Source organism: Camelus bactrianus, chromosome 23 (assembly GCF_048773025.1).
Source record: "Camelus bactrianus isolate YW-2024 breed Bactrian camel chromosome 23, ASM4877302v1, whole genome shotgun sequence".
NCBI classification, from domain to species: Eukaryota; Metazoa; Chordata; class Mammalia; order Artiodactyla; family Camelidae; genus Camelus; species Camelus bactrianus.
Genome location: NC_133561.1, coordinates 42703404 through 42845195, shown reverse-complemented (window position 1 = coordinate 42845195; position 141792 = coordinate 42703404).

Here is a 141792-nt window from a genome sequence, read left to right as displayed (position 1 = left end):
ACCTAGGAGATCCCGGGTGCTGCAGACAGAAGACGGAACCTCCCCACACTCAGAATTCCGAACACGGGTGACTGTGTGGGTGAGGTTTAGGGCCGCCCTCCACGGAGCTTCCTGGTGTCACAGGTGTTCCCTGCCAGGGGGAAGTCCGCTAATGACCTCCCCTGTCCATGGGGAGGCACTAGATGCTACCTGCGTTTCCAGCACAACCCCCACCTTTCCCCGGCAGCCCGCACTGGGAGGGACTCGGGGAAGACACTCGAAGGGCTCCTAGGAGATCCCGGGTGCTGCAGACAGAAGACGGAACCTCCCCACACTCAGAATCCCGGAACACGGCTGACTGTGTGGGGGAGGTTCGGGGCCGCACTCCACGCAGCTGCCTGGTGTCGCAGGTGTTCCCTGGCAGGGGGAAGTCCGCTAATTACCTCCCCTGTCCATGGGGAGGCACTAGATGCTACCTGCGTTTCCAGCCCAACCCCCGCCTTTCCCCGGCAGCCCGCACTGTGAGGGACTCGGGGAAGCCACTCGAAGGGCTCCTAGGAGATCCCGGGTGCTGCAGACAGAAGACGGAACCTCCCCACACTCAGAATCCCGGAACACGGCTGACTGTGTGGGGGAGGTTCGGGGCCGCACTCCACGCAGCTGCCTGGTGTCGCAGGTGTTCCCTGGCAGGGGGAAGTCCGCTAATTACCTCCCCTGTCCATGGGGAGGCACTAGATGCTACCTGCGTTTCCAGCCCAACCCCCGCCTTTCCCCGGGAGCCCGCACTGGGAGGGACTCGGGGAAGCCACTCGAAGGGCACCTAGGAGATCCCGGGTCCTGCAGACAGAAGACGGAACCTCCCCACACTCAGAATTCCGAACACGGGTGACAGTGTGGGTGAGGTTCTGGGCCGCCCTCCACGCAGCTGCCTGGTGTCACAGGTGTTCCCTGGCAGGGGGAAGTCCGCTAATTACCTCCCCTGTCCATGGGGAGTCACTAGATGCTACCTGCGTTTCCAACCCAACCCCCACCTTTCCCCGGGAGCCCGCACTGGGAGGGACTCGGGGAAGACACTCGAAGGGCTCCTAGGAGATGCCGGGTGCTGCAGAGAGAAGACGGAACCTCCCCACACTCAGAATTCCGGAACACGGCTGACTGTGTGGGGGAGGTTCGGGTCCGCCCTCCCCGAAGCTGCCTGGTGTCACAGGTGTTCCCTGGCAGGGGGAAGTCCGCTAATTACCTCCCCTGTCCATGGGGAGGCACTGGATGCTACCTGCGTTTCCAGCCCAACCCCCGCCTTTCCCCGGGAGCCCGCACTGGGAGGGACTCGGGGAAGCCACTCGAAGGGCACCTAGGAGATCCCGGGTGCTGCAGACAGAAGACGGAACCTCCCCACACTCAGAATTCCGGAACACGGGTGACTGTGTGGGTGAGGTTTAGGGCCGACCTCCACGAAGCTTCCTGGTGTCACAGGTGTTCCCTCTCAAGGGGAAGTCCGCTACTTACCTCCCCTGTCCATGGGGAGGCACTAGATGCTACCTGCGTTTCCAGCCCAACCCCCGCCTTTCCCTGACAGCCCGCACTGGGAGGGACTCGGGGAAGACACTCGAAGGGCTCCTAGGAGATCCCGGGTGCTGCAGACAGAAGACGGAACCTCCCCACACTCAGAATTCCGGAACACGGCTGACTGTTTGGGGGAGGTTCTGGGCCGCCCTTCACGCAGCTGCCTGGTGTCACAGGTGTTCCCTGGCAGGGGGAAGTCCGCTAATGACCTCCCCTGTCCATGGGGAGGCACTAGATTCTACCTGCGTTTCCAGCCCAACCCCCGCCTTTCCCCAGCAGCCCGCACTGTGAGGGACTCGGGGAAGACACTCGAAGGGCTCCTAGGAGATCCCGGGTGCTGCAGACAGAAGACGGAACCTCCCCACACTCAGAATCCCGGAACACGGCTGACTGTGTGGGGGAGGTTCGGGGCCGCACTCCACGCAGCTGCCTGGTGTCGCAGGTGTTCCCTGGCAGGGGGAAGTCCGCTAATTACCTCCCCTGTCCATGGGGAGTCACTAGATGCTACCTGCGTTTCCAGCCCAACCCCCGCCTTTCCCCGGCAGCCCGCACTGGGAGGGACTCGGGGAAGACACTCGAAGGGCTCCTAGGAGATGCCGGGTGCTGCAGACAGAAGACGGAACCTCCCCACACTCAGAATTCCGGAACACGGCTGACTGTGTGGGGGAGGTTCGGGTCGGCCCTCCCCGAAGCTGCCTGGTGTCACAGGTGTTCCCTGGCAGGGGGAAGTTCGCTAATTACCTCCCCTGTCCATGGGGAGGCACTAGATGCTACCTGCGTTTCCAGCCCAACCCCCGCCTTTCCCCGGGAGCCCGCACTGGGAGGGACTCGGGGAAGCCACTCGAAGGGCACCTAGGAGATCCCGGGTGCTGCAGACAGAAGACGGAACCTCCCCACACTCAGAATTCCGAACACGGGTGACTGTGTGGGTGAGGTTTAGGGCCGCCCTCCACGGAGCTTCCTGGTGTCACAGGTGTTCCCTGCCAGGGGGAAGTCCGCTAATTACCTCCCCTGTCCATGGGGAGGCACTAGATGCTACCTGCGTTTCCAGGCCAAACCCCGCCTTTCCCCGGCAGCCCGCACTGGGAGGGACTCGGGGAAGACACTCGAAGGGCTCCTAGGAGATCCCGGGTGCTGCAGACAGAAGACGGAACCTCCCCACACTCAGAATCCCGGAACACGGCTGACTGTGTGGGGGAGGTTCGGGGCCGCACTCCACGCAGCTGCCTGGTGTCGCAGGTGTTCCCTGGCAGGGGGAAGTCCGCTAATTACCTCCCCTGTCCATGGGGAGTCACTAGATGCTACCTGCGTTTCCAACCCAACCCCCACCTTTCCCCGGGAGCCCGCACTGGGAGGGACTCGGGGAAGACACTCGAAGGGCTCCTAGGAGATGCCGGTTGCTGCAGAGAGAAGACGGAACCTCCCCACACTCAGAATACCGGAACACGGCTGACTGTGTGGGGGAGGTTCGGGTCCGCCCTCCCCGAAGCTGCCTGGTGTCACAGGTGTTCCCTGGCAGGGGGAAGTCCGCTAATTACCTCCCCTGTCCATGGGGAGGCACTAGATGCTACCTGCGTTTCCAGCCCAACCCCCGCCTTTCCCCGGGAGCCCGCACTGGGAGGGACTCGGGGAAGCCACTCGAAGGGCACCTAGGAGATCCCGGGTGCTGCAGACAGAAGACGGAACCTCCCCACACTCAGAATTCCGAACACGGGTGACTGTGTGGGTGAGGTTTAGGGCCGCCCTCCACGGAGCTTCCTGGTGTCACAGGTGTTCCCTGCCAGGGGGAAGTACGCTAATTACCTCCCCCGTCCATGGGGAGGCACTAGAGGCTACCTGCGTTTCCAGGCCAAACCCCGCCTTTCCCCGGCAGCCCGCACTGGGAGGGACTCGGGGAAGACACACGAAGGGCTCCTAGGAGATCCCGGGTGCTGCAGACAGAAAACGGAACCTCCCCACACTCAGAATTCCGGAACACGGCTGACTGTGTGGGGGAGGTTCGGGGCCGCACTCCACGCAGCTGCCTGGTGTCACAGGTGTTCCCTGCCAGGGGGAAGTCCGCTAATTACCTCCCCTGTCCATGCGGAGGCAGTAGATGCTACCTGCGTTTCCAGGCCAAACCCCGCCTTTCCCCGGGAGCCCGCACTGGGAGGGACTCGGGGAAGACACTCGAAGGGCTCCTAGGAGATCCCGGGTGCTGCAGACAGAAGACGGAACCTCCCCACACTCAGAATTCCGGAACACGGCTGACTGTTTGGGGGAGGTTCTGGGCCGCCCTCCACGCAGCTGCCTGGTGTCACAGGTGTTCCCTGGCAGGGGGAAATCCGCTAATTACCTCCCCTGTCCATGGGGAGTCACTAGATGCTACCTGCGTTTCCAACCCAACCCCCACCTTTCCCCGGGAGCCCGCACTGGGAGGGACTCGGGGAAGACACTCGAAGGGCTCCTAGGAGATGCCGGGTGCTGCAGAGAGAAGACGGAACCTCCCCACACTCAGAATTCCGGAACACGGCTGACTGTGTGGGGGAGGTTCGGGTCCGCCCTCCCCGAAGCTGCCTGGTGTCACAGGTGTTCCCTGGCAGGGGGAAGTCCGCTAATTACCTCCCCTGTCCATGGGGAGGCACTAGATGCTACCTGCGTTTCCAGCCCAACCCCCGCCTTTCCCCGGGAGCCCGCACTGGGAGGGACTCGGGGAAGCCACTCGAAGGGCACCTAGGAGATCCCGGGTGCTGCAGACAGAAGACGGAACCTCCCCACACTCAGAATTCCGGAACACGGGTGACTGTGTGGGTGAGGTTTAGGGCCGCCCTCCACGAAGCTTCCTGGTGTCACAGGTGTTCCCTCTCAAGGGGAAGTCCGCTACTTACCTCCCCTGTCCATGGGGAGGCACTAGATGCTACCTGCGTTTCCAGGCCAAACCCCGCCTTTCCCCGGCAGCCCGCACTGGGAGGGACTCGGGGAAGACACTCGAAGGGCTCCTAGGAGATCCCGGGTGCTGCAGACAGAAGACGGAACCTCCCCACACTCAGAATCCCGGAACACGGCTGACTGTGTGGGGGAGGTTCGGGGCCGCACTCCACGCAGCTGCCTGGTGTCACAGGTGTTCCCTGGCAGGGGGAAGTCCGCTAATGACCTCCCCTGTCCATGGGGAGGCACTAGATGCTACCTGCGTTTCCAGCACAACCCCCACCTTTCCCCGGCAGCCCGCACTGGGAGGGACTCGGGGAAGCCACTCGAAGGGCACCTAGGAGATCCCGGGTGCTGCAGACAGAAGACGGAACCTCCCCACACTCAGAATTCCGAACACGGGTGACTGTGTGGGTGAGGTTTAGGGCCGCCCTCCACGGAGATTCCTGGTGTCACAGGTGTTCCCTGCCAGGGGGAAGTCCGCTAATTACCTCCCCTGTCCATGGGGAGGCACTAGAGGCTACCTGCGTTTCCAGGCCAAACCCCGCCTTTCCCCGGCAGCCCGCACTGGGAGGGACTCGGGGAAGACACTCGAAGGGCTCCTAGGAGATCCCGGGTGCTGCAGAGAGAAGACGGAACCTCCCCACACTCAGAATTCCGGAACACGGCTGACTGTGTGGGGGAGGTTCGGGGCCGCACTCCACGAAGCTGCCTGGTGTCACAGGTGTTCCCTGGCAGGGGGAAGTCCGCTAATGACCTCCCCTGTCCATGGGGAGGCACTAGATGCTACCTGCGTTTCCAGCACAACCCCCACCTTTCCCCGGCAGCCCGCACTGGGAGGTACTCGGGGAAGACACTCGAAGGGCTCCTAGGAGATGCCGGGTGCTGCAGAGAGAAGACGGAACCTCCCCACACTCAGAATTCCGGAACACGGCTGACTGTGTGGGGGAGGTTCGGGTCCGCCCTCCCCGAAGCTGCCTGGTGTCACAGGTGTTCCCTGGCAGGGGGAAGTCCGCTAATTACCTCCCCTGTCCATGGGGAGGCACTAGATGCTACCTGCGTTTCCAGCCCAACCCCCGCCTTTCCCCGGGAGCCCGCACTGGGAGGGACTCGGGGAAGCCACTCGAAGGGCACCTAGGAGATCCCGGGTGCTGCAGACAGAAGACGGAACCTCCCCACACTCAGAATTCCGAACATGGGTGACTGTGTGGGTGAGGTTTAGGGCCGCCCTCCACGGAGCTTCCTGGTGTCACAGGTGTTCCCTGCCAGGGGGAAGTCCGCTAATTACCTCCCCTGTCCATGGGGAGGCACTAGATGCTACCTGCGTTTCCAGGCCAAACCCCGCCTTTCCCCGGGAGCCCGCACTGGGAGGGACTCGGGGAAGACACTCGAAGGGCTCCTAGGAGATCCCGGGTGCTGCAGACAGAAGACGGAACCTCCCCACACTCAGAATCCCGGAACACGGCTGACTGTTTGGGGGAGGTTCTGGGCCGCCCTCCACGCAGCTGCCGGGTGTCACAGGTGTTCCCTGGCAGGGGGAAGTCCGCTAATTACCTCCCCTGTCCATGGGGAGTCACTAGATGCTACCTGCGTTTACAACCCAACCCCCACCTTTCCCCGGGAGCCCGCACTGGGAGGGACTCGGGGAAGACACTCGAAGGGCTCCTAGGAGATGCCGGGTGCTGCAGAGAGAAGACGGAACCTCCCCACACTCAGAATTCCGGAACACGGCTGACTGTGTGGGGGAGGTTCGGGTCGGCCCTCCCCGAAGCTGCCTGGTGTCACAGGTGTTCCCTGGCAGGGGGAAGTTCGCTAATTACCTCCCCTGTCCATGGGGAGGCACTAGATGCTACCTGCGTTTCCAGCCCAACCCCCGCCTTTCCCCGGGAGCCCGCACTGGGAGGGACTCGGGGAAGCCACTCGAAGGGCACCTAGGAGATCCCGGGTGCTGCAGACAGAAGACGGAACCTCCCCACACTCAGAATTCCGAACACGGGTGACTGTGTGGGTGAGGTTTAGGGCCGCCCTCCACGGAGCTTCCTGGTGTCACAGGTGTTCCCTGCCAGGGGGAAGTCCGCTAATGACCTCCCCTGTCCATGGGGAGGCACTAGATGCTACCTGCGTTTCCAGGCCAAACCCCGCCTTTCCCCGGCAGCCCGCACTGGGAGGGACTCGGGGAAGACACTCGAAGGGCTCCTAGGAGATCCCGGGTGCTGCAGACAGAAGACGGAACCTCCCCACACTCAGAATCCCGGAACACGGCTGACTGTGTGGGGGAGGTTCGGGGCCGCACTCCACGCAGCTGCCTGGTGTCACAGGTGTTCCCTGGCAGGGGGAAGTCCGCTAATGACCTCCCCTGTCCATGGGGAGGCACTAGATGCTACCTGCGTTTCCAGCACAACCCCCACCTTTCCCCGGCAGCCCGCACTGGGAGGGACTCGGGGAAGCCACTCGAAGGGCACCTAGGAGATCCCGGGTGCTGCAGACAGAAGATGGAACCTCCCCACACTCAGAATTCCGAACACGGGTGACTGTGTGGGTGAGGTTTAGGGCCGCCCTCCACGGAGCTTCCCGGTGTCACAGGTGTTCCCTGCCAGGGGGAAGTCCGCTAATTACCTCCCCTGTCCATGGGGAGGCACTAGATGCTACCTGCGTTTCCAGGCCAAACCCCGCCTTTCCCCGGCAGCCCGCACTGGGAGGGACTCGGGGAAGACACTCGAAGGGCTCCTAGGAGATGCCGGGTGCTGCAGACAGAAGACGGAACCTCCACACACTCAGAATCCCGGAACACGGCTGACTGTGTGGGGGAGGTTCGGGGCCGCACTCCACGCAGCTGCCTGGTGTCGCAGGTGTTCCCTGGCAGGGGGAAGTCCGCTAATTACCTCCCCTGTCCATGGGGAGTCACTAGATGCTACCTGCGTTTCCAACCCAACCCCCACATTTCCCCGGGAGCCCGCACTGGGAGGGACTCGGGGAAGACACTCGAAGGGCTCCTAGGAGATGCCGGTTGCTGCAGAGAGAAGACGGAACCTCCCCACACTCAGAATACCGGAACACGGCTGACTGTGTGGGGGAGGTTCGGGTCCGCCCTCCCCGAAGCTGCCTGGTGTCACAGGTGTTCCCTGGCAGGGGGAAGTCCGCTAATTACCTCCCCTGTCCATGGGGAGGCACTAGATGCTACCTGCGTTTCCAGCCCAACCCCCGCCTTTCCCCGGGAGCCCGCACTGGGAGGGACTCGGGGAAGCCACTCGAAGGGCACCTAGGAGATCCCGGGTGCTGCAGACAGAAGACGGAACCTCCCCACACTCAGAATTCCGAACACGGGTGACTGTGTGGGTGAGGTTTAGGGCCGCCCTCCACGGAGCTTCCTGGTGTCACAGGTGTTCCCTGCCAGGGGGAAGTCCGCTAATTACCTCCCCTGTCCATGGGGAGGCACTAGAGGCTACCTGCGTTTCCAGGCCAAACCCCGCCTTTCCCCGGCAGCCCGCACTGGGAGGGACTCGGGGAAGACACTCGAAGGGCTCCTAGGAGATCCCGGGTGCTGCAGACAGAAGACGGAACCTCCCCACACTCAGAATTCCGGAACACGGCTGACTGTGTGGGGGAGGTTCGGGTCCGCCCTCCCCGAAGCTGCCTGGTGTCACAGGTGTTCCCTGGCAGGGGGAAGTCCGCTAATGACCTCCCCTGTCCATGGGGAGGCACTAGATGCTACCTGCGTTTCCAGCACAACCCCCACCTTTCCCCGGCAGCCCGCACTGGGAGGTACTCGGGGAAGACACTCGAAGGGCTCCTAGGAGATGCCGGGTGCTGCAGAGAGAAGACGGAACCTCCCCACACTCAGAATTCCGGAACACGGCTGACTGTGTGGGGGAGGTTCGGGTCCGCCCTCCCCGAAGCTGCCTGGTGTCACAGGTGTTCCCTGGCAGGGGGAAGTCCGCTAATTACCTCCCCTGTCCATGGGGAGGCACTAGATGCTACCTGCGTTTCCAGCCCAACCCCCGCCTTTCCCCGGGAGCCCGCACTGGGAGGGACTCGGGGAAGCCACTCGAAGGGCACCTAGGAGATCCCGGGTGCTGCAGACAGAAGACGGAACCTCCCCACACTCAGAATTCCGAACACGGGTGACTGTGTGGGTGAGGTTTAGGGCCGCCCTCCACGGAGCTTCCTGGTGTCACAGGTGTTCCCTGCCAGGGGGAAGTCCGCTAATTACCTCCCCTGTCCATGCGGAGGCACTAGATGCTACCTGCGTTTCCAGTACAAACCCCGCCTTTCCCCGGGAGCCCGCACTGGGAGGGACTCGGGGAAGACACTCGAAGGGCTCCTAGGAGATCCCGGGTGCTGCAGACAGAAGACGGAACCTCCCCACACTCAGAATTCCGGAACACGGCTGACTGTTTGGGGGAGGTTCTGGGCCGCCCTCCACGCAGCTGCCTGGTGTCACAGGTTTTCCCTGGCAGGGGGAAGTCCGCTAATTACCTCCCCTGTCCATGGGGAGTCACTAGATGCTACCTGCGTTTCCAACCCAACCCCCACCTTTCCCCGGGAGCCCGCACTGGGAGGGACTCGGGGAAGACACTCGAAGGGCTCCTAGGAGATGCCGGGTGCTGCAGAGAGAAGACGGAACCTCCCCACACTCAGAATTCCGGAACACGGCTGACTGTGTGGGGGAGGTTCGGGTCCGCCCTCCCCGAAGCTGCCTGGTGTCACAGGTGTTCCCTGGCAGGGGGAAGTCCGCTAATTACCTCCCCTGTCCATGGGGAGGCACTAGATGCTACCTGCGTTTCCAGCCCAACCCCCGCCTTTCCCCGGGAGCCCGCACTGGGAGGGACTCGGGGAAGCCACTCGAAGGGCACCTAGGAGATCCCGGGTGCTGCAGACAGAAGACGGAACCTCCCCACACTCAGAATTCCGGAACACGGGTGACTGTGTGGGTGAGGTTTAGGGCCGCCCTCCACGAAGCTTCCTGGTGTCACAGGTGTTCCCTCTCAAGGGGAAGTCCGCTACTTACCTCCCCTGTCCATGGGGAGGCACTAGATGCTACCTGCGTTTCCAGGCCAAACCCCGCCTTTCCCCGGCAGCCCGCACTGGGAGGGACTCGGGGAAGACACTCGAAGGGCTCCTAGGAGATCCCGGGTGCTGCAGACAGAAGACGGAACCTCCCCACACTCAGAATCCCGGAACACGGCTGACTGTGTGGGGGAGGTTCGGGGCCGCACTCCACGCAGCTGCCTGGTGTCACAGGTGTTCCCTGGCAGGGGGAAGTCCGCTAATGACCTCCCCTGTCCATGGGGAGGCACTAGATGCTACCTGCGTTTCCAGCACAACCCCCACCTTTCCCCGGCAGCCCGCACTGGGAGGGACTCGGGGAAGCCACTCGAAGGGCACCTAGGAGATCCCGGGTGCTGCAGACAGAAGACGGAACCTCCCCACACTCAGAATTCCGAACACGGGTGACTGTGTGGGTGAGGTTTAGGGCCGCCCTCCACGGAGCTTCCTGGTGTCACAGGTTTTCCCTGCCAGGGGGAAGTCCGCTAATTACCTCCCCTGTCCATGGGGAGGCACTAGAGGCTACCTGCGTTTCCAGGCCAAACCCCGCCTTTCCCCGGCAGCCCGCACTGGGAGGGACTCGGGGAAGACACTCGAATGGCTCCTAGGAGATCCCGGGTGCTGCAGAGAGAAGACGGAACCTCCCCACACTCAGAATTCCGGAACACGGCTGACTGTGTGGGGGAGGTTCGGGGCGGCACTCCACGCAGCTGCCTGGTGTCACAGGTGTTCCCTGGCAGGGGGAAGTCCGCTAATGACCTCCCCTGTCCATGGGGAGGCACTAGATGCTACCTGCGTTTCCAGCACAACCCCCACCTTTCCCCGGCAGCCCGCACTGGGAGGTACTCGGGGAAGACACTCGAAGGGCTCCTAGGAGATGCCGGGTGCTGCAGAGAGAAGACGGAACCTCCCCACACTCAGAATTCCGGAACACGGCTGACTGTGTGGGGGAGGTTCGGGTCCGCCCTCCCCGAAGCTGCCTGGTGTCACAGGTGTTCCCTGGCAGGGGGAAGTCCGCTAATTACCTCCCCTGTCCATGGGGAGGCACTAGATGCTACCTGCGTTTCCAGCCCAACCCCCGCCTTTCCCCGGGAGCCCGCACTGGGAGGGACTCGGGGAAGCCACTCGAAGGGCACCTAGGAGATCCCGGGTGCTGCAGACAGAAGACGGAACCTCCCCACACTCAGAATTCCGAACACGGGTGACTGTGTGGGTGAGGTTTAGGGCCGCCCTCCACGGAACTTCCTGGTGTCACAGGTGTTCCCTGCCAGGGGGAAGTCCGCTAATTACCTCCCCTGTCCATGGGGAGGCACTAGATGCTACCTGCGTTTCCAGGCCAAACCCCGCCTTTCCCCGGGAGCCCGCACTGGGAGGGACTCGGGGAAGACACTCGAAGGGCTCCTAGGAGATCCCGGGTGCTGCAGACAGAAGACGGAACCTCCCCACACTCAGAATCCCGGAACACGGCTGACTGTTTGGGGGAGGTTCTGGGCCGCCCTCCACGCAGCTGCCTGGTGTCACAGGTGTTCCCTGGCAGGGGGAAGTCCGCTAATTACCTCCCCTGTCCATGGGGAGTCACTAGATGCTACCTGCGTTTCCAACCCAACCCCCGCCTTTCCCCGGGAGCCCGCACTGGGAGGGACTCGGGGAAGACACTCGAAGGGCTCCTAGGAGATGCCGGGTGCTGCAGAGAGAAGACGGAACCTCCCCACACTCAGAATTCCGGAACACGGCTGACTGTGTGGGGGAGGTTCGGGTCGGCCCTCCCCGAAGCTGCCTGGTGTCACAGGTGTTCCCTGGCAGGGGGAAGTTCGCTAATTACCTCCCCTGTCCATGGGGAGGCACTAGATGCTACCTGCGTTTCCAGCCCAACCCCCGCCTTTCCCCGGGAGCCCGCACTGGGAGGGACTCGGGGAAGCCACTCGAAGGGCACCTAGGAGATCCCGGGTGCTGCAGACAGAAGACGGAACCTCCCCACACTCAGAATTCCGAACACGGGTGACTGTGTGGGTGAGGTTTAGGGCCGCCCTCCACGGAGCTTCCTGGTGTCACAGGTGTTCCCTGCCAGGGGGAAGTCCGCTAATGACCTCCCCTGTCCATGGGGAGGCACTAGATGCTACCTGCGTTTCCAGCACAACCCCCACCATTCCCCGGCAGCCCGCACTGGGAGGGACTCGGGGAAGACACTCGAAGGGCTCCTAGGAGATCCCGGGTGCTGCAGACAGAAGACGGAACCTCCCCACACTCAGAATCCCGGAACACGGCTGACTGTGTGGGGGAGGTTCGGGGCCGCACTCCACGCAGCTGCCTGGTGTCGCAGGTGTTCCCTGGCAGGGGGAAGTCCGCTAATTACCTCCCCTGTCCATGGGGAGTCACTAGATGCTACCTGCGTTTCCAACCCAACCCCCACCTTTCCCCGGGAGCCCGCACTGGGAGGGACTCGGGGAAGACACTCGAATGGCTCCTAGGAGATGCCGGGTGCTGCAGAGAGAAGACGGAACCTCCCCACACTCAGAATTCCGGAACACGGCTGACTGTGTGGGGGAGGTTCGGGTCGGCCCTCCCCGAAGCTGCCTGGTGTCACAGGTGTTCCCTGGCAGGGGGAAGTTCGCTAATTACCTCCCCTGTCCATGGGGAGGCACTAGATGCTACCTGCGTTTCCAGCCCAACCCCCGCCTTTCCCCGGGAGCCCGCACTGGGAGGGACTCGGGGAAGACACTCGAAGGGCACCTAGGAGATCCCGGGTGCTGCAGACAGAAGACGAAACCTCCCCACACTCAGAATTCCGAACACGGGTGACTGTGTGGGTGAGGTTTAAGGCCGCCCTCCACGGAGCTTCCTGGTGTCACAGGTGTTCCCTGCCAGGGGGAAGTCCGCTAATTACCTCCCCTGTCCATGGGGAGGCACTAGAGGCTACCTGCGTTTCCAGGCCAAACCCCTCCTTTCCCCGGCAGCCCGCACTGGGAGGGACTCGGGGAAGACACTCGAAGGGCTCCTAGGAGATCCCGGGTGCTGCAGAGAGAAGACGGAACCTCCCCACACTCAGAATTCCGGAACACGGCTGACTGTGTGGGGGAGGTTCGGGGCCGCACTCCACGCAGCTGCCTGGTGTCACAGGTGTTCCCTGGCAGGGGGAAGTCCGCTAATGACCTCCCCTGTCCATGGGGAGGCACTAGATGCTACCTGCGTTTCCAGCACAACCCCCTCCTTTCCCCGGCAGCCCGCACTGGGAGGTACTCGGGGAAGACACTCGAAGGGCTCCTAGGAGATGCCGGGTGCTGCAGAGAGAAGACGGAACCTCCCCACACTCAGAATTCCGGAACACGGCTGACTGTGTGGGGGAGGTTCGGGTCCGCCCTCCCCGAATCTGCCTGGTGTCACAGGTGTTCCCTGGCAGGGGGAAGTCCGCTAATTACCTCCCCTGTCCATGGGGAGGCACTAGATGCTACCTGCGTTTCCAGCCCAACCCCCGCCTTTCCCCGGGAGCCCGCACTGGGAGGGACTCGGGGAAGACACTCGAAGGGCACCTAGGAGATCCCGGGTGCTGCAGACAGAAGACGGAACCTCCCCACACTCAGAATTCCGAACACGGGTGACTGTGTGGGTGAGGTTTAGGGCCGCCCTCCACGGAGCTTCCTGGTGTCACAGGTGTTCCCTGCCAGGGGGAAGTCCGCTAATTACCTCCCCTGTCCATGGGGAGGCACTAGATGCTACCTGCGTTTCCAGGCCAAACCCCGCCTTTCCCCGGCAGCCCGCACTGGGAGGGACTCGGGGAAGACACTCGAAGGGCTCCTAGGAGATCCCGGGTGCTGCAGACAGAAGACGGAACCTCCCCACACTCAGAATCCCGGAACACGGCTGACTGTGTGGGGGAGGTTCGGGGCCGCACTCCACGCAGCTGCCTGGTGTCACAGGTGTTCCCTGGCAGGGAGAAGTCCGCTAATGACCTCCCCTGTCCATGGGGAGGCACTAGATTCTACCTGCGTTTCCAGCACAACCCCCACCTTTCCCCGGCAGCCCGCACTGGGAGGGACTCGGGGAAGCCACTCGAAGGGCACCTAGGAGATCCCGGGTGCTGCAGACAGAAGACGGAACCTCCCCACACTCAGAATTCCGAACACGGGTGACTGTGTGGGTGAGGTTTAGGGCCGCCCTCCACGGAGCTTCCTGGTGTCACAGGTGTTCCCTGCCAGGGGGAAGTCCGCTAATTACCTCCCCTGTCCATGGGGAGGCACTAGAGGCTACCTGCGTTTCCAGGCCAAACCCCGCCTTTCCCCGGGAGCCCGCACTGGGAGGGAATCGGGGAAGACACTCGAAGGGCTCCTAGGAGATCCCGGGTGCTGCAGAGAGAAGACGGAACCTCCCCACACTCAGAATTCCGGAACACGGCTGACTGTGTGGGGGAGGTTCGGGGCCGCACTCCACGCAGCTGCCTGGTGTCACAGGTGTTCCCTGGCAGGGGGAAGTCCGCTAATGACCTCCCCTATCCATGGGGAGGCACTAGATGCTACCTGCGTTTCCAGCACAACCCCCACCTTTCCCCGGCAGCCCGCACTGGGAGGTACTCGGGGAAGACACTCGAAGGGCTCCTAGGAGATGCCGGGTGCTGCAGAGAGAAGACGGAACCTCCCCACACTCAGAATTCCGGAACACGGCTGACTGTGAGGGGGAGGTTCGGGTCCGCCCTCCCCGAAGCTGCCTGGTGTCACAGGTGTTCCCTGGCAGGGGGAAGTCCGCTAATTACCTCCCCTGTCCATGGGGAGGCACTAGATGCTACCTGCGTTTCCAGCCCAACCCCCGCCTTTCCCCGGGAGCCCGCACTGGGAGGGACTCGGGGAAGCCACTCGAAGGGCACCTAGGAGATCCCGGGTGCTGCAGACAGAAGACGGAACCTCCCCACACTCAGAATTCCGAACACGGGTGACTGTGTGGGTGAGGTTTAGGGCCGCCCTCCACGGAGCTTCCTGGTGTCACAGGTGTTCCCTGCCAGGGGGAAGTCCGCTAATTACCTCCCCTGTCCATGGGGAGGCACTAGATGCTACCTGCGTTTCCAGGCCAAACCCCGCCTTTCCCCGGGAGCCCGCACTGGGAGGGACTCGGGGAAGACACTCGAAGGGCTCCTAGGAGATCCCGGGTGCTGCAGACAGAAGACGGAACCTCCCCACACTCAGAATTCCGGAACACGGCTGACTGTTTGGGGGAGGTTCTGGGCCGCCCTCCACGCAGCTGCCTGGTGTAACAGGTGTTCCCTGGCAGGGGGAAGTCCGCTAATGACCTCCCCTGTCCATGGGGAGGCACTAGATTCTACCTGCGTTTCCAGCCCAACCCCCGCCTTTCCCCGGCAGCCCGCACTGTGAGGGACTCGGGGAAGACACTCGAAGGGCTCCTAGGAGATCCCGGGTGCTGCAGACAGAAGACGGAACCTCCCCACACTCAGAATCCCGGAACACGGCTGACTGTGTGGGGGAGGTTCGGGGCCGCACTCCACGCAGCTGCCTGGTGTCGCAGGTGTTCCCTGGCAGGGGGAAGTCCGCTAATTACCTCCCCTGTCCATGGGGAGTCACTAGATGCTACCTGCGTTTCCAACCCAACCCCCACCTTTCCCCGGGAGCCCGCACTGGGAGGGACTCGGGGAAGACACTCGAAGGGCTCCTAGGAGATGCCGGGTGCTGCAGAGAGAAGACGGAACCTCCCCACACTCAGAATTCCGGAACACGGCTGACTGTGTGGGGGAGGTTCGGGTCGGCCCTCCCCGAAGCTGCCTGGTGTCACAGGTGTTCCCTGGCAGGGGGAAGTTCGCTAATTACCTCCCCTGTCCATGGGGAGGCACTAGATGCTACCTGCGTTTCCAGCCCAACCCCCGCCTTTCCCCGGGAGCCCGCACTGGGAGGGACTCGGGGAAGCCACTCGAAGGGCACCTAGGAGATCCCGGGTGCTGCAGACAGAAGACGGAACCTCCCCACACTCAGAATTCCGAACACGGGTGACTGTGTGGGTGAGGTTTAGGGCCGCCCTCCACGGAGCTTCCTGGTGTCACAGGTGTTCCCTGCCAGGGGGAAGTCCGCTAATTACCTCCCCTGTCCATGGGGAGGCACTAGATGCTACCTGCGTTTCCAGGCCAAACCCCGCCTTTCCCCGGCAGCCCGCACTGGGAGGGACTCGGGGAAGACACTTGAAGGGCTCCTAGGAGATCCCGGGTGCTGCAGACAGAAGACGGAACCTCCCCACACTCAGAATCCCGGAACACGGCTGACTGTGTGGGGGAGGTTCGGGGCCGCACTCCACGCAGCTGCCTGGTGTCACAGGTGTTCCCTGGCAGGGGGAAGTTCGCTAATGACCTCCCCTGTCCATGGGGAGGCACTAGATGCTACCTGCGTTTCCAGCACAACCCCCACCTTTCCCCGGCAGCCCGCACTGGGAGGGACTCGGGGAAGCCACTCGAAGGGCACCTAGGAGATCCCGGGTGCTGCAGACAGAAGACGGAACCTCCCCACACTCAGAATTCCGAACACGGGTGACTGTGTGGGTGAGGTTTAGGGCCGCCCTCCAAGGAGCTTCCTGGTGTCACAGGTGTTCCCTGCCAGGGGGAAGTCCGCTAATTACCTCCCCTGTCCATGGGGAGGCACTAGAGGCTACCTGCGTTTCCAGGCCAAACCCCGCCTTTCCCCGGCAGCCCGCACTGGGAGGGACTCGGGGAAGACACTCGAAGGGCTCCTAGGAGATCCCGGGTGCTGCAGAGAGAAGACGGAACCTCCCCACACTCAGAATTCCGGAACACGGCTGACTGTGTGGGGGAGGTTCGGGGCCGCACTCCACGCAGCTGCCTGGTGTCACAGGTGTTCCCTGGCAGGGGGAAGTCCGCTAATGACCTCCCCTGTCCATGGGGAGGCACTAGATGCTACCTGCGTTTCCAGCACAACCCCCACCTTTCCCCGGCAGCCCGCACTGGGAGGTACTCGGGGAAGACACTCGAAGGGCTCCTAGGAGATGCCGGGTGCTGCAGAGAGAAGACGGAACCTCCCCACACTCAGAATTCCGGAACACGGCTGACTGTGTGGGGGAGGTTCGGGTCCGCCCTCCCCGAAGCTGCCTGGTGTCACAGGTGTTCCCTGGCAGGGGGAAGTCCGCTAATTACCTCCCCTGTCCATGGGGAGGCACTAGATGCTACCTGCGTTTCCAGCCCAACCCCCGCCTTTCCCCGGGAGCCCGCACTGGGAGGGACTCGGGGAAGCCACTCGAAGGGCACCTAGGAGATCCCGGGTGCTGCAGACAGAAGACGGAACCTCCCCACACTCAGAATTCCGAACACGGGTGACTGTGTGGGTGAGGTTTAGGGCCGCCCTCCACGGAGCTTCCTGGTGTCACAGGTGTTCCCTGCCAGGGGGAAGTCCGCTAATTACCTCCCCTGTCCATGGGGAGGCACTAGAGGCTACCTGCGTTTCCAGGCCAAACCCCGCCTTTCCCCGGCAGCCCGCACTGGGAGGGACTCGGGGAAGACACTCGAAGGGCTCCTAGGAGATCCCGGGTGCTGCAGAGAGAAGACGGAACCTCCCCACACTCAGAATTCCGGAACACGGCTGACTGTGTGGGGGAGGTTCGGGGCCGCACTCCACGCAGCTGCCTGGTGTCACAGGTGTTCCCTGGCAGGGGGAAGTCCGCTAATGACCTCCCCTGTCCATGGAGAGGCACTAGATGCTACCTGCGTTTCCAGCACAACCCCCTCCTTTCCCCGGCAGCCCGCACTGGGAGGTACTCGGGGAAGACACTCGAAGGGCTCCTAGGAGATGCCGGGTGCTGCAGAGAGAAGACGGAACCTCCCCACACTCAGAATTCCGGAACACGGCTGACTGTGTGGGGGAGGTTCGGGTCCGCCCTCCCCGAATCTGCCTGGTGTCACAGGTGTTCCCTGGCAGGGGGAAGTCCGCTAATTACCTCCCCTGTCCATGGGGAGGCACTAGATGCTACCTGCGTTTCCAGCCCAACCCCCGCCTTTCCCCGGGAGCCCGCACTGGGAGGGACTCGGGGAAGCCACTCGAAGGGCACCTAGGAGATCCCGGGTGCTGCAGACAGAAGACGGAACCTCCCCACACTCAGAATTCCGAACACGGGTGACTGTGTGGGTGAGGTTTAGGGCCGCCCTCCACGGAGCTTCCTGGTGTCACAGGTGTTCCCTGCCAGGGGGAAGTCCGCTAATTACCTCCCCTGTCCATGGGGAGGCACTAGATGCTACCTGCGTTTCCAGGCCAAACCCCGCCTTTCCCCGGCAGCCCGCACTGGGAGGGACTCGGGGAAGACACTCGAAGGGCTCCTAGGAGATCCCGGGTGCTGCAGACAGAAGACGGAACCTCCCCACACTCAGAATCCCGGAACACGGCTGACTGTGTGGGGGAGGTTCGGGGCCGCACTCCACGAAGCTGCCTGGTGTCACAGGTGTTCCCTGGCAGGGGGAAGTCCGCTAATGACCTCCCCTGTCCACGGGGAGGCACTAGATGCTACCTGCGTTTCCAGCACAACCCCCACCTTTCCCCGGCAGCCCGCACTGGGAGGGACTCGGGGAAGCCACTCGAAGGGCACCTAGGAGATCCCGGGTGCTGCAGACAGAAGACGGAACCTCCCCACACTCAGAATTCCGAACACGGGTGACTGTGTGGGTGAGGTTTAGGGCCGCCCTCCACGGAGCTTCCTGGTGTCACAGGTGTTCCCTGCCAGGGGGAAGTCCGCTAATGACCTCCCCTGTCCATGGGGAGGCACTAGATGCTACCTGCGTTTCCAGCACAACCCCCACCTTTCCCCGGCAGCCCGCACTGGGAGGTACTCGGGGAAGACACTCGAAGGGCTCCTAGGAGATGCCGGGTGCTGCAGAGAGAAGACGGAACCTCCCCACACTCAGAATTCCGGAACACGGCTGACTGTGAGGGGGAGGTTCGGGTCCGCCCTCCCCGAAGCTGCCTGGTGTCTCAGGTGTTCCCTGGCAGGGGGAAGTCCGCTAATTACCTCCCCTGTCCATGGGGAGGCACTAGATGCTACCTGCTTTTCCAGCCCAACCCCCGCCTTTCCCCGGGAGCCCGCACTGGGAGGGACTCGGGGAAGCCACTCGAAGGGCACCTAGGAGATCCCGGGTGCTGCAGACAGAAGACGGAACCTCCCCACACTCAGAATTCCGAACACGGGTGACTGTGTGGGTGAGGTTTAGGGCCGCCCTCCACGGAGCTTCCTGGTGTCACAGGTGTTCCCTGCCAGGGGGAAGTCCGCTAATTACCTCCCCTGTCCATGGGGAGGCACTAGATGCTACCTGCTTTTCCAGGCCAAACCCCGCCTTTCCCCGGGAGCCCGCACTGGGAGGGACTCGGGGAAGACACTCGAAGGGCTCCTAGGAGATCCCGGGTGCTGCAGACAGAAGACGGAACCTCCCCACACTCAGAATTCCGGAACACGGCTGACTGTTTGGGGGAGGTTCTGGGCCGCCCTCCACGCAGCTGCCTGGTGTCACAGGTGTTCCCTGGCAGGGGGAAGTCCGCTAATGACCTCCCCTGTCCATGGGGAGGCACTAGATTCTACCTGCGTTTCCAGCCCAACCCCCGCCTTTCCCCGGCAGCCCGCACTGTGAGGGACTCGGGGAAGACACTCGAAGGGCTCCTAGGAGATCCCGGGTGCTGCAGACAGAAGACGGAACCTCCCCACACTCAGAATCCCGGAACACGGCTGACTGTGTGGGGGAGGTTCGGGGCCGCACTCCACGCAGCTGCCTGGTGTCGCAGGTGTTCCCTGGCAGGGGGAAGTCCGCTAATTACCTCCCCTGTCCATGGGGAGTCACTAGATGCTACCTGCGTTTCCAACCCAACCCCCACCTTTCCCCGGGAGCCCGCACTGGGAGGGACTCGGGGAAGACACTCGAAGGGCTCCTAGGAGATGCCGGGTGCTGCAGAGAGAAGACGGAACCTCCCCACACTCAGAATTCCGGAACACGGCTGACTGTGTGGGGGAGGTTCGGGTCGGCCCTCCCCGAAGCTGCCTGGTGTCACAGGTGTTCCCTGGCAGGGGGAAGTTCGCTAATTACCTCCCCTGTCCATGGGGAGGCACTAGATGCTACCTGCGTTTCCAGGCCAAACCCCGCCTTTCCCCGGCAGCCCGCACTGGGAGGGACTCGGGGAAGACACTCGAAGGGCACCTAGGAGATCCCGGGTGCTGCAGACAGAAGACGGAACCTCCCCACACTCAGAATTCCGAACACGGGTGACTGTGTGGGTGAGGTTTAGGGCCGCCCTCCACGGAGCTTCCTGGTGTCACAGGTGTTCCCTGCCAGGGGGAAGTCCGCTAATTACCTCCCCTGTCCATGGGGAGGCACTAGATGCTACCTGCGTTTCCAGGCCAAACCCCGCCTTTCCCCGGCAGCCCGCACTGGGAGGGACTCGGGGAAGACACTTGAAGGGCTCCTAGGAGATCCCGGGTGCTGCAGACAGAAGACGGAACCTCCCCACACTCAGAATCCCGGAACACGGCTGACTGTGTGGGGGAGGTTCGGGGCCGCACTCCACGCAGCTGCCTGGTGTCACAGGTGTTCCCTGGCAGGGGGAAGTTCGCTAATGACCTCCCCTGTCCATGGGGAGGCACTAGATGCTACCTGCGTTTCCAGCACAACCCCCACCTTTCCCCGGCAGCCCGCACTGGGAGGGACTCGGGGAAGCCACTCGAAGGGCACCTAGGAGATCCCGGGTGCTGCAGACAGAAGACGGAACCTCCCCACACTCAGAATTCCGAACACGGGTGACTGTGTGGGTGAGGTTTAGGGCCGCCCTCCACGGAGCTTCCTGGTGTCACAGGTGTTCCCTGCCAGGGGGAAGTCCGCTAATTACCTCCCCTGTCCATGGGGAGGCACTAGAGGCTACCTGCGTTTCCAGGCCAAACCCCGCCTTTCCCCGGCAGCCCGCACTGGGAGGGACTCGGGGAAGACACTCGAAGGGCTCCTAGGAGATCCCGGGTGCTGCAGAGAGAAGACGGAACCTCCCCACACTCAGAATTCCGGAACACGGCTGACTGTGTGGGGGAGGTTCGGGGCCGCACTCCACGCAGCTGCCTGGTGTCACAGGTGTTCCCTGGCAGGGGGAAGTCCGCTAATGACCTCCCCTGTCCATGGGGAGGCACTAGATGCTACCTGCGTTTCCAGCACAACCCCCACCTTTCCCCGGCAGCCCGCACTGGGAGGTACTCGGGGAAGACACTCGAAGGGCTCCTAGGAGATGCCGGGTGCTGCAGAGAGAAGACGGAACCTCCCCACACTCAGAATTCCGGAACACGGCTGACTGTGTGGGGGAGGTTCGGGTCCGCCCTCCCCGAAGCTGCCTGGTGTCACAGGTGTTCCCTGGCAGGGGGAAGTCCGCTAATTACCTCCCCTGTCCATGGGGAGGCACTAGATGCTACCTGCGTTTCCAGCCCAACCCCCGCCTTTCCCCGGGAGCCCGCACTGGGAGGGACTCGGGGAAGCCACTCGAAGGGCACCTAGGAGATCCCGGGTGCTGCAGACAGAAGACGGAACCTCCCCACACTCAGAATTCCGAACACGGGTGACTGTGTGGGTGAGGTTTAGGGCCGCCCTCCACGGAGCTTCCTGGTGTCACAGGTGTTCCCTGCCAGGGGGAAGTCCGCTAATTACCTCCCCTGTCCATGGGGAGGCACTAGATGCTACCTGCGTTTCCAGGCCAAACCCCGCCATTCCCCGGGAGCCCGCACTGGGAGGGACTCGGGGAAGACACTCGAAGGGCTCCTAGGAGATCCCGGGTGCTGCAGACAGAAGACGGAACCTCCCCACACTCAGAATCCCGGAACACGGCTGACTGTTTGGGGGAGGTTCTGGGCCGCCCTCCACGCAGCTGCCTGGTGTCACAGGTGTTCCCTGGCAGGGGGAAGTCCGCTAATTACCTCCCCTGTCCATGGGGAGTCACTAGATGCTACCTGCGTTTCCAACCCAACCCCCAACTTTCCCCGGGAGCCCGCACTGGGAGGGACTCGGGGAAGACACTCGAAGGGCTCCTAGGAGATGCCGGGTGCTGCAGAGAGAAGACGGAACCTCCCCACACTCAGAATTCCGGAACACGGCTGACTGTGTGGGGGAGGTTCGGGTCGGCCCTCCCCGAAGCTGCCTGGTGTCACAGGTGTTCCCTGGCAGGGGGAAGTTCGCTAATGACCTCCCCTGTCCATGGGGAGGCACTAGATGCTACCTGCGTTTCCAGCCCAACCCCCGCCTTTCCCCGGGAGCCCGCACTGGGAGGGACTCGGGGAAGCCACTCGAAGGGCACCTAGGAGATCCCGGGTGCTGCAGACAGAAGACGGAACCTCCCCACACTCAGAATTCCGAACACGGGTGACTGTGTGGGTGAGGTTTAGGGCCGCCCTCCACGGAGCTTCCTGGTGTCACAGGTGTTCCCTGCCAGGGGGAAGTCCGCTAATTACCTCCCCTGTCCATGGGGAGGCACTAGAGGCTACCTGCGTTTCCAGGCCAAACCCCGCCTTTCCCCGGCAGCCCGCACTGGGAGGGACTCGGGGAAGACACTCGAAGGGCTCCTAGGAGATCCCGGGTGCTGCAGAGAGAAGACGGAACCTCCCCACACTCAGAATTCCGGAACACGGCTGACTGTGTTGGGGAGGTTCGGGGCCGCACTCCACGCAGCTGCCTGGTGTCACAGGTGTTCCCTGGCAGGGGGAAGTCCGCTAATGACCTCCCCTGTCCATGGGGAGGCACTAGATGCTACCTGCGTTTCCAGCACAACCCCCACCTTTCCCCGGCAGCCCGCACTGGGAGGTACTCGGGGAAGACACTCGAAGGGCTCCTAGGAGATGCCGGGTGCTGCAGAGAGAAGACGGAACCTCCCCACACTCAGAATTCCGGAACACGGCTGACTGTGTGGGGGAGGTTCGGGTCCGCCCTCCCCGAATCTGCCTGGTTTCACAGGTGTTCCCTGGCAGGGGGAAGTCCGCTAATTACCTCCCCTGTCCATGGGGAGGCACTAGATGCTACCTGCGTTTCCAGCCCAACCCCCGCCTTTCCCCGGGAGCCCGCACTGGGAGGGACTCGGGGAAGCCACTCGAAGGGCACCTAGGAGATCCCGGGTGCTGCAGACAGAAGACGGAACCTCCCCACACTCAGAATTCCGAACACGGGTGACTGTGTGGGTGAGGTTTAGGGCCGCCCTCCACGGAGCTTCCTGGTGTCACAGGTGTTCCCTGCCAGGGGGAAGTCCGCTAATTACCTCCCCTGTCCATGGGGAGGCACTAGATGCTACCTGCGTTTCCAGGCCAAACCCCGCCTTTCCCCGGCAGCCCGCACTGGGAGGGACTCGGGGAAGACACTCGAAGGGCTCCTAGGAGATCCCGGGTGCTGCAGACAGAAGACGGAACCTCCCCACACTCAGAATCCCGGAACACGGCTGACTGTTTGGGGGAGGTTCTGGGCCGCCCTCCACGCAGCTGCCTGGTGTCACAGGTGTTCCCTGGCAGGGGGAAGTCCGCTAATTACCTCCCCTGTCCATGGGGAGTCACTAGATGCTACCTGCGTTTCCAACCCAACCCCCAACTTTCCCCGGGAGCCCGCACTGGGAGGGACTCGGGGAAGACACTCGAAGGGCTCCTAGGAGATGCCGGGTGCTGCAGAGAGAAGACGGAACCTCCCCACACTCAGAATTCCGGAACACGGCTGACTGTGTGGGGGAGGTTCGGGTCGGCCCTCCCCGAAGCTGCCTGGTGTCACAGGTGTTCCCTGGCAGGGGGAAGTTCGCTAATTACCTCCCCTGTCCATGGGGAGGCACTAGATGCTACATGCGTTTCCAGCCCAACCCCCGCCTTTCCCCGGGAGCCCGCACTGGGAGGGACTCGGGGAAGCCACTCGAAGGGCACCTAGGAGATCCCGGGTGCTGCAGACAGAAGACGGAACCTCCCCACACTCAGAATTCCGAACACGGGTGACTGTGTGGGTGAGGTTTAGGGCCGCCCTCCACGGAGCTTCCTGGTGTCACAGGTGTTCCCTGCCAGGGGGAAGTCCGCTAATGACCTCCCCTGTCCATGGGGAGGCACTAGATTCTACCTGCGTTTCCAGCACAACCCCCACCTTTCCCCGGCAGCCCGCACTGGGAGGGACTCGGGGAAGACACTCGAAGGGCTCCTAGGAGATCCCGGGTGCTGCAGACAGAAGACGGAACCTCCCCACACTCAGAATCCCGGAACACGGCTGACTGTGTGGGGGAGGTTCGGGGCCGCACTCCACGCAGCTGCCTGGTGTCGCAGGTGTTCCCTGGCAGGGGGAAGTCCGCTAATTACCTCCCCTGTCCATGGGGAGGCACTAGATGCTACCTGCGTTTCCAGCCCAACCCCCGCCTTTCCCCGGCAGCCCGCACTGTGAGGGACTCGGGGAAGCCACTCGAAGGGCTCCTAGGAGATCCCGGGTGCTGCAGACAGAAGACGGAACCTCCCCACACTCAGAATCCCGGAACACGGCTGACTGTGTGGGGGAGGTTCGGGGCCGCACTCCACGCAGCTGCCTGGTGTCGCAGGTGTTCCCTGGCAGGGGGAAGTCCGCTAATGACCTCCCCTGTCCATGGGGAGGCACTAGATGCTACCTGCGTTTCCAGCACAACCCCCACCTTTCCCCGGCAGCCCGCACTGGGAGGTACTCGGGGAAGACACTCGAAGGGCTCCTAGGAGATGCCGGGTGCTGCAGAGAGAAGACGGAACCTCCCCACACTCAGAATTCCGGAACACGGCTGACTGTGTGGGGGAGGTTCGGGTCCGCCCTCCCCGAAGCTGCCTGGTGTCACAGGTGTTCCCTGGCAGGGGGAAGTCCGCTAATTACCTCCCCTGTCCATGGGGAGGCACTAGATGCTACCTGCGTTTCCAGACCAACCCCCGCCTTTCCCCGGGAGCCCGCACTGCGAGGGACTCGGGGAAGACACTCGAAGGGCACCTAGGAGATCCCGGGTGCTGCAGACAGAAGACGGAACCTCCCCACACTCAGAATTCCGAACACGGGTGACTGTGTGGGTGAGGTTTAGGGCCGCCCTCCACGGAGCTTCCTGGTGTCACAGGTGTTCCCTGCCAGGGGGAAGTCCGCTAATTACCTCCCCTGTTCATGGGGAGGCACTAGATGCTACCTGCGTTTCCAGGCCAAACCCCGCCTTTCCCCGGCAGCCCGCACTGGGAGGGACTCGGGGAAGACACTCGAAGGGCTCCTAGGAGATCCCGGGTGCTGCAGACAGAAGACGGAACCTCCCCACACTCAGAATCCCGGAACAGGCTGACTGTGTGGGGGAGGTTCGGGGCCGCACTCCACGCAGCTGCCTGTTGTCACAGGTGTTCCCTGGCAGGGGGAAGTCCGCTAATGACCTCCCCTGTCCATGGGGAGGCACTAGATGCTACCTGCGTTTCCAGCACAACCCCCACCTTTCCCCGGCAGCCCGCACTGGGAGGGACTCGGGGAAGCCACTCGAAGGGCACCTAGGAGATCCCGGGTGCTGCAGACAGAAGACGGAACCTCCCCACACTCAGAATTCCGAACACGGGTGACTGTGTGGGTGAGGTTTAGGGCCGCCCTCCACGGAGCTTCCTGGTGTCACAGGTGTTCCCTGCCAGGGGGAAGTCCGCTAATTACCTCCCCTGTCCATGGGGAGGCACTAGAGGCTACCTGCGTTTCCAGGCCAAACCCCGCCTTTCCCCGGCAGCCCGCACTGGGAGGGACTCGGGGAAGACACTCGAAGGGCTCCTAGGAGATCCCGGGTGCTGCAGAGAGAAGACGGAACCTCCCCACACTCAGAATTCCGGAACACGGCTGACTGTGTGGGGGAGGTTCGGGGCCGCACTCCACGCAGCTGCCTGGTGTCACAGGTGTTCCCTGGCAGGGGGAAGTCCGCTAATGACCTCCCCTGTCCATGGGGAGGCACTAGATGCTACCTGCGTTTCCAGCACAACCCCCACCTTTCCCCGGCAGCCCGCACTGGGAGGTACTCGGGGAAGACACTCGAAGGGCTCCTAGGAGATGCCGGGTGCTGCAGAGAGAAGACGGAACCTCCCCACACTCAGAATTCCGGAACACGGCTGACTGTGTGGGGGAGGTTCGGGTCCGCCCTCCCCGAAGCTGCCTGGTGTCACAGGTGTTCCCTGGCAGGGGGAAGTCCGCTAATTACCTCCCCTGTCCATGGGGAGGCACTAGATGCTACCTGCGTTTCCAGCCCAACCCCCGCCTTTCCCCGGGAGCCCGCACTGGGAGGGACTCGGGGAAGCCACTCGAAGGGCACCTAGGAGATCCCGGGTGCTGCAGACAGAAGACGGAACCTCCCCACACTCAGAATTCCGAACACGGGTGACTGTGTGGGTGAGGTTTAGGGCCGCCCTCCACGGAGCTTCCTGGTGTCACAGGTGTTCCCTGCCAGGGGGAAGTCCGCTAATTACCTCCCCTGTCCATGGGGAGGCACTAGATGCTACCTGCGTTTCCAGGCCAAACCCCGCCTTTCCCCGGGAGCCCGCACTGGGAGGGACTCGGGGAAGACACTCGAAGGGCTCCTAGGAGATCCCGGGTGCTGCAGACAGAAGACGGAACCTCCCCACACTCAGAATTCCGGAACACGGCTGACTGTTTGGGGGAGGTTCTGGGCCGCCCTCCACGCAGCTGCCTGGTGTCACAGGTGTTCCCTGGCAGGGGGAAGTCCGCTAATGACCTCCCCTGTCCATGGGGAGGCACTAGATTCTACCTGCGTTTCCAGCCCAACCCCCGCCTTTCCCCGGCAGCCCGCACTGTGAGGGACTCGGGGAAGACAATAGAAGGGCTCCTAGGAGATCCCGGGTGCTGCAGACAGAAGACGGAACCTCCCCACACTCAGAATCCCGGAACACGGCTGACTGTGTGGGGGAGGTTCGGGGCCGCACTCCACGCAGCTGCCTGGTGTCGCAGGTGTTCCCTGGCAGGGGGAAGTCCGCTAATGACCTCCCCTGTCCATGGGGAGTCACTAGATGCTACCTGCGTTTCCAACCCAACCCCCACCTTTCCCCGGGAGCCCGCACTGGGAGGGACTCGGGGAAGACACTCGAAGGGCTCCTAGGAGATGCCGGGTGCTGCAGAGAGAAGACGGAACCTCCCCACACTCAGAATTCCGGAACATGGCTGACTGTGTGGGGGAGGTTCGGGTCGGCCCTCCCCGAAGCTGCCTGGTGTCACAGGTGTTCCCTGGCAGGGGGAAGTTCGCTAATTACCTCCCCTGTCCATGGGGAGGCACTAGATGCTACCTGCGTTTCCAGCCCAACCCCCGCCTTTTCCCGGGAGCCCGCACTGGGAGGGACTCGGGGAAGCCACTCGAAGGGCACCTAGGAGATCCCGGGTGCTGCAGACAGAAGACGGAACCTCCCCACACTCAGAATTCCGAACACGGGTGACTGTGTGGGTGAGGTTTAGGGCCGCCCTCCACGGAGCTTCCTGGTGTCACAGGTGTTCCCTGCCAGGGGGAAGTCCGCTAATTACCTCCCCTGTCCATGGGGAGGCACTAGATGCTACCTGCGTTTCCAGGCCAAACCCCGCCTTTCCCCGGCAGCCCGCACTGGGAGGGACTCGGGGAAGACACTCGAAGGGCTCCTAGGAGATCCCGGGTGCTGCAGACAGAAGACGGAACCTCCCCACACTCAGAATTCCGGAACACGGCTGACTGTTTGGGGGAGGTTCTGGGCCGCCCTCCACGCAGCTGCCTGGTGTCACAGGTGTTCCCTGGCAGGGGGAAGTCCGCTAATTACCTCCCCTGTCCATGGGGAGTCACTAGATGCTACCTGCGTTTCCAACCCAACCCCCACCTTTCCCCGGGAGCCCGCACTGGGAGGGACTCGGGGAAGACACTCGAAGGGCTCCTAGGAAATGCCGGGTGCTGCAGAGAGAAGACGGAACCTCCCCACACTCAGAATTCCGGAACACGGCTGACTGTGTGGGGGAGGTTCGGGTCCGCCCTCCCCGAAGCTACCTGGTGTCACAGGTGTTCCCTGGCAGGGGGAAGTCCGCTAATTACCTCCCCTGTCCATGGGGAGGCACTAGATGCTACCTGCGTTTCCAGCCCAACCCCCGCCTTTCCCCAGGAGCCCGCACTGGGAGGGACTCGGGGAAGCCACTCGAAGGGCACCTAGGAGATCCCGGGTGCTGCAGACAGAAGACGGAACCTCCCCACACTCAGAATTCCGGAACACGGGTGACTGTGTGGGTGAGGTTTAGGGCCGCCCTCCACGAAGCTTCCTGGTGTCACAGGTGTTCCCTCTCAAGGGGAAGTCCGCTACTTACCTCCCCTGTCCATGGGGAGGCACTAGATGCTACCTGCGTTTCCAGCCCAACCCCCGCCTTTCCCTGACAGCCCGCACTGGGAGGGACTCGGGGAAGACACTCGAAGGGCTCCTAGGAGATCCCGGGTGCTGCAGACAGAAGACGGAACCTCCCCACACTCAGAATTCCGGAACACGGCTGACTGTTTGGGGGAGGTTCTGGGCCGCCCTCCACGCAGCTGCCTGGTGTCACAGGTGTTCCCTGGCAGGGGGAAGTCCGCTAATGACCTCCCCTGTCCATGGGGAGGCACTAGATTCTACCTGCGTTTCCAGCCCAACCCCCGCCTTTCCCCGGCAGCCCGCACTGTGAGGGACTCGGGGAAGACACTCGAAGGGCTCCTAGGAGATCCCGGGTGCTGCAGACAGAAGACGGAACCTCCCCACACTCAGAATCCCGGAACACGGCTGACTGTGTGGGGGAGGTTCGGGGCCGCACTCCACGCAGCTGCCTGGTGTCGCAGGTGTTCCCTGGCAGGGGGAAGTCCGCTAATTACCTCCCCTGTCCATGGGGAGTCACTAGATGCTACCTGCGTTTCCAACCCAACCCCCACCTTTCCCCGGGAGCCCGCACTGGGAGGGACTCGGGGAAGACACTCGAAGGGCTCCTAGGAGATGCCGGGTGCTGCAGAGAGAAGACGGAACCTCCCCACACTCAGAATTCCGGAACACGGCTGACTGTGTGGGGGAGGTTCGGGTCGGCCCTCCCCGAAGCTGCCTGGTGTCACAGGTGTTCCCTGGCAGGGGGAAGTTCGCTAATTACCTCCCCTGTCCATGGGGAGGCACTAGATGCTACCTGCGTTTCCAGCCCAACCCCCACCTTTCCCCGGGAGCCCGCACTGGGAGGGACTCGGGGAAGCCACTCGAAGGGCACCTAGGAGATCCCGGGTGCTGCAGACAGAAGACGGAACCTCCCCACACTCAGAATTCCGAACACGGGTGACTGTGTGGGTGAGGTTTAGGGCCGCCCTCCAAGGAGCTTCCTGCTGTCACAGGTGTTCCCTGCCAGGGGGAAGTCCGCTAATTACCTCCCCTGTCCATGGGGAGGCACTAGATGCTACCTGCGTTTCCAGGCCAAACCCCGCCTTTCCCCGGCAGCCCGCACTGGGAGGGACTCGGGGAAGACACTCGAAGGGCTCCTAGGAGATCCCGGGTGCTGCAGACAGAAGACGGAACCTCCCCACACTCAGAATCCCGGAACACGGCTGACTGTGTGGGGGAGGTTCGGGGCCGCACTCCACGCAGCTGCCTGGTGTCACAGGTGTTCCCTGGCAGGGGGAAGTCCGCTAATGACCTCCCCTGTCCATGGGGAGGCACTAGATGCTACCTGCGTTTCCAGCACAACCCCCACCTTTCCCCGGCAGCCCGCACTGGGAGGGACTCGGGGAAGACACTCGAAGGGCACCTAGGAGATCCCGGGTTCTGCAGACAGAAGACGGAACCTCCCCACACTCAGAATTCCGAACACGGGTGACTGTGTGGGTGAGGTTTAGGGCCGACCTCCACGGAGCTTCCTGGTGTCACAGGTGTTCCCTGCCAGGGGGAAGTCCGCTAATTACCTCCCCTGTCCATGGGGAGGCACTAGAGGCTACCTGCGTTTCCAGGCCAAACCCCGCCTTTCCCCGGCAGCCCGCACTGGGAGGGACTCGGGGAAGACACTCGAAGGGCTCCTAGGAGATCCCGGGTGATGCAGAGAGAAGACGGAACCTCCCCACACTCAGAATTCCGGAACACGGCTGACTGTGTGTGGGAGGTTCGGGGCCGCACTCCACGCAGCTGCCTGGTGTCACAGGTGTTCCCTGGCAGGGGGAAGTCCGCTAATGACCTCCCCTGTCCATGGGGAGGCACTAGATGCTACCTGCGTTTCCAGCACAACCCCCACCTTTCCCCGGCAGCCCGCACTGGGAGGGACTCGGGGAAGACACTCGAAGGGCTCCTAGGAGATCCCGGGTGCTGCAGACAGAAGACGGAACCTCCCCACACTCAGAATACCGGAACACGGCTGACTGTGTGGGGGAGGTTCGGGGCCGCACTCCACGCAGCTGCCTGGTGTCACAGGTGTTCCCTGGCAGGGGGAAGTCCGCTAATGACCTCCCCTGTCCATGGGGAGGCACTAGATGCTACCTGCGTTTCCAGCACAACCCCCAACTTTCCCCGGCAGCCCGCACTGGGAGGGACTCGGGGAAGCCACTCGAATGGCACCTAGGAGATCCCGGATGCTGCAGACAGAAGACGGAACCTCCACACACTCAGAATTCCGAACACGGGTGACTGTGTGGGTGAGTTTTAGGGCCGCCCTCCACGGAGCTTCCTGGTGTCACAGGTGTTCCCTGCCAGGGGGAAGTCCGCTAATTACCTCCCCTGTCCATGGGGAGGCACTAGAGGCTACCTGCGTTTCCAGGCCAAACCCCGCCTTTCCCCGGCAGCCCGCACTGGGAGGGACTCGGGGAAGACACTCGAAGGGCTCCTAGGAGATCCCGGGTGCTGCAGAGAGAAGACGGAACCTCCCCACACTCAGAATTCCGGAACACGGCTGACTGTGTGGGGGAGGTTCGGGGCCGCACTCCACGCAGCTGCCTGGTGTCACAGGTGTTCCCTGGCAGGGGGAAGTCCGCTAATGACCTCCCCTGTCCATGGGGAGGCACTAGATGCTACCTGCGTTTCCAGCACAACCCCCACCTTTCCCCGGCAGCCCGCACTGGGAGGTACTCGGGGAAGACACTCGAAGGGCTCCTAGGAGATGCCGGGTGCTGCAGAGAGAAGACGGAACCTCCCCACACTCAGAATTCCGGAACACGGCTGACTGTGTGGGGGAGGTTCGGGTCCGCCCTCCCCGAAGCTGCCTGGTGTCACAGGTGTTCCCTGGCAGGGGGAAGTCCGCTAATTACCTCCCCTGTCCATGGGGAGGCACTAGATGCTACCTGCGTTTCCAGCCCAACCCCCGCCTTTCCCCGGGAGCCCGCACTGGGAGGGACTCGGGGAAGCCACTCGAAGGGCACCTAGGAGATCCCGGGTGCTGCAGACAGAAGACGGAACCTCCCCACACTCAGAATTCCGAACACGGGTGACTGTGTGGGTGAGGTTTAGGGCCGCCCTCCAAGGAGCTTCCTGGTGTCACAGATGTTCCCTGCCAGGGGGAAGTCCGCTAATTACCTCCCCTGTCCATGGGGAGGCACTAGATGCTACCTGCGTTTCCAGGCCAAACCCCGCCTTTCCCCGGCAGCCCGCACTGGGAGGGACTCGGGGAAGACACTCGAAGGGCTCCTAGGAGATCCCGGGTGCTGCAGACAGAAGACGGAACCTCCCCACACTCAGAATCCCGGAACACGGCTGACTGTGTGGGGGAGGTTCGGGGCCGCACTCCACGCAGCTGCCTGGTGTCACAGGTGTTCCCTGGCAGGGGGAAGTCCGCTAATGACCTCCCCTGTCCATGGGGAGGCACTAGATGCTACCTGCGTTTCCAGCACAACCCCCACCTTTCCCCGGCAGCCCGCACTGGGAGGGACTCGGGGAAGCCACTCGAAGGGCACCTAGGAGATCCCGGGTGCTGCAGACAGAAGACGGAACCTCCCCACACTCAGAATTCCGAACACGGGTGACTGTGTGGGTGAGGTTTAGGGCCGCCCTCCACGGAGCTTCCTGGTGTCACAGGTGTTCCCTGGCAGGGGGAAGTCCGCTAATTACCTCCCCTGTCCATGGGGAGGCACTAGAGGCTACCTGCGTTTCCAGGCCAAACCCCGCCTTTCCCCGGCAGCCCGCTCTGGGAGGGACTCGGGGAAGACACTCGAAGGGCTCCTAGGAGATCCCGGGTGCTGCAGAGAGAAGACGGAACCTCCCCACACTCAGAATTCCGGAACACGGCTGACTGTGTGGGGGAGGTTCGGGGCCGCACTCCACGCAGCTGCCTGGTGTCACAGGTGTTCCCTGGCAGGGGGAAGTCCGCTAATGACCTCCCCTGTCCATGGGGAGGCACTAGATGCTACCTGCGTTTCCAGCACAACCCCCACCTTTCCCCGGCAGCCCGCACTGGGAGGTACTCGGGGAAGACACTCGAAGGGCTCCTAGGAGATGCCGGGTGCTGCAGAGAGAAGACGGAACCTCCCCACACTCAGAATTCCGGAACACGGCTGACTGTGTGGGGGAGGTTCGGGTCCGCCCTCCCCGAAGCTGCCTGGTGTCACAGGTGTTCCCTGGCAGGGGGAAGTCCGCTAATTACCTCCCCTGTCCATGGGGAGGCACTAGATGCTACCTGCGTTTCCAGCCCAACCCCCGCCTTTCCCCGGGAGCCCGCACTGGGAGGGACTCGGGGAAGCCACTCGAAGGGCACCTAGGAGATCCCGGGTGCTGCAGACAGAAGACGGAACCTCCCCACACTCAGAATTCCGAACACGGGTGACTGTGTGGGTGAGGTTTAGGGCCGCCCTCCACGGAGCTTCCTGGTGTCACAGGTGTTCCCTGCCAGGGGGAAGTCCGCTAATTACCTCCCCTGTCCATGCGGAGGCACTAGATGCTACCTGCGTTTCCAGGCCAAACCCCGCCTTTCTCCGGGAGCCCGCACTGGGAGGGACTCGGGGAAGACACTCGAAGGGCTCCTAGGAGATCCCGGGTGCTGCAGACAGAAGACGGAACCTCCCCACACTCAGAATTCCGGAACACGGCTGACTGTTTGGGGGAGTTTCTGGGCCGCCCTCCACGCAGCTGCCTGGTGTCACAGGTGTTCCCTGGCAGGGGGAAGTCCGCTAATTACCTCCCCTGTCCATGGGGAGTCACTAGATGCTACCTGCGTTTCCAACCCAACCCCCACCTTTCCCCGGGAGCCCGCACTGGGAGGGACTCGGGGAAGACACTCGAAGGGCTCCTAGGAGATGCCGGGTGCTGCAGAGAGAAGACGGAACCTCCCCACACTCAGAATTCCGGAACACGGCTGACTGTGTGGGGGAGGTTCGGGTCCGCCCTCCCCGAAGCTGCCTGGTGTCACAGGTGTTCCCTGGCAGGGGGAAGTCCGCTAATTACCTCCCCTGTCCATGGGGAGGCACTAGATGCTACCTGCGTTTCCAGCACAACCCCCGCCTTTCCCCGGGAGCCCGCACTGGGAGGGACTCGGGGAAGCCACTCGAAGGGCACCTAGGAGATCCCGGGTGCTGCAGACAGAAGACGGAACCTCCCCACACTCAGAATTCCGGAACACGGGTGACTGTGTGGGTGAGGTTTAGGGCCGCCCTCCACGAAGCTTCCTGGTGTCACAGGTGTTCCCTCTCAAGGGGAAGTCCGCTACTTACCTCCCCTGTCCATGGGGAGGCACTAGATGCTACCTGCGTTTCCAGCCCAACCCCCGCCTTTCCCTGACAGCCCGCACTGGGAGGGACTCGGGGAAGACACTCGAAGGGCTCCTAGGAGATCCCGGGTGCTGCAGACAGAAGACGGAACCTCCCCACACTCAGAATTCCGGAACACGGCTGACTGTTTGGGGGAGGTTCTGGGCCGCCCTCCACGCAGCTGCCTGGTGTCACAGGTGTTCCCTGGCAGGGGGAAGTCCGCTAATGACCTCCCCTGTCCATGGGGAGGCACTAGATTCTACCTGCGTTTCCAGCCCAACCCCCGCCTTTCCCCGGCAGCCCGCACTGTGAGGGACTCGGGGAAGACACTCGAAGGGCTCCTAGGAGATCCCGGGTGCTGCAGACAGAAGACGGAACCTCCCCACACTCAGAATCCCGGAACACGGCTGACTGTGTGGGGGAGGTTCGGGGCCGCACTCCACGCAGCTGCCTGGTGTCGCAGGTGTTCCCTGGCAGGGGGAAGTCCGCTAATTACCTCCCCTGTCCATGGGGAGTCACTAGATGCTACCTGCGTTTCCAACCCAACCCCCACCTTTCCCCGGGAGCCCGCACTGGGAGGGACTCGGGGAAGACACTCGAAGGGCTCCTAGGAGATGCCGGGTGCTGCAGAGAGAAGACGGAACCTCCCCACACTCAGAATTCCGGAACACGGCTGACTGTGTGGGGGAGGTTCGGGTCGGCCCTCCCCGAAGCTGCCTGGTGTCACAGGTGTTCCCTGGCAGGGGGAAGTTCGCTAATTACCTCCCCTGTCCATGGGGAGGCACTAGATGCTACCTGCGTTTCCAGCCCAACCCCCACCTTTCCCCGGGAGCCCGCACTGGGAGGGACTCGGGGAAGCCACTCGAAGGACACCTAGGAGATCCCGGGTGCTGCAGACAGAAGACGGAACCTCCCCACACTCAGAATTCCGAACACGGGTGACTGTGTGGGTGAGGTTTAGGGCCGCCCTCCAAGGAGCTTCCTGGTGTCACAGGTGTTCCCTGCCAGGGGGAAGTCCGCTAATTACCTCCCCTGTCCATGGGGAGGCACTAGATGCTACCTGCGTTTCCAGGCCAAACCCCGCCTTTCCCCGGCAGCCCGCACTGGGAGGGACTCGGGGAAGACACTCGAAGGGCTCCTAGGAGATCCCGGGTGCTGCAGACAGAAGACGGAACCTCCCCACACTCAGAATCCCGGAACACGGCTGACTGTGTGGGGGAGGTTCGGGGCCGCACTCCACGCAGCTGCCTGGTGTCACAGGTGTTCCCTGGCAGGGGGAAGTCCGCTAATGACCTCCCCTGTCCATGGGGAGGCACTAGATGCTACCTGCGTTTCCAGCACAACCCCCACCTTTCCCCGGCAGCCCGCACTGGGAGGGACTCGGGGAAGCCACTCGAAGGGCACCTAGGAGATCCCGGGTGCTGCAGACAGAAGACGGAACCTCCCCACACTCAGAATTCCGAACACGGGTGACTGTGTGGGTGAGGTTTAGGGCCGCCCTCCACGGAGCTTCCTGGTGTCACAGGTGTTCCCTGCCAGGGGGAAGTCCGCTAATTACCTCCCCTGTCCATGGGGAGGCACTAGAGGCTACCTGCGTTTCCAGGCCAAACCCCGCCTTTCCCCGGCAGCCCGCACTGGGAGGGACTCGGGGAAGACACTCGAAGGGCTCCTAGGAGATCCCGGGTGATGCAGAGAGAAGACGGAACCTCCCCACACTCAGAATTCCGGAACACGGCTGACTGTGTGTGGGAGGTTCGGGGCCGCACTCCACGCAGCTGCCTGGTGTCACAGGTGTTCCCTGGCAGGGGGAAGTCCGCTAATGACCTCCCCTGTCCATGGGGAGGCACTAGATGCTACCTGCGTTTCCAGCACAACCCCCAACTTTCCCCGGCAGCCCGCACTGGGAGGGACTCGGGGAAGACACTCGAAGGGCTCCTAGGAGATCCCGGGTGCTGCAGACAGAAGACGGAACCTCCCCACACTCAGAATCCCGGAACACGGCTGACTGTGTGGGGGAGGTTCGGGGCCGCACTCCACGCAGCTGCCTGGTGTCACAGGTGTTCCCTGGCAGGGGGAAGTCCGCTAATGACCTCCCCTGTCCATGGGGAGGCACTAGATGCTACCTGCGTTTCCAGCACAACCCCCAACTTTCCCCGGCAGCCCGCACTGGGAGGGACTCGGGGAAGCCACTCGAATGGCACCTAGGAGATCCCGGATGCTGCAGACAGAAGACGGAACCTCCCCACACTCAGAATTCCGAACACGGGTGACTGTGTGGGTGAGGTTTAGGGCCGCCCTCCACGGAGCTTCCTGGTGTCACAGGTTTTCCCTGGCAGGGGGAAGTCCGCTAATTACCTCCCCTGTCCATGGGGAGGCACTAGATGCTACCTGCGTTTCCAGCCCAACCCCCGCCTTTCCCCGGGAGCCCGCACTGGGAGGGACTCGGGGAAGCCACTCGAAGGGCACCTAGGAGATCCCGGGTGCTGCAGACAGAAGACGGAACCTCCCCACACTCAGAATTCCGAACACGGGTGACTGTGTGGGTGAGGTTTAGGGCCGCCCTCCAAGGAGCTTCCTGGTGTCACAGGTGTTCCCTGCCAGGGGGAAGTCCGCTAATTACCTCCCCTGTCCATGGGGAGGCACTAGATGCTACCTGCGTTTCCAGGCCAAACCCCGCCTTTCCCCGGCAGCCCGCACTGGGAGGGACTCGGGGAAGACACTCAAAGGGCTCCTAGGAGATCCCGGGTGCTGCAGACAGAAGACGGAACCTCCCCACACTCAGAATCCCGGAACACGGCTGACTGTGTGGGGGAGGTTCGGGGCCGCACTCCACGCAGCTGCCTGGTGTCACAGGTGTTCCCTGGCAGGGGGAAGTCCGCTAATGACCTCCCCTGTCCATGGGGAGGCACTAGATGCTACCTGCGTTTCCAGCACAACCCCCACCTTTCCCCGGCAGCCCGCACTGGGAGGGACTCGGGGAAGCCACTCGAAGGGCACCTAGGAGATCCCGGGTGCTGCAGACAGAAGACGGAACCTCCCCACACTCAGAATTCCGAACACGGGTGACTGTGTGGGTGAGGTTTAGGGCCGCCCTCCACGGAGCTTCCTGGTGTCACAGGTGTTCCCTGCCAGGGGGAAGTCCGCTAATTACCTCCCCTGTCCATGGGGAGGCACTAGAGGCTACCTGCGTTTCCAGGCCAAACCCCGCCTTTCCCCGGCAGCCCGCACTGGGAGGGACTCGGGGAAGACACTCGAAGGGCTCCTAGGAGATCCCGGGTGATGCAGAGAGAAGACGGAACCTCCCCACACTCAGAATTCCGGAACACGGCTGACTGTGTGTGGGAGGTTCGGGGCCGCACTCCACGCAGCTGCCTGGTGTCACAGGTGTTCCCTGGCAGGGGGAAGTCCGCTAATGACCTCCCCTGTCCATGGGGAGGCACTAGATGCTACCTGCGTTTCCAGCACAACCCCCACCTTTCCCCGGCAGCCCGCACTGGGAGGGACTCGGGGAAGACACTCGAAGGGCTCCTAGGAGATCCCGGGTGCTGCAGACAGAAGACGGAACCTCCCCACACTCAGAATCCCGGAACACGGCTGACTGTGTGGGGGAGGTTCGGGGCCGCACTCCACGCAGCTGCCTGGTGTCACAGGTGTTCCCTGGCAGGGGGAAGTCCGCTAATGACCTCCCCTGTCCATGGGGAGGCACTAGATGCTACCTGCGTTTCCAGCACAACCCCCACCTTTCCCCGGCAGCCCGCACTGGGAGGGACTCGGGGAAGCCACTCGAATGGCACCTAGGAGATCCCAGATGCTGCAGACAGAAGACGGAACCTCCCCACACTCAGAATTCCGAACACGGGTGACTGTGTGGGTGAGGTTTAGGGCCGCCCTCCACGGAGCTTCCTGGTGTCACAGGTGTTCCCTGGCAGGGGGAAGTCCGCTAATTACCTCCCCTGTCCATGGGGAGGCACTAGAGGCTACCTGCGTTTCCAGGCCAAACCCCGCCTTTCCCCGGCAGCCCGCACTGTGAGGGACTCGGGGAAGACACTCGAAGGGCTCCTAGGAGATCCCGGGTGCTGCAGAGAGAAGACGGAACCTCCCCACACTCAGAATTCCGGAACACGGCTGACTGTGTGGGGGAGGTTCGGGGCCGCACTCCACGCAGCTGCCTGGTGTCACAGGTGTTCCCTGGCAGGGGGAAGTCCGCTAATGACCTCCCCTGTCCATGGGGAGGCACTAGATGCTACCTGCGTTTCCAGCACAACCCCCACCTTTCCCCGGCAGCCCGCACTGGGAGGTACTCGGGGAAGACACTCGAAGGGCTCCTAGGAGATGCCGGGTGCTGCAGAGAGAAGACGGAACCTCCCCACACTCAGAATTCCGGAACACGGCTGACTGTGTGGGGGAGGTTCGGGTCCGCCCTCCCCGAAGCTGCCTGGTGTCACAGGTGTTCCCTGGCAGGGGGAAGTCCGCTAATTACCTCCCCTGTCCATGGGGAGGCACTAGATGCTACCTGCGTTTCCAGCCCAACCCCCGCCTTTCCCCGGGAGCCCGCACTGGGAGGGACTCGGGGAAGCCACTCGAAGGGCACCTAGGAGATCCCGGGTGCTGCAGACAGAAGACGGAACCTCCCCACACTCAGAATTCCGAACACGGGTGACTGTGTGGGTGAGGTTTAGGGCCGCCCTCCACGGAGCTTCCTGGTGTCACAGGTGTTCCCTGCCAGGGGGAAGTCCGCTAATTACCTCCCCTGTCCATGGGGAGGCACTAGATGCTACCTGCGTTTCCAGGCCAAACCCCGCCTTTCCCCGGGAGCCCGCACTGGGAGGGACTCGGGGAAGACACTCGAAGGGCTCCTAGGAGATCCCGGGTGCTGCAGACAGAAGACGGAACCTCCCCACACTCAGAATTCCGGAACACGGCTGACTGTTTGGGGGAGGTTCTGGGCCGCCCTCCACGCAGCTGCCTGGTGTCACAGGTGTTCCCTGGCAGGGGGAAGTCCGCTAATGACCTCCCCTGTCCATGGGGAGGCACTAGATTCTACCTGCGTTTCCAGCCCAACCCCCGCCTTTCCCCGGCAGCCCGCACTGTGAGGGACTCGGGGAAGACACTCGAAGGGCTCCTAGGAGATCCCGGGTGCTGCAGACAGAAGACGGAACCTCCCCACACTCAGAATCCCGGAACACGGCTGACTGTGTGGGGGAGGTTCGGGGCCGCACTCCACGCAGCTGCCTGGTGTCGCAGGTGTTCCCTGGCAGGGGGAAGTCCGCTAATTACCTCCCCTGTCCATGGGGAGTCACTAGATGCTACCTGCGTTTCCAACCCAACCCCCACCTTTCCCCGGGAGCCCGCACTGGGAGGGACTCGGGGAAGACACTCGAAGGGCTCCTAGGAGATGCCGGGTGCTGCAGACAGAAGACGGAACCTCCCCACACTCAGAATTCCGAACACGGGTGACTGTGTGGGTGAGGTTTAGGGCCGCCCTCCAAGGAGCTTCCTGGTGTCACAGGTGTTCCCTGCCAGGGGGAAGTCCGCTAATTACCTCCCCTGTCCATGGGGAGGCACTAGATGCTACCTGCGTTTCCAGGCCAAACCCCGCCTTTCCCCGGCAGCCCGCACTGGGAGGGACTCGGGGAAGACACTCGAAGGGCTCCTAGGAGATCCCGGGTGCTGCAGACAGAAGACGGAACCTCCCCACACTCAGAATCCCGGAACACGGCTGACTGTGTGGGGGAGGTTCGGGGCCGCACTCCACGCAGCTGCCTGGTGTCACAGGTGTTCCCTGGCAGGGGGAAGTCCGCTAATGACCTCCCCTGTCCATGGGGAGGCACTAGATGCTACCTGCGTTTCCAGCACAACCCCCACCTTTCCCCGGCAGCCCGCACTGGGAGGGACTCGGGGAAGCCACTCGAATGGCACCTAGGAGATCCCGGATGCTGCAGACAGAAGACGGAACCTCCCCACACTCAGAATTCCGAACACGGGTGACTGTGTGGGTGAGGTTTAGGGCCGCCCTCCACGGAGCTTCCTGGTGTCACAGGTGTTCCCTGGCAGGGGGAAGTCCGCTAATTACCTCCCCTGTCCATGGGGAGGCACTAGAGGCTACCTGCGTTTCCAGGCCAAACCCCGCCTTTCCCCGGCAGCCCGCACTGGGAGGGACTCGGGGAAGACACTCGAAGGGCTCCTAGGAGATCCCGGGTGCTGCAGAGAGAAGACGGAACCTCCCCACACTCAGAATTCCGGAACACGGCTGACTGTGTGGGGGAGGTTCGGGGCCGCACTCCACGCAGCTGCCTGGTGTCACAGGTGTTCCCTGGCAGGGGGAAGTCCGCTAATGACCTCCCCTGTCCATGGGGAGGCACTAGATGCTACCTGCGTTTCCAGCACAACCCCCACCTTTCCCCGGCAGCCCGCACTGGGAGGTACTCGGGGAAGACACTCGAAGGGCTCCTAGGAGATGCCGGGTGCTGCAGAGAGAAGACGGAACCTCCCCACACTCAGAATTCCGGAACACGGCTGACTGTGTGGGGGAGGTTCGGGTCCGCCCTCCCCGAAGCTGCCTGGTGTCACAGGTGTTCCCTGGCAGGGGGAAGTCCGCTAATTACCTCCCCTGTCCATGGGGAGGCACTAGATGCTACCTGCGTTTCCAGCCCAACCCCCGCCTTTCCCCGGGAGCCCGCACTGGGAGGGACTCGGGGAAGCCACTCGAAGGGCACCTAGGAGATCCCGGGTGCTGCAGACAGAAGACGGAACCTCCCCACACTCAGAATTCCGAACACGGGTGACTGTGTGGGTGAGGTTTAGGGCCGCCCTCCACGGAGCTTCCTGGTGTCACAGGTGTTCCCTGGCAGGGGGAAGTCCGCTAATGACCTCCCCTGTCCATGGGGAGGCACTAGATGCTACCTGCGTTTCCAGCACAACCCCCACCTTTCCCCGGCAGCCCGCACTGGGAGGTACTCGGGGAAGACACTCGAAGGGCTCCTAGGAGATGCCGGGTGCTGCAGAGAGAAGACGGAACCTCCCCACACTCAGAATTCCGGAACACGGCTGACTGTGTGGGGGAGGTTCGGGTCCGCCCTCCCCGAAGCTGCCTGGTGTCACAGGTGTTCCCTGGCAGGGGGAAGTCCGCTAATTACCTCCCCTGTCCATGGGGAGGCACTAGATGCTACCTGCGTTTCCAGCCCAACCCCCGCCTTTCCCCGGGAGCCCGCACTGGGAGGGACTCGGGGAAGCAACTCGAAGGGCACCTAGGAGATCCCGGGTGCTGCAGACAGAAGACGGAACCTCCCCACACTCAGAATTCCGAACACGGGTGACTGTGTGGGTGAGGTTTAGGGCCGCCCTCCACGGAGCTTCCTGGTGTCACAGGTGTTCCCTGCCAGGGGGAAGTCCGCTAATTACCTCCCCTGTCCATGGGGAGGCACTAGATGCTACCTGCGTTTCCAGGCCAAACCCCGCCTTTCCCCGGGAGCCCGCACTGGGAGGGACTCGGGGAAGACACTCGAAGGGCTCCTAGGAGATCCCGGGTGCTGCAGACAGAAGACGGAACCTCCCCACACTCAGAATCCCGGAACACGGCTGACTGTGTGGGGGAGGTTCGGGGCCGCACTCCACGCAGCTGCCTGGTGTCACAGGTGTTCCCTGGCAGGGGGAAGTCCGCTAATGACCTCCCCTGTCCATGGGGAGGCACTAGATGCTACCTGCGTTTCCAGCACAACCCCCACCTTTCCCCGGCAGCCCGCACTGGGAGGTACTCGGGGAAGACACTCGAAGGGCTCCTAGGAGATGCCGGGTGCTGCAGAGAGAAGACGGAACCTCCCCACACTCAGAATTCCGGAACACGGCTGACTGTGTGGGGGAGGTTCGGGTCCGCCCTCCCCGAAGCTGCCTGGTGTCACAGGTGTTCCCTGGCAGGGGGAAGTCCGCTAATTACCTCCCCTGTCCATGGGGAGGCACTAGATGCTACCTGCGTTTCCAGCCCAACCCCCGCCTTTCCCCGGGAGCCCGCACTGGGAGGGACTCGGGGAAGCCACTCGAAGGGCACCTAGGAGATCCCGGGTGCTGCAGACAGAAGACGGAACCTCCCCACACTCAGAATTCCGAACACGGGTGACTGTGTGGGTGAGGTTTAGGGCCGCCCTCCACGGAGCTTCCTGGTGTCACAGGTGTTCCCTGCCAGGGGGAAGTCCGCTAATTACCTCCCCTGTCCATGCGGAGGCACTAGATGCTACCTGCGTTTCCAGGCCAAACCCCGCATTTCCCCGGGAGCCCGCACTGGGAGGGACTCGGGGAAGACACTCGAAGGGCTCCTAGGAGATCCCGGGTGCTGCAGACAGAAGACGGAACCTCCCCACACTCAGAATTCCGGAACACGGCTGACTGTTTGGGGGTGGTTCTGGGCCGCCCTCCACGCACCTGCCTGGTGTCACAGGTGTTCCCTGGCAGGGGGAAGTCCGCTAATTACCTCCCCTGTCCATGGGGAGTCACTAGATGCTACCTGCGTTTCCAACCCAACCCCCACCTTTCCCCGGGAGCCCGCACTGGGAGGGACTCGGGGAAGACACTCGAAGGGCTCCTAGGAGATGCCGGGTGCTGCAGAGAGAAGACGGAACCTCCCCACACTCAGAATTCCGGAACACGGCTGACTGTGTGGGGGAGGTTCGGGTCCGCCCTCCCCGAAGCTGCCTGGTGTCACAGGTGTTCCCTGGCAGGGGGAAGTCCGCTAATTACCTCCCCTGTCCATGGGGAGGCACTAGATGCTACCTGCGTTTCCAGCACAACCCCCGCCTTTCCCCGGGAGCCCGCACTGGGAGGGACTCGGGGAAGCCACTCGAAGGGCACCTAGGAGATCCCGGGTGCTGCAGACAGAAGACGGAACCTCCCCACACTCAGAATTCCGGAACACGGGTGACTGTGTGGGTGAGGTTTAGGGCCGCCCTCCACGAAGCTTCCTGGTGTCACAGGTGTTCCCTCTCAAGGGGAAGTCCGCTACTTACCTCCCCTGTCCATGGGGAGGCACTAGATGCTACCTGCGTTTCCAGCCCAACCCCCGCCTTTCCATGACAGCCCGCACTGGGAGGGACTCGGGGAAGACACTCGAAGGGCTCCTAGGAGATCCCGGGTGCTGCAGACAGAAGACGGAACCTCCCCACACTCAGAATTCCGGAACACGGCTGACTGTTTGGGGGAGGTTCTGGGCCGCCCTCCACGCAGCTGCCTGGTGTCACAGGTGTTCCCTGGCAGGGGGAAGTCCGCTAATGACCTCCCCTGTCCATGGGGAGGCACTAGATTCTACCTGCGTTTCCAGCCCAACCCCCGCCTTTGCCCGGCAGCCCGCACTGTGAGGGACTCGGGGAAGACACTCGAAGGGCTCCTAGGAGATCCCGGGTGCTGCAGACAGAAGACGGAACCTCCCCACACTCAGAATCCCGGAACACGGCTGACTGTGTGGGGGAGGTTCGGGGCCGCACTCCAAGCAGCTGCCTGGTGTCGCAGGTGTTCCCTGGCAGGGGGAAGTCCGCTAATTACCTCCCCTGTCCATGGGGAGTCACTAGATGCTACCTGCGTTTCCAACCCAACCCCCACCTTTCCCCGGGAGCCCGCACTGGGAGGGACTCGGGGAAGACACTCGAAGGGCTCCTAGGAGATGCCGGGTGCTGCAGAGAGAAGACGGAACCTCCCCACACTCAGAATTCCGGAACACGGCTGACTGTGTGGGGGAGGTTCGGGTCGGCCCTCCCCGAAGCTGCCTGGTGTCACAGGTGTTCCCTGGCAGGGGGAAGTTCGCTAATTACCTCCCCTGTCCATGGGGAGGCACTAGATGCTACCTGCGTTTCCAGCCCAACCCCCGCCTTTCCCCGGGAGCCCGCACTGGGAGGGACTCGGGGAAGCCACTCGAAGGGCACCTAGGAGATCCCGGATGCTGCAGACAGAAGACGGAACCTCCCCACACTCAGAATTCCGAACACGGTTGACTGTGTGGGTGAGGTTTAGGGCCGCCCTCCAAGGAGCTTCCTGGTGTCACAGGTGTTCCCTGCCAGGGGGAAGTCCGCTAATTACCTCCCCTGTCCATGGGGAGGCACTAGATGCTACCTGCGTTTCCAGGCCAAACCCCGCCTTTCCCCGGCAGCCCGCACTGGGAGTGACTCGGGGAAGACACTCGAAGGGCTCCTAGGAGATCCCGGGTGCTGCAGACAGAAGACGGAACCTCCCCACACTCAGAATCCCGGAACACGGCTGACTGTGTGGGGGAGGTTCGGGGCCGCACTCCACGCAGCTGCCTGGTGTCACAGGTGTTCCCTGGCAGGGGGAAGTCCGCTAATGACCTCCCCTGTCCATGGGGAGGCACTAGATGCTACCTGCGTTTCCAGCACAACCCCCACCTTTCCCCGGCAGCCCGCACTGGGAGGGACTCGGGGAAGCCACTCGAAGGGCTCCTAGGAGATCCCGGGTGCTGCAGACAGAAGACGGAACCTCCCCACACTCAGAATTCCGAACACGGGTGACTGTGTGGGTGAGGTTTAGGGCCGCCCTCCACGGAGCTTCCTGGTGTCACAGGTGTTCCCTGCCAGGGGGAAGTCCGCTAATTACCTCCCCTGTCCATGGGGAGGCACTAGAGGCTACCTGCGTTTCCAGGCCAAACCCCGCCTTTCCCCGGCAGCCCGCACTGGGAGGGACTCGGGGAAGACACTCGAAGGGCTCCTAGGAGATCCCGGGTGATGCAGAGAGAAGACGGAACCTCCCCACACTCAGAATTCCGGAACACGGCTGACTGTGTGTGGGAGGTTCGGGGCCGCACTCCACGCAGCTGCCTGGTGTCACAGGTGTTCCCTGGCAGGGGGAAGTCCGGTAATGACCTCCCCTGTCCATGGGGAGGCACTAGATGCTACCTGCGTTTCCAGCACAACCCCCACCTTTCCCCGGCAGCCCGCACTGGGAGGGACTCGGGGAAGACACTCGAAGGGCTCCTAGGAGATCCCGGGTGCTGCAGACAGAAGACGGAACCTCCCCACACTCAGAATCCCGGAACACGGCTGACTGTGTGGGGGAGGTTCGGGGCCGCACTCCACGCAGCTGCCTGGTGTCACAGGTGTTCCCTGGCAGGGGGAAGTCCGCTAATGACCTCCCCTGTCCATGGGGAGGCACTAGATGCTACCTGCGTTTCCAGCACAACCCCCACCTTTCCCCGGCAGCCCGCACTGGGAGGGACTCGGGGAAGCCACTCGAATGGCACCTAGGAGATCCCGGGTGCTGCAGACAGAAGACGGAACCTCCCCACACTCAGAATTCCGAACACGGGTGACTGTGTGGGTGAGGTTTAGGGCCGCCCTCCACGGAGCTTCCTGGTGTCACAGGTGTTCCCTGGCAGGGGGAAGTCCGCTAATTACCTCCCCTGTCCATGGGGAGGCACTAGAGGCTACCTGCGTTTCCAGGCCAAACCCCGCCTTTCCCCGGCAGCCCGCACTGGGAGGGACTCGGGGAAGACACTCGAAGGGCTCCTAGGAGATCCCGGGTGCTGCAGAGAGAAGACGGAACCTCCCCACACTCAGAATTCCGGAACACGGCTGACTGTGTGGGGGAGGTTCGGGGCCGCACTCCACGCAGCTGCCTGGTGTCACAGGTGTTCCCTGGCAGGGGGAAGTCCGCTAATGACCTCCCCTGTCCATGGGGAGGCACTAGATGCTACCTGCGTTTCCAGCACAACCCCCACTTTCCCCGGCAGCCCGCACTGGGAGGTACTCGGGGAAGACACTCGAAGGGCTCCTAGGAGATGCCGGGTGCTGCAGAGAGAAGACGGAACCTCCCCACACTCAGAATTCCGGAACACGGCTGACTGTGTGGGGGAGGTTCGGGTCCGCCCTCCCCGAAGCTGCCTGGTGTCACAGGTGTTCCCTGGCAGGGGGAAGTCCGCTAATTACCTCCCCTGTCCATGGGGAGGCACTAGATGCTACCTGCGTTTCCAGCCCAACCCCCGCCTTTCCCCGGGAGCCCGCACTGGGAGGGACTCGGGGAAGCCACTCGAAGGGCACCTAGGAGATCCCGGGTGCTGCAGACAGAAGACGGAACCTCCCCACACTCAGAATTCCGAACACGGGTGACTGTGTGGGTGAGGTTTAGGGCCGCCCTCCAAGGAGCTTCCTGGTGTCACAGGTGTTCCCTGCCAGGGGGAAGTCCGCTAATTACCTCCCCTGTCCATGGGGAGGCACTAGATGCTACCTGCGTTTCCAGGCCAAACCCCGCCTTTCCCCGGCAGCCCGCACTGGGAGGGACTCGGGGAAGACACTCGAAGGGCTCCTAGGAGATCCCGGGTGCTGCAGACAGAAGACGGAACCTCCCCACACTCAGAATCCCGGAACACGGCTGACTGTGTGGGGGAGGTTCGGGGCCGCACTCCACGCAGCTGCCTGGTGTCACAGGTGTTCCCTGGCAGGGGGAAGTCCGCTAATGACCTCCCCTGTCCATGGGGAGGCACTAGATGCTACCTGCGTTTCCAGCACAACCCCCACCTTTCCCCGGCAGCCCGCACTGGGAGGGACTCGGGGAAGCCACTCGAAGGGCACCTAGGAGATCCCGGGTGCTGCAGACAGAAGACGGAACCTCCCCACACTCAGAATTCCGAACACGGGTGACTGTGTGGGTGAGGTTTAGGGCCGCCCTCCACGGAGCTTCCTGGTGTCACAGGTGTTCCCTGCCAGGGGGAAGTCCGCTAATTACCTCCCCTGTCCATGGGGAGGCACAGAGGCTACCTGCGTTTCCAGGCCAAACCCCGCCTTTCCCCGGCAGCCCGCACTGGGAGGGACTCGGGGAAGACACTCGAAGGGCTCCTAGGAGATCCCGGGTGATGCAGAGAGAAGACGGAACCTCCCCACACTCAGAATTCCGGAACACGGCTGACTGTGTGTGGGAGGTTCGGGGCCGCACTCCACGCAGCTGCCTGGTGTCACAGGTGTTCCCTGGCAGGGGGAAGTCCGCTAATGACCTCCCCTGTCCATGGGGAGGCACTAGATGCTACCTGCGTTTCCAGCACAACCCCCACCTTTCCCCGGCAGCCCGCACTGGGAGGGACTCGGGGAAGACACTCGAAGGGCTCCTAGGAGATCCCGGGTGCTGCAGACAGAAGACGGAACCTCCCCACACTCAGAATCCCGGAACACGGCTGACTGTGTGGGGGAGGTTCGGGGCCGCACTCCACGCAGCTGCCTGGTGTCACAGGTGTTCCCTGGCAGGGGGAAGTCCGCTAATGACCTCCCCTGTCCATGGGGAGGCACTAGATGCTACCTGCGTTTCCAGCACAACCCCCACCTTTCCCCGGCAGCCCGCACTGGGAGGGACTCGGGGAAGCCACTCGAATGGCACCTAGGAGATCCCGGATGCTGCAGACAGAAGACGGAACCTCCCCACACTCAGAATTCCGAACACGGGTGACTGTGTGGGTGAGGTTTAGGGCCGCCCTCCACGGAGCTTCCTGGTGTCACAGGTGTTCCCTGGCAGGGGGAAGTCCGCTAATTACCTCCCCTGTCCATGGGGAGGCACTAGAGGCTACCTGCGTTTCCAGGCCAAACCCCGCCTTTCCCCGGCAGCCCGCACTGGGAGGGACTCGGGGAAGACACTCGAAGGGCTCCTAGGAGATCCCGGGTGCTGCAGAGAGAAGACGGAACCTCCCCACACTCAGAATTCCGGAACACGGCTGACTGTGTGGGGGAGGTTCGGGGCCGCACTCCACGCAGCTGCCTGGTGTCACAGGTGTTCCCTGGCAGGGGGAAGTCCGCTAATGACCTCCCCTGTCCATGGGGAGGCACTAGATGCTACCTGCGTTTCCAGCACAACCCCCACCTTTCCCCGGCAGCCCGCACTGGGAGGTACTCGGGGAAGACACTCGAAGGGCTCCTAGGAGATGCCGGGTGCTGCAGAGAGAAGACGGAACCTCCCCACACTCAGAATTCCGGAACACGGCTGACTGTGTGGGGGAGGTTCGGGTCCGCCCTCCCCGAAGCTGCCTGGTGTCACAGGTGTTCCCTGGCAGGGGGAAGTCCGCTAATTACCTCCCCTGTCCATGGGGAGGCACTAGATGCTACCTGCGTTTCCAGCCCAACCCCCGCCTTTCCCCGGGAGCCCGCACTGGGAGGGACTCGGGGAAGCCACTCGAAGGGCACCTAGGAGATCCCGGGTGCTGCAGACAGAAGACGGAACCTCCCCACACTCAGAATTCCGAACACGGGTGACTGTGTGGGTGAGGTTTAGGGCCGCCCTCCACGGAGCTTCCTGGTTTCACAGGTGTTCCCTGCCAGGGGGAAGTCCGCTAATTACCTCCCCTGTCCATGCGGAGGCACTAGATGCTACCTGCGTTTCCAGGCCAAACCCCGCCTTTCCCCGGGAGCCCGCACTGGGAGGGACTCGGGGAAGACACTCGAAGGGCTCCTAGGAGATCCCGGGTGCTGCAGACAGAAGACGGAACCTCCCCACACTCAGAATTCCGGAACACGGCTGACTGTTTGGGGGAGGTTCTGGGCCGCCCTCCACGCAGCTGCCTGGTGTCACAGGTGTTCCCTGGCAGGGGGAAGTCCGCTAATGACCTCCCCTGTCCATGGGGATGCACTAGATTCTACCTGCGTTTCCAGCCCAACCCCCGCCTTTCCCCGGCAGCCCGCACTGTGAGGGACTCGGGGAAGACACTCGAAGGGCTCCTAGGAGATCCCGGGTGCTGCAGACAGAAGACGGAACCTCCCCACACTCAGAATCCCGGAACACGGCTGACTGTGTGGGGGAGGTTCGGGGCCGCACTCCACGCAGCTGCCTGGTGTCGCAGGTTTTCCCTGGCAGGGGGAAGTCCGCTAATTACCTCCCCTGTCCATGGGGAGTCACTAGATGCTACTTGCGTTTCCAACCCAACCCCCACCTTTCCCCGGGAGCCCGCACTGGGAGGGACTCGGGGAAGACACTCGAAGGGCTCCTAGGAGATGCCGGGTGCTGCAGACAGAAGACGGAACCTCCCCACACTCAGAATTCCGAACACGGGTGACTGTGTGGGTGAGGTTTAGGGCCGCCCTCCAAGGAGCTTCCTGGTGTCACAGGTGTTCCCTGCCAGGGGGAAGTCCGCTAATTACCTCCCCTGTCCATGGGGAGGCACTAGATGCTACCTGCGTTTCCAGGCCAAACCCCGACTTTCCCCGGCAGCCCGCACTGGGAGGGACTCGGGGAAGACACTCGAAGGGCTCCTAGGAGATCCCGGGTGCTGCAGACAGAAGACGGAACCTCCCCACACTCAGAATCCCGGAACACGGCTGACTGTGTGGGGGAGGTTCGGGGCCGCACTCCACGCAGCTGCCTGGTGTCACAGGTTTTCCCTGGCAGGGGGAAGTCCGCTAATGACCTCCCCTGTCCATGGGGAGGCACTAGATGCTACCTGCGTTTCCAGCACAACCCCCACCTTTCCCCGGCAGCCCGCACTGTGAGGGACTCGGGGAAGCCACTCGAAGGGCACCTAGGAGATCCCGGGTGCTGCAGACAGAAGACGGAACCTCCCCACACTCAGAATTCCGAACACGGGTGACTGTGTGGGTGAGGTTTAGGGCCGCCCTCCACGGAGCTTCCTGGTGTCACAGGTGTTCCCTGCCAGGGGGAAGTCCGCTAATTACCTCCCCTGTCCATGGGGAGGCACTAGAGGCTACCTGCGTTTCCAGGCCAAACCCCGCCTTTCCCCGGCAGCCCGCACTGGGAGGGACTCGGGGAAGACACTCGAAGGGCTCCTAGGAGATCCCGGGTGATGCAGAGAGAAGACGGAACCTCCCCACACTCAGAATTCCGGAACACGGCTGACTGTGTGTGGGAGGTTCGGGGCCGCACTCCACGCAGCTGCCTGGTGTCACAGGTGTTCCCTGGCAGGGGGAAGTCCGCTAATGACCTCCCCTGTCCATGGGGAGGCACTAGATGCTACCTGCGTTTCCAGCACAACCCCCACCTTTCCCCGGCAGCCCGCACTGGGAGGGACTCGGGGAAGACACTCGAAGGGCTCCTAGGAGATCCCGGGTGCTGCAGACAGAAGACGGAACCTCCCCACACTCAGAATCCCGGAACACGGCTGACTGTGTGGGGGAGGTTCGGGGCCGCACTCCACGCAGCTGCCTGGTGTCACAGGTGTTCCCTGGCAGGGGGAAGTCCGCTAATGACCTCCCCTGTCCATGGGGAGGCACTAGATGCTACCTGCGTTTCCAGCACAACCCCCACCTTTCCCCGGCAGCCCGCACTGGGAGGGACTCGGGGAAGCCACTCGAATGGCACCTAGGAGATCCCGGATGCTGCAGACAGAAGACGGAACCTCCCCACACTCAGAATTCCGAACACGGGTGACTGTGTGGGTGAGGTTTAGGGCCGCCCTCCACGGAGCTTCCTGGTGTCACAGGTGTTCCCTGGCAGGGGGAAGTCCGCTAATTACCTCCCCTGTCCATGGGGAGGCACTAGAGGCTACCTGCGTTTCCAGGCCAAACCCCGCCTTTCCCCGGCAGCCCGCACTGGGAGGGACTCGGGGAAGACACTCGAAGGGCTCCTAGGAGATCCCGGGTGCTGCAGAGAGAAGACGGAACCTCCCCACACTCAGAATTCCGGAACACGGCTGACTGTGTGGGGGAGGTTCGGGGCCGCACTCCACGCAGCTGCCTGGTGTCACAGGTGTTCCCTGGCAGGGGGAAGTCCGCTAATGACCTCCCCTGTCCATGGGGAGGCACTAGATGCTACCTGCGTTTCCAGCACAACCCCCACCTTTCCCCGGCAGCCCGCACTGGGAGGTACTCGGGGAAGACACTCGAAGGGCTCCTAGGAGATGCCGGGTGCTGCAGACAGAAGACAGAACCTCCCCACACTCAGAATTCCGAACACGGGTGACTGTGTGGGTGAGGTTTAGGGCCGCCCTCCACGGAGCTTCCTGGTGTCACAGGTGTTCCCTGCCAGGGGGAAGTCCGCTAATTACCTCCCCTGTCCATGGGGAGGCACTAGATGCTACCTGCGTTTCCAGGCCAAACCCCGCCTTTCCCCGGGAGCCCGCACTGGGAGGGACTCGGGGAAGACACTCGAAGGGCTCCTAGGAGATCCCGGGTGCTGCAGACAGAAGACGGAACCTCCCCACACTCAGAATTCCGGAACACGGCTGACTGTTTGGGGGAGGTTCTGGGCCGCCCTCCACGCAGCTGCCTGGTGTCACAGGTGTTCCCTGGCAGGGGGAAGTCCGCTAATGACCTCCCCTGTCCATGGGGAGGCACTAGATTCTACCTGCGTTTCCAGCCCAACCCCCGCCTTTCCCCGGCAGCCCGCACTAGAGGGACTCGGGGAAGACACTCGAAGGGCTCCTAGGAGATCCCGGGTGCTGCAGACAGAAGACGGAACCTCCCCACACTCAGAATCCCGGAACACGGCTGACTGTGTGGGGGAGGTTCGGGGCCGCACTCCACGCAGCTGCCTGGTGTCGCAGGTGTTCCCTGGCAGGGGGAAGTCCGCTAATTACCTCCCCTGTCCATGGGGAGTCACTAGATGCTACCTGCGTTTCCAACCCAACCCCCACCTTTCCCCGGGAGCCCGCACTGGGAGGGACTCGGGGAAGCCACTCGAAGGGCACCTAGGAGATCCCGGGTGCTGCAGACAGAAGACGGAACCTCCCCACACTCAGAATTCCGAACACGGGTGACTGTGTGGGTGAGGTTTAGGGCCGCCCTCCACGGAGCTTCCTGGTGTCACAGGTGTTCCCTGCCAGGGGGAAGTCCGCTAATTACCTCCCCTGTCCATGGGGAGGCACTAGATGCTACCTGCGTTTCCAGGCCAAACCCCGCCTTTCCCCGGCAGCCCGCACTGGGAGGGACTCGGGGAAGACACTCGAAGGGCTCCTAGGAGATCCCGGGTGCTGCAGACAGAAGACGGAACCTCCCCACACTCAGAATCCCGGAACACGGCTGACTGTGTGGGGGAGGTTCGGGGCCGCACTCCACGCAGCTGCCTGGTGTCACAGGTGTTCCCTGGCAGGGGGAAGTCCGCTAATGACCTCCCCTGTCCATGGGGAGGCACTAGATGCTACCTGCGTTTCCAGCACAACCCCCACCTTTCCCCGGCAGCCCGCACTGGGAGGGACTCGGGGAAGCCACTCGAAGGGCACCTAGGAGATCCCGGGTGCTGCAGACAGAAGACGGAACCTCCCCACACTCAGAATTCCAAACACGGGTGACTGTGTGGGTGAGGTTTAGGGCCGCCCTCCACGGAGCTTCCTGGTGTCACAGGTGTTCCCTGCCAGGGGGAAGTCCGCTAATTACCTCCCCTGTCCATGGGGAGGCACTAGAGGCTACCTGCGTTTCCAGGCCAAACCCCGCCTTTCCCCGGCAGCCCGCACTGGGAGGGACTCGGGGAAGACACTCGAAGGGCTCCTAGGAGATCCCGGGTGCTGCAGAGAGAAGACGGAACCTCCCCACACTCAGAATTCCGGAACACGGCTGACTGTGTGGGGGAGGTTCGGGGCCGCACTCCACGCAGCTGCCTGGTGTCGCAGGTGTTCCCTGGCAGGGGGAAGTCCGCTAATGACCTCCCCTGTCCATGGGGAGGCACTAGATGCTACCTGCGTTTCCAGCACAACCCCCACCTTTCCCCGGCAGCCCGCACTGGGAGGTACTCGGGGAAGACACTCGAAGGGCTCCTAGGAGATGCCGGGTGCTGCAGAGAGAAGACGGAACCTCCCCACACTCAGAATTCCGGAACACGGCTGACTGTGTGGGGGAGGTTCGGGTCCGCCCTCCCCGAAACTGCCTGGTGTCACAGGTGTTCCCTGGCAGGGGGAAGTCCGCTAATTACCTCCCCTGTCCATGGGGAGGCACTAGATGCTACCTGCGTTTCCAGCCCAACCCCCGCCTTTCCCCGGGAGCCCGCACTGGGAGGGACTCGGGGAAGCCACTCGAAGGGCACCTAGGAGATCCCGGGTGCTGCAGACAGAAGACGGAACCTCCCCACACTCAGAATTCCGAACACGGGTGACTGTGTGGGTGAGGTTTAGGGCCGCCCTCCACGGAGCTTCCTGGTGTCACAGGTGTTCCCTGCCAGGGGGAAGTCCGCTAATTACCTCCCCTGTCCATGGGGAGGCACTAGATGCTACCTGCGTTTCCAGGCCAAACCCCGCCTTTCCCCGGGAGCCCGCACTGGGAGGGACTCGGGGAAGACACTCGAAGGGCTCCTAGGAGATCCCGGGTGCTGCAGACAGAAGACGGAACCTCCCCACACTCAGAATCCCGGAACACGGCTGACTGTTTGGGGGAGGTTCTGGGCCGCCCTCCACGCAGCTGCCTGGTGTCACAGGTGTTCCCTGGCAGGGGGAAGTCCGCTAATTACCTCCCCTGTCCATGGGGAGTCACTAGATGCTACCTGCGTTTCCAACCCAACCCCCGCCTTTCCCCGGGAGCCCGCACTGGGAGGGACTCGGGGAAGACACTCGAAGGGCTCCTAGGAGATGCCGGGTGCTGCAGAGAGAAGACGGAACCTCCCCACACTCAGAATTCCGGAACACGGCTGACTGTGTGGGGGAGGTTCGGGTCGGCCCTCCCCGAAGCTGCCTGGTGTCACAGGTGTTCCCTGGCAGGGGGAAGTTCGCTAATTACCTCCCCTGTCCATGGGGAGGCACTAGATGCTACCTGCGTTTCCAGCCCAACCCCCGCCTTTCCCCGGGAGCCCGCACTGGGAGGGACTCGGGGAAGCCACTCGAAGGGCACCTAGGAGATCCCGGGTGCTGCAGACAGAAGACGGAACCTCCCCACACTCAGAATTCCGAACACGGGTGACTGTGTGGGTGAGGTTTAGGGCCGCCCTCCAAGGAGCTTCCTGGTGTCACAGGTGTTCCCTGCCAGGGGGAAGTCCGCTAATTACCTCCCCTGTCCATGGGGAGGCACTAGATGCTACCTGCGTTTCCAGGCCAAACCCCGCCTTTCCCCGGCAGCCCGCATTCTGAGGGACTCGGGGAAGACACTCGAAGGGCTCCTAGGAGATCCCGGGTGCTGCAGACAGAAGACGGAACCTCCCCACACTCAGAATCCCGGAACACGGCTGACTGTGTGGGGGAGGTTCGGGGCCGCACTCCACGCAGCTGCCTGGTGTCACAGGTGTTCCCTGGCAGGGGGAAGTCCGCTAATTACCTCCCCTGTCCATGGGGAGGCACTAGATGCTACCTGCGTTTCCAGCACAACCCCCACATTTCCCCGGCAGCCCGCACTGTGAGGTACTCGGGGAAGACACTCGAAGGGCTCCTAGGAGATGCCGGGTGCTGCAGAGAGAAGACGGAACCTCCCCACACTCAGAATTCCGGAACACGGCTGACTGTGTGGGGGAGGTTCGGGTCCGCCCTCCCCGAAGCTGCCTGGTGTCACAGGTGTTCCCTGGCAGGGGGAAGTCCGCTAATTACCTCCCCTGTCCATGGGGAGGCACTAGATGCTACCTGCGTTTCCAGCCCAACCCCCGCCTTTCCCCGGGAGCCCGCACTGGGAGGGACTCGGGGAAGCCACTCGAAGGGCACCTAGGAGATCCCGGGTGCTGCAGACAGAAGACGGAACCTCCCCACACTCAGAATTCCGAACACGGGTGACTGTGTGGGTGAGGTTTAGGGCCGCCCTCCACGGAGCTTCCTGGTGTCACAGGTGTTCCCTGCCAGGGGGAAGTCCGCTAATTACCTCCCCTGTCCATGGGGAGGCACTAGATGCTACCTGCGTTTCCAGGCCAAACCCCGCCTTTCCCCGGGAGCCCGCACTGGGAGGGACTCGGGGAAGACACTCGAAGGGCTCCTAGGAGATCCCGGGTGCTGCAGACAGAAGACGGAACCTCCCCACACTCAGAATTCCGGAACACGGCTGACTGTTTGGGGGAGGTTCTGGGCCGCCCTCCACGCAGCTGCCTGGTGTCACAGGTGTTCCCTGGCAGGGGGAAGTCCGCTAATGACCTCCCCTGTCCATGGGGAGGCACTAGATTCTACCTGCGTTTCCAGCCCAACCCCCGCCTTTCCCCGGCAGCCCGCACTGTGAGGGACTCGGGGAAGACACTCGAAGGGCTCCTAGGAGATCCCGGGTGCTGCAGACAGAAGACGGAACCTCCCCACACTCAGAATCCCGGAACACGGCTGACTGTGTGGGGGAGGTTCGGGGCCGCACTCCACGCAGCTGCCTGGTGTCACAGGTGTTCCCTGGCAGGGGGAAGTCCGCTAATGACCTCCCCTGTCCATGGGGAGGCACTAGATGCTACCTGCGTTTCCAGCACAACCCCCACCTTTCCCCGGCAGCCCGCACTGGGAGGGACTCGGGGAAGCCACTCGAAGGGCACCTAGGAGATCCCGGGTGCTGCAGACAGAAGACGGAACCTCCCCACACTCAGAATTCCGAACACGGGTGACTGTGTGGGGGAGGTTTAGGGCCGCCCTCCACGGAGCTTCCTGGTGTCACAGGTGTTCCCTGCCAGGGGGAAGTCCGCTAATTACCTCCCCTGTCCATGGGGAGGCACTAGAGGCTACCTGCGTTTCCAGGCCAAACCCCGCCTTTCCCCGGCAGCCCGCACTGGGAGGGACTCGGGGAAGACACTCGAAGGGCTCCTAGGAGATCCCGGGTGATGCAGAGAGAAGACGGAACCTCCCCACACTCAGAATTCCGGAACACGGCTGACTGTGTGTGGGAGGTTCGGGGCCGCACTCCACGCAGCTGCCTGGTGTCACAGGTGTTCCCTGGCAGGGGGAAGTCCGCTAATGACCTCCCCTGTCCATGGGGAGGCACTAGATGCTACCTGCGTTTCCAGCACAACCCCCACCTTTCCCCGGCAGCCCGCACTGGGAGGGACTCGGGGAAGACACTCGAAGGGCTCCTAGGAGATCCCGGGTGCTGCAGACAGAAGACGGAACCTCCCCACACTCAGAATCCCGGAACACGGCTGACTGTGTGGGGGAGGTTCGGGGCCGCACTCCACGCAGCTGCCTGGTGTCACAGGTGTTCCCTGGCAGGGGGAAGTCCGCTAATGACCTCCCCTGTCCATGGGGAGGCACTAGATGCTACCTGCGTTTCCAGCACAACCCCCACCTTTCCCCGGCAGCCCGCACTGGGAGGGACTCGGGGAAGCCACTCGAATGGCACCTAGGAGATCCCGGATGCTGCAGACAGAAGACGGAACCTCCCCACACTCAGAATTCCGAACACGGGTGACTGTGTGGGTGAGGTTTAGGGCCGCCCTCCACGGAGCTTCCTGGTGTCACAGGTGTTCCCTGGCAGGGGGAAGTCCGCTAATTACCTCCCCTGTCCATGGGGAGGCACTAGAGGCTACCTGCGTTTCCAGGCCAAACCCCGCCTTTCCCCGGCAGCCCGCACTGGGAGGGACTCGGGGAAGACACTCGAAGGGCTCCTAGGAGATCCCGGGTGCTGCAGAGAGAAGACGGAACCTCCCCACACTCAGAATTCCGGAACACGGCTGACTGTGTGGGGGAGGTTCGGGGCCGCACTCCACGCAGCTGCCTGGTGTCACAGGTGTTCCCTGGCAGGGGGAAGTCCGCTAATGACCTCCCCTGTCCATGGGGAGGCACTAGATGCTACCTGCGTTTCCAGCACAACCCCCACCTTTCCCCGGCAGCCCGCACTGGGAGGTACTCGGGGAAGACACTCGAAGGGCTCCTAGGAGATGCCGGGTGCTGCAGAGAGAAGACGGAACCTCCCCACACTCAGAATTCCGGAACACGGCTGACTGTGTGGGGGAGGTTCGGGTCCGCCCTCCCCGAAGCTGCCTGGTGTCACAGGTGTTCCCTGGCAGGGGGAAGTCCGCTAATTACCTCCCCTGTCCATGGGGAGGCACTAGATGCTACCTGCGTTTCCAGCCCAACCCCCGCCTTTCCCCGGGAGCCCGCACTGGGAGGGACTCGGGGAAGCCACTCGAAGGGCACCTAGGAGATCCCGGGTGCTGCAGACAGAAGACGGAACCTCCCCACACTCAGAATTCCGAACACGGGTGACTGTGTGGGTGAGGTTTAGGGCCGCCCTCCACGGAGCTTCCTGGTGTCACAGGTGTTCCCTGGCAGGGGGAAGTCCGCTAATGACCTCCCCTGTCCATGGGGAGGCACTAGATGCTACCTGCGTTTCCAGCACAACCCCCACCTTTCCCCGGCAGCCCGCACTGGGAGGTACTCGGGGAAGACACTCGAAGGGCTCCTAGGAGATGCCGGGTGCTGCAGAGAGAAGACGGAACCTCCCCACACTCAGAATTCCGGAACACGGCTGACTGTGTGGGGGAGGTTCGGGTCCGCCCTCCCCGAAGCTGCCTGGTGTCACAGGTGTTCCCTGGCAGGGGGAAGTCCGCTAATTACCTCCCCTGTCCATGGGGAGGCACTAGATGCTACCTGCGTTTCCAGCCCAACCCCCGCCTTTCCCCGGGAGCCCGCACTGGGAGGGACTCGGGGAAGCCACTCGAAGGGCACCTAGGAGATCCCGGGTGCTGCAGACAGAAGACGGAACCTCCCCACACTCAGAATTCCGAACACGGGTGACTGTGTGGGTGAGGTTTAGGGCCGCCCTCCACGGAGCTTCCTGGTGTCACAGGTGTTCCCTGCCAGGGGGAAGTCCGCTAATTACCTCCCCTGTCCATGGGGAGGCACTAGATGCTACCTGCTTTTCCAGGCCAAACCCCGCCTTTCCCCGGGAGCCCGCACTGGGAGGGACTCGGGGAAGACACTCGAAGGGCTCCTAGGAGATCCCGGGTGCTGCAGACAGAAGACGGAACCTCCCCACACTCAGAATCCCGGAACACGGCTGACTGTGTGGGGGAGGTTCGGGGCCGCACTCCACGCAGCTGCCTGGTGTCACAGGTGTTCCCTGGCAGGGGGAAGTCCGCTAATGACCTCCCCTGTCCATGGGGAGGCACTAGATGCTACCTGCGTTTCCAGCACAACCCCCACCTTTCCCCGGCAGCCCGCACTGGGAGGTACTCGGGGAAGACACTCGAAGGGCTCCTAGGAGATGCCGGGTGCTGCAGAGAGATGACGGAACCTCCCCACACTCAGAATTCCGGAACACGGCTGACTGTGTGGGGGAGGTTCGGGTCCGCCCTCCCCGAAGCTGCCTGGTGTCACAGGTGTTCCCTGGCAGGGGGAAGTCCGCTAATTACCTCCCCTGTCCATGGGGAGGCACTAGATGCTACCTGCGTTTCCAGCCCAACCCCCGCCTTTCCCCGGGAGCCCGCACTGGGAGGGACTCGGGGAAGCCACTCGAAGGGCACCTAGGAGATCCCGGGTGCTGCAGACAGAAGACGGAACCTCCCCACACTCAGAATTCCGAACACGGGTGACTGTGTGGGTGAGGTTTAGGGCCGCCCTCCACGGAGCTTCCTGGTGTCACAGGTGTTCCCTGCCAGGGGGAAGTCCGCTAATTACCTCCCCTGTCCATGCGGAGGCACTAGATGCTACCTGCGTTTCCAGGCCAAACCCCGCCTTTCCCCGGGAGCCCGCACTGGGAGGGACTCGGGGAAGACACTCGAAGGGCTCCTAGGAGATCCCGGGTGCTGCAGACAGAAGACGGAACCTCCCCACACTCAGAATTCCGGAACACGGCTGACTGTTTGGGGGAGGTTCTGGGCCGCCCTCCACGCAGCTGCCTGGTGTCACAGGTGTTCCCTGGCAGGGGGAAGTCCGCTAATTACCTCCCCTGTCCATGGGGAGTCACTAGATGCTACCTGCGTTTCCAACCCAACCCCCACCTTTCCCCGGGAGCCCGCACTGGGAGGGACTCGGGGAAGACACTCGAAGGGCTCCTAGGAGATGCCGGGTGCTGCAGAGAGAAGACGGAACCTCCCCACACTCAGAATTCCGGAACACGGCTGACTGTGTGGGGGAGGTTCGGGTCCGCACTCCCCGAAGCTGCCTGGTGTCACAGGTGTTCCCTGGCAGGGGGAAGTCCGCTAATTACCTCCCCTGTCCATGGGGAGGCACTAGATGCTACCTGCGTTTCCAGCCCAACCCCCGCCTTTCCCCGGGAGCCCGCACTGGGAGGGACTCGGGGAAGCCACTCGAAGGGCACCTAGGAGATCCCGGGTGCTGCAGACAGAAGACGGAACCTCCCCACACTCAGAATTCCGGAACACGGGTGACTGTGTGGGTGAGGTTTAGGGCCGCCCTCCACGAAGCTTCCTGGTGTCACAGGTGTTCCCTCTCAAGGGGAAGTCCGCTACTTACCTCCCCTGTCCATGGGGAGGCACTAGATGCTACCTGCGTTTCCAGCCCAACCCCCGCCTTTCCCTGACAGCCCGCACTGGGAGGGACTCGGGGAAGACACTCGAAGGGCTCCTAGGAGATCCCGGGTGCTGCAGACAGAAGACGGAACCTCCCCACACTCAGAATTCCGGAACACGGCTGACTGTTTGGGGGAGGTTCTGGGCCGCCTCCACGCAGCTGCCTGGTGTCACAGGTGTTCCCTGGCAGGGGGAAGTCCGCTAATGACCTCCCCTGTCCATGGGGAGGCACTAGATTCTACCTGCGTTTCCAGCCCAACCCCCGCCTTTCCCCGGCAGCCCGCACTCTGAGGGACTCGGGGAAGACACTCGAAGGGCTCCTAGGAGATCCCGGGTGCTACAGACAGAAGACGGAACCTCCCCACACTCAGAATCCCGGAACACGGCTGACTGTGTGGGGGAGGTTCGGGGCCGCACTCCACGCAGCTGCCTGGTGTCGCAGGTGTTCCCTGGCAGGGGGAAGTCCGCTAATTACCTCCCCTGTCCATGGGGAGTCACTAGATGCTACCTGCGTTTCCAACCCAACCCCCACCTTTCCCCGGGAGCCCGCACTGGGAGGGACTCGGGGAAGACACTCGAAGGGCTCCTAGGAGATGCCGGGTGCTGCAGAGAGAAGACGGAACCTCCCCACACTCAGAATTCCGGAACACGGCTGACTGTGTGGGGGAGGTTCGGGTCGGCCCTCCCCGAAGCTGCCTGGTGTCACAGGTGTTCCCTGGCAGGGGGAAGTTCGCTAATTACCTCCCCTGTCCATGGGGAGGCACTAGATGCTGCCTGCGTTTCCAGCCCAACCCCCGCCTTTCCCCGGGAGCCCGCACTGGGAGGGACTCGGGGAAGCCACTCGAAGGGCACCTAGGAGATCCCGGGTGCTGCAGACAGAAGACGGAACCTCCCCACACTCAGAATTCCGAACACGGGTGACTGTGTGGGTGAGGTTTAGGGCCGCCCTCCACGGAGCTTCCTGGTGTCACAGGTGTTCCCTGCCAGGGGGAAGTCCGCTAATTACCTCCCCTGTCCATGGGGAGGCACTAGATGCTACCTGCGTTTCCAGGCCAAACCCCGCCTTTCCCCGGCAGCCCGCACTGGGAGTGACTCGGGGAAGACACTCGAAGGGCTCCTAGGAGATCCCGGGTGCTGCAGACAGAAGACGGAACCTCCCCACACTCAGAATCCCGGAACACGGCTGACTGTGTGGGGGAGGTTCGGGGCCGCACTCCACGCAGCTGCCTGGTGTCACAGGTGTTCCCTGGCAGGGGGAAGTCCGCTAATGACCTCCCCTGTCCATGGGGAGGCACTAGATGCTACCTGCGTTTCCAGCACAACCCCCACCTTTCCCCGGCAGCCCGCACTGGGAGGGACTCGGGGAAGCCACTCGAAGGGCACCTAGGAGATCCCGGGTGCTGCAGACAGAAGACGGAACCTCCCCACACTCAGAATTCCGAACACGGGTGACTGTGTGGGTGAGGTTTAGGGCCGCCCTCCACGGAGCTTCCTGGTGTCACAGGTGTTCCCTGCCAGGGGGAAGTCCGCTAATTACCTCCCCTGTCCATGGGGAGGCACTAGAGGCTACCTGCGTTTCCAGGCCAAACCCCGCCTTTCCCCGGCAGCCCGCACTGGGAGGGACTCGGGGAAGACACTCGAAGGGCTCCTAGGAGATCCCGGGTGATGCAGAGAGAAGACGGAACCTCCCCACACTCAGAATTCCGGAACACGGCTGACTGTGTGTGGGAGGTTCGGGGCCGCACTCCACGCAGCTGCCTGGTGTCACAGGTGTTCCCTGGCAGGGGGAAGTCCGCTAATGACCTCCCCTGTCCATGGGGAGGCACTAGATGCTACCTGCGTTTCCAGCACAACCCCCACCTTTCCCCGGCAGCCCGCACTGGGAGGGACTCGGGGAAGACACTCGAAGGGCTCCTAGGAGATCCCGGGTGCTGCAGACAGAAGACGGAACCTCCCCACACTCAGAATCCCGGAACAGGGCTGACTGTGTGGGGGAGGTTCGGGGCCGCACTCCACGCAGCTGCCTGGTGTCACAGGTGTTCCCTGGCAGGGGGAAGTCCGCTAATGACCTCCCCTGTCCATGGGGAGGCACTAGATGCTACCTGCGTTTCCAGCACAACCCCCACCTTTCCCCGGCAGCCCGCACTGGGAGGGACTCGGGGAAGCCACTCGAATGGCACCTAGGAGATCCCGGATGCTGCAGACAGAAGACGGAACCTCCCCACACTCAGAATTCCGAACACGGGTGACTGTGTGGGTGAGGTTTAGGGCCGCCCTCCACGGAGCTTCCTGGTGTCACAGGTGTTCCCTGGCAGGGGGAAGTCCGCTAATTACCTCCCCTGTCCTTGGGGAGGCACTAGAGGCTACCTGCGTTTCCAGGCCAAACCCCGCCTTTCCCCGGCAGCCCGCACTGGGAGGGACTCGGGGAAGACACTCGAAGGGCTCCTAGGAGATCCCGGGTGCTGCAGAGAGAAGACGGAACCTCCCCACACTCAGAATTCCGGAACACGGCTGACTGTGTGGGGGAGGTTCGGGGCCGCACTCCACGCAGCTGCCTGGTGTCACAGGTGTTCCCTGGCAGGGGGAAGTCCGCTAATGACCTCCCCTGTCCATGGGGAGGCACTAGATGCTACCTGCGTTTCCAGCACAACCCCCACCTTTCCCCGGCAGCCCGCACTGGGAGGTACTCGGGGAAGACACTCGAAGGGCTCCTAGGAGATGCCGGGTGCTGCAGAGAGAAGACGGAACCTCCCCACACTCAGAATTCCGGAACACGGCTGACTGTGTGGGGGAGGTTCGGGTCCGCCCTCCCCGAAGCTGCCTGGTGTCACAGGTGTTCCCTGGCAGGGGGAAGTCCGCTAATTACCTCCCCTGTCCATGGGGAGGCACTAGATGCTACCTGCGTTTCCAGCCCAACCCCCGCCTTTCCCCGGGAGCCCGCACTGGGAGGGACTCGGGGAAGCCACTCGAAGGGCACCTAGGAGATCCCGGGTGCTGCAGACAGAAGACGGAACCTCCCCACACTCAGAATTCCGAACACGGGTGACTGTGTGGGTGAGGTTTAGGGCCGCCCTCCAAGGAGCTTCCTGGTGTCACAGGTGTTCCCTGCCAGGGGGAAGTCCGCTAATTACCTCCCCTGTCCATGGGGAGGCACTAGATGCTACCTGCGTTTCCAGGCCAAACCCCGCCTTTCCCCGGCAGCCCGCACTGGGAGGGACTCGGGGAAGACACTCGAAGGGCTCCTAGGAGATCCCGGGTGCTGCAGACAGAAGACGGAACCTCCCCACACTCAGAATCCCGGAACACGGCTGACTGTGTGGGGGAGGTTCGGGGCCGCACTCCACGCAGCTGCCTGGTGTCACAGGTGTTCCCTGGCAGGGGGAAGTCCGCTAATGACCTCCCCTGTCCATGGGGAGGCACTAGATGCTACCTGCGTTTCCAGCACAACCCCCACCTTTCCCCGGCAGCCAGCACTGGGAGGGACTCGGGGAAGCCACTCGAAGGGCACCTAGGAGATCCCGGGTGCTGCAGACAGAAGACGGAACCTCCCCACACTCAGAATTCCGAACACGGGTGACTGTGTGGGTGACGTTTAGGGCCGCCCTCCACGGAGCTTCCTGGTGTCACAGGTGTTCCCTGCCAGGGGGAAGTCCGCTAATTACCTCCCCTGTCCATGGGGAGGCACTAGAGGCTACCTGCGTTTCCAGGCCAAACCACGCCTTTCCCCGGCAGCCCGCACTGGGAGGGACTCGGGGAAGACACTCGAAGGGCTCCTAGGAGATCCCGGGTGATGCAGAGAGAAGACGGAACCTCCCCACACTCAGAATTCCGGAACACGGCTGACTGTGTGTGGGAGGTTCGGGGCCGCACTCCACGCAGCTGCCTGGTGTCTCAGGTGTTCCCTGGCAGGGGGAAGTCCGCTAATGACCTCCCCTGTCCATGGGGAGGCACTAGATGCTACCTGCGTTTCCAGCACAACCCCCACCTTTCCCCGGCAGCCCGCACTGGGAGGGACTCGGGGAAGACACCCGAAGGGCTCCTAGGAGATCCCGGGTGCTGCAGACAGAAGACGGAACCTCCCCACACTCAGAATCCCGGAACACGGCTGACTGTGTGGGGGAGGTTCGGGGCCGCACTCCACGCAGCTGCCTGGTGTCACAGGTGTTCCCTGGCAGGGGGAAGTCCGCTAATGACCTCCCCTGTCCATGGGGAGGCACTAGATGCTACCTGCGTTTCCAGCACAACCCCCACCTTTCCCCGGCAGCCCGCACTGGGAGGGACTCGGGGAAGCCACTCGAATGGCACCTAGGAGATCCCGGATGCTGCAGACAGAAGACGGAACCTCCCCACACTCAGAATTCCGAACACGGGTGACTGTGTGGGTGAGGTTTAGGGCCGCCCTCCACGGAGCTTCCTGGTGTCACAGGTGTTCCCTGGCAGGGGGAAGTCCGCTAATTACCTCCCCTGTCCATGGGGAGGCACTAGAGGCTACCTGCGTTTCCAGGCCAAACCCCGCCTTTCCCCGGCAGCCCGCATTGGGAGGGACTCGGGGAAGACACTCGAAGGGCTCCTAGGAGATCCCGGGTGCTGCAGAGAGAAGACGGAACCTCCCCACACTCAGAATTCCGGAACACGGCTGACTGTGTGGGGGAGGTTCGGGGCCGCACTCCACGCAGCTGCCTGGTGTCACAGGTGTTCCCTGGCAGGGGGAAGTCCGCTAATGACCTCCCCTGTCCATGGGGAGGCACTAGATGCTACCTGCGTTTCCAGCACAACCCCCACCTTTCCCCGGCAGCCCGCACTGGGAGGTACTCGGGGAAGACACTCGAAGGGCTCCTAGGAGATGCCGGGTGCTGCAGAGAGAAGACGGAACCTCCCCACACTCAGAATTCCGAAACACGGCTGACTGTGTGGGGGAGGTTCGGGTCCGCCCTCCCCGAAGCTGCCTGGTGTCACAGGTGTTCCCTGGCAGGGGGAAGTCCGCTAATTACCTCCCCTGTCCATGGGGAGGCACTAGATGCTACCTGCGTTTCCAGCCCAACCCCCGCCTTTCCCCGGGAGCCCGCACTGGGAGGGACTCGGGGAAGCCACTCGAAGGGCACCTAGGAGATCCCGGGTGCTGCAGACAGAAGACGGAACCTCCCCACACTCAGAATTCCGAACACGGGTGACTGTGTGGGTGAGGTTTAGGGCCGCCCTCCACGGAGCTTCCTGGTGTCACAGGTGTTCCCTGCCAGGGGGAAGTCCGCTAATTACCTCCCCTGTCCATGCGGAGGCACTAGATGCTACCTGCGTTTCCAGGCCAAACCCCGCCTTTCCCCGGGAGCCCGCACTGGGAGGGACTCGGGGAAGACACTCGAAGGGCTCCTAGGAGATCCCGGGTGCTGCAGACAGAAGACGGAACCTCCCCACACTCAGAATTCCGGAACACGGCTGACTGTTTGGGGGAGGTTCTGGGCCGCCCTCCACGCAGCTGCCTGGTGTCACAGGTGTTCCCTGGCAGGGGGAAGTCCGCTAATGACCTCCCCTGTCCATGGGGATGCACTAGATTCTACCTGCGTTTCCAGCCCAACCCCCGCCTTTCCCCGGCAGCCCGCACTGTGAGGGACTCGGGGAAGACACTCGAAGGGCTCCTAGGAGATCCCGGGTGCTGCAGACAGAAGACGGAACCTCCCCACACTCAGAATCCCGGAACACGGCTGACTGTGTGGGGGAGGTTCGGGGCCGCACTCCACGCAGCTGCCTGGTGTCGCAGGTTTTCCCTGGCAGGGGGAAGTCCGCTAATTACCTCCCCTGTCCATGGGGAGTCACTAGATGCTACCTGCGTTTCCAACCCAACCCCCACCTTTCCCCGGGAGCCCGCACTGGGAGGGACTCGGGGAAGACACTCGAAGGGCTCCTAGGAGATGCCGGGTGCTGCAGACAGAAGACGGAACCTCCCCACACTCAGAATTCCGAACACGGGTGACTGTGTGGGTGAGGTTTAGGGCCGCCCTCCAAGGAGCTTCCTGGTGTCACAGGTGTTCCCTGCCAGGGGGAAGTCCGCTAATTACCTCCCCTGTCCATGGGGAGGCACTAGATGCTACCTGCGTTTCCAGGCCAAACCCCGCCTTTCCCCGGCAGCCCGCACTGGGAGGGACTCGGGGAAGACACTCGAAGGGCTCCTAGGAGATCCCGGGTGCTGCAGACAGAAGACGGAACCTCCCCACACTCAGAATCCCGGAACACGGCTGACTGTGTGGGGGAGGTTCGGGGCCGCACTCCACGCAGCTGCCTGGTGTCACAGGTGTTCCCTGGCAGGGGGAAGTCCGCTAATGACCTCCCCTGTCCATGGGGAGGCACTAGATGCTACCTGCGTTTCCAGCACAACCCCCACCTTTAACCGGCAGCCCGCACTGGGAGGGACTCGGGGAAGCCACTCGAAGGGCACCTAGGAGATCCCGGGTGCTGCAGACAGAAGACGGAACCTCCCCACACTCAGAATTCCGAACACGGGTGACTGTGTGGGTGAGGTTTAGGGCCGCCCTCCACGGAGCTTCCTGGTGTCACAGGTGTTCCCTGCCAGGGGGAAGTCCGCTAATTACCTCCCATGTCCATGGGGAGGCACTAGAGGCTACCTGCGTTTCCAGGCCAAACCCCGCCTTTCCCCGGCAGCCCGCACTGGGAGGGACTCGGGGAAGACACTCGAAGGGCTCCTAGGAGATCCCGGGTGATGCAGAGAGAAGACGGAACCTCCCCACACTCAGAATTCCGGAACACGGCTGACTGTGTGTGGGAGGTTCGGGGCCGCACTCCACGCAGCTGCCTGGTGTCACAGGTGTTCCCTGGCAGGGGGAAGTCCGCTAATGACCTCCCCTGTCCATGGGGAGGCACTAGATGCTACCTGCGTTTCCAGCACAACCCCCACCTTTCCCCGGCAGCCCGCACTGGGAGGGACTCGGGGAAGACACTCGAAGGGCTCCTAGGAGATCCCGGGTGCTGCAGACAGAAGACGGAACCTCCCCACACTCAGAATCCCGGAACACGGCTGACTGTGTGGGGGAGGTTCGGGGCCGCACTCCACGCAGCTGCCTGGTGTCACAGGTGTTCCCTGGCAGGGGGAAGTCCGCTAATGACCTCCCCTGTCCATGGGGAGGCACTAGATGCTACCTGCGTTTCCAGCACAACCCCCACCTTTCCCCGGCAGCCCGCACTGGGAGGGACTCGGGGAAGCCACTCGAATGGCACCTAGGAGATCCCGGATGCTGCAGACAGAAGACGGAACCTCCCCACACTCAGAATTCCGAACACGGGTGACTGTGTGGGTGAGGTTTAGGGCCGCCCTCCACGGAGCTTCCTGGTGTCACAGGTGTTCCCTGGCAGGGGGAAGTCCGCTAATTACCTCCCCTGTCCATGGGGAGGCACTAGAGGCTACCTGCGTTTCCAGGCCAAACCCCGCCTTTCCCCGGCAGCCCGCACTGGGAGGGACTCGGGGAAGACACTCGAAGGGCTCCTAGGAGATCCCGGGTGCTGCAGAGAGAAGACGGAACCTCCCCACACTCAGAATTCCGGAACACAGCTGACTGTGTGGGGGAGGTTCGGGGCCGCACTCCACGCAGCTGCCTGGTGTCACAGGTGTTCCCTGGCAGGGGGAAGTCCGCTAATGACCTCCCCTGTCCATGGGGAGGCACTAGATGCTACCTGCGTTTCCAGCACAACCCCCACCTTTCCCCGGCAGCCCGCACTGGGAGGTACTCGGGGAAGACACTCGAAGGGCTCCTAGGAGATGCCGGGTGCTGCAGAGAGAAGACGGAACCTCCCCACACTCAGAATTCCGGAACAAGGCTGACTGTGTGGGGGAGGTTCGGGTCCGCCCTCCCCGAAGCTGCCTGGTGTCACAGGTGTTCCCTGGCAGGGGGAAGTCCGCTAATTACCTCCCCTGTCCATGGGGAGGCACTAGATGCTACCTGCGTTTCCAGCACAACCCCCGCCTTTCCCCGGGAGCCCGCACTGGGAGGGACTCGGGGAAGCCACTCGAAGGGCACCTAGGAGATCCCGGGTGCTGCAGACAGAAGACGGAACCTCCCCACACTCAGAATTCCGAACACGGGTGACTGTGTGGGTGAGGTTTAGGGCCGCCCTCCACGGAGCTTCCTGGTGTCACAGGTGTTCCCTGCCAGGGGGAAGTCCGCTAATTACCTCCCCTGTCCATGGGGAGGCACTAGATGCTACCTGCGTTTCCAGGCCAAACCCCGCCTTTCCCCGGGAGCCCGCACTGGGAGGGACTCGGGGAAGACACTCGAAGGGCTCCTAGGAGATCCCGGGTGCTGCAGACAGAAGACGGAACCTCCCCACACTCAGAATTCCGGAACACGGCTGACTGTTTGGGGGAGGTTCTGGGCCGCCCTCCACGTAGCTGCCTGGTGTCACAGGTGTTCCCTGGCAGGGGGAAGTCCGCTAATGACCTCCCCTGTCCATGGGGAGGCACTAGATTCTACCTGCGTTTCCAGCCCAACCCCCGCCTTTCCCCGGCAGCCCGCACTCTGAGGGACTCGGGGAAGACACTCGAAGGGCTCCTAGGAGATCCCGGGTGCTGCAGACAGAAGACGGAACCTCCCCACACTCAGAATCCCGGAACACGGCTGACTGTGTGGGGGAGGTTCGGGGCCGCACTCCACGCAGCTGCCTGGTGTCGCAGGTGTTCCCTGGCAGGGGGAAGTCCGCTAATTACCTCCCCTGTCCATGGGGAGTCACTAGATGCTACCTGCGTTTCCAACCCAACCCCCACCTTTCCCCGGGAGCCCGCACTGGGAGGGACTCGGGGAAGACACTCGAAGGGCTCCTAGGAGATGCCGGGTGCTGCAGAGAGAAGACGGAACCTCCCCACACTCAGAATTCCGGAACACGGCTGACTGTGTGGGGGAGGTTCGGGTCGGCCCTCCCCGAAGCTGCCTGGTGTCACAGGTGTTCCCTGGCAGGGGGAAGTTCGCTAATGACCTCCCCTGTCCATGGGGAGGCACTAGATGCTACCTGCGTTTCCAGCCCAACCCCCGCCTTTCCCCGGGAGCCCGCACTGGGAGGGACTCGGGGAAGCCACTCGAAGGGCACCTAGGAGATCCCGGGTGCTGCAGACAGAAGACGGAACCTCCCCACACTCAGAATTCCGAACACGGGTGACTGTGTGTGTGAGGTTTAGGGCCGCCCTCCAAGGAGCTTCCTGGTGTCACAGGTGTTCCCTGCCAGGGGGAAGTCCGCTAATTACCTCCCCTGTCCATGGGGAGGCACTAGATGCTACCTGCGTTTCCAGGCCAAACCCCGCCTTTCCCCGGCAGCCCGCACTGGGAGGGACTCGGGGAAGACACTCGAAGGGCTCCTAGGAGATGCCGGGTGCTGCAGACAGAAGACGGAACCTCCCCACACTCAGAATCCCGGAACACGGCTGACTGTTTGGGGGAGGTTCTGGGCCGCCCTCCACGCAGCTGCCTGGTGTCACAGGTGTTCCCTGGCAGGGGGAAGTCCGCTAATTACCTCCCCTGTCCATGGGGAGTCACTAGATGCTACCTGCGTTTCCAACCCAACCCCCGCCTTTCCCCGGGAGCCCGCACTGGGAGGGACTCGGGGAAGACACTCGAAGGGCTCCTAGGAGATGCCGGGTGCTGCAGACAGAAGACGGAACCTCCCCACACTCAGAATTCCGGAACACGGCTGACTGTGTGGGGGAGGTTCGGGTCGGCCCTCCCCGAAGCTGCCTGGTGTCACAGGTGTTCCCTGGCAGGGGGAAGTTCGCTAATTACCTCCCCTGTCCATGGGGAGGCACTAGATGCTACCTGCGTTTCCAGCCCAACCCCCGCCTTTCCCCGGGAGCCCGCACTGGGAGGGACTCGGGGAAGCCAATCGAAGGGCACCTAGGAGATCCCGGGTGCTGCAGACAGAAGACGGAACCTCCCCACACTCAGAATTCCGAACACGGGTGACTGTGTTGGTGAGGTTTAGGGCCGCCCTCCACGGAGCTTCCTGGTGTCACAGGTGTTCCCTGGCAGGGGGAAGTCCGCTAATTACCTCCCCTGTCCATGGGGAGGCACTAGAGGCTACCTGCGTTTCCAGGCCAAACCCCGCCTTTCCCCGGCAGCCCGCACTGGGAGGGACTCGGGGAAGACACTCGAAGGGCTCCTAGGAGATCCCGGGTGCTGCAGAGAGAAGACGGAACCTCCCCACACTCAGAATTCCGGAACACGGCTGACTGTGTGGGGGAGGTTCGGGGCCGCACTCCACGCAGCTGCCTGGTGTCACAGGTGTTCCCTGGCAGGGGGAAGTCCGCTAATGACCTCCCCTGTCCATGGGGAGGCACTAGATGCTACCTGCGTTTCCAGCACAACCCCCACCTTTCCCCGGCAGCCCGCACTGGGAGGTACTCGGGGAAGACACTCGAAGGGCTCCTAGGAGATGCCGGGTGCTGCAGTGAGAAGACGGAACCTCCCCACACTCAGAATTCCGGAACACGGCTGACTGTGTGGGGGAGGTTCGGGTCCGCCCTCCCCGAAGCTGCCTGGTGTCACAGGTGTTCCCTGGCAGGGGGAAGTCCGCTAATTACCTCCCCTGTCCATGGGGAGGCACTAGATGCTACCTGCGTTTCCAGCCCAACCCCCGCCTTTCCCCGGGAGCCCGCACTGGGAGGGACTCGGGGAAGCCACTCGAAGGGCACCTAGGAGATCCCGGGTGCTGCAGACAGAAGACGGAACCTCCCCACACTCAGAATTCCGAACACGGGTGACTGTGTGGGTGAGGTTTAGGGCCGCCCTCCACGGAGCTTCCTGGTGTCACAGGTGTTCCCTGCCAGGGGGAAGTCCGCTAATTACCTCCCCTGTCCATGGGGAGGCACTAGATGCTACCTGCGTTTCCAGGCCAAACCCCGCCTTTCCCCGGGAGCCCGCACTGGGAGGGACTCGGGGAAGACACTCGAAGGGCTCCTAGGAGATCCCGGGTGCTGCAGACAGAAGACGGAACCTCCCCACACTCAGAATTCCGGAACACGGCTGACTGTTTGGGGGAGGTTCTGGGCCGCCCTCCACGCAGCTGCCTGGTGTCACAGGTGTTCCCTGGCAGGGGGAAGTCCGCTAATGACCTCCCCTGTCCATGGGGAGGCACTAGATTCTACCTGCGTTTCCAGCCCAACCCCCGCCTTTCCCCGGCAGCCCGCATTCTGAGGGACTCGGGGAAGACACTCGAAGGGCTCCTAGGAGATCCCGGGTGCTGCAGACAGAAGACGGAACCTCCCCACACTCAGAATCCCGGAACACGGCTGACTGTGTGGGGGAGGTTCGGGGCCGCACTCCACGCAGCTGCCTGGTGTCGCAGGTGTTCCCTGGCAGGGGGAAGTCCGCTAATTACCTCCCCTGTCCATGGGGAGTCACTAGATGCTACCTGCGTTTCCAACACAACCCCCACCTTTCCCCGGGAGCCCGCACTGGGAGGGACTCGGGGAAGACACTCGAAGGGCTCCTAGGAGATGCCGGGTGCTGCAGAGAGAAGACGGAACCTCCCCACACTCAGAATTCCGGAACACGGCTGACTGTGTGGGGGAGGTTCGGGTCGGCCCTCCCCGAAGCTGCCTGGTGTCACAGGTGTTCCCTGGCAGGGGGAAGTTCGCTAATGACCTCCCCTGTCCATGGGGAGGCACTAGATGCTACCTGCGTTTCCAGCCCAACCCCCGCCTTTCCCCGGGAGCCCGCACTGGGAGGGACTCGGGGAAGCCACTCGAAGGGCACCTAGGAGATCCCGGGTGCTGCAGACAGAAGACGGAACCTCCCCACACTCAGAATTCCGAACACGGGTGACTGTGTGGGTGAGGTTTAGGGCCGCCCTCCACGGAGCTTCCTGGTGTCACAGGTGTTCCCTGCCAGGGGGAAGTCCGCTAATTACCTCCCCTGTCCATGGGGAGGCACTAGATGCTACCTGCGTTTCCAGGCCAAACCCCGCCTTTCCCCGGCAGCCCGCACTGGGAGGGACTCGGGGAAGTCACTCGAACGGCTCCTAGGAGATCCCGGGTGCTGCAGACAGAAGACGGAACCTCCCCACACTCAGAATCCCGGAACACGGCTGACTGTGTGGGGGAGGTTCGGGGCCGCACTCCACGCAGCTGCCTGGTGTCACAGGTGTTCCCTGGCAGGGGGAAGTCCGCTAATGACCTCCCCTGTCCATGGGGAGGCACTAGATGCTACCTGCGTTTCCAGCACAACCCCCACCTTTCCCCGGCAGCCCGCACTGGGAGGGACTCGGGGAAGCCACTCGAAGGGCACCTAGGAGATCCCGGGTGCTGCAGACAGAAGACGGAACCTCCCCACACTCAGAATTCCGAACACGGGTGACTGTGTGGGTGAGGTTTAGGGCCGCCCTCCACGGAGCTTCCTGGTGTCACAGGTGTTCCCTGCCAGGGGGAAGTCCGCTAATTACCTCCCCTGTCCATGGGGAGGCACTAGAGGCTACCTGCGTTTCCAGGCCAAACCCCGCCTTTCCCCGGCAGCCCGCACTGGGAGGGACTCGGGGAAGACACTCGAAGGGCTCCTAGGAGATCCCGGGTGCTGCAGAGAGAAGACGGAACCTCCCCACACTCAGAATTCCGGAACACGGCTGACTGTGTGGGGGAGGTTCGGGGCCGCACTCCACGCAGCTGCCTGGTGTCGCAGGTGTTCCCTGGCAGGGGGAAGTCCGCTAATGACCTCCCCTGTCCATGGGGAGGCACTAGATGCTACCTGCGTTTCCAGCACAACCCCCACCTTTCCCCGGCAGCCCGCACTGGGAGGTACTCGGGGAAGACACTCGAAGGGCTCCTAGGAGATGCCGGGTGCTGCAGAGAGAAGACGGAACCTCCCCACACTCAGAATTCCGGAACACGGCTGACTGTGTGGGGGAGGTTCGGGTCCGCCCTCCCCGAAGCTGCCTGGTGTCACAGGTGTTCCCTGGCAGGGGGAAGTCCGCTAATTACCTCCCCTGTCCATGGGGAGGCACTAGATGCTACCTGCGTTTCCAGCCCAACCCCCGCCTTTCCCCGGGAGCCCGCACTGGGAGGGACTCGGGGAAGCCACTCGAAGGGCACCTAGGAGATCCCGGGTGCTGCAGACAGAAGACGGAACCTCCCCACACTCAGAATTCCGAACACGGGTGACTGTGTGGGTGAGGTTTAGGGCCGCCCTCCACGGAGCTTCCTGGTGTCACAGGTGTTCCCTGCCAGGGGGAAGTCCGCTAATTACCTCACCTGTCCATGGGGAGGCACTAGATGCTACCTGCTTTTCCAGGCCAAACCCCGCCTTTCCCCGGGAGCCCGCACTGGGAGGGACTCGGGGAAGACACTCGAAGGGCTCCTAGGAGATCCCGGGTGCTGCAGACAGAAGACGGAACCTCCCCACACTCAGAATCCCGGAACACGGCTGACTGTTTGGGGGAGGTTCTGGGCCGCCCTCCACGCAGCTGCCTGGTGTCACAGGTGTTCCCTGGCAGGGGGAAGTCCGCTAATTACCTCCCCTGTCCATGGGGAGTCACTAGATGCTACCTGCGTTTCCAACCCAACCCCCGCCTTTCCCCGGGAGCCCGCACTGGGAGGGACTCGGGGAAGACACTCGAAGGGCTCCTAGGAGATGCCGGGTGCTGCAGACAGAAGACGGAACCTCCCCACACTCAGAATTCCGAACACGGGTGACTGTGTGGGTGAGGTTTAGGGCCGCCCTCCAAGGAGCTTCCTGGTGTCACAGGTGTTCCCTGCCAGGGGGAAGTCCGCTAATTACCTCCCCTGTCCATGGGGAGGCACTAGATGCTACCTGCGTTTCCAGGCCAAACCCCGCCTTTCCCCGGCAGCCCGCACTGGGAGGGACTCGGGGAAGACACTCGAAGGGCTCCTAGGAGATCCCGGGTGCTGCAGACAGAAGACGGAACCTCCCCACACTCAGAATCCCGGAACACGGCTGACTGTGTGGGGGAGGTTCGGGGCCGCACTCCACGCAGCTGCCTGGTGTCACAGGTGTTCCCTGGCAGGGGGAAGTCCGCTAATGACCTCCCCTGTCCATGGGGAGGCACTAGATGCTACCTGCGTTTCCAGCACAACCCCCACCTTTCCCCGGCAGCCCGCACTGGGAGGGACTCGGGGAAGCCACTCGAAGGGCACCTAGGAGATCCCGGGTGCTGCAGACAGAAGACGGAACCTCCCCACACTCAGAATTCCGAACACGGGTGACTGTGTGGGTGAGGTTTAGGGCCGCCCTCCACGGAGCTTCCTGGTGTCACAGGTGTTCCCTGCCAGGGGGAAGTCCGCTAATTACCTCCCCTGTCCATGGGGAGGCACTAGAGGCTACCTGCGTTTCCAGGCCAAACCCCGCCTTTCCCCGGCAGCCCGCACTGGGAGGGACTCGGGGAAGACACTCGAAGGGCTCCTAGGAGATCCCGGGTGATGCAGAGAGAAGACGGAACCTCCCCACACTCAGAATTCCGGAACACGGCTGACTGTGTGTGGGAGGTTCGGGGCCGCACTCCACGCAGCTGCCTGGTGTCACAGGTGTTCCCTGGCAGGGGGAAGTCCGCTAATGACCTCCCCTGTCCATGGGGAGGCACTAGATGCTACCTGCGTTTCCAGCACAACCCCCACCTTTCCCCGGCAGCCCGCACTGGGAGGGACTCGGGGAAGACACTCGAAGGGCTCCTAGGAGATCCCGGGTGCTGCAGACAGAAGACGGAACCTCCCCACACTCAGAATCCCGGAACAGGGCTGACTGTGTGGGGGAGGTTCGGGGCCGCACTCCACGCAGCTGCCTGGTGTCACAGGTGTTCCCTGGCAGGGGGAAGTCCGCTAATGACCTCCCCTGTCCATGGTGAGGCACTAGATGCTACCTGCGTTTCCAGCACAACCCCCACCTTTCCCCGGCAGCCCGCACTGGGAGGGACTCGGGGAAGCCACTCGAATGGCACCTAGGAGATCCCGGATGCTGCAGACAGAAGACGGAACCTCCCCACACTCAGAATTCCGAACACGGGTGACTGTGTGGGTGAGGTTTAGGGCCGCCCTCCACGGAGCTTCCTGGTGTCACAGGTGTTCCCTGGCAGGGGGAAGTCCGCTAATTACCTCCCCTGTCCATGGGGAGGCACTAGAGGCTACCTGCGTTTCCAGGCCAAACCCCGCCTTTCCCCGGCAGCCCGCACTGGGAGGGACTCGGGGAAGACACTCGAAGGGCTCCTAGGAGATCCCGGGTGCTGCAGAGAGAAGACGGAACCTCCCCACACTCAGAATTCCGGAACACGGCTGACTGTGTGGGGGAGGTTCGGGGCCGCACTCCACGCAGCTGCCTGGTGTCACAGGTGTTCCCTGGCAGGGGGAAGTCCGCTAATGACCTCCCCTGTCCATGGGGAGGCACTAGATGCTACCTGCGTTTCCAGCACAACCCCCACCTTTCCCCGGCAGCCCGCACTGGGAGGTACTCGGGGAAGACACTCGAAGGGCTCCTAGGAGATGCCGGGTGCTGCAGAGAGAAGACGGAACCTCCCCACACTCAGAATTCCGGAACACGGCTGACTGTGTGGGGGAGGTTCGGGTCCGCCCTCCCCGAAGCTGCCTGGTGTCACAGGTGTTCCCTGGCAGGGGGAAGTCCGCTAATTACCTCCCCTGTCCATGGGGAGGCACTAGATGCTACCTGCGTTTCCAGCCCAACCCCCGCCTTTCCCCGGGAGCCCGCACTGGGAGGGACTCGGGGAAGCCACTCGAAGGGCACCTAGGAGATCCCGGGTGCTGCAGACAGAAGACGGAACCTCCACACACTCAGAATTCCGAACACGGGTGACTGTGTGGGTGAGGTTTAGGGCCGCCCTCCACGGAGCTTCCTGGTGTCACAGGTGTTCCCTGGCAGGGGGAAGTCCGCTAATGACCTCCCCTGTCCATGGGGAGGCACTAGATGCTACCTGCGTTTCCAGCACAACCCCCACCTTTCCCCGGCAGCCCGCACTGGGAGGTACTCGGGGAAGACACTCGAAGGGCTCCTAGGAGATGCCGGGTGCTGCAGAGAGAAGACGGAACCTCCCCACACTCAGAATTCCGGAACACGGCTGACTGTGTGGGGGAGGTTCGGGTCCGCCCTCCCCGAAGCTGCCTGGTGTCACAGGTGTTCCCTGGCAGGGGGAAGTCCGCTAATTACCTCCCCTGTCCATGGGGAGGCACTAGATGCTACCTGCGTTTCCAGCCCAACCCCCGCCTTTCCCCGGGAGCCCGCACTGGGAGGGACTCGGGGAAGCCACTCGAAGGGCACCTAGGAGATCCCGGGTGCTGCAGACAGAAGACGGAACCTCCCCACACTCAGAATTCCGAACACGGGTGACTGTGTGGGTGAGGTTTAGGGCCGCCCTCCACGGAGCTTCCTGGTGTCACAGGTGTTCCCTGCCAGGGGGAAGTCCGCTAATTACCTCCCCTGTCCATGGGGAGGCACTAGATGCTACCTGCGTTTCCAGGCCAAACCCCGCCTTTCCCCGGGAGCCCGCATTGGGAGGGACTCGGGGAAGACACTCGAAGGGCTCCTAGGAGATCCCGGGTGCTGCAGACAGAAGACGGAACCTCCCCACACTCAGAATCCCGGAACACGGCTGACTGTGTGGGGGAGGTTCGGGGCCGCACTCCACGCAGCTGCCTGGTGTCACAGGTGTTCCCTGGCAGGGGGAAGTCCGCTAATGACCTCCCCTGTCCATGGGGAGGCACTAGATGCTACCTGCGTTTCCAGCACAACCCCCACCTTTCCCCGGCAGCCCGCACTGGGAGGTACTCGGGGAAGACACTCGAAGGGCTCCTAGGAGATGCCGGGTGCTGCAGAGAGAAGACGGAACCTCCCCACACTCAGAATTCCGGAACACGGCTGACTGTGTGGGGGAGGTTCGGGTCCGCCCTCCCCGAAGCTGCCTGGTGTCACAGGTGTTCCCTGGCAGGGGGAAGTCCGCTAATTACCTCCCCTGTCCATGGGGAGGCACTAGATGCTACCTGCGTTTCCAGCCCAACCCCCGCCTTTCCCCGGGAGCCCGCACTGGGAGGGACTCGGGGAAGCCACTCGAAGGGCACCTAGGAGATCCCGGGTGCTGCAGACAGAAGACGGAACCTCCCCACACTCAGAATTCCGAACACGGGTGACTGTGTGGGTGAGGTTTAGGGCCGCCCTCCACGGAGCTTCCTGGTGTCACAGGTGTTCCCTGCCAGGGGGAAGTCCGCTAATTACCTCCCCTGTCCATGCGGAGGCACTAGATGCTACCTGCGTTTCCAGGCCAAACCCTGCCTTTCCCCGGGAGCCCGCACTGGGAGGGACTCGGGGAAGACACTCGAAGGGCTCCTAGGAGATCCCGGGTGCTGCAGACAGAAGACGGATCCTCCCCACACTCAGAATTCCGGAACACGGCTGACTGTTTGGGGGAGGTTCTGGGCCGCCCTCCACGCAGCTGCCTGGTGTCACAGGTGTTCCCTGGCAGGGGGAAGTCCGCTAATTACCTCCCCTGTCCATGGGGAGTCACTAGATGCTACCTGCGTTTCCAACCCAACCCCCACCTTTCCCCGGGAGCCCGCACTGGGAGGGACTCGGGGAAGACACTCGAAGGGCTCCTAGGAGATGCCGGGTGCTGCAGAGAGAAGACGGAACCTCCCCACACTCAGAATTCCGGAACACGGCTGACTGTGTGGGGGAGGTTCGGGTCCGCCCTCCCTGAAGCTGCCTGGTGTCACAGGTGTTCCCTGGCAGGGGGAAGTCCGCTAATTACCTCCCCTGTCCATGGGGAGGCACTAGATGCTACCTGCGTTTCCAGCCCAACCCCCGCCTTTCCCCGGGAGCCCGCACTGGGAGGGACTCGGGGAAGCCACTCGAAGGGCACCTAGGAGATCCCGGGTGCTGCAGACAGAAGACGGAACCTCCCCACACTCAGAATTCCGGAACACGGGTGACTGTGTGGGTGAGGTTTAGGGCCGCCCTCCACGAAGCTTCCTGGTGTCACAGGTGTTCCCTCTCAAGGGGAAGTCCGCTACTTACCTCCCCTGTCCATGGGGAGGCACTAGATGCTACCTGCGTTTCCAGCCCAACCCCCGCCTTTCCCTGACAGCCCGCACTGGGAGGGACTCGGGGAAGACACTCGAAGGGCTCCTAGGAGATCCCGGGTGCTGCAGACAGAAGACGGAACCTCCCCACACTCAGAATTCCGGAACACGGCTGACTGTTTGGGGGAGGTTCTGGGCCGCCCTCCACGCAGCTGCCTGGTGTCACAGGTGTTCCCTGGCAGGGGGAAGTCCGCTAATGACCTCCCCTGTCCATGGGGAGGCACTAGATTCTACCTGCGTTTCCAGCCCAACCCCCGCCTTTCCCCGGCAGCCCGCACTGTGAGGGACTCGGGGAAGACACTCGAAGGGCTCCTAGGAGATCCCGGGTGCTGCAGACAGAAGACGGAACCTCCCCACACTCAGAATCCCGGAACACGGCTGACTGTGTGGGGGAGGTTCGGGGCCGCACTCCACGCAGCTGCCTGGTGTCGCAGGTGTTCCCTGGCAGGGGGAAGTCCGCTAATTACCTCCCCTGTCCATGGGGAGTCACTAGATGCTACCTGCGTTTCCAACCCAACCCCCACCTTTCCCCGGGAGCCCGCACTGGGAGGGACTCGGGGAAGACACTCGAAGGGCTCCTAGGAGATGCCGGGTGCTGCAGAGAGAAGACGGAACCTCCCCACACTCAGAATTCCGGAACACGGCTGACTGTGTGGGGGAGGTTCGGGTCGGCCCTCCCCGAAGCTGCCTGGTGTCACAGGTGTTCCCTGGCAGGGGGAAGTTCGCTAATTACCTCCCCTGTCCATGGGGAGGCACTAGATGCTACCTGCGTTTCCAGCCCAACCCCCGCCTTTCCCCGGGAGCCCGCACTGGGAGGGACTCGGGGAAGCCACTCGAAGGGCACCTAGGAGATCCCGGGTGCTGCAGACAGAAGACGGAACCTCCCCACACTCAGAATTCCGAACACGGGTGACTGTGTGGGTGAGGTTTAGGGCCGCCCTCCACGGAGCTTCCTGGTGTCACAGGTGTTCCCTGCCAGGGGGAAGTCCGCTAATTACCTCCCCTGTCCATGGGGAGGCACTAGATGCTACCTGCGTTTCCAGGCCAAACCCCGCCTTTCCCCGGCAGCCCGCACTGGGAGTGACTCGGGGAAGACACTCGAAGGGCTCCTAGGAGATCCCGGGTGCTGCAGACAGAAGACGGAACCTCCCCACACTCAGAATCCCAGAACACGGCTGACTGTGTGGGGGAGGTTCGGGGCCGCACTCCACGCAGCTGCCTGGTGTCACAGGTGTTCCCTGGCAGGGGGAAGTCCGCTAATGACCTCCCCTGTCCATGGGGAGGCACTAGATGCTACCTGCGTTTCCAGCACAACCCCCACCTTTCCCCGGCAGCCCGCACTGGGAGGGACTCGGGGAAGCCACTCGAAGGGCACCTAGGAGATCCCGGGTGCTGCAGACAGAAGACGGAACCTCCCCACACTCAGAATTCCGAACACGGGTGACTGTGTGGGTGAGGTTTAGGGCCGCCCTCCACGGAGCTTCCTGGTGTCACAGGTGTTCCCTGCCAGGGGGAAGTCCGCTAATTACCTCCCCTGTCCATGGGGAGGCACTAGAGGCTACCTGCGTTTCCAGGCCAAACCCCGCCTTTCCCCGGCAGCCCGCACTGGGAGGGACTCGGGGAAGACACTCGAAGGGCTCCTAGGAGATCCCGGGTGATGCAGAGAGAAGACGGAACCTCCCCACACTCAGAATTCCGGAACACGGCTGACTGTGTGTGGGAGGTTCGGGGCCGCACTCCACGCAGCTGCCTGGTGTCACAGGTGTTCCCTGGCAGGGGGAAGTCCGCTAATGACCTCCCCTGTCCATGGGGAGGCACTAGATGCTACCTGCGTTTCCAGCACAACCCCCACCTTTCCCCGGCAGCCCGCACTGGGAGGGACTCGGGGAAGACACTCGAAGGGCTCCTAGGAGATCCCGGGTGCTGCAGACAGAAGACGGAACCTCCCCACACTCAGAATCCCGGAACACGGCTGACTGTGTGGGGGAGGTTCGGGGCCGCACTCCACGCAGCTGCCTGGTGTCACAGGTGTTCCCTGGCAGGGGGAAGTCCGCTAATGACCTCCCCTGTCCATGGGGAGGCACTAGATGCTACCTGCGTTTCCAGCACAACCCCCACCTTTCCCCGGCAGCCCGCACTGGGAGGGACTCGGGGAAGCCACTCGAATGGCACCTAGGAGATCCCGGATGCTGCAGACAGAAGACGGAACCTCCCCACACTCAGAATTCCGAACACGGGTGACTGTGTGGGTGAGGTTTAGGGCCGCCCTCCACGGAGCTTCCTGGTGTCACAGGTGTTCCCTGGCAGGGGGAAGTCCGCTAATTACCTCCCCTGTCCATGGGGAGGCACTAGAGGCTACCTGCGTTTCCAGGCCAAACCCCGCCTTTCCCCGGCAGCCCGCACTGGGAGGGACTCGGGGAAGACACTCGAAGGGCTCCTAGGAGATCCCGGGTGCTGCAGAGAGAAGACGGAACCTCCCCACACTCAGAATTCCGGAACACGGCTGACTGTGTGGGGGAGGTTCGGGGCCGCACTCCACGCAGCTGCCTGGTGTCACAGGTGTTCCCTGGCAGGGGGAAGTCCGCTAATGATCTCCCCTGTCCATGGGGAGGCACTAGATGCTACCTGCGTTTCCAGCACAACCCCCACCTTTCCCCGGCAGCCCGCACTGGGAGGTACTCGGGGAAGACACTCGAAGGGCTCCTAGGAGATGCCGGGTGCTGCAGAGAGAAGACGGAACCTCCCCACACTCAGAATTCCGGAACACGGCTGACTGTGTGGGGGAGGTTCGGGTCCGCCCTCCCCGAAGCTGCCTGGTGTCACAGGTGTTCCCTGGCAGGGGGAAGTCCGCTAATTACCTCCCCTGTCCATGGGGAGGCACTAGATGCTACCTGCGTTTCCAGCCCAACCCCCGCCTTTCCCCGGGAGCCCGCACTGGGAGGGACTCGGGGAAGCCACTCGAAGGGCACCTAGGAGATCCCGGGTGCTGCAGACAGAAGACGGAACCTCCCCACACTCAGAATTCCGAACACGGGTGACTGTGTGGGTGAGGTTTAGGGCCGCCCTCCAAGGAGCTTCCTGGTGTCACAGGTGTTCCCTGCCAGGGGGAAGTCCGCTAATTACCTCCCCTGTCCATGGGGAGGCACTAGATGCTACCTGCGTTTCCAGGCCAAACCCCGCCTTTCCCCGGCAGCCCGCACTGGGAGGGACTCGGGGAAGACACTCGAAGGGCTCCTAGGAGATCCCGGGTGCTGCAGACAGAAGACGGAACCTCCCCACACTCAGAATCCCGGAACACGGCTGACTGTGTGGGGGAGGTTCGGGGCCGCACTCCACGCAGCTGCCTGGTGTCACAGGTGTTCCCTGGCAGGGGGAAGTCCGCTAATGACCTCCCCTGTCCATGGGGAGGCACTAGATGCTACCTGCGTTTCCAGCACAACCCCCACCTTTCCCCGGCAGCCCGCACTGGGAGGGACTCGGGGAAGCCACTCGAAGGGCACCTAGGAGATCCCGGGTGCTGCAGACAGAAGACGGAACCTCCCCACACTCAGAATTCCGAACACGGGTGACTGTGTGGGTGAGGTTTAGGGCCGCCCTCCACGGAGCTTCCTGGTGTCACAGGTGTTCCCTGCCAGGGGGAAGTCCGCTAATTACCTCCCCTGTCCATGGGGAGGCACTAGAGGCTACCTGCGTTTCCAGGCCAAACCCCGCCTTTCCCCGGCAGCCCGCACTGGGAGGGACTCGGGGAAGACACTCGAAGGGCTCCTAGGAGATCCCGGGTGATGCAGAGAGAAGACGGAACCTCCCCACACTCAGAATTCCGGAACACGGCTGACTGTGTGTGGGAGGTTCGGGGCCGCACTCCACGCAGCTGCCTGGTGTCACAGGTGTTCCCTGGCAGGGGGAAGTCCGCTAATGACCTCCCCTGTCCATGGGGAGGCACTAGATGCTACCTGCGTTTCCAGCACAACCCCCACCTTTCCCCGGCAGCCCGCACTGGGAGGGACTCGGGGAAGACACTCGAAGGGCTCCTAGGAGATCCCGGGTGCTGCAGACAGAAGACGGAACCTCCCCACACTCAGAATCCCGGAACACGGCTGACTGTGTGGGGGAGGTTCGGGGCCGCACTCCACGCAGCTGCCTGGTGTCACAGGTGTTCCCTGGCAGGGGGAAGTCCGCTAATGACCTCCCCTGTCCATGGGGAGGCACTAGATGCTACCTGCGTTTCCAGCCCAACCCCCACCTTTCCCCGGCAGCCCGCACTGGGAGGGACTCGGGGAAGCCATCGAATGGCACCTAGGAGATCCCGGATGCTGCAGACAGAAGACGGAACCTCCCCACACTCAGAATTCCGAACACGGGTGACTGTGTGGGTGAGGTTTAGGGCCGCCCTCCACGGAGCTTCCTGGTGTCACAGGTGTTCCCTGGCAGGGGGAAGTCCGCTAATTACCTCCCCTGTCCATGGGGAGGCACTAGAGGCTACCTGCGTTTCCAGGCCAAACCCCGCCTTTCTCCGGCAGCCCGCACTGGGAGGGACTCGGGGAAGACACTCGAAGGGCTCCTAGGAGATCCCGGGTGCTGCAGAGAGAAGACGGAACCTCCCCACACTCAGAATTCCGGAACACGGCTGACTGTGTGGGGGAGGTTCGGGGCCGCACTCCACGCAGCTGCCTGGTGTCACAGGTGTTCCCTGGCAGGGGGAAGTCCGCTAATGACCTCCCCTGTCCATGGGGAGGCACTAGATGCTACCTGCGTTTCCAGCACAACCCCCACCTTTCCCCGGCAGCCCGCACTGGGAGGTACTCGGGGAAGACACTCGAAGGGCTCCTAGGAGATGCCGGGTGCTGCAGAGAGAAGACGGAACCTCCCCACACTCAGAATTCCGGAACACGGCTGACTGTGTGGGGGAGGTTCGGGTCCGCCCTCCCCGAAGCTGCCTGGTGTCACAGGTGTTCCCTGGCAGGGGGAAGTCCGCTAATTACCTCCCCTGTCCATGGGGAGGCACTAGATGCTACCTGCGTTTCCAGCCCAACCCCCGCCTTTCCCCGGGAGCCCGCACTGGGAGGGACTCGGGGAAGCCACTCGAAGGGCACCTAGGAGATCCCGGGTGCTGCAGACAGAAGACGGAACCTCCCCACACTCAGAATTCCGAACACGGGTGACTGTGTGGGTGAGGTTTAGGGCCGCCCTCCACGGAGCTTCCTGGTGTCACAGGTGTTCCCTGCCAGGGGGAAGTCCGCTAATTACCTCCCCTGTCCATGCGGAGGCACTAGATGCTACCTGCGTTTCCAGGCCAAACCCCGCCTTTCCCCGGGAGCCCGCACTGGGAGGGACTCGGGGAAGACACTCGAAGGGCTCCTAGGAGATCCCGGGTGCTGCAGACAGAAGACGGAACCTCCCCACACTCAGAATTCCGGAACACGGCTGACTGTTTGGGGGAGGTTCTGGGCCGCCCTCCACGCAGCTGCCTGGTGTCGCAGGTTTTCCCTGGCAGGGGGAAGTCCGCTAATTACCTCCCCTGTCCATGGGGAGTCACTAGATGCTACCTGCGTTTCCAACCCAACCCCCACCTTTCCCCGGGAGCCCGCACTGGGAGGGACTCGGGGAAGACACTCGAAGGGCTCCTAGGAGATGCCGGGTGCTGCAGACAGAAGACGGAACCTCCCCACACTCAGAATTCCGAACACGGGTGACTGTGTGGGTGAGGTTTAGGGCCGCCCTCCACGGAGCTTCCTGGTGTCACAGGTGTTCCCTGCCAGGGGGAAGTCCGCTAATTACCTCCCCTGTCCATGGGGAGGCACTAGAGGCTACCTGCGTTTCCAGGCCAAACCCCGCCTTTCCCCGGCAGCCCGCACTGGGAGGGACTCGGGGAAGACACTCGAAGGGCTCCTAGGAGATCCCGGGTGATGCAGAGAGAAGACGGAACCTCCCCACACTCAGAATACCGGAACACGGCTGACTGTGTGTGGGAGGTTCGGGGCCGCACTCCACGCAGCTGCCTGGTGTCACAGGTGTTCCCTGGCAGGGGGAAGTCCGCTAATGACCTCCCCTGTCCATGGGGAGGCACTAGATGCTACCTGCGTTTCCAGCACAACCCCCACCTTTCCCCGGCAGCCCGCACTGGGAGGGACTCGGGGAAGACACTCGAAGGGCTCCTAGGAGATCCCGGGTGCTGCAGACAGAAGACGGAACCTCCCCACACTCAGAATCCCGGAACACGGCTGACTGTGTGGGGGAGGTTCGGGGCCGCACTCCACGCAGCTGCCTGGTGTCACAGGTGTTCCCTGGCAGGGGGAAGTCCGCTAATGACCTCCCCTGTCCATGGGGAGGCACTAGATGCTACCTGCGTTTCCAGCACAACCCCCACCTTTCCCCGGCAGCCCGCACTGGGAGGGACTCGGGGAAGCCACTCGAATGGCACCTAGGAGATCCCGGATGCTGCAGACAGAAGACGGAACCTCCCCACACTCAGAATTCCGAACACGGGTGACTGTGTGGGTGAGGTTTAGGGCCGCCCTCCACGGAGCTTCCTGGTGTCACAGGTGTTCCCTGGCAGGGGGAAGTCCGCTAATTACCTCCCCTGTCCATGGGGAGGCACTAGAGGCTACCTGCGTTTCCAGGCCAAACCCCGCCTTTCCCCGGCAGCCCGCACTGGGAGGGACTCGGGGAAGACACTCGAAGGGCTCCTAGGAGATCCCGGGTGCTGCAGAGAGAAGACGGAACCTCCCCACACTCAGAATTCCGGAACACGGCTGACTGTGTGGGGGAGGTTCGGGGCCGCACTCCACGCAGCTGCCTGGTGTCACAGGTGTTCCCTGGCAGGGGGAAGTCCGCTAATGACCTCCCCTGTCCATGGGGAGGCACTAGATGCTACCTGCGTTTCCAGCACAACCCCCACCTTTCCCCGGCAGCCCGCACTGGGAGGTACTCGGGGAAGACACTCGAAGGGCTCCTAGGAGATGCCGGGTGCTGCAGAGAGAAGACGGAACCTCCCCACACTCAGAATTCCGGAACACGGCTGACTGTGTGGGGGAGGTTCGGGTCCGCCCTCCCCGAAGCTGCCTGGTGTCACAGGTGTTCCCTGGCAGGGGGAAGTCCGCTAATTACCTCCCTTGTCCATGGGGAGGCACTAGATGCTACCTGCGTTTCCAGCCCAACCCCCGCCTTTCCCCGGGAGCCCGCACTGGGAGGGACTCGGGGAAGCCACTCGAAGGGCACCTAGGAGATCCCGGGTGCTGCAGACAGAAGACGGAACCTCCCCACACTCAGAATTCCGAACACGGGTGACTGTGTGGGTGAGGTTTAGGGCCGCCCTCCACGGAGCTTCCTGGTGTCACAGGTGTTCCCTGCCAGGGGGAAGTCCGCTAATTACCTCCCCTGTCCATGGGGAGGCACTAGATGCTACCTGCTTTTCCAGGCCAAACCCCGCCTTTCCCCGGGAGCCCGCACTGGGAGGGACTCAGGGAAGACACTCGAAGGGCTCCTAGGAGATCCCGGGTGCTGCAGACAGAAGACGGAACCTCCCCACACTCAGAATTCCGGAACACGGCTGACTGTTTGGGGGAGGTTCTGGGCCGCCCTCCACGCAGCTGCCTGGTGTCACAGGTGTTCCCTGGCAGGGGGAAGTCCGCTAATGACCTCCCCTGTCCATGGGGAGGCACTAGATTCTACCTGCGTTTCCAGCCCAACCCCCGCCTTTCCCCGGCAGCCCGCACTCTGAGGGACTCGGGGAAGACACTCGAAGGGCTCCTAGGAGATCCCGGGTGCTGCAGACAGAAGACGGAACCTCCCCACACTCAGAATCCCGGAACACGGCTGACTGTGTGGGGGAGGTTCGGGGCCGCACTCCACGCAGCTGCCTGGTGTCGCAGGTGTTCCCTGGCAGGGGGAAGTCCGCTAATTACCTCCCCTGTCCATGGGGAGTCACTAGATGCTACCTGCGTTTCCAACCCAACCCCCACCTTTCCCCGGGAGCCCGCACTGGGAGGGACTCGGGGAAGACACTCGAAGGGCTCCTAGGAGATGCCGGGTGCTGCAGAGAGAAGACGGAACCTCCCCACACTCAGAATTCCGGAACATGGCTGACTGTGTGGGGGAGGTTCGGGTCGGCCCTCCCCGAAGCTGCCTGGTGTCACAGGTGTTCCCTGGCAGGGGGAAGTTCGCTAATGACCTCCCCTGTCCATGGGGAGGCACTAGATGCTACCTGCGTTTCCAGCCCAACCCCCACCTTTCCCCGGGAGCCCGCACTGGGAGGGACTCGGGGAAGCCACTCGAAGGGCACCTAGGAGATCCCGGGTGCTGCAGACAGAAGACGGAACCTCCCCACACTCAGAATTCCGAACACGGGTGACTGTGTGGGTGAGGTTTAGGGCCGCCCTCCAAGGAGCTTCCTGGTGTCACAGGTGTTCCCTGCCAGGGGGAAGTCCGCTAATTACCTCCCCTGTCCATGGGGAGGCACTAGATGCTACCTGCGTTTCCAGGCCAAACCCCGCCTTTCCCCGGCAGCCCGCACTGGGAGGGACTCGGGGAAGACACTCGAAGGGCTCCTAGGAGATCCCGGGTGCTGCAGACAGAAGACGGAACCTCCCCACACTCAGAATCCCGGAACACGGCTGACTGTGTGGGGGAGGTTCGGGGCCGCACTCCACGAAGCTGCCTGGTGTCACAGGTGTTCCCTGGCAGGGGGAAGTCCGCTAATGACCTCCCCTGTCCATGGGGAGGCACTAGATGCTACCTGCGTTTCCAGCACAACCCCCACCTTTCCCCGGCAGCCCGCACTGGGAGGGACTCGGGGAAGCCACTCGAAGGGCACCTAGGAGATCCCGGGTGCTGCAGACAGAAGACGGAACCTCCCCACACTCAGAATTCCGAACACGGGTGACTGTGTGGGTGAGGTTTAGGGCCGCCCTCCACGGAGCTTCCTGGTGTCACAGGTGTTCCCTGCCAGGGGGAAGTCCGCTAATTACCTCCCCTGTCCATGGGGAGGCACTAGAGGCTACCTGCGTTTCCAGGCCAAACCCCGCCTTTCCCCGGCAGCCCGCACTGGGAGGGACTCGGGGAAGACACTCGAAGGGCTCCTAGGAGATCCCGGGTGCTGCAGAGAGAAGACGGAACCTCCCCACACTCAGAATTCCGGAACACGGCTGACTGTGTGGGGGAGGTTCGGGGCCGCACTCCACGCAGCTGCCTGGTGTCGCAGGTGTTCCCTGGCAGGGGGAAGTCCGCTAATGACCTCCCCTGTCCATGGGGAGGCACTAGATGCTACCTGCGTTTCCAGCACAACCCCCACCTTTCCCCGGCAGCCCGCACTGGGAGGTACTCGGGGAAGACCCTCGAAGGGCTCCTAGGAGATGCCGGGTGCTGCAGAGAGAAGACGGAACCTCCCCACACTCAGAATTCCGGAACACGCCTGACTGTGTGGGGGAGGTTCGGGTCCGCCCTCCCCGAAGCTGCCTGGTGTCACAGGTGTTCCCTGGCAGGGGGAAGTCCGCTAATTACCTCCCCTGTCCATGGGGAGGCACTAGATGCTACCTGCGTTTCCAGCCCAACCCCCGCCTTTCCCCGGGAGCCCGCACTGGGAGGGACTCGGGGAAGCCACTCGAAGGGCACCTAGGAGATCCCGGGTGCTGCAGACAGAAGACGGAACCTCCCCACACTCAGAATTCCGAACACGGGTGACTGTGTGGGTGAGGTTTAGGGCCGCCCTCCACGGAGCTTCCTGGTGTCACAGGTGTTCCCTGCCAGGGGGAAGTCCGCTAATTACCTCCCCTGTCCATGGGGAGGCACTAGATGCTACCTGCGTTTCCAGGCCAAACCCCGCCTTTCCCCGGGAGCCCGCACTGTGAGGGACTCGGTGAAGACACTCGAAGGGCTCCTAGGAGATCCCGGGTGCTGCAGACAGAAGACGGAACCTCCCCACACTCAGAATTCCGAACACGGGTGACTGTGTGGGTGAGGTTTAGGGCCGCCCTCCAAGGAGCTTCCTGGTGTCACAGGTGTTCCCTGCCAGGGGGAAGTCCGCTAATTACCTCCCCAGTCCATGGGGAGGCACTAGATGCTACCTGCGTTTCCAGGCCAAACCCCGCCTTTCCCCGGCAGCCCGCACTGGGAGGGACTCGGGGAAGACACTCGAAGGGCTCCTAGGAGATCCCGGGTGCTGCAGACAGAAGACGGAACCTCCCCACACTCAGAATCCCGGAACACGGCTGACTGTGTGGGGGAGGTTCGGGGCCGCACTCCACGCAGCTGCCTGGTGTCACAGGTGTTCCCTGGCAGGGGGAAGTCCGCTAATGACCTCCCCTGTCCATGGGGAGGCACTAGATGCTACCTGCGTTTCCAGCACAACCCCCACCTTTCCCCGGCAGCCCGCACTGGGAGGGACTCGGGGAAGCCACTCGAAGGGCACCTAGGAGATCCCGGGTGCTGCAGACAGAAGACGGAACCTCCCCACACTCAGAATTCCGAACACGGGTGACTGGGTGGGTGAGGTTTAGGGCCGCCCTCCACGGAGCTTCCTGGTGTCACAGGTGTTCCCTGCCAGGGGGAAGTCCGCTAATTACCTCCCCTGTCCATGGGGAGGCACTAGAGGCTACCTGCGTTTCCAGGCCAAACCCCGCCTTTCCCCGGCAGCCCGCACTGGGAGGGACTCGGGGAAGACACTCGAAGGGCTCCTAGGAGATCCCGGGTGATGCAGAGAGAAGACGGAACCTCCCCACACTCAGAATTCCGGAACACGGCTGACTGTGTGTGGGAGGTTCGGGGCCGCACTCCACGCAGCTGCCTGGTGTCACAGGTGTTCCCTGGCAGGGGGAAGTCCGCTAATGACCTCCCCTGTCCATGGGGAGGCACTAGATGCTACCTGCGTTTCCAGCACAACCCCCACCTTTCCCCGGCAGCCCGCACTGGGAGGGACTCGGGGAAGACACTCGAAGGGCTCCTAGGAGATCCCGGGTGCTGCAGACAGAAGACGGAACCTCCCCACACTCAGAATCCCGGAACACGGCTGACTGTGTGGGGGAGGTTCGGGGCCGCACTCCACGCAGCTGCCTGGTGTCACAGGTGTTCCCTGGCAGGGGGAAGTCCGCTAATGACCTCCCCTGTCCATGGGGAGGCACTAGATGCTACCTGCGTTTCCAGCACAACCCCCACCTTTCCCCGGCAGCCCGCACTGGGAGGGACTCGGGGAAGCCACTCGAATGGCACCTAGGAGATCCCGGATGCTGCAGACAGAAGACGGAACCTCCCCACACTCAGAATTCCGAACACGGGTGACTGTGTGGGTGAGGTTTAGGGCCGCCCTCCACGGAGCTTCCTGGTGTCACAGGTGTTCCCTGGCAGGGGGAAGTCCGCTAATTACCTCCCCTGTCCATGGGGAGGCACTAGAGGCTACCTGCGTTTCCAGGCCAAACCCCGCCTTTCCCCGGCAGCCCGCACTGGGAGGGACTCGGGGAAGACACTCGAAGGGCTCCTAGGAGATCCCGGGTGCTGCAGAGAGAAGACGGAACCTCCCCACACTCAGAATTCCGGAACACGGCTGACTGTGTGGGGGAGGTTCGGGGCCGCACTCCACGCAGCTGCCTGGTGTCACAGGTGTTCCCTGGCAGGGGGAAGTCCGCTAATGACCTCCCCTGTCCATGGGGAGGCACTAGATGCTACCTGCGTTTCCAGCACAACCCCCACCTTTCCCCGGCAGCCCGCACTGGGAGGTACTCGGGGAAGACACTCGAAGGGCTCCTAGGAGATGCCGGGTGCTGCAGAGAGAAGACGGAACCTCCCCACACTCAGAATTCCGGAACACGGCTGACTGTGTGGGGGAGGTTCGGGTCCGCCCTCCCCGAAGCTGCCTGGTGTCACAGGTGTTCCCTGGCAGGGGGAAGTCCGCTAATTACCTCCCCTGTCCATGGGGAGGCACTAGATGCTACCTGCGTTTCCAGCCCAACCCCCGCCTTTCCCCGGGAGCCCGCACTGGGAGGGACTCGGGGAAGCCACTCGAAGGGCACCTAGGAGATCCCGGGTGCTGCAGACAGAAGACGGAACCTCCCCACACTCAGAATTCCGAACACGGGTGACTGTGTGGGTGAGGTTTAGGGCCGCCCTCCACGGAGCTTCCTGGTGTCACAGGTGTTCCCTGGCAGGGGGAAGTCCGCTAATGACCTCCCCTGTCCATGGGGAGGCACTAGATGCTACCTGCGTTTCCAGCACAACCCCCACCTTTCCCCGGCAGCCCGCACTGGGAGGTACTCGGGGAAGACACTCGAAGGGCTCCTAGGAGATGCCGGGTGCTGCAGAGAGAAGACGGAACCTCCCCACACTCAGAATTCCGGAACACGGCTGACTGTGTGGGGGAGGTTCGGGTCCGCCCTCCCCGAAGCTGCCTGGTGTCACAGGTGTTCCCTGGCAGGGGGAAGTCCGCTAATTACCTCCCCTGTCCATGGGGAGGCACTAGATGCTACCTGCGTTTCCAGCCCAACCCCCGCCTTTCCCCGGGAGCCCGCACTGGGAGGGACTCGGGGAAGCCACTCGAAGGGCACCTAGGAGATCCCGGGTGCTGCAGACAGAAGACGGAACCTCCCCACACTCAGAATTCCGAACACGGGTGACTGTGTGGGTGAGGTTTAGGGCCGCCCTCCACGGAGCTTCCTGGTGTCACAGGTGTTCCCTGCCAGGGGGAAGTCCGCTAATTACCTCCCCTGTCCATGGGGAGGCACTAGATGCTACCTGCGTTTCCAGGCCAAACCCCGCCTTTCCCCGGGAGCCCGCACTGGGAGGGACTCGGGGAAGACACTCGAAGGGCTCCTAGGAGATCCCGGGTGCTGCAGACAGAAGACGGAACCTCCCCACACTCAGAATCCCGGAACACGGCTGACTGTGTGGGGGAGGTTCGGGGCCGCACTCCACGCAGCTGCCTGGTGTCACAGGTGTTCCCTGGCAGGGGGAAGTCCGCTAATGACCTCCCCTGTCCATGGGGAGGCACTAGATGCTACCTGCGTTTCCAGCACAACCCCCACCTTTCCCCGGCAGCCCGCACTGGGAGGTACTCGGGGAAGACACTCGAAGGGCTCCTAGGAGATGCCGGGTGCTGCAGAGAGAAGACGGAACCTCCCCACACTCAGAATTCCGGAACACGGCTGACTGTGTGGGGGAGGTTCGGGTCCGCCCTCCCCGAAGCTGCCTGGTGTCACAGGTGTTCCCTGGCAGGGGGAAGTCCGCTAATTACCTCCCCTGTCCATGGGGAGGCACTAGATGCTACCTGCGTTTCCAGCCCAACCCCCGCCTTTCCCCGGGAGCCCGCACTGGGAGGGACTCGGGGAAGCCACTCGAAGGGCACCTAGGAGATCCCGGGTGCTGCAGACAGAAGACGGAACCTCCCCACACTCAGAATTCCGAACACGGGTGACTGTGTGGGTGAGGTTTAGGGCCGCCCTCCACGGAGCTTCCTGGTGTCACAGGTGTTCCCTGCCAGGGGGAAGTCCGCTAATTACCTCCCCTGTCCATGCGGAGGCACTAGATGCTACCTGCGTTTCCAGGCCAAACCCCGCCTTTCCCCGGGAGCCCGCACTGGGAGGGACTCGGGGAAGACACTCGAAGGGCTCCTAGGAGATCCCGGGTGCTGCAGACAGAAGACGGAACCTCCCCACACTCAGAATTCCGGAACACGGCTGACTGTTTGGGGGAGGTTCTGGGCCGCCCTCCACGCAGCTGCCTGGTGTCACAGGTGTTCCCTGGCAGGGGGAAGTCCGCTAATTACCTCCCCTGTCCATGGGGAGTCACTAGATGCTACCTGCGTTTCCAACCCAACCCCCACCTTTCCCCGGGAGCCCGCACTGGGAGGGACTCGGGGAAGACACTCGAAGGGCTCCTAGGAGATGCCGGGTGCTGCAGAGAGAAGACGGAACCTCCCCACACTCAGAATTCCGGAACACGGCTGACTGTGTGGGGGAGGTTCGGGTCCGCCCTCCCCGAAGCTGCCTGGTGTCACAGGTGTTCCCTGGCAGGGGGAAGTCCGCTAATTACCTCCCCTGTCCATGGGGAGGCACTAGATGCTACCTGCGTTTCCAGCCCAACCCCCGCCTTTCCCCGGGAGCCCGCACTGGGAGGGACTCGGGGAAGCCACTCGAAGGGCACCTAGGAGATCCCGGGTGCTGCAGACAGAAGACGGAACCTCCCCACACTCAGAATTCCGGAACACGGGTGACTGTGTGGGTGAGGTTTAGGGCCGCCCTCCACGAAGCTTCCTGGTGTCACAGGTGTTCCCTCTCAAGGGGAAGTCCGCTACTTACCTCCCCTGTCCATGGGGAGGCACTAGATGCTACCTGCGTTTCCAGCCCAACCCCCGCCTTTCCCTGACAGCCCGCACTGGGAGGGACTCGGGGAAGACACTCGAAGGGCTCCTAGGAGATCCCGGGTGCTGCAGACAGAAGACGGAACCTCCCCACACTCAGAATTCCGAACACGGGTGACTGTGTGGGTGAGGTTTAGGGCCGCCCTCCACGGAGCTTCCTGGTGTCACAGGTGTTCCCTGCCAGGGGGAAGTCCGCTAATTACCTCCCCTGTCCATGGGGAGGCACTAGAGGCTACCTGCGTTTCCAGGCCAAACCCCGCCTTTCCCCGGCAGCCCGCACTGTGAGGGACTCGGGGAAGACACTCGAAGGGCTCCTAGGAGATCCCGGGTGCTGCAGAGAGAAGACGGAACCTCCCCACACTCAGAATTCCGGAACACGGCTGACTGTGTGGGGGAGGTTCGGGGCCGCACTCCACGCAGCTGCCTGGTGTCGCAGGTGTTCCCTGGCAGGGGGAAGTCCGCTAATGACCTCCCCTGTCCATGGGGAGGCACTAGATGCTACCTGCGTTTCCAGCACAACCCCCACCTTTCCCCGGCAGCCCGCACTGGGAGGTACTCGGGGAAGACACTCGAAGGGCTCCTAGGAGATGCCGGGTGCTGCAGAGAGAAGACGGAACCTCCCCACACTCAGAATTCCGGAACACGCCTGACTGTGTGGGGGAGGTTCGGGTCCGCCCTCCCCGAAGCTGCCTGGTGTCACAGGTGTTCCCTGGCAGGGGGAAGTCCGCTAATTACCTCCCCTGTCCATGGGGAGGCACTAGATGCTACCTGCGTTTCCAGCCCAACCCCCGCCTTTCCCCGGGAGCCCGCACTGGGAGGGACTCGGGGAAGCCAATCGAAGGGCACCTAGGAGATCCCGGGTGCTGCAGACAGAAGACGGAACCTCCCCACACTCAGAATTCCGAACACGGGTGACTGTGTGGGTGAGGTTTAGGGCCGCCCTCCACGGAGCTTCCTGGTGTCACAGGTGTTCCCTGCCAGGGGGAAGTCCGCTAATTACCTCCCCTGTCCATGGGGAGGCACTAGATGCTACCTGCGTTTCCAGGCCAAACCCCGCCTTTCCCCGGGAGCCCGCACTGGGAGGGACTCGGTGAAGACACTCGAAGGGCTCCTAGGAGATCCCGGGTGCTGCAGACAGAAGACGGAACCTCCCCACACTCAGAATCCCGGAACACGGCTGACTGTTTGGGGGAGGTTCTGGGCCGCCCTCCACGCAGCTGCCTGGTGTCACAGGTGTTCCCTGGCAGGGGGAAGTCCGCTAATTACCTCCCCTGTCCATGGGGAGTCACTAGATGCTACCTGCGTTTCCAACCCAACCCCCGCCATTCCCCGGGAGCCCGCACTGGGAGGGACTCGGGGAAGACACTCGAAGGGCTCCTAGGTGATGCCGGGTGCTGCAGAGAGAAGACGGAACCTCCCCACACTCAGAATTCCGGAACACGGCTGACTGTGTGGGGGAGGTTCGGGTCGGCCCTCCCCGAAGCTGCCTGGTGTCACAGGTGTTCCCTGGCAGGGGGAAGTTCGCTAATTACCTCCAATGTCCATGGGGAGGCACTAGATGCTACCTGCGTTTCCAGCCCAACCCCCGCCTTTCCCCGGGAGCCCGCACTGGGAGGGACTCGGGGAAGCCACTCGAAGGGCACCTAGGAGATCCCGGGTGCTGCAGACAGAAGACGGAACCTCCCCACACTCAGAATTCCGAACACGGATGACTGTGTGGGTGAGGTTTAGGGCCGCCCTCCAAGAAGCTTCCTGGTGTCACAGGTGTTCCCTGCCAGGGGGAAGTCCGCTAATTACCTCCCCTGTCCATGGGGAGGCACTAGATGCTACCTGCGTTTCCAGGCCAAACCCCGCCTTTCCCCGGCAGCCCGCACTGGGAGGGACTCGGGGAAGACACTCGAAGGGCTCCTAGGAGATCCCGGGTGCTGCAGACAGAAGACGGAACCTCCCCACACTCAGAATCCCGGAACACGGCTGACTGTGTGGGGGAGGTTCGGGGCCGCACTCCACGCAGCTGCCTGGTGTCACAGGTGTTCCCTGGCAGGGGGAAGTCCGCTAATGACCTCCCCTGTCCATGGGGAGGCACTAGATGCTACCTGCGTTTCCAGCACAACCCCCACCTTTCCCCGGCAGCCCGCACTGGGAGGGACTCGGGGAAGCCACTCGAAGGGCACCTAGGAGATCCCGGGTGCTGCAGACAGAAGACGGAACCTCCCCACACTCAGAATTCCGAACACGGGTGACTGGGTGGGTGAGGTTTAGGGCCGCCCTCCACGGAGCTTCCTGGTGTCACAGGTGTTCCCTGCCAGGGGGAAGTCCGCTAATTACCTCCCCTGTCCATGGGGAGGCACTAGAGGCTACCTGCGTTTCCAGGCCAAACCCCGCCTTTCCCCGGCAGCCCGCACTGGGAGGGACTCGGGGAAGACACTCGAAGGGCTCCTAGGAGATCCCGGGTGATGCAGAGAGAAGACGGAACCTCCCCACACTCAGAATTCCGGAACACGGCTGACTGTGTGTGGGAGGTTCGGGGCCGCACTCCACGCAGCTGCCTGGTGTCACAGGTGTTCCCTGGCAGGGGGAAGTCCGCTAATGACCTCCCCTGTCCATGGGGAGGCACTAGATGCTACCTGCGTTTCCAGCACAACCCCCACCTTTCCCCGGCAGCCCGCACTGGGAGGGACTCGGGGAAGACACTCGAAGGGCTCCTAGGAGATCCCGGGTGCTGCAGACAGAAGACGGAACCTCCCCACACTCAGAATCCCGGAACACGGCTGACTGTGTGGGGGAGGTTCGGGGCCGCACTCCACGCAGCTGCCTGGTGTCACAGGTGTTCCCTGGCAGGGGGAAGTCCGCTAATGACCTCCCCTGTCCATGGGGAGGCACTAGATGCTACCTGCGTTTCCAGCACAACCCCCACCTTTCCCCGGCAGCCCGCACTGGGAGGGACTCGGGGAAGCCACTCGAATGGCACCTAGGAGATCCCGGATGCTGCAGACAGAAGACGGAACCTCCCCACACTCAGAATTCCGAACACGGGTGACTGTGTGGGTGAGGTTTAGGGCCGCCCTCCACGGAGCTTCCTGGTGTCACAGGTGTTCCCTGGCAGGGGGAAGTCCGCTAATTACCTCCCCTGTCCATGGGGAGGCACTAGAGGCTACCTGCGTTTCCAGGCCAAACCCCGCCTTTCCCCGGCAGCCCGCACTGGGAGGGACTCGGGGAAGACACTCGAAGGGCTCCTAGGAGATCCCGGGTGCTGCAGAGAGAAGACGGAACCTCCCCACACTCAGAATTCCGGAACACGGCTGACTGTGTGGGGGAGGTTCGGGGCCGCACTCCACGCAGCTGCCTGGTGTCACAGGTGTTCCCTGGCAGGGGGAAGTCCGCTAATGACCTCCCCTGTCCATGGGGAGGCACTAGATGCTACCTGCGTTTCCAGCACAACCCCCACCTTTCCCCGGCAGCCCGCACTGGGAGGTACTCGGGGAAGACACTCGAAGGGCTCCTAGGAGATGCCGGGTGCTGCAGAGAGAAGACGGAACCTCCCCACACTCAGAATTCCGGAACACGGCTGACTGTGTGGGGGAGGTTCGGGTCCGCCCTCCCCGAAGCTGCCTGGTGTCACAGGTGTTCCCTGGCAGGGGGAAGTCCGCTAATTACCTCCCCTGTCCATGGGGAGGCACTAGATGCTACCTGCGTTTCCAGCCCAACCCCCGCCTTTCCCCGGGAGCCCGCACTGGGAGGGACTCGGGGAAGCCACTCGAAGGGCACCTAGGAGATCCCGGGTGCTGCAGACAGAAGACGGAACCTCCCCACACTCAGAATTCCGAACACGGGTGACTGTGTGGGTGAGGTTTAGGGCCGCCCTCCACGGAGCTTCCTGGTGTCACAGGTGTTCCCTGGCAGGGGGAAGTCCGCTAATGACCTCCCCTGTCCATGGGGAGGCACTAGATGCTACCTGCGTTTCCAGCACAACCCCCACCTTTCCCCGGCAGCCCGCACTGGGAGGTACTCGGGGAAGACACTCGAAGGGCTCCTAGGAGATGCCGGGTGCTGCAGAGAGAAGACGGAACCTCCCCACACTCAGAATTCCGGAACACGGCTGACTGTGTGGGGGAGGTTCGGGTCCGCCCTCCGCGAAGCTGCCTGGTGTCACAGGTGTTCCCTGGCAGGGGGAAGTCCGCTAATTACCTCCCCTGTCCATGGGGAGGCACTAGATGCTACCTGCGTTTCCAGCCCAACCCCCGCCTTTCCCCGGGAGCCCGCACTGGGAGGGACTCGGGGAAGCCACTCGAAGGGCACCTAGGAGATCCCGGGTGCTGCAGACAGAAGACGGAACCTCCCCACACTCAGAATTCCGAACACGGGTGACTGTGTGGGTGAGGTTTAGGGCCGCCCTCCACGGAGCTTCCTGGTGTCACAGGTGTTCCCTGCCAGGGGGAAGTCCGCTAATTACCTCCCATGTCCATGGGGAGGCACTAGATGCTACCTGCGTTTCCAGGCCAAACCCCGCCTTTCCCCGGGAGCCCGCACTGGGAGGGACTCGGGGAAGACACTCGAAGGGCTCCTAGGAGATCCCGGGTGCTGCAGACAGAAGACGGAACCTCCCCACACTCAGAATCCCGGAACACGGCTGACTGTGTGGGGGAGGTTCGGGGCCGCACTCCACGCAGCTGCCTGGTGTCACAGGTGTTCCCTGGCAGGGGGAAGTCCGCTAATGACCTCCCCTGTCCATGGGGAGGCACTAGATGCTACCTGCGTTTCCAGCACAACCCCCACCTTTCCCCGGCAGCCCGCACTGGGAGGTACTCGGGGAAGACACTCGAAGGGCTCCTAGGAGATGCCGGGTGCTGCAGAGAGAAGACGGAACCTCCCCACACTCAGAATTCCGGAACACGGCTGACTGTGTGGGGGAGGTTCGGGTCCGCCCTCCCCGAAGCTGCCTGGTGTCACAGGTGTTCCCTGGCAGGGGGAAGTCCGCTAATTACCTCCCCTGTCCATGGGGAGGCACTAGAAGCTACCTGCGTTTCCAGCCCAACCCCCGCCTTTCCCTGGGAGCCCGCACTGGGAGGGACTCGGGGAAGCCACTCGAAGGGCACCTAGGAGATCCCGGGTGCTGCAGACAGAAGACGGAACCTCCCCACACTCAGAATTCCGAACACGGGTGACTGTGTGGGTGAGGTTTAGGGCCGCCCTCCACGGAGCTTCCTGGTGTCACAGGTGTTCCCTGCCAGGGGGAAGTCCGCTAATTACCTCCCCTGTCCATGCGGAGGCACTAGATGCTACCTGCGTTTCCAGGCCAAACCCCGCCTTTCCCCGGGAGCCCGCACTGGGAGGGACTCGGGGAAGACACTCGAAGGGCTCCTAGGAGATCCCGGGTGCTGCAGACAGAAGACGGAACCTCCCCACACTCAGAATTCCGGAACACGGCTGACTGTTTGGGGGAGGTTCTGGGCCGCCCTCCACGCAGCTGCCTGGTGTCACAGGTGTTCCCTGGCAGGGGGAAGTCCGCTAATTACCTCCCCTGTCCATGGGGAGTCACTAGATGCTACCTGCGTTTCCAACCCAACCCCCACCTTTCCCCGGGAGCCCGCACTGGGAGGGACTCGGGGAAGACACTCGAAGGGCTCCTAGGAGATGCCGGGTGCTGCAGAGAGAAGACGGAACCTCCCCACACTCAGAATTCCGGAACACGGCTGACTGTGTGGGGGAGGTTCGGGTCCGCCCTCCCCGAAGCTGCCTGGTGTCACAGGTGTTCCCTGGCAGGGGGAAGTCCGCTAATTACCTCCCCTGTCCATGGGGAGGCACTAGATGCTACCTGCGTTTCCAGCCCAACCCCCGCCTTTCCCCGGGAGCCCGCACTGGGAGGGACTCGGGGAAGCCACTCGAAGGGCACCTAGGAGATCCCGGGTGCTGCAGACAGAAGACGGAACCTCCCCACACTCAGAATTCCGGAACACGGGTGACTGTGTGGGTGAGGTTTAGGGCCGCCCTCCACGAAGCTTCCTGGTGTCACAGGTGTTCCCTCTCAAGGGGAAGTCCGCTACTTACCTCCCCTGTCCATGGGGAGGCACTAGATGCTACCTGCGTTTCCAGCCCAACCCCCGCCTTTCCCTGACAGCCCGCACTGGGAGGGACTCGGGGAAGACACTCGAAGGGCTCCTAGGAGATGCCGGGTGCTGCAGAGAGAAGACGGAACCTCCCCACACTCAGAATTCCGGAACACGGCTGACTGTGTGGGGGAGGTTCGGGTCGGCCCTCCCCGAAGCTGCCTGGTGTCACAGGTGTTCCCTGGCAGGGGGAAGTTCGCTAATTACCTCCCCTGTCCATGGGGAGGCACTAGATGCTACCTGCGTTTCCAGCCCAACCCCCGCCTTTCCCCGGGAGCCCGCACTGGGAGGGACTCGGGGAAGCCACTCGAAGGGCACCTAGGAGATCCCGGGTGCTGCAGACAGAAGACGGAACCTCCCCACACTCAGAATTCCGAACACGGGTGACTGTGTGGGTGAGGTTTAGGGCCGCCCTCCAAGGAGCTTCCTGGTGTCACAGGTGTTCCCTGCCAGGGGGAAGTCCGCTAATTACCTCCCCTGTCCATGGGGAGGCACTAGATGCTACCTGCGTTTCCAGGCCAAACCCCGCCTTTCCCCGGCAGCCCGCACTGGGAGTGACTCGGGGAAGACACTCGAAGGGCTCCTAGGAGATCCCGGGTGCTGCAGACAGAAGACGGAACCTCCCCACACTCAGAATCCCGGAACACGGCTGACTGTGTGGGGGAGGTTCGGGGCCGCACTCCACGCAGCTGCCTGGTGTCACAGGTGTTCCCTGGCAGGGGGAAGTCCGCTAATGACCTCCCCTGTCCATGGGGAGGCACTAGATGCTACCTGCGTTTCCAGCACAACCCCCACCTTTCCCCGGCAGCCCGCACTGGGAGGGACTCGGGGAAGACACTCGAAGGGCACCTAGGAGATCCCGGGTGCTGCAGACAGAAGACGGAACCTCCCCACACTCAGAATTCCGAACACGGGTGACTGTGTGGGTGAGGTTTAGGGCCGCCCTCCACGGAGCTTCCTGGTGTCACAGGTGTTCCCTGCCAGGGGGAAGTCCGCTAATTACCTCCCCTGTCCATGGGGAGGCACTAGATGCTACCTGCGTTTCCAACCCAACCCCCACCTTTCCCCGGGAGCCCGCACTGGGAGGGACTCGGGGAAGACACTCGAAGGGCTCCTAGGAGATGCCGGGTGCTGCAGAGAGAAGACGGAACCTCCCCACACTCAGAATTCCGGAACACGGCTGACTGTGTGGGGGAGGTTCGGGTCGGCCCTCCCCGAAGCTGCCTGGTGTCACAGGTGTTCCCTGGCAGGGGGAAGTTCGCTAATTACCTCCCCTGTCCATGGGGAGGCACTAGATGCTACCTGCGTTTCCAGCCCAACCCCCGCCTTTCCCCGGGAGCCCGCACTGGGAGGGACTCGGGGAAGCCACTCGAAGGGCTCCTAGGAGATCCCGGGTGCTGCAGACAGAAGACGGAACCTCCCCACACTCAGAATTCCGAACACGGGTGACTGTGTGGGTGAGGTTTAGGGCCGCCCTCCAAGGAGCTTCCTGGTGTCACAGGTGTTCCCTGCCAGGGGGAAGTCCGCTAATTACCTCCCCTGTCCATGGGGAGGCACTAGATGCTACCTGCGTTTCCAGGCCAAACCCCGCCTATCCCCGGCAGCCCGCACTGGGAGTGACTCGGGGAAGACACTCGAAGGGCTCCTAGGAGATCCCGGGTGCTGCAGACAGAAGACGGAACCTCCCCACACTCAGAATCCCGGAACACGGCTGACTGTGTGGGGGAGGTTCGGGGCCGCACTCCACGCAGCTGCCTGGTGTCACAGGTGTTCCCTGGCAGGGGGAAGTCCGCTAATGACCTCCCCTGTCCATGGGGAGGCACTAGATGCTACCTGCGTTTCCAGCACAACCCCCACCTTTCCCCGGCAGCCCGCACTGGGAGGGACTCGGGGAAGCCACTCGAAGGGCACCTAGGAGATCCCGGGTGCTGCAGACAGAAGACGGAACCTCCCCACACTCAGAATTCCGAACACGGGTGACTGTGTGGGTGAGGTTTAGGGCCGCCCTCCACGGAGCTTCCTGGTGTCACAGGTGTTCCCTGCCAGGGGGAAGTCCGCTAATTACCTCCCCTGTCCATGGGGAGGCACTAGATGCTACCTGCGTTTCCAGGCCAAACCCCGCCTTTCCCCGGGAGCCCGCACTGGGAGGGACTCGGGGAAGACACTCGAAGGGCTCCTAGGAGATCCCGGGTGCTGCAGACAGAAGACGGAACCTCCCCACACTCAGAATCCCGGAACACGGCTGACTGTGTGGGGGAGGTTCGGGGCCGCACTCCACGCAGCTGCCTGGTGTCACAGGTGTTCCCTGGCAGGGGGAAGTCCGCTAATGACCTCCCCTGTCCATGGGGAGGCACTAGATGCTACCTGCGTTTCCAGCACAACCCCCACCTTTCCCCGGCAGCCCGCACTGGGAGGGACTCGGGGAAGCCACTCGAATGGCACCTAGGAGATCCCGGATGCTGCAGACAGAAGACGGAACCTCCCCACACTCAGAATTCCGAACACGGGTGACTGTGTGGGTGAGGTTTAGGGCCGCCCTCCACGGAGCTTCCTGGTGTCACAGGTGTTCCCTGGCAGGGGGAAGTCCGCTAATTACCTCCCCTGTCCATGGGGAGGCACTAGAGGCTACCTGCGTTTCCAGGCCAAACCCCGCCTTTCCCCGGCAGCCCGCACTGGGAGGGACTCGGGGAAGCCACTCGAAGGGCACCTAGGAGATCCCGGGTGCTGCAGACAGAAGACGGAACCTCCCCACACTCAGAATTCCGAACACGGGTGACTGTGTGGGTGAGGTTTAGGGCCGCCCTCCACGGAGCTTCCTGGTGTCACAGGTGTTCCCTGGCAGGGGGAAGTCCGCTAATTACCTCCCCTGTCCATGGGGAGGCACTAGAGGCTACCTGCGTTTCCAGGCCAAACCCCGCCTTTCCCCGGCAGCCCGCACTGGGAGGGACTCGGGGAAGACACTCGAAGGGCTCCTAGGAGATCCCGGGTGCTGCAGAGAGAAGACGGAACCTCCCCACACTCAGAATTCCGGAACACGGCTGACTGTGTGGGGGAGGTTCGGGGCCGCACTCCACGCAGCTGCCTGGTGTCACAGGTGTTCCCTGGCAGGGGGAAGTCCGCTAATGACCTCCCCTGTCCATGGGGAGGCACTAGATGCTACCTGCGTTTCCAGCACAACCCCCACCTTTCCCCGGCAGCCCGCACTGGGAGGTACTCGGGGAAGACACTCGAAGGGCTCCTAGGAGATGCCGGGTGCTGCAGAGAGAAGACGGAACCTCCCCACACTCAGAATTCCGGAACACGGCTGACTGTGTGGGGGAGGTTCGGGTCCGCCCTCCCCGAAGCTGCCTGGTGTCACAGGTGTTCCCTGGCAGGGGGAAGTCCGCTAATTACCTCCCCTGTCCATGGGGAGGCACTAGATGCTACCTGCGTTTCCAGCCCAACCCCCGCCTTTCCCCGGGAGCCCGCACTGGGAGGGACTCGGGGAAGCCACTCGAAGGGCACCTAGGAGATCCCGGGTGCTGCAGACAGAAGACGGAACCTCCCCACACTCAGAATTCCGAACACGGGTGACTGTGTGGGTGAGGTTTAGGGCCGCCCTCCACGGAGCTTCCTGGTGTCACAGGTGTTCCCTGGCAGGGGGAAGTCCGCTAATGACCTCCCCTGTCCATGGGGAGGCACTAGATGCTACCTGCGTTTCCAGCACAACCCCCACCTTTCCCCGGCAGCCCGCACTGGGAGGTACTCGGGGAAGACACTCGAAGGGCTCCTAGGAGATGCCGGGTGCTGCAGAGAGAAGACGGAACCTCCCCACACTCAGAATTCCGGAACACGGCTGACTGTGTGGGGGAGGTTCGGGTCCGCCCTCCCCGAAGCTGCCTGGTGTCACAGGTGTTCCCTGGCAGGGGGAAGTCCGCTAATTACCTCCCCTGTCCATGGGGAGGCACTAGAGGCTACCTGCGTTTCCAGGCCAAACCCCGCCTTTCCCCGGCAGCCCGCACTGGGAGGGACTCGGGGAAGCCACTCGAAGGGCACCTAGGAGATCCCGGGTGCTGCAGACAGAAGACGGAACCTCCCCACACTCAGAATTCCGAACACGGGTGACTGTGTGGGTGAGGTTTAGGGCCGCCCTCCACGGAGCTTCCTGGTGTCACAGGTGTTCCCTGGCAGGGGGAAGTCCGCTAATTACCTCCCCTGTCCATGGGGAGGCACTAGAGGCTACCTGCGTTTCCAGGCCAAACCCCGCCTTTCCCCGGCAGCCCGCACTGGGAGGGACTCGGGGAAGACACTCGAAGGGCTCCTAGGAGATCCCGGGTGCTGCAGAGAGAAGACGGAACCTCCCCACACTCAGAATTCCGGAACACGGCTGACTGTGTGTGGGAGGTTCGGGGCCGCACTCCACGCAGCTGCCTGGTGTCACAGGTGTTCCCTGGCAGGGGGAAGTCCGCTAATGACCTCCCCTGTCCATGGGGAGGCACTAGATGCTACCTGCGTTTCCAGCCCAACCCCCGCCTTTCCCCGGGAGCCCGCACTGGGAGGGACTCGGGGAAGCCACTCGAAGGGCACCTAGGAGATCCCGGGTGCTGCAGACAGAAGACGGAACCTCCCCACACTCAGAATTCCGAACACGGGTGACTGTGTGGGTGAGGTTTAGGGCCGCCCTCCACGGAGCTTCCTGGTGTCACAGGTGTTCCCTGGCAGGGGGAAGTCCGCTAATGACCTCCCCTGTCCATGGGGAGGCACTAGATGCTACCTGCGTTTCCAGCACAACCCCCACCTTTCCCCGGCAGCCCGCACTGGGAGGTACTCGGGGAAGACACTCGAAGGGCTCCTAGGAGATGCCGGGTGCTGCAGAGAGAAGACGGAACCTCCCCACACTCAGAATTCCGGAACACGGCTGACTGTGTGGGGGAGGTTCGGGTCCGCCCTCCCCGAAGCTGCCTGGTGTCACAGGTGTTCCCTGGCAGGGGGAAGTCCGCTAATTACCTCCCCTGTCCATGGGGAGGCACTAGATGCTACCTGCGTTTCCAGCCCAACCCCCGCCTTTCCCCGGGAGCCCGCACTGGGAGGGACTCGGGGAAGCCACTCGAAGGGCACCTAGGAGATCCCGGGTGCTGCAGACAGAAGACGGAACCTCCCCACACTCAGAATTCCGAACACGGGTGACTGTGTGGGTGAGGTTTAAGGCCGCCCTCCACGGAGCTTCCTGGTGTCACAGGTGTTCCCTGCCAGGGGGAAGTCCGCTAATTACCTCCCCTGTCCATGGGGAGGCACTAGATGCTACCTGCGTTTCCAGGCCAAACCCCGCCTTTCCCCGGGAGCCCGCACTGGGAGGGACTCGGGGAAGACACTCGAAGGGCTCCTAGGAGATCCCGGGTGCTGCAGACAGAAGACGGAACCTCCCCACACTCAGAATCCCGGAACACGGCTGACTGTGTGGGGGAGGTTCGGGGCCGCACTCCACGCAGCTGCCTGGTGTCACAGGTGTTCCCTGGCAGGGGGAAGTCCGCTAATGACCTCCCCTGTCCATGGGGAGGCACTAGATGCTACCTGCGTTTCCAGCACAACCCCCACCTTTCCCCGGCAGCCCGCACTGGGAGGTACTCGGGGAAGACACTCGAAGGGCTCCTAGGAGATCCCGGGTGCTGCAGACAGAAGACGGAACCTCCCCACACTCAGAATTCCGGAACACGGCTGACTGTTTGGGGGAGGTTCTGGGCCGCCCTCCACGCAGCTGCCTGGTGTCACAGGTGTTCCCTGGCAGGGGGAAGTCCGCTAGTTACCTCCCCTGTCCATGGGGAGTCACTAGATGCTACCTGCGTTTCCAACCCAACCCCCACCTTTCCCCGGGAGCCCGCACTGGGAGGGACTCGGGGAAGACACTCGAAGGGCTCCTAGGAGATGCCGGGTGCTGCAGAGAGAAGACGGAACCTCCCCACACTCAGAATTCCGGAACACGGCTGACTGTGTGGGGGAGGTTCGGGTCCGCCCTCCCCGAAGCTGCCTGGTGTCACAGGTGTTCCCTGGCAGGGGGAAGTCCGCTAATTACCTCCCCTGTCCATGGGGAGGCACTAGATGCTACCTGCGTTTCCAGCCCAACCCCCGCCTTTCCCCGGGAGCCCGCACTGGGAGGGACTCGGGGAAGCCACTCGAAGGGCACCTAGGAGATCCCGGGTGCTGCAGACAGAAGACGGAACCTCCCCACACTCAGAATTCCGGAACACGGGTGACTGTGTGGGTGAGGTTTAGGGCCGCCCTCCACGAAGCTTCCTGGTGTCACAGGTGTTCCCTCTCAAGGGGAAGTCCGCTACTTACCTCCCCTGTCCATGGGGAGGCACTAGATGCTACCTGCGTTTCCAGCCCAACCCCCGCCTTTCCCTGACAGCCCGCACTGGGAGGGACTCGGGGAAGACACTCGAAGGGCTCCTAGGAGATCCCGGGTGCTGCAGACAGAAGACGGAACCTCCCCACACTCAGAATTCCGGAACACGGCTGACTGTTTGGGGGAGGTTCTGGGCCGCCCTCCACGCAGCTGCCTGGTGTCACAGGTGTTCCCTGGCAGGGGGAAGTCCGCTAATGACCTCCCCTGTCCATGGGGAGGCACTAGATTCTACCTGCGTTTCCAGCCCAACCCCCGCCTTTCCCCGGCAGCCCGCACTGTGAGGGACTCGGGGAAGACACTCGAAGGGCTCCTAGGAGATCCCGGGTGCTGCAGACAGAAGACGGAACCTCCCCACACTCAGAATCCCGGAACACGGCTGACTGTGTGGGGGAGGTTCGGGGCCGCACTCCACGCAGCTGCCTGGTGTCGCAGGTGTTCCCTGGCAGGGGGAAGTCCGCTAATTACCTCCCCTGTCCATGGGGAGGCACTAGATGCTACCTGCGTTTCCAGCCCAACCCCCGCCTTTCCCCGGGAGCCCGCACTGGGAGGGACTCGGGGAAGCCACTCGAAGGGCACCTAGGAGATCCCGGGTCCTGCAGACAGAAGACGGAACCTCCCCACACTCAGAATTCCGAACACGGGTGACTGTGTGGGTGAGGTTTAGGGCCGCCCTCCAAGGAGCTTCCTGGTGTCACAGGTGTTCCCTGCCAGGGGGAAGTCCGCTAATTACCTCCCCTGTCCATGGGGAGGCACTAGATGCTACCTGCGTTTCCAGGCCAAACCCCGCCTTTCCCCGGCAGCCCGCACTGGGAGTGACTCGGGGAAGACACTCGAAGGGCTCCTAGGAGATCCCGGGTGCTGCAGACAGAAGACGGAACCTCCCCACACTCAGAATCCCGGAACACGGCTGACTGTGTGGGGGAGGTTCGGGGCCGCACTCCACGCAGCTGCCTGGTGTCACAGGTGTTCCCTGGCAGGGGGAAGTCCGCTAATGACCTCCCCTGTCCATGGGGAGGCACTAGATGCTACCTGCGTTTCCAGCACAACCCCCACCTTTCCCCGGCAGCCCGCACTGGGAGGGACTCGGGGAAGACACTCGAAGGGCACCTAGGAGATCCCGGGTGCTGCAGACAGAAGACGGAACCTCCCCACACTCAGAATTCCGAACACGGGTGACTGTGTGGGTGAGGTTTAGGGCCGACCTCCACGGAGCTTCCTGGTGTCACAGGTGTTCCCTGCCAGGGGGAAGTCCGCTAATTACCTCCCCTGTCCATGGGGAGGCACTAGATGCTACCTGCGTTTCCAACCCAACCCCCACCTTTCCCCGGGAGCCCGCACTGGGAGGGACTCGGGGAAGACACTCGAAGGGCTCCTAGGAGATGCCGGGTGCTGCAGAGAGAAGACGGAACCTCCCCACACTCAGAATTCCGGAACACGGCTGACTGTGTGGGGGAGGTTCGGGTCGGCCCTCCCCGAAGCTGCCTGGTGTCACAGGTGTTCCCTGGCAGGGGGAAGTTCGCTAATTACCTCCCCTGTCCATGGGGAGGCACTAGATGCTACCTGCGTTTCCAGCCCAACCCCCGCCTTTCCCCGGGAGCCCGCACTGGGAGGGACTCGGGGAAGCCACTCGAAGGGCACCTAGGAGATCCCGGGTGCTGCAGACAGAAGACGGAACCTCCCCACACTCAGAATTCCGAACACGGGTGACTGTGTGGGTGAGGTTTAGGGCCGCACTCCAAGGAGCTTCCTGGTGTCACAGGTGTTCCCTGCCAGGGGGAAGTCCGCTAATTACCTCCCCTGTCCATGGGGAGGCACTAGATGCTACCTGCGTTTCCAGGCCAAACCCCGCCTTTCCCCGGCAGCCCGCACTGGGAGTGACTCGGGGAAGACACTCGAAGGGCTCCTAGGAGATCCCGGGTGCTGCAGGCAGAAGACGGAACCTCCCCACACTCAGAATCCCGGAACACGGCTGACTGTGTGGGGGAGGTTCGGGGCCGCACTCCACGCAGCTGCCTGGTGTCACAGGTGTTCCCTGGCAGGGGGAAGTCCGCTAATGACCTCCCCTGTCCATGGGGAGGCACTAGATGCTACCTGCGTTTCCAGCACAACCCCCACCTTTCCCCGGCAGCCCGCACTGGGAGGGACTCGGGGAAGCCACTCGAAGGGCACCTAGGAGATCCCGGGTGCTGCAGACAGAAGACGGAACCTCCCCACACTCAGAATTCCGAACACGGGTGACTGTGTGGGTGAGGTTTAGGGCCGCCCTCCACGGAGCTTCCTGGTGTCACAGGTGTTCCCTGCCAGGGGGAAGTCCGCTAATTACCTCCCCTGTCCATGGGGAGGCACTAGATGCTACCTGCGTTTCCAGGCCAAACCCCGCCTTTCCCCGGGAGCCCGCACTGGGAGGGACTCGGGGAAGACACTCGAAGGGCTCCTAGGAGATCCCGGGTGCTGCAGACAGAAGACGGAACCTCCCCACACTCAGAATTCCGAACACGGGTGACTGTGTGGGTGAGGTTTAGGGCCGCCCTCCACGGAGCTTCCTGGTGTCACAGGTGTTCCCTGCCAGGGGGAAGTCCGCTAATTACCTCCCCTGTCCATGGGGAGGCACTAGATGCTACCTGCGTTTCCAGGCCAAACCCCGCCTTTCCCCGGGAGCCCGCACTGGGAGGGACTCGGGGAAGACACTCGAAGGGCTCCTAGGAGATCCCGGGTGCTGCAGACAGAAGACGGAACCTCCCCACACTCAGAATTCCGGAACACGGCTGACTGTGTGGGGGAGGTTCGGGTCCGCCCTCCCCGAAGCTGCCTGGTGTCACAGGTGTTCCCTGGCAGGGGGAAGTCCGCTAATTACCTCCCCTGTCCATGGGGAGGCACTAGATGCTACCTGCGTTTCCAGCCCAACCCCCGCCTTTCCCCGGGAGCCCGCACTGGGAGGGACTCGGGGAAGCCACTCGAAGGGCACCTAGGAGATCCCGGGTGCTGCAGACAGAAGACGGAACCTCCCCACACTCAGAATTCCGAACACGGGTGACTGTGTGGGTGAGGTTTAGGGCCGCCCTCCACGGAGCTTCCTGGTGTCACAGGTGTTCCCTGGCAGGGGGAAGTCCGCTAATTACCTCCCCTGTCCATGGGGAGGCACTAGAGGCTACCTGCTTTTCCAGGCCAAACCCCGCCTTTCCCCGGCAGCCCGCACTGGGAGGGACTCGGGGAAGACACTCGAAGGGCTCCTAGGAGATCCCGGGTGCTGCAGAGAGAAGACGGAACCTCCCCACACTCAGAATTCCGGAACACGGCTGACTGTGTGGGGGAGGTTCGGGGCCGCACTCCACGCAGCTGCCTGGTGTCACAGGTGTTCCCTGGCAGGGGGAAGTCCGCTAATGACCTCCCCTGTCCATGGGGAGGCACTAGATGCTACCTGCGTTTCCAGCACAACCCCCACCTTTCCCCGGCAGCCCGCACTGGGAGGTACTCGGGGAAGACACTCGAAGGGCTCCTAGGAGATGCCGGGTGCTGCAGAGAGAAGACGGAACCTCCCCACACTCAGAATTCCGGAACACGGCTGACTGTGTGGGGGAGGTTCGGGTCCGCCCTCCCCGAAGCTGCCTGGTGTCACAGGTGTTCCCTGGCAGGGGGAAGTCCGCTAATTACCTCCCCTGTCCATGGGGAGGCACTAGATGCTACCTGCGTTTCCAGCCCAACCCCCGCCTTTCCCCGGGAGCCCGCACTGGGAGGGACTCGGGGAAGCCACTCGAAGGGCACCTAGGAGATCCCGGGTGCTGCAGACAGAAGACGGAACCTCCCCACACTCAGAATTCCGAACACGGGTGACTGTGTGGGTGAGGTTTAGGGCCGCCCTCCACGGAGCTTCCTGGTGTCACAGGTGTTCCCTGCCAGGGGGAAGTCCGCTAATTACCTCCCCTGTCCATGGGGAGGCACTAGATGCTACCTGCGTTTCCAGGCCAAACCCCGCCTTTCCCCGGGAGCCCGCACTGGGAGGGACTCGGGGAAGACACTCGAAGGGCTCCTAGGAGATCCCGGGTGCTGCAGACAGAAGACGGAACCTCCCCACACTCAGAATTCCGGAACACGGCTGACTGTTTGGGGGAGGTTCTGGGCCGCCCTCCACGCAGCTGCCTGGTGTCACAGGTGTTCCCTGGCAGGGGGAAGTCCGCTAATGACCTCCCCTGTCCATGGGGAGGCACTAGATTCTACCTGCGTTTCCAGCCCAACCCCCGCCTTTCCCCGGCAGCCCGCACTCTGAGGGACTCGGGGAAGACACTCGAAGGGCTCCTAGGAGATCCCGGGTGCTGCAGACAGAAGACGGAACCTCCCCACACTCAGAATCCCGGAACACGGCTGACTGTGTGGGGGAGGTTCGGGGCCGCACTCCACGCAGCTGCCTGGTGTCGCAGGTGTTCCCTGGCAGGGGGAAGTCCGCTGATTACCTCCCCTGTCCATGGGGAGTCACTAGATGCTACCTGCGTTTCCAACCCAACCCCCACCTTTCCCCGGGAGCCCGCACTGGGAGGGACTCGGGGAAGACACTCGAAGGGCTCCTAGGAGATGCCGGGTGCTGCAGAGAGAAGACGGAACCTCCCCACACTCAGAATTCCGGAACACGGCTGACTGTGTGGGGGAGGTTCGGGTCGGCCCTCCCCGAAGCTGCCTGGTGTCACAGGTGTTCCCTGGCAGGGGGAAGTTCGCTAATGACCTCCCCTGTCCATGGGGAGGCACTAGATGCTACCTGCGTTTCCAGCCCAACCCCCGCCTTTCCCCGGAAGCCCGCACTGGGAGGGACTCGGGGAAGCCACTCGAAGGGCACCTAGGAGATCCCGGGTGCTGCAGACAGAAGACGGAACCTCCCCACACTCAGAATTCCGAACACGGGTGACTGTGTGGGTGAGGTTTAGGGCCGCCCTCCACGGAGCTTCCTGGTGTCACAGGTGTTCCCTGCCAGGGGGAAGTCCGCTAATTACCTCCCCTGTCCATGGGGAGGCACTAGATGCTACCTGCGTTTCCAGGCCAAACCCCGCCTTTCCCCGGCAGCCCGCACTGGGAGGGACTCGGGGAAGACACTCGAAGGGCTCCTAGGAGATCCCGGGTGCTGCAGACAGAAGACGGAACCTCCCCACACTCAGAATCCCGGAACACGGCTGACTGTGTGGGGGAGGTTCGGGGCCGCACTCCACGCAGCTGCCTGGTGTCGCAGGTGTTCCCTGGCAGGGGGAAGTCCGCTAATGACCTCCCCTGTCCATGGGGAGGCACTAGATGCTACCTGCGTTTCCAACCCAACCCCCACCTTTCCCCGGGAGCCCGCACTGGGAGGGACTCGGGGAAGACACTCGAAGGGCTCCTAGGAGATGCCGGGTGCTGCAGAGAGAAGACGGAACCTCCCCACACTCAGAATTCCGGAACACGGCTGACTGTGTGGGGGAGGTTCGGGTCGGCCCTCCCCGAAGCTGCCTGGTGTCACAGGTGTTCCCTGGCAGGGGGAAGTTCGCTAATGACCTCCCCTGTCCATGGGGAGGCACTAGATGCTACCTGCGTTTCCAGCCCAACCCCCGCCTTTCCCCGGGAGCCCGCACTGGGAGGGACTCGGGGAAGCCACTCGAAGGGCACCTAGGAGATCCCGGGTGCTGCAGACAGAAGACGGAACCTCCCCACACTCAGAATTCCGAACACGGGTGACTGTGTGGGTGAGGTTTAGGGCCGCCCTCCAAGGAGCTTCCTGGTGTCACAGGTGTTCCCTGCCAGGGGGAAGTCCGCTAATTACCTCCCCTGTCCATGGGGAGGCACTAGATGCTACCTGCGTTTCCAGGCCAAACCCCGCCTTTCCCCGGCAGCCCGCACTGGGAGTGACTCGGGGAAGACACTCGAAGGGCTCCTAGGAGATCCCGGGTGCTGCAGACAGAAGACGGAACCTCCCCACACTCAGAATCCCGGAACAAGGCTGACTGTGTGGGGGAGGTTCGGGGCCGCACTCCACGCAGCTGCCTGGTGTCACAGGTGTTCCCTGGCAGGGGGAAGTCCGCTAATGACCTCCCCTGTCCATGGGGAGGCACTAGATGCTACCTGCGTTTCCAGCACAACCCCCACCTTTCCCCGGCAGCCCGCACTGGGAGGGACTCGGGGAAGACACTCGAAGGGCACCTAGGAGATCCCGGGTGCTGCAGACAGAAGACGGAACCTCCCCACACTCAGAATTCCGAACACGGGTGACTGTGTGGGTGAGGTTTAGGGCCGCCCTCCACGGAGCTTCCTGGTGTCACAGGTGTTCCCTGCCAGGGGGAAGTCCGCTAATTACCTCCCCTGTCCATGGGGAGGCACTAGATGCTACCTGCGATTCCAACCCAACCCCCACCTTTCCCCGGGAGCCCGCACTGGGAGGGACTCGGGGAAGACACTCGAAGGGCTCCTAGGAGATGCCGGGTGCTGCAGAGAGAAGACGGAACCTCCCCACACTCAGAATTCCGGAACACGGCTGACTGTGTGGGGGAGGTTCGGGTCGGCCCTCCCCGAAGCTGCCTGGTGTCACAGGTGTTCCCTGGCAGGGGGAAGTTCGCTAATTACCTCCCCTGTCCATGGGGAGGCACTAGATGCTACCTGCGTTTCCAGCCCAACCCCCGCCTTTCCCCGGGAGCCCGCACTGGGAGGGACTCGGGGAAGCCACTCGAAGGGCACCTAGGAGATCCCGGGTGCTGCAGACAGAAGACGGAACCTCCCCACACTCAGAATTCCGAACACGGGTGACTGTGTGGGTGAGGTTTAGGGCCGCACTCCAAGGAGCTTCCTGGTGTCACAGGTGTTCCCTGCCAGGGGGAAGTCCGCTAATTACCTCCCCTGTCCATGGGGAGTCACTAGATGCTACCTGCGTTTCCAGGCCAAACCCCGCCTTTCCCCGGCAGCCCGCACTGGGAGTGACTCGGGGAAGACACTCGAAGGGCTCCTAGGAGATCCCGGGTGCTGCAGGCAGAAGACGGAACCTCCCCACACTCAGAATCCCGGAACACGGCTGACTGTGTGGGGGAGGTTCGGGGCCGCACTCCACGCAGCTGCCTGGTGTCACAGGTGTTCCCTGGCAGGGGGAAGTCCGCTAATGACCTCCCCTGTCCATGGGGAGGCACTAGATGCTACCTGCGTTTCCAGCACAACCCCCACCTTTCCCCGGCAGCCCGCACTGGGAGGGACTCGGGGAAGCCACTCGAAGGGCACCTAGGAGATCCCGGGTGCTGCAGACAGAAGACGGAACCTCCCCACACTCAGAATTCCGAACACGGGTGACTGTGTGGGTGAGGTTTAGGGCCGCCCTCCACGGAGCTTCCTGGTGTCACAGGTGTTCCCTGCCAGGGGGAAGTCCGCTAATTACCTCCCCTGTCCATGGGGAGGCACTAGATGCTACCTGCGTTTCCAGGCCAAACCCCGCCTTTCCCCGGGAGCCCGCACTGGGAGGGACTCGGGGAAGACACTCGAAGGGCTCCTAGGAGATCCCGGGTGCTGCAGACAGAAGACGGAACCTCCCCACACTCAGAATCCCGGAACACGGCTGACTGTGTGGGGGAGGTTCGGGGCCGCACTCCACGCAGCTGCCTGGTGTCACAGGTGTTCCCTGGCAGGGGGAAGTCCGCTAATGACCTCCCCTGTCCATGGGGAGGCACTAGATGCTACCTGCGTTTCCAGCACAACCCCCACCTTTCCCCGGCAGCCCGCACTGGGAGGTACTCGGGGAAGACACTCGAAGGGCTCCTAGGAGATGCCGGGTGCTGCAGAGAGAAGACGGAACCTCCCCACACTCAGAATTCCGGAACACGGCTGACTGTGTGGGGGAGGTTCGGGTCCGCCCTCCCCGAAGCTGCCTGGTGTCACAGGTGTTCCCTGGCAGGGGGAAGTCCGCTAATTACCTCCCCTGTCCATGGGGAGGCACTAGATGCTACCTGCGTTTCCAGCCCAACCCCCGCCTTTCCCCGGGAGCCCGCACTGGGAGGGACTCGGGGAAGCCACTCGAAGGGCACCTAGGAGATCCCGGGTGCTGCAGACAGAAGACGGAACCTCCCCACACTCAGAATTCCGAACACGGGTGACTGTGTGGGTGAGGTTTAGGGCCGCCCTCCACGGAGCTTCCTGGTGTCACAGGTGTTCCCTGGCAGGGGGAAGTCCGCTAATTACCTCCCCTGTCCATGGGGAGGCACTAGAGGCTACCTGCTTTTCCAGGCCAAACCCCGCCTTTCCCCGGCAGCCCGCACTGGGAGGGACTCGGGGAAGACACTCGAAGGGCTCCTAGGAGATCCCGGGTGCTGCAGAGAGAAGACGGAACCTCCCCACACTCAGAATTCCGGAACACGGCTGACTGTGTGGGGGAGGTTCGGGGCCGCACTCCACGCAGCTGCCTGGTGTCACAGGTGTTCCCTGGCAGGGGGAAGTCCGCTAATGACCTCCCCTGTCCATGGGGAGGCACTAGATGCTACCTGCGTTTCCAGCACAACCCCCACCTTTCCCCGGCAGCCCGCACTGGGAGGTACTCGGGGAAGACACTCGAAGGGCTCCTAGGAGATGCCGGGTGCTGCAGAGAGAAGACGGAACCTCCCCACACTCAGAATTCCGGAACACGGCTGACTGTGTGGGGGAGGTTCGGGTCCGCCCTCCCCGAAGCTGCCTGGTGTCACAGGTGTTCCCTGGCAGGGGGAAGTCCGCTAATTACCTCCCCTGTCCATGGGGAGGCACTAGATGCTACCTGCGTTTCCAGCCCAACCCCCGCCTTTCCCCGGGAGCCCGCACTGGGAGGGACTCGGGGAAGCCACTCGAAGGGCACCTAGGAGATCCCGGGTGCTGCAGACAGAAGACGGAACCTCCCCACACTCAGAATTCCGAACACGGGTGACTGTGTGGGTGAGGTTTAGGGCCGCCCTCCACGGAGCTTCCTGGTGTCACAGGTGTTCCCTGCCAGGGGGAAGTCCGCTAATTACCTCCCCTGTCCATGGGGAGGCACTAGATGCTACCTGCGTTTCCAGGCCAAACCCCACCTTTCCCCGGGAGCCCGCACAGGGAGGGACTCGGGGAAGACACTCGAAGGGCTCCTAGGAGATCCCGGGTGCTGCAGACAGAAGACGGAACCTCCCCACACTCAGAATTCCGGAACACGGCTGACTGTTTGGGGGAGGTTCTGGGCCGCCCTCCACGCAGCTGCCTGGTGTCACAGGTGTTCCCTGGCAGGGGGAAGTCCGCTAATGACCTCCCCTGTCCATGGGGAGGCACTAGATTCTACCTGCGTTTCCAGCCCAACCCCCGCCTTTCCCCGGCAGCCCGCACTCTGAGGGACTCGGGGAAGACACTCGAAGGGCTCCTAGGAGATCCCGGGTGCTGCAGACAGAAGACGGAACCTCCCCACACTCAGAATCCCGGAACACGGCTGACTGTGTGGGGGAGGTTCGGGGCCGCACTCCACGCAGCTGCCTGGTGTCGCAGGTGTTCCCTGGCAGGGGGAAGTCCGCTAATTACCTCCCCTGTCCATGGGGAGTCACTAGATGCTACCTGCGTTTCCAACCCAACCCCCACCTTTCCCCGGGAGCCCGCACTGGGAGGGACTCGGGGAAGACACTCGAAGGGCTCCTAGGAGATGCCGGGTGCTGCAGAGAGAAGACGGAACCTCCCCACACTCAGAATTCCGGAACACGGCTGACTGTGTGGGGGAGGTTCGGGTCGGCCCTCCCCGAAGCTGCCTGGTGTCACAGGTGTTCCCTGGCAGGGGGAAGTTCGCTAATGACCTCCCCTGTCCATGGGGAGGCACTAGATGCTACCTGCGTTTCCAGCCCAACCCCCGCCTTTCCCCGGGAGCCCGCACTGGGAGGGACTCGGGGAAGCCACTCGAAGGGCACCTAGGAGATCCCGGGTGCTGCAGACAGAAGACGGAACCTCCCCACACTCAGAATTCCGAACACGGGTGACTGTGTGGGTGAGGTTTAGGGCCGCCCTCCACGGAGCTTCCTGGTGTCACAGGTGTTCCCTGCCAGGGGGAAGTCCGCTAATTACCTCCCCTGTCCATGGGGAGGCACTAGATGCTACCTGCGTTTCCAGGCCAAACCCCGCCTTTCCCCGGCAGCCCGCACTGGGAGGGACTCGGGGAAGACACTCGAAGGGCTCCTAGGAGATCCCGGGTGCTGCAGACAAAAGACGGAACCTCCCCACACTCAGAATCCCGGAACACGGCTGACTGTGTGGGGGAGGTTCGGGGCCGCACTCCACGCAGCTGCCTGGTGTCACAGGTGTTCCCTGGCAGGGGGAAGTCCGCTAATGACCTCCCCTGTCCATGGGGAGGCACTAGATGCTACCTGCGTTTCCAGCACAACCCCCACCTTTCCCCGGCAGCCCGCACTGGGAGGGACTCGGGGAAGCCACTCGAAGGGCACCTAGGAGATCCCGGGTGCTGCAGACAGAAGACGGAACCTCCCCACACTCAGAATTCCGAACACGGGTGACTGTGTGGGTGAGGTTTAGGGCCGCCCTCCACGGAGCTTCCTGGTGTCACAGGTGTTCCCTGCCAGGGGGAAGTCCGCTAATTACCTCCCCTGTCCATGGGGAGGCACTAGAGGCTACCTGCGTTTCCAGGCCAAACCCCGCCTTTCCCCGGCAGCCCGCACTGGGAGGGACTCGGGGAAGACACTCGAAGGGCTCCTAGGAGATCCCGGGTGCTGCAGAGAGAAGACGGAACCTCCCCACACTCAGAATTCCGGAACACGGCTGACTGTGTGGGGGAGGTTCGGGGCCGCACTCCACGCAGCTGCCTGGTGTCGCAGGTGTTCCCTGGCAGGGGGAAGTCCGCTAATGACCTCCCCTGTCCATGGGGAGGCACTAGATGCTACCTGCGTTTCCAGCACAACCCCCACCTTTCCCCGGCAGCCCGCACTGGGAGGTACTCGGGGAAGACACTCGAAGGGCTCCTAGGAGATGCCGGGTGCTGCAGAGAGAAGACGGAACCTCCCCACACTCAGAATTCCGGAACACGGCTGACTGTGTGGGGGAGGTTCGGGTCCGCCCTCCCCGAAGCTGCCTGGTGTCACAGGTGTTCCCTGGCAGGGGGAAGTCCGCTAATTACCTCCCCTGTCCATGGGGAGGCACTAGATGCTACCTGCGTTTCCAGCCCAACCCCCGCCTTTCCCCGGGAGCCCGCACTGGGAGGGACTCGGGGAAGCCACTCGAAGGGCACCTAGGAGATCCCGGGTGCTGCAGACAGAAGACGGAACCTCCCCACACTCAGAATTCCGAACACGGGTGACTGTGTGGGTGAGGTTTAGGGCCGCCCTCCACGGAGCTTCCTGGTGTCACAGGTGTTCCCTGCCAGGGGGAAGTCCGCTAATTACCTCCCCTTTCCATGGGGAGTCACTAGATGCTACCTGCGTTTCCAACCCAACCCCCGCCTTTCCCCGGGAGCCCGCACTGGGAGGGACTCGGGGAAGACACTCGAAGGGCTCCTAGGAGATGCCGGGTGCTGCAGAGAGAAGACGGAACCTCCCCACACTCAGAATTCCGGAACACGGCTGACTGTGTGGGGGAGGTTCGGGTCGGCCCTCCCCGAAGCTGCCTGGTGTCACAGGTGTTCCCTGGCAGGGGGAAGTTCGCTAATGACCTCCCCTGTCCATGGGGAGGCACTAGATGCTACCTGCGTTTCCAGCCCAACCCCCGCCTTTCCCCGGGAGCCCGCACTGGGAGGGACTCGGGGAAGCCACTCGAAGGGCACCTAGGAGATCCCGGGTGCTGCAGACAGAAGACGGAACCTCCCCACACTCAGAATTCCGAACACGGGTGACTGTGTGGGTGAGGTTTAGGGCCGCCCTCCAAGGAGCTTCCTGGTGTCACAGGTGTTCCCTGCCAGGGGGAAGTCCGCTAATTACCTCCCCTGTCCATGGGGAGGCACTAGATGCTACCTGCGTTTCCAGGCCAAACCCCGCCATTCCCCGGCAGCCCGCACTGGGAGGGACTCGGGGAAGACACTCGAAGGGCTCCTAGGAGATCCCGGGTGCTGCAGACAGAAGACGGAACCTCCCCACACTCAGAATCCCGGAACACGGCTGACTGTGTGGGGGAGGTTCGGGGCCGCACTCCACGCAGCTGCCTGGTGTCACAGGTGTTCCCTGGCAGGGGGAAGTCCGCTAATGACCTCCCCTGTCCATGGGGAGGCACTAGATGCTACCTGCGTTTCCAGCACAACCCCCACCTTTCCCCGGCAGCCCGCACTGGGAGGGACTCGGGGAAGACACTCGAAGGGCACCTAGGAGATCCCGGGTGCTGCAGACAGAAGACGGAACCTCCCCACACTCAGAATTCCGAACACGGGTGACTGTGTGGGTGAGGTTTAGGGCCGCCCTCCACGGAGCTTCCTGGTGTCACAGGTGTTCCCTGCCAGGGGGAAGTCCGCTAATTACCTCCCCTGTCCATGGGGAGGCACTAGATGCTACCTGCGTTTCCAACCCAACCCCCACCTTTCCCCGGGAGCCCGCACTGGGAGGGACTCGGGGAAGACACTCGAAGGGCTCCTAGGAGATGCCGGGTGCTGCAGAGAGAAGACGGAACCTCCCCACACTCAGAATTCCGGAACACGGCTGACTGTGTGGGGGAGGTTCGGGTCGGCCCTCCCCGAAGCTGCCTGGTGTCACAGGTGTTCCCTGGCAGGGGGAAGTTCGCTAATTACCTCCCCTGTCCATGGGGAGGCACTAGATGCTACCTGCGTTTCCAGCCCAACCCCCGCCTTTCCCCGGGAGCCCGCACTGGGAGGGACTCGGGGAAGCCACTCGAAGGGCACCTAGGAGATCCCGGGTGCTGCAGACAGAAGACGGAACCTCCCCACACTCAGAATTCCGAACACGGGTGACTGTGTGGGTGAGGTGTAGGGCCGCCCTCCAAGGAGCTTCCTGGTGTCACAGGTGTTCCCTGCCAGGGGGAAGTCCGCTAATTACCTCCCCTGTCCATGGGGAGGCACTAGATGCTACCTGCGTTTCCAGGCCAAACCCCGCCTTTCCCCGGCAGCCCGCACTGGGAGTGACTCGGGGAAGACACTCGAAGGGCTCCTAGGAGATCCCGGGTGCTGCAGACAGAAGACGGAACCTCCCCACACTCAGAATCCCGGAACACGGCTGACTGTGTGGGGGAGGTTCGGGGCCGCACTCCACGCAGCTGCCTGGTGTCACAGGTGTTCCCTGGCAGGGGGAAGTCCGCTAATGACCTCCCCTGTCCATGGGGAGGCACTAGATGCTACCTGCGTTTCCAGCACAACCCCCACCTTTCCCCGGCAGCCCGCACTGGGAGGGACTCGGGGAAGACACTCGAAGGGCACCTAGGAGATCCCGGGTGCTGCAGACAGAAGACGGAACCTCCCCACACTCAGAATTCCGAACACGGGTGACTGTGTGGGTGAGGTTTAGGGCCGCCCTCCACGGAGCTTCCTGGTGTCACAGGTGTTCCCTGCCAGGGGGAAGTCCGCTAATTACCTCCCCTGTCCATGGGGAGGCACTAGATGCTACCTGCGTTTCCAACCCAACCCCCACCTTTCCCCGGGAGCCCGCACTGGGAGGGACTCGGGGAAGACACTCGAAGGGCTCCTAGGAGATGCCGGGTGCTGCAGAGAGAAGACGGAACCTCCCCACACTCAGAATTCCGGAACACGGCTGACTGTGTGGGGGAGGTTCGGGTCGGCCCTCCCCGAAGCTGCCTGGTGTCACAGGTGTTCCCTGGCAGGGGGAAGTTCGCTAATTACCTCCCCTGTCCATGGGGAGGCACTAGATGCTACCTGCGTTTCCAGCCCAACCCCCGCCTTTCCCCGGGAGCCCGCACTGGGAGGGACTCGGGGAAGCCACTCGAAGGGCACCTAGGAGATCCCGGGTGCTGCAGACAGAAGACGGAACCTCCCCACACTCAGAATTCCGAACACGGGTGACTGTGTGGGTGAGGTTTAGGGCCGCCCTCCAAGGAGCTTCCTGGTGTCACAGGTGTTCCCTGCCAGGGGGAAGTCCGCTAATTACCTCCCCTGTCCATGGGGAGGCACTAGATGCTACCTGCGTTTCCAGGCCAAACCCCGCCTTTCCCCGGCAGCCCGCACTGGGAGGGACTCGGGGAAGACACTCGAAGGGCTCCTAGGAGATCCCGGGTGCTGCAGACAGAAGACGGAACCTCCCCACACTCAGAATCCCGGAACACGGCTGACTGTGTGGGGGAGGTTCGGGGCCGCACTCCACGCAGCTGCCTGGTGTCACAGGTGTTCCCTGGCAGGGGGAAGTCCGCTAATGACCTCCCCTGTCCATGGGGAGGCACTAGATGCTACCTGCGTTTCCAGCACAACCCCCACCTTTCCCCGGGAGCCCGCACTGGGAGGGACTCGGGGAAGACACTCGAAGGGCACCTAGGAGATCCCGGGTGCTGCAGACAGAAGACGGAACCTCCCCACACTCAGAATTCCGGAACACGGGTGACTGTGTGGGTGAGGTTTAGGGCCGCCCTCCACGAAGCTTCCTGGTGTCACAGGTGTTCCCTCTCAAGGGGAAGTCCGCTACTTACCTCCCCTGTCCATGGGGAGGCACTAGATGCTACCTGCGTTTCCAGCCCAACCCCCGCCTTTCCCTGACAGCCCGCACTGTGAGGGACTCGGGGAAGACACTCGAAGGGCTCCTAGGAGATCCCGGGTGCTGCAGACAGAAGACGGAACCTCCCCACACTCAGAATCCCGGAACACGGCTGACTGTGTGGGGGAGGTTCGGGGCCGCACTCCCCGAAGCTGCCTGGTGTCGCAGGTGTTCCCTGGCAGGGGGAAGTTCGCTAATTACCTCCCCTGTCCATGGGGAGGCACTAGATGCTACCTGCGTTTCCAGCCCAACCCCCGCCTTTCCCCGGGAGCCCGCACTGGGAGGGACTCGGGGAAGCCACTCGAAGGGCACCTAGGAGATCCCGGGTGCTGCAGACAGAAGACGGAACCTCCCCACACTCAGAATTCCGAACACGGGTGACTGTGTGGGTGAGGTTTAGGGCCGCCCTCCACGGAGCTTCCTGGTGTCACAGGTGTTCCCTGCCAGGGGGAAGTCCGCTAATTACCTCCCCTGTCCATGGGGAGGCACTAGATGCTACCTGCGTTTCCAGGCCAAACCGCGCCTTTCCCCGGCAGCCCGCACTGGGAGTGACTCGGGGAAGACACTCGAAGGGCTCCTAGGAGATCCCGGGTGCTGCAGACAGAAGACGGAACCTCCCCACACTCAGAATCCCGGAACACGGCTGACTGTGTGGGGGAGGTTCGGGGCCGCACTCCACGAAGCTGCCTGTTGTCACAGGTGTTCCCTGGCAGGGGGAAGTCCGCTAATGACCTCCCCTGTCCATGGGGAGGCACTAGATGCTACCTGCGTTTCCAGCACAACCCCCACCTTTCCCCGGCAGCCCGCACTGGGAGGGACTCGGGGAAGCCACTCGAAGGGCACCTAGGAGATCCCGGGTGCTGCAGACAGAAGACGGAACCTCCCCACACTCAGAATTCCGAACACGGGTGACTGTGTGGGTGAGGTTTAGGGCCGCCCTCCACGGAGCTTCCTGGTGTCACAGGTGTTCCCTGCCAGGGGGAAGTCCGCTAATTACCTCCCCTGTCCATGGGGAGGCACTAGAGGCTACCTGCGTTTCCAGGCCAAACCCCGCCTTTCCCCGGCAGCCCGCACTGGGAGGGACTCGGGGAAGACACTCGAAGGGCTCCTAGGAGACCCCGGGTGATGCAGAGAGAAGACGGAACCTCCCCACACTCAGAATTCCGGAACACGGCTGACTGTGTGTGGGAGGTTCGGGGCCGCACTCCACGCAGCTGCCTGGTGTCACAGGTGTTCCCTGGCAGGGGGAAGTCCGCTAATGACCTCCCCTGTCCATGGGGAGGCACTAGATGCTACCTGCGTTTCCAGCACAACCCCCACCTTTCCCCGGCAGCCCGCACTGGGAGGGACTCGGGGAAGACACTCGAAGGGCTCCTAGGAGATCCCGGGTGCTGCAGACAGAAGACGGAACCTCCCCACACTCAGAATCCCGGAACACGGCTGACTGTGTGGGGGAGGTTCGGGGCCGCACTCCACGCAGCTGCCTGGTGTCACAGGTGTTCCCTGGCAGGGGGAAGTCCGCTAATGACCTCCCCTGTCCATGGGGAGGCATTAGATGCTACCTGCGTTTCCAGCACAACCCCCACCTTTCCCCGGCAGCCCGCACTGGGAGGGACTCGGGGAAGCCACTCGAATGGCACCTAGGAGATCCCGGATGCTGCAGACAGAAGACGGAACCTCCCCACACTCAGAATTCCGAACACGGGTGACTGTGTGGGTGAGGTTTAGGGCCGCCCTCCACGGAGCTTCCTGGTGTCACAGGTGTTCCCTGGCAGGGGGAAGTCCGCTAATTACCTCCCCTGTCCATGGGGAGGCACTAGAGGCTACCTGCGTTTCCAGGCCAAACCCCGCCTTTCCCCGGCAGCCCGCACTGGGAGGGACTCGGGGAAGACACTCGAAGGGCTCCTAGGAGATCCCGGGTGCTGCAGAGAGAAGACGGAACCTCCCCACACTCAGAATTCCGGAACACGGCTGACTGTGTGGGGGAGGTTCGGGGCCGCACTCCACGCAGCTGCCTGGTGTCACAGGTGTTCCCTGGCAGGGGGAAGTCCGCTAATGACCTCCCCTGTCCATGGGGAGGCACTAGATGCTACCTGCGTTTCCAGCACAACCCCCACCTTTCCCCGGCAGCCCGCACTGGGAGGTACTCGGGGAAGACACTCGAAGGGCTCCTAGGAGATGCCGGGTGCTGCAGAGAGAAGACGGAACCTCCCCACACTCAGAATTCCGGAACACGGCTGACGGTGTGGGGGAGGTTCGGGTCCGCCCTCCCCGAAGCTGCCTGGTGTCACAGGTGTTCCCTGGCAGGGGGAAGTCCGCTAATTACCTCCCCTGTCCATGGGGAGGCACTAGATGCTACCTGCGTTTCCAGCCCAACCCCCGCCTTTCCCCGGGAGCCCGCACTGGGAGGGACTCGGGGAAGCCACTCGAAGGGCACCTAGGAGATCCCGGGTGCTGCAGACAGAAGACGGAACCTCCCCACACTCAGAATTCCGAACACGGGTGACTGTGTGGGTGAGGTTTAGGGCCGCCCTCCAAGGAGCTTCCTGGTGTCACAGGTGTTCCCTGCCAGGGGGAAGTCCGCTAATTACCTCCCCTGTCCATGGGGAGGCACTAGATGCTACCTGCGTTTCCAGGCCAAACCCCGCCTTTCCCCGGCAGCCCGCACTGGGAGGGACTCGGGGAAGACACTCGAAGGGCTCCTAGGAGATCCCGGGTGCTGCAGACAGAAGACGGAACCTCCCCACACTCAGAATCCCGGAACACGGCTGACTGTGTGGGGGAGGTTCGGGGCCGCACTCCACGCAGCTGCCTGGTGTCACAGGTGTTCCCTGGCAGGGGGAAGTCCGCTAATGACCTCCCCTGTCCATGGGGAAGCACTAGATGCTACCTGCGTTTCCAGCACAACCCCCACCTTTCCCCGGCAGCCCGCACTGTGAGGGACTCGGGGAAGCCACTCGAAGGGCACCTAGGAGATCCCGGGTGCTGCAGACAGAAGACGGAACCTCCCCACACTCAGAATTCCGAACACGGGTGACTGTGTGGGTGAGGTTTAGGGCCGCCCTCCACGGAGCTTCCTGGTGTCACAGGTGTTCCCTGCCAGGGGGAAGTCCGCTAATTACCTCCCCTGTCCATGGGGAGGCACTAGAGGCTACCTGCGTTTCCAGGCCAAACCCCGCCTTTCCCCGGCAGCCCGCACTGGGAGGGACTCGGGGAAGACACTCGAAGGGCTCCTAGGAGATCCCGGGTGATGCAGAGAGAAGACGGAACCTCCCCACACTCAGAATTCCGGAACACGGCTGACTGTGTGTGGGAGGTTCGGGGCCGCACTCCACGCAGCTGCCTGGTGTCACAGGTGTTCCCTGGCAGGGGGAAGTCCGCTAATGACCTCCCCTGTCCATGGGGAGGCACTAGATGCTACCTGCGTTTCCAGCACAACCCCCACCTTTCCCCGGCAGCCCGCACTGGGAGGGACTCGGGGAAGACACTCGAAGGGCTCCTAGGAGATCCCGGGTGCTGCAGACAGAAGACGGAACCTCCCCACACTCAGAATCCCGGAACACGGCTGACTGTGTGGGGGAGGTTCGGGGCCGCACTCCACGCAGCTGCCTGGTGTCACAGGTGTTCCCTGGCAGGGGGAAGTCCGCTAATGACCTCCCCTGTCCATGGGGAGGCACTAGATGCTACCTGCGTTTCCAGCACAACCCCCACCTTTCCCCGGCAGCCCGCACTGGGAGGGACTCGGGGAAGCCACTCGAATGGCACCTAGGAGATCCCGGATGCTGCAGACAGAAGACGGAACCTCCCCACACTCAGAATTCCGAACACGGGTGACTGTGTGGGTGAGGTTTAGGGCCGCCCTCCACGGAGCTTCCTGGTGTCACATGTGTTCCCTGGCAGGGGGAAGTCCGCTAATTACCTCCCCTGTCCATGGGGAGGCACTAGAGGCTACCTGCGTTTCCAGGCCAAACCCCGCCTTTCCCCGGCAGCCCGCACTGGGAGGGACTCGGGGAAGACACTCGAAGGGCTCCTAGGAGATCCCGGGTGCTGCAGAGAGAAGACGGAACCTCCCCACACTCAGAATTCCGGAACACGGCTGACTGTGTGGGGGAGGTTCGGGGCCGCACTCCACGCAGCTGCCTGGTGTCACAGGTGTTCCCTGGCAGGGGGAAGTCCGCTAATGACCTCCCCTGTCCATGGGGAGGCACTAGATGCTACCTGCGTTTCCAGCACAACCCCCACCTTTCCCCGGCAGCCCGCACTGGGAGGTACTCGGGGAAGACACTCGAAGGGCTCCTAGGAGATGCCGGGTGCTGCAGAGAGAAGACGGAACCTCCCCACACTCAGAATTCCGGAACACGGCTGACTGTGTGGGGGAGGTTCGGGTCCGCCCTCCCCGAAGCTGCCTGGTGTCACAGGTGTTCCCTGGCAGGGGGAAGTCCGCTAATTACCTCCCCTGTCCATGGGGAGGCACTAGATGCTACCTGCGTTTCCAGCCCAACCCCCGCCTTTCCCCGGGAGCCCGCACTGGGAGGGACTCGGGGAAGCCACTCGAAGGGCACCTAGGAGATCCCGGGTGCTGCAGACAGAAGACGGAACCTCCCCACACTCAGAATTCCGAACACGGGTGACTGTGTGGGTGAGGTTTAGGGCCGCCCTCCACGGAGCTTCCTGGTGTCACAGGTGTTCCCTGCCAGGGGGAAGTCTGCTAATTACCTCCCCTGTCCATGCGGAGGCACTAGATGCTACCTGCGTTTCCAGGCCAAACCCCGCCTTTCCCCGGGAGCCCGCACTGGGAGGGACTCGGGGAAGACACTCGAAGGGCTCCTAGGAGATCCCGGGTGCTGCAGACAGAAGACGGAACCTCCCCACACTCAGAATTCCGGAACACGGCTGACTGTTTGGGGGAGGTTCTGGGCCGCCCTCCACGCAGCTGCCTGGTGTCACAGGTGTTCCCTGGCAGGGGGAAGTCCGCTAATGACCTCCCCTGTCCATGGGGATGCACTAGATTCTACCTGCGTTTCCAGCCCAACCCCCGCCTTTCCCCGGCAGCCCGCACTGTGAGGGACTCGGGGAAGACACTCGAAGGGCTCCTAGGAGATCCCGGGTGCTGCAGACAGAAGACGGAACCTCCCCACACTCAGAATCCCGGAACACGGCTGACTGTGTGGGGGAGGTTCGGGGCCGCACTCCACGCAGCTGCCTGGTGTCGCAGGTTTTCCCTGGCAGGGGGAAGTCCGCTAATTACCTCCCCTGTCCATGGGGAGTCACTAGATGCTACCTGCGTTTCCAACCCAACCCCCACCTTTCCCCGGGAGCCCGCACTGGGAGGGACTCGGGGAAGACACTCGAAGGGCTCCTAGGAGATGCCGGGTGCTGCAGACAGAAGACGGAACCTCCCCACACTCAGAATTCCGAACACGGGTGACTGTGTGGGTGAGGTTTAGGGCCGCCCTCCACGGAGCTTCCTGGTGTCACAGGTGTTCCCTGCCAGGGGGAAGTCCGCTAATTACCTCCCCTGTCCATGGGGAGGCACTAGAGGCTACCTGCGTTTCCAGGCCAAACCCCGCCTTTCCCCGGCAGCCCGCACTGGGAGGGACTCGGGGAAGACACTCGAAGGGCTCCTAGGAGATCCCGGGTGATGCAGAGAGAAGACGGAACCTCCCCACACTCAGAATTCCGGAACACGGCTGACTGTGTGTGGGAGGTTCGGGGCCGCACTCCACGCAGCTGCCTGGTGTCACAGGTGTTCCCTGGCAGGGGGAAGTCCGCTAATGACCTCCCCTGTCCATGGGGAGGCACTAGATGCTACCTGCGTTTCCAGCACAACCCCCACCTTTCCCCGGCAGCCCGCACTGGGAGGGACTCGGGGAAGACACTCGAAGGGCTCCTAGGAGATCCCGGGTGCTGCAGACAGAAGACGGAACCTCCCCACACTCAGAATCCCGGAACACGGCTGACTGTGTGGGGGAGGTTCGGGGCCGCACTCCACGCAGCTGCCTGGTGTCACAGGTGTTCCCTGGCAGGGGGAAGTCCGCTAATGACCTCCCCTGTCCATGGGGAGGCACTAGATGCTACCTGCGTTTCCAGAACAACCCCCACCTTTCCCCGGCAGCCCGCACTGGGAGGGACTCGGGGAAGCCACTCGAATGGCACCTAGGAGATCCCGGATGCTGCAGACACAAGACGGAACCTCCCCACACTCAGAATTCCGAACACGGGTGACTGTGTGGGTGAGGTTTAGGGCCGCCCTCCTCGGAGCTTCCTGGTGTCACAGGTGTTCCCTGGCAGGGGGAAGTCCGCTAATTACCTCCCCTGTCCATGGGGAGGCACTAGAAGCTACCTGCGTTTCCAGGCCAAACCCCGCCTTTCCCCGGCAGCCCGCACTGGGAGGGACTCGGGGAAGACACTCGAAGGGCTCCTAGGAGATCCCGGGTGCTGCAGAGAGAAGACGGAACCTCCCCACACTCAGAATTCCGGAACACGGCTGACTGTGTGGGGGAGGTTCGGGGCCGCACTCCACGCAGCTGCCTGGTGTCACAGGTGTTCCCTGGCAGGGGGAAGTCCGCTAATGACCTCCCCTGTCCATGGGGAGGCACTAGATGCTACCTGCGTTTCCAGCACAACCCCCACCTTTCCCCGGCAGCCCGCACTGGGAGGTACTCGGGGAAGACACTCGAAGGGCTCCTAGGAGATGCCGGGTGCTGCAGAGAGAAGACGGAACCTCCCCACACTCAGAATTCCGGAACACGGCTGACTGTGTGGGGGAGGTTCGGGTCCGCCCTCCCCGAAGCTGCCTGGTGTCACAGGTGTTCCCTGGCAGGGGGAAGTCCGCTAATTACCTCCCCTGTCCATGGGGAGGCACTAGATGCTACCTGCGTTTCCAGCCCAACCCCCGCCTTTCCCCGGGAGCCCGCACTGGGAGGGACTCGGGGAAGCCACTCGAAGGGCACCTAGGAGATCCCGGGTGCTGCAGACAGAAGACGGAACCTCCCCACACTCAGAATTCCGAACACGGGTGACTGTGTGGGTGAGGTTTAGGGCCGCCCTCCACGGAGCTTCCTGGTGTCACAGGTGTTCCCTGCCAGGGGGAAGTCCGCTAATTACCTCCCCTGTCCATGGGGAGGCACTAGATGCTACCTGCGTTTCCAGGCCAAACCCCGCCTTTCCCCGGGAGCCCGCACTGGGAGGGACTCGGGGAAGACACTCGAAGGGCTCCTAGGAGATCCCGGGTGCTGCAGACAGAAGACGGAACCTCCCCACACTCAGAATTCCGGAACACGGCTGACTGTTTGGGGGAGGTTCTGGGCCGCCCTCCACGCAGCTGCCTGGTGTCACAGGTGTTCCCTGGCAGGGGGAAGTCCGCTAATGGCCTCCCCTGTCCATGGGGAGGCACTAGATTCTACCTGCGTTTCCAGGCCAAACCCCGCCTTTCCCCGGCAGCCCGCACTCTGAGGGACTCGGGGAAGACACTCGAAGGGCTCCTAGGAGATCCCGGGTGCTGCAGACAGAAGACGGAACCTCCCCACACTCAGAATCCCGGAACACGGCTGACTGTGTGGGGGAGGTTCGGGGCCGCACTCCACGCAGCTGCCTGGTGTCGCAGGTGTTCCCTGGCAGGGGGAAGTCCGCTAATTACCTCCCCTGTCCATGGGGAGTCACTAGATGCTACCTGCGTTTCCAACCCAACCCCCACCTTTCCCCGGGAGCCCGCACTGGGAGGGACTCGGGGAAGACACTCGAAGGGCTCCTAGGAGATGCCGGGTGCTGCAGAGAGAAGACGGAACCTCCCCACACTCAGAATTCCGGAACACGGCTGACTGTGTGGGGGAGGTTCGGGTCGGCCCTCCCCGAAGCTGCCTGGTGTCACAGGTGTTCCCTGGCAGGGGGAAGTTCGCTAATGACCTCCCCTGTCCATGGGGAGGCACTAGATGCTACCTGCGTTTCCAGCCCAACCCCCGCCTTTCCCCGGGAGCCCGCACTGGGAGGGACTCGGGGAAGCCACTCGAAGGGCACCTAGGAGATCCCGGGTGCTGCAGACAGAAGACGGAACCTCCCCACACTCAGAATTCCGAACACGGGTGACTGTGTGGGTGAGGTTTAGGGCCGCCCTCCAAGGAGCTTCCTGGTGTCACAGGTGTTCCCTGGCAGGGGGAAGTCCGCTAATTACCTCCCCTGTCCATGGGGAGGCACTAGATGCTACCTGCGTTTCCAGGCCAAACCCCGCCTTTCCCCGGCAGCCCGCACTGGGAGGGACTCGGGGAAGACACTCGAAGGGCTCCTAGGAGATCCCGGGTGCTGCAGACAGAAGACGGAACCTCCCCACACTCAGAATCCCGGAACACGGCTGACTGTGTGGGGGAGGTTCGGGGCCGCACTCCACGAAGCTGCCTGGTGTCACAGGTGTTCCCTGGCAGGGGGAAGTCCGCTAATGACCTCCCCTGTCCATGGGGAGGCACTAGATGCTACCTGCGTTTCCAGCACAACCCCCACCTTTCCCCGGCAGCCCGCACTGGGAGGTACTCGGGGAAGACCCTCGAAGGGCTCCTAGGAGATGCCGGGTGCTGCAGAGAGAAGACGGAACCTCCCCACACTCAGAATTCCGGAACACGCCTGACTGTGTGGGGGAGGTTCGGGTCCGCCCTCCCCGAAGCTGCCTGGTGTCACAGGTGTTCCCTGGCAGGGGGAAGTCCGCTAATTACCTCCCCTGTCCATGGGGAGGCACTAGATGCTACCTGCGTTTCCAGCCCAACCCCCGCCTTTCCCCGGGAGCCCGCACTGGGAGGGACTCGGGGAAGCCACTCGAAGGGCACCTAGGAGATCCCGGGTGCTGCAGACAGAAGACGGAACCTCCCCACACTCAGAATTCCGAACACGGGTGACTGTGTGGGTGAGGTTTAGGGCCGCCCTCCACAGAGCTTCCTGGTGTCACAGGTGTTCCCTGCCAGGGGGAAGTCCGCTAATTACCTCCCCTGTCCATGGGGAGGCACTAGATGCTACCTGCGTTTCCAGCACAACCCCCACCTTTCCCCGGGAGCCCGCACTGGGAGGGACTCGGGGAAGACACTCGAAGGGCTCCTAGGAGATCCCGGGTGCTGCAGACAGAAGACGGAACCTCCCCACACTCAGAATCCCGGAACACGGCTGACTGTGTGGGGGAGGTTCGGGGCCGCACTCCACGCAGCTGCCTGGTGTCACAGGTGTTCCCTGGCAGGGGGAAGTCCGCTAATGACCTCCCCTGTCCATGGGGAGGCACTAGATGCTACCTGCGTTTCCAGCACAACCCCCACCTTTCCCCGGCAGCCCGCACTGGGAGGGACTCGGGGAAGCCACTCGAATGGCACCTAGGAGATCCCGGATGCTGCAGACAGAAGGCGGAACCTCCCCACACTCAGAATTCCGAACACGGGTGACTGTGTGGGTGAGGTTTAGGGCCGCCCTCCACGGAGCTTCCTGGTGTCACAGGTGTTCCCTGGCAGGGGGAAGTCCGCTAATTACCTCCCCTGTCCATAGGGAGGCACTAGAGGCTACCTGCGTTTCCAGGCCAAACCCCGCCTTTCCCCGGCAGCCCGCACTGGGAGGGACTCGGGGAAGACACTCGAAGGGCTCCTAGGAGATCCCGGGTGCTGCAGAGAGAAGACGGAACCTCCCCACACTCAGAATTCCGGAACACGGCTGACTGTGTGGGGGAGGTTCGGGGCCGCACTCCACGCAGCTGCCTGGTGTCACAGGTGTTCCCTGGCAGGGGGAAGTCCGCTAATGACCTCCCCTGTCCATGGGGAGGCACTAGATGCTACCTGCGTTTCCAGCACAACCCCCACCTTTCCCCGGCAGCCCGCACTGGGAGGTACTCGGGGAAGACACTCGAAGGGCTCCTAGGAGATGCCGGGTGCTGCAGAGAGAAGACGGAACCTCCCCACACTCAGAATTCCGGAACACGGCTGACTGTGTGGGGGAGGTTCGGGTCCGCCCTCCCCGAAGCTGCCTGGTGTCACAGGTGTTCCCTGGCAGTGGGAAGTCCGCTAATTACCTCCCCTGTCCATGGGGAGGCACTAGATGCTACCTGCGTTTCCAGCCCAACCCCCGCCTTTCCCCGGGAGCCCGCACTGGGAGGGACTCGGGGAAGCCACTCGAAGGGCACCTAGGAGATCCCGGGTGCTGCAGACAGAAGACGGAACCTCCCCACACTCAGAATTCCGAACACGGGTGACTGTGTGGGTGAGGTTTAGGGCCGCCCTCCACGGAGCTTCCTGGTGTCACAGGTGTTCCCTGGCAGGGGGAAGTCCGCTAATGACCTCCCCTGTCCATGGGGAGGCACTAGATGCTACCTGCGTTTCCAGCACAACCCCCACATTTCCCCGGCAGCCCGCACTGGGAGGTACTCGGGGAAGACACTCGAAGGGCTCCTAGGAGATGCCGGGTGCTGCAGAGAGAAGACGGAACCTCCCCACACTCAGAATTCCGGAACACGGCTGACTGTGTGGGGGAGGTTCGGGTCCGCCCTCCCCGAAGCTGCCTGGTGTCACAGGTGTTCCCTGGCAGGGGGAAGTCCGCTAATTACCTCCCCTGTCCATGGGGAGGCACTAGATGCTACCTGCGTTTCCAGCCCAACCCCCGCCTTTCCCCGGGAGCCCGCACTGGGAGGGACTCGGGGAAGCCACTCGAAGGGCACCTAGGAGATCCCGGGTGCTGCAGACAGAAGACGGAACCTCCCCACACTCAGAATTCCGAACACGGGTGACTGTGTGGGTGAGGTTTAGGGCCGCCCTCCACGGAGCTTCCTGGTGTCACAGGTGTTCCCTGGCAGGGGGAAGTCCGCTAATTACCTCCCCTGTCCATGGGGAGGCACTAGATGCTACCTGCGTTTCCAGGCCAAACCCCGCCTTTCCCCGGGAGCCCGCACTGGGAGGGACTCGGGGAAGACACTCGAAGGGCTCCTAGGAGATCCCGGGTGCTGCAGACAGAAGACGGAACCTCCCCACACTCAGAATCCCGGAACACGGCTGACTGTGTGGGGGAGGTTCGGGGCCGCACTCCACGCAGCTGCCTGGTGTCACAGGTGTTCCCTGGCAGGGGGAAGTCCGCTAATGACCTCCCCTGTCCATGGGGAGGCACTAGATGCTACCTGCGTTTCCAGCACAACCCCCACCTTTCCCCGGCAGCCCGCACTGGGAGGTACTCGGGGAAGACACTCGAAGGGCTCCTAGGAGATGCCGGTTGCTGCAGAGAGAAGACGGAACCTCCCCACACTCAGAATTCCGGAACACGGCTGACTGTGTGGGGGAGGTTCGGGTCCGCCCTCCCCGAAGCTGCCTGGTGTCACAGGTGTTCCCTGGCAGGGGGAAGTCCGCTAATTACCTCCCCTGTCCATGGGGAGGCACTAGATGCTACCTGCGTTTCCAGCCCAACCCCCGCCTTTCCCCGGGAGCCCGCACTGGGAGGGACTCGGGGAAGCCACTCGAAGGGCACCTAGGAGATCCCGGGTGCTGCAGACAGAAGACGGAACCTCCCCACACTCAGAATTCCGAACACGGGTGACTGTGTGGGTGAGGTTTAGGGCCGCCCTCCACGGAGCTTCCTGGTGTCACAGGTGTTCCCTGCCAGGGGGAAGTCCGCTAATTACCTCCCCTGTCCATGCGGAGGCACTAGATGCTACCTGCGTTTCCAGGCCAAACCCCGCCTTTCCCCGGGAGCCCGCACTGGGAGGGACTCGGGGAAGACACTCGAAGGGCTCCTAGGAGATCCCGGGTGCTGCAGACAGAAGACGGAACCTCCCCACACTCAGAATTCCGGAACACGGCTGACTGTTTGGGGGAGGTTCTGGGCCGCCCTCCACGCAGCTGCCTGGTGTCACAGGTGTTCCCTGGCAGGGGGAAGTCCGCTAATTACCTCCCCTGTCCATGGGGAGTCACTAGATGCTACCTGCGTTTCCAACCCAACCCCCACCTTTCCCCGGGAGCCCGCACTGGGAGGGACTCGGGGAAGACACTCGAAGGGCTCCTAGGAGATGCCGGGTGCTGCAGAGAGAAGACGGAACCTCCCCACACTCAGAATTCCGGAACACGGCTGACTGTGTGGGGGAGGTTCGGGTCCGCCCTCCCCGAAGCTGCCTGGTGTCACAGGTGTTCCCTGGCAGGGGGAAGTCCGCTAATTACCTCCCCTGTCCATGGGGAGGCACTAGATGCTACCTGCGTTTCCAGCCCAACCCCCGCCTTTCCCCGGGAGCCCGCACTGGGAGGGACTCGGGGAAGCCACTCGAAGGGCACCTAGGAGATCCCGGGTGCTGCAGACAGAAGACGGAACCTCCCCACACTCAGAATTCCGGAACACGGGTGACTGTGTGGGTGAGGTTTAGGGCCGCCCTCCACGAAGCTTCCTGGTGTCACAGGTGTTCCCTCTCAAGGGGAAGTCCGCTACTTACCTCCCCTGTCCATGGGGAGGCACTAGATGCTACCTGCGTTTCCAGCCCAACCCCCGCCTTTCCCTGACAGCCCGCACTGGGAGGGACTCGGGGAAGACACTCGAAGGGCTCCTAGGAGATCCCGGGTGCTGCAGACAGAAGACGGAACCTCCCCACACTCAGAATTCCGAACACGGGTGACTGTGTGGGTGAGGTTTAGGGCCGCCCTCCACGGAGCTTCCTGGTGTCACAGGTGTTCCCTGCCAGGGGGAAGTCCGCTAATTACCTCCCCTGTCCATGGGGAGGCACTAGAGGCTACCTGCGTTTCCAGGCCAAACCCCGCCTTTCCCCGGCAGCCCGCACTGGGAGGGACTCGGGGAAGACACTCGAAGGGCTCCTAGGAGATCCCGGGTGCTGCAGAGAGAAGACGGAACCTCCCCACACTCAGAATTCCGGAACACGGCTGACTGTGTGGGGGAGGTTCGGGGCCGCACTCCACGCAGCTGCCTGGTGTCGCAGGTGTTCCCTGGCAGGGGGAAGTCCGCTAGTGACCTCCCCTGTCCATGGGGAGGCACTAGATGCTACCTGCGTTTCCAGCACAACCCCCACCTTTCCCCGGCAGCCCGCACTGGGAGGTACTCGGGGAAGACACTCGAAGGGCTCCTAGGAGATGCCGGGTGCTGCAGAGAGAAGACGGAACCTCCCCACACTCAGAATTCCGGAACACGCCTGACTGTGTGGGGGAGGTTCGGGTCCGCCCTCCCCGAAGCTGCCTGGTGTCACAGGTGTTCCCTGGCAGGGGGAAGTCCGCTAATTACCTCCCCTGTCCATGGGGAGGCACTAGATGCTACCTGCGTTTCCAGCCCAACCCCCGCCTTTCCCCGGGAGCCCGCACTGGGAGGGACTCGGGGAAGCCACTCGAAGGGCACCTAGGAGATCCCGGGTGCTGCAGACAGAAGACGGAACCTCCCCACACTCAGAATTCCGAACACGGGTGACTGTGTGGGTGAGGTTTAGGGCCGCCCTCCACGGAGCTTCCTGGTGTCACAGGTGTTCCCTGCCAGGGGGAAGTCCGCTAATTACCTCCCCTGTCCATGGGGAGGCACTAGATGCTACCTGCGTTTCCAGGCCAAACCCCGCCTTTCCCCGGGAGCCCGCACTGGGAGGGACTCGGTGAAGACACTCGAAGGGCTCCTAGGAGATCCCGGGTGCTGCAGACAGAAGACGGAACCTCCCCACACTCAGAATCCCGGAACACGGCTGACTGTTTGGGGGAGGTTCTGGGCCGCCCTCCACGCAGCTGCCTGGTGTCACAGGTGTTCCCTGGCAGGGGGAAGTCCGCTAATTACCTCCCCTGTCCATGGGGAGTCACTAGATGCTACCTGCGTTTCCAACCCAACCCCCGCCTTTCCCCGGGAGCCCGCACTGGGAGGTACTCGGGGAAGACACTCGAAGGGCTCCTAGGAGATGCCGGGTGCTGCAGAGAGAAGACGGAACCTCCCCACACTCAGAATTCCGGAACACGGCTGACTGTGTGGGGGAGGTTCGGGTCGGCCCTCCCCGAAGCTGCCTGGTGTCACAGGTGTTCCCTGGCAGGGGGAAGTTCGCTAATTACCTCCAATGTCCATGGGGAGGCACTAGATGCTACCTGCGTTTCCAGCCCAACCCCCGCCTTTCCCCGGGAGCCCGCACTGGGAGGGACTCGGGGAAGCCACTCGAAGGGCACCTAGGAGATCCCGGGTGCTGCAGACAGAAGACGGAACCTCCCCACACTCAGAATTCCGAACACGGGTGACTGTGTGGGTGAGGTTTAGGGCCGCCCTCCAAGGAGCTTCCTGGTGTCACAGGTGTTCCCTGCCAGGGGGAAGTCCGCTAATTACCTCCCCTGTCCATGGGGAGGCACTAGATGCTACCTGCGTTTCCAGGCCAAACCCCGCCTTTCCCCGGCAGCCCGCACTGGGAGGGACTCGGGGAAGACACTCGAAGGGCTCCTAGGAGATCCCGGGTGCTGCAGACAGAAGACGGAACCTCCCCACACTCAGAATCCCGGAACACGGCTGACTGTGTGGGGGAGGTTCGGGGCCGCACTCCACGCAGCTGCCTGGTGTCACAGGTGTTCCCTGGCAGGGGGAAGTCCGCTAATGACCTCCCCTGTCCATGGGGAGGCACTAGATGCTACCTGCGTTTCCAGCACAACCCCCACCTTTCCCCGGCAGCCCGCACTGGGAGGGACTCGGGGAAGCCACTCGAAGGGCACCTAGGAGATCCCGGGTGCTGCAGACAGAAGACGGAACCTCCCCACACTCAGAATTCCGAACACGGGTGACTGGGTGGGTGAGGTTTAGGGCCGCCCTCCACGGAGCTTCCTGGTGTCACAGGTGTTCCCTGCCAGGGGGAAGTCCGCTAATTACCTCCCCTGTCCATGGGGAGGCACTAGAGGCTACCTGCGTTTCCAGGCCAAACCCCGCCTTTCCCCGGGATCCCTCACTGGGAGGGACTCGGGGAAGACACTCGAAGGGCTCCTAGGAGATCCCGGGTGATGCAGAGAGAAGACGGAACCTCCCCACACTCAGAATTCCGGAACACGGCTGACTGTGTGTGGGAGGTTCGGGGCCGCACTCCACGCAGCTGCCTGGTGTCACAGGTGTTCCCTGGCAGGGGGAAGTCCGCTAATGACCTCCCCTGTCCATGGGGAGGCACTAGATGCTACCTGCGTTTCCAGCACAACCCCCACCTTTCCCCGGCAGCCCGCACTGGGAGGGACTCGGGGAAGACACTCGAAGGGCTCCTAGGAGATCCCGGGTGCTGCAGACAGAAGACGGAACCTCCCCACACTCAGAATCCCGGAACACGGCTGACTGTGTGGGGGAGGTTCGGGGCCGCACTCCACGCAGCTGCCTGGTGTCACAGGTGTTCCCTGGCAGGGGGAAGTCCGCTAATGACCTCCCCTGTCCATGGGGAGGCACTAGATGCTACCTGCGTTTCCAGCACAACCCCCACCTTTCCCCGGAAGCCCGCACTGGGAGGGACTCGGGGAAGCCACTCGAATGGCACCTAGGAGATCCCGGATGCTGCAGACAGAAGACGGAACCTCCCCACACTCAGAATTCCGAACACGGGTGACTGTGTGGGTGAGGTTTAGGGCCGCCCTCCACGGAGCTTCCTGGTGTCACAGGTGTTCCCTGGCAGGGGGAAGTCCGCTAATTACCTCCCCTGTCCATGGGGAGGCACTAGAGGCTACCTGCGTTTCCAGGCCAAACCCCGCCTTTCCCCGGCAGCCCGCACTGTGAGGGACTCGGGGAAGACACTCGAAGGGCTCCTAGGAGATCCCGGGTGCTGCAGAGAGAAGACGGAACCTCCCCACACTCAGAATTCCGGAACACGGCTGACTGTGTGGGGGAGGTTCGGGGCCGCACTCCACGCAGCTGCCTGGTGTCACAGGTGTTCCCTGGCAGGGGGAAGTCCGCTAATGACCTCCCCTGTCCATGGGGAGGCACTAGATGCTACCTGCGTTTCCAGCACAACCCCCACCTTTCCCCGGCAGCCCGCACTGGGAGGTACTCGGGGAAGACACTCGAAGGGCTCCTAGGAGATGCCGGGTGCTGCAGAGAGAAGACGGAACCTCCCCACACTCAGAATTCCGGAACACGGCTGACTGTGTGGGGGAGGTTCGGGTCCGCCCTCCCCGAAGCTGCCTGGTGTCACAGGTGTTCCCTGGCAGGGGGAAGTCCGCTAATTACCTCCCCTGTCCATGGGGAGGCACTAGATGCTACCTGCGTTTCCAGCCCAACCCCCGCCTTTCCCCGGGAGCCCGCACTGGGAGGGACTCGGGGAAGCCACTCGAAGGGCACCTAGGAGATCCCGGGTGCTGCAGACAGAAGACGGAACCTCCCCACACTCAGAATTCCGAACACGGGTGACTGTGTGGGTGAGGTTTAGGGCCGCCCTCCACGGAGCTTCCTGGTGTCACAGGTGTTCCCTGGCAGGGGGAAGTCCGCTAATGACCTCCCCTGTCCATGGGGAGGCACTAGATGCTACCTGCGTTTCCAGCACAACCCCCACCTTTCCCCGTCAGCCCGCACTGGGAGGTACTCGGGGAAGACACTCGAAGGGCTCCTAGGAGATGCCGGTTGCTGCAGAGAGAAGACGGAACCTCCCCACACTCAGAATTCCGGAACACGGCTGACTGTGTGGGGGAGGTTCGGGTCCGCCCTCCCCGAAGCTGCCTGGTGTCACAGGTGTTCCCTGGCAGGGGGAAGTCCGCTAATTACCTCCCCTGTCCATGGGGAGGCACTAGATGCTACCTGCGTTTCCAGCCCAACCCCCGCCTTTCCCCGGGAGCCCGCACTGGGAGGGACTCGGGGAAGCCACTCGAAGGGCACCTAGGAGATCCCGGGTGCTGCAGACAGAAGACGGAACCTCCCCACACTCAGAATTCCGAACACGGGTGACTGTGTGGGTGAGGTTTAGGGCCGCCCTCCACGGAGCTTCCTGGTGTCACAGGTGTTCCCTGCCAGGGGGAAGTCCGCTAATTACCTCCCCTGTCCATGGGGAGGCACTAGATGCTACCTGCGTTTCCAGGCCAAACCCCGCCTTTCCCCGGGAGCCCGCACTGGGAGGGACTCGGGGAAGACACTCGAAGGGCTCCTAGGAGATCCCGGGTGCTGCAGACAGAAGACGGAACCTCCCCACACTCAGAATCCCGGAACACGGCTGACTGTGTGGGGGAGGTTCGGGGCCGCACTCCACGCAGCTGCCTGGTGTCACAGGTGTTCCCTGGCAGGGGGAAGTCCGCTAATGACCTCCCCTGTCCATGGGGAGGCACTAGATGCTACCTGCGTTTCCAGCACAACCCCCACCTTTCCCCGGCAGCCCGCACTGGGAGGTACTCGGGGAAGACACTCGAAGGGCTCCTAGGAGATGCCGGGTGCTGCAGAGAGAAGACGGAACCTCCCCACACTCAGAATTCCGGAACACGGCTGACTGTGTGGGGGAGGTTCGGGTCCGCCCTCCCCGAAGCTGCCTGGTGTCACAGGTGTTCCCTGGCAGGGGGAAGTCCGCTAATTACCTCCCCTGTCCATGGGGAGGCACTAGATGCTACCTGCGTTTCCAGCCCAACCCCCGCCTTTCCCCGGGAGCCCGCACTGGGAGGGACTCGGGGAAGCCACTCGAAGGGCACCTAGGAGATCCCGGGTGCTGCAGACAGAAGACGGAACCTCCCCACACTCAGAATTCCGAACACGGGTGACTGTGTGGGTGAGGTTTAGGGCCGCCCTCCACGGAGCTTCCTGGTGTCACAGGTGTTCCCTGCCAGGGGGAAGTCCGCTAATTACCTCCCCTGTCCATGCGGAGGCACTAGATGCTACCTGCGTTTCCAGGCCAAACCCCGCCTTTCCCCGGGAGCCCGCACTGGGAGGGACTCGGGGAAGACACTCGAAGGGCTCCTAGGAGATCCCGGGTGCTGCAGACAGAAGACGGAACCTCCCCACACTCAGAATTCCGGAACACGGCTGACTGTTTGGGGGAGGTTCTGGGCCGCCCTCCACGCAGCTGCCTGGTGTCACAGGTGTTCCCTGGCAGGGGGAAGTCCGCTAATTACCTCCCCTGTCCATGGGGAGTCACTAGATGCTACCTGCGTTTCCAACCCAACCCCCACCTTTCCCCGGGAGCCCGCACTGGGAGGGACTCGGGGAAGACACTCGAAGGGCTCCTAGGAGATGCCGGGTGCTGCAGAGAGAAGACGGAACCTCCCCACACTCAGAATTCCGGAACACGGCTGACTGTGTGGGGGAGTTTCGGGTCCGCCCTCCCCGAAGCTGCCTGGTGTCACAGGTGTTCCCTGGCAGGGGGAAGTCCGCTAATTACCTCCCCTGTCCATGGGGAGGCACTAGATGCTACCTGCGTTTCCAGCCCAACCCCCGCCTTTCCCCGGGAGCCCGCACTGGGAGGGACTCGGGGAAGCCACTCAAAGGGCACCTAGGAGATCCCGGGTGCTGCAGACAGAAGACGGAACCTCCCCACACTCAGAATTCCGGAACACGGGTGACTGTGTGGGTGAGGTTTAGGGCCGCCCTCCACGAAGCTTCCTGGTGTCACAGGTGTTCCCTCTCAAGGGGAAGTCCGCTACTTACCTCCCCTGTCCATGGGGAGGCACTAGATGCTACCTGCGTTTCCAGCCCAACCCCCGCCTTTCCCTGACAGCCCGCACTGGGAGGGACTCGGGGAAGACACTCGAAGGGCTCCTAGGAGATCCCGGGTGCTGCAGACAGAAGACGGAACCTCCCCACACTCAGAATTCCGGAACACGGCTGACTGTTTGGGGGAGGTTCTGGGCCGCCCTCCACGCAGCTGCCTGGTGTCACAGGTGTTCCCTGGCAGGGGGAAGTCCGCTAATGACCTCCCCTGTCCATGGGGAGGCACTAGATTCTACCTGCGTTTCCAGCCCTACCCCCGCCTTTCCCCGGCAGCCCGCACTGTGAGGGACTCGGGGAAGACACTCGAAGGGCTCCTAGGAGATCCCGGGTGCTGCAGACAGAAGACGGAACCTCCCCACACTCAGAATCCCGGAACACGGCTGACTGTGTGGGGGAGGTTCGGGGCCGCACTCCACGCAGCTGCCTGGTGTCGCAGGTGTTCCCTGGCAGGGGGAAGTCCGCTAATTACCTCCCCTGTCCATGGGGAGTCACTAGATGCTACCTGCGTTTCCAACCCAACCCCCACCTTTCCCCGGGAGCCCGCACTGGGAGGGACTCGGGGAAGACACTCGAAGGGCTCCTAGGAGATGCCGGGTGCTGCAGAGAGAAGACGGAACCTCCCCACACTCAGAATTCCGGAACACGGCTGACTGTGTGGGGGAGGTTCGGGTCGGCCCTCCCCGAAGCTGCCTGGTGTCACAGGTGTTCCCTGGCAGGGGGAAGTTCGCTAATTACCTCCCCTGTCCATGGGGAGGCACTAGATGCTACCTGCGTTTCCAGCCCAACCCCCGCCTTTCCCCGGGAGCCCGCACTGGGAGGGACTCGGGGAAGCCACTCGAAGGGCACCTAGGAGATCCCGGGTGCTGCAGACAGAAGACGGAACCTCCCCACACTCAGAATTCCGAACACGGGTGACTGTGTGGGTGAGGTTTAGGGCCGCCCTCCAAGGAGCTTCCTGGTGTCACAGGTGTTCCCTGCCAGGGGGAAGTCCGCTAATTACCTCCCCTGTCCATGGGGAGGCACTAGATGCTACCTGCGTTTCCAGCCCAACCCCCGCCTTTCCCCGGGAGCCCGCACTGGGAGGGACTCGGGGAAGCCACTCGAAGGGCACCTAGGAGATCCCGGGTGCTGCAGACAGAAGACGGAACCTCCCCACACTCAGAATTCCGAACACGGGTGACTGTGTGGGTGAGGTTTAGGGCCGCCCTCCACGGAGCTTCCTGGTGTCACAGGTGTTCCCTGCCAGGGGGAAGTCCGCTAATTACCTCCCCTGTCCATGGGGAGGCACTAGATGCTACCTGCGTTTCCAGGCCAAACCCCGCCTTTCCCCGGGAGCCCGCACTGGGAGGGACTCGGGGAAGACACTCGAAGGGCTCCTAGGAGATCCCGGGTGCTGCAGACAGAAGACGGAACCTCCCCACACTCAGAATCCCGGAACACGGCTGACTGTGTGGGGGAGGTTCGGGGCCGCACTCCACGCAGCTGCCTGGTGTCACAGGTGTTCCCTGGCAGGGGGAAGTCCGCTAATGACCTCCCCTGTCCATGGGGAGGCACTAGATGCTACCTGCGTTTCCAGCACAACCCCCACCTTTCCCCGGCAGCCCGCACTGGGAGGTACTCGGGGAAGACACTCGAAGGGCTCCTAGGAGATGCCGGGTGCTGCAGAGAGAAGACGGAACCTCCCCACACTCAGAATTCCGGAACACGGCTGACTGTGTGGGGGAGGTTCGGGTCCGCCCTCCCCGAAGCTGCCTGGTGTCACAGGTGTTCCCTGGCAGGGGGAAGTCCGCTAATTACCTCCCCTGTCCATGGGGAGGCACTAGATGCTACCTGCGTTTCCAGCCCAACCCCCGCCTTTCCCCGGGAGCCCGCACTGGGAGGGACTCGGGGAAGCCACTCGAAGGGCACCTAGGAGATCCCGGGTGCTGCAGACAGAAGACGGAACCTCCCCACACTCAGAATTCCGAACACGGGTGACTGTGTGGGTGAGGTTTAGGGCCGCCCTCCACGGAGCTTCCTGGTGTCACAGGTGTTCCCTGCCAGGGGGAAGTCCGCTAATTACCTCCCCTGTCCATGCGGAGGCACTAGATGCTACCTGCGTTTCCAGGCCAAACCCCGCCTTTCCCCGGGAGCCCGCACTGGGAGGGACTCGGGGAAGACACTCGAAGGGCTCCTAGGAGATCCCGGGTGCTGCAGACAGAAGACGGAACCTCCCCACACTCAGAATTCCGGAACACGGCTGACTGTTTGGGGGAGGTTCTGGGCCGCCCTCCACGCAGCTGCCTGGTGTCACAGGTGTTCCCTGGCAGGGGGAAGTCCGCTAATTACCTCCCCTGTCCATGGGGAGTCACTAGATGCTACCTGCGTTTCCAACCCAACCCCCACCTTTCCCCGGGAGCCCGCACTGGGAGGGACTCGGGGAAGACACTCGAAGGGCTCCTAGGAGATGCCGGGTGCTGCAGAGAGAAGACGGAACCTCCCCACACTCAGAATTCCGGAACACGGCTGACTGTGTGGGGGAGGTTCGGGTCCGCCCTCCCCGAAGCTGCCTGGTGTCACAGGTGTTCCCTGGCAGGGGGAAGTCCGCTAATTACCTCCCCTGTCCATGGGGAGGCACTAGATGCTACCTGCGTTTCCAGCCCAACCCCCGCATTTCCCCGGGAGCCCGCACTGGGAGGGACTCGGGGAAGCCACTCGAAGGGCACCTAGGAGATCCCGGGTGCTGCAGACAGAAGACGGAACCTCCCCACACTCAGAATTCCGGAACACGGGTGACTGTGTGGGTGAGGTTTAGGGCCGCCCTCCACGAAGCTTCCTGGTGTCATAGGTGTTCCCTCTCAAGGGGAAGTCCGCTACTTACCTCCCCTGTCCATGGGGAGGCACTAGATGCTACCTGCGTTTCCAGCCCAACCCCCGCCTTTCCCTGACAGCCCGCACTGGGAGGGACTCGGGGAAGACACTCGAAGGGCTCCTAGGAGATCCCGGGTGCTGCAGACAGAAGACGGAACCTCCCCACACTCAGAATTCCGGAACACGGCTGACTGTTTGGGGGAGGTTCTGGGCCGCCCTCCACGCAGCTGCCTGGTGTCACAGGTGTTCCCTGGCAGGGGGAAGTCCGCTAATGACCTCCCCTGTCCATGGGGAGGCACTAGATTCTACCTGCGTTTCCAGCCCAACCCCCGCCTTTCCCCGGCAGCCCGCACTGTGAGGGACTCGGGGAAGACACTCGAAGGGCTCCTAGGAGATCCCGGGTGCTGCAGACAGAAGACGGAACCTCCCCACACTCAGAATCCCGGAACACGGCTGACTGTGTGGGGGAGGTTCGGGGCCGCACTCCACGCAGCTGCCTGGTGTCGCAGGTGTTCCCTGGCAGGGGGAAGTCCGCTAATTACCTCCCCTGTCCATGGGGAGTCACTAGATGCTACCTGCGTTTCCAACCCAACCCCCACCTTTCCCCGGGAGCCCGCACTGGGAGGGACTCGGGGAAGACACTCGAAGGGCTCCTAGGAGATGCCGGGTGCTGCAGAGAGAAGACGGAACCTCCCCACACTCAGAATTCCGGAACACGGCTGACTGTGTGGGGGAGGTTCGGGTCGGCCCTCCCCGAAGCTGCCTGGTGTCACAGGTGTTCCCTGGCAGGGGGAAGTTCGCTAATTACCTCCCCTGTCCATGGGGAGGCACTAGATGCTACCTGCGTTTCCAGCCCAACCCCCGCCTTTCCCCAGGAGCCCGCACTGGGAGGGACTCGGGGAAGCCTCTCGAAGGGCACCTAGGAGATCCCGGGTGCTGCAGTCAGAAGACGGAACCTCCCCACACTCAGAATTCCGAACACGGGTGACTGTGTGGGTGAGGTTTAGGGCCGCCCTCCAAGGAGCTTCCTGGTGTCACAGGTGTTCCCTGCCAGGGGGAAGTCCGCTAATTACCTCCCCTGTCCATGGGGAGGCACTAGATGCTACCTGCGTTTCCAGGCCAAACCCCGCCTTTCCCCGGCAGCCCGCACTGGGAGTGACTCGGGGAAGACACTCGAAGGGCTCCTAGGAGATCCCGGGTGCTGCAGACAGAAGACGGAACCTCCCCACACTCAGAATCCCGGAACACGGCTGACTGTGTGGGGGAGGTTCGGGGCCGCACTCCACGCAGCTGCCTGGTGTCACAGGTGTTCCCTGGCAGGGGGAAGTCCGCTAATGACCTCCCCTGTCCATGGGGAGGCACTAGATGCTACCTGCGTTTCCAGCACAACCCCCACCTTTCCCCGGCAGCCCGCACTGGGAGGGACTCGGGGAAGACACTCGAAGGGCACCTAGGAGATCCCGGGTGCTGCAGACAGAAGACGGAACCTCCCCACACTCAGAATTCCGAACACGGGTGACTGTGTGGGTGAGGTTTAGGGCCGCCCTCCACGGAGCTTCCTGGTGTCACAGGTGTTCCCTGCGAGGGGGAAGTCCGCTAATTACCTCCCCTGTCCATGGGGAGGCACTAGATGCTACCTGCGTTTCCAACCCAACCCCCACCTTTCCCCGGGAGCCCGCACTGGGAGGGACTCGGGGAAGACACTCGAAGGGCTCCTAGGAGATGCCGGGTGCTGCAGAGAGAAGACGGAACCTCCCCACACTCAGAATTCCGGAACACGGCTGACTGTGTGGGGGAGGTTCGGGTCGGCCCTCCCCGAAGCTGCCTGGTGTCACAGGTGTTCCCTGGCAGGGGGAAGTTCGCTAATTACCTCCCCTGTCCATGGGGAGGCACTAGATGCTACCTGCGTTTCCAGCCCAACCCCCGCCTTTCCCCGGGAGCCCGCACTGGGAGGGACTCGGGGAAGCCACTCGAAGGGCTCCTAGGAGATCCCGGGTGCTGCAGACAGAAGACGGAACCTCCCCACACTCAGAATTCCGAACACGGGTGACTGTGTGGGTGAGGTTTAGGGCCGCCCTCCTAGGAGCTTCCTGGTGTCACAGGTGTTCCCTGCCAGGGGGAAGTCCGCTAATTACCTCCCCTGTCCATGGGGAGGCACTAGATGCTACCTGCGTTTCCAGGCCAAACCCCGCCTTTCCCCGGCAGCCCGCACTGGGAGTGACTCGGGGAAGACACTCGAAGGGCTCCTAGGAGATCCCGGGTGCTGCAGACAGAAGACGGAACCTCCCCACACTCAGAATCCCGGAACACGGCTGACTGTGTGGGGGAGGTTCGGGGCCGCACTCCACGCAGCTGCCTGGTGTCACAGGTGTTCCCTGGCAGGGGGAAGTCCGCTAATGACCTCCCCTGTCCATGGGGAGGCACTAGATGCTACCTGCGTTTCCAGCA